The sequence below is a fragment of the Ochotona curzoniae genome, unplaced genomic scaffold (assembly GCF_017591425.1).
Source record: "Ochotona curzoniae isolate NIBS_2020 unplaced genomic scaffold, NIBS_Ocur_1.0 contig_4064, whole genome shotgun sequence".
Lineage (NCBI taxonomy): Eukaryota > Metazoa > Chordata > Mammalia > Lagomorpha > Ochotonidae > Ochotona > Ochotona curzoniae.
Genome location: NW_024466107.1, coordinates 9,262,579 through 9,406,757, shown reverse-complemented (window position 1 = coordinate 9,406,757; position 144,179 = coordinate 9,262,579). Strand labels below are relative to the sequence as shown.

Here is a 144,179-nt window from a genome sequence, read left to right as displayed (position 1 = left end):
CGTTCAGATTTGGAATCTCTTGAAAAGCGCTCACAAAGGAAAAGAACACAAACAAACGCAAGCATTTGGGCAAACGCAGAGGATTAACTATGACCCGTCAGTGTTCTAAACGTCCCCAAACTGTGACTTCAAACTACAATCGTTCATTAGCTATCGCTTCTAGCACAGCACTTTGCACTGTGCTTGGCCGAGCAGTTCTCCTCATCTTGCCTGGCTGCACACCACGCGGCAGCTCACGAGGGGGCTGCTTGCTGTGGGGCTGCCTGACTCGCACGCTGGGCTGTCGGTGCTGATTGTCTGGGTTAGAAGCCTCACAAGATCGAGTGTCTCCAACAACCTAGCCCAAGCTTGTAGACGTCTCGGGATTCCCAGGGCAGTAACAAGGACACCCCTGACACACGAGTCCTGATGAAGATTTCCTTGAGTCACGTTTGCTGGTTTTTCACTGTTTGAAGAAGCCATGTAGATAAGCCCAGATTCAAAGCCATAAGGAGTAAACTTTCGGGAGGGCCAGTTGGGGAGGAAAAGAGATCTCACCAGGTCATATTACCAAGTCACATACATAAAAGATTGAGAGAACTTCGGGGTCATGTTTACAATCTACTATAAGTATAGTCCCTGGCATGTTTTTAAGATGGATGCTAAAAGGAACATTGAAAGCTCATTCAGGCCAATTCCTTATCAAAAGGTCCAATCAACAATGTATTAGTAAGTGAGTTTATAACCACCCCTCTTATGAACTTATTATGAATCATTTTCTTGCAATGGAATGGGATTGTATCTATGCAGCCTCCTATGCCTCTCGGCTCCCATGGGACCAGTCATAGGCACCAAGCAAGATCTCGCTTCTGTGTGACAGTTCTTCTGAGAGTAAGATGGCTGGCTCTCCGGCCATCCCTTCTGCAGGCTGTTCATCCCAGATCCGTGGGCTGTTTTTCAACCGATATGGCTGCAAACTCTTAAATAGTGCACCTGCTCTGAGACGAACTTCAGCTTGCAAGCGTACTTGAGCTGGACCCATGTTTGCAGGGTGACACATCAGCACACACCACAGGGACTCCTGTCTCTTTCATCCCCTCTTCTTTGTGTCCCTTGGGGAAGCCCTTCTTCAAGCTGTGAGTGAAGTTTTTGTGCTGGGCTTATACACAAGCGCTGTCTTAGGAGACACGGTTTATTTTTGACAGGTTTTATCTAGCAAAAGCACTGATAGGATTTCCCGCTATTACTGAGTGTCCTAGGAATCCTTCTGTTGGCTTAAGCAGCATTTTGATAACATAAATATTATTTATGAGTTTAGTTAACGTGCTTTCTAAATCTGCATTCCAATGTCAGAAAAATTATGAACTAGGCTAACGATGAGGGCAACATTCTAGGGTATGTCACAGATCTGCTTTGCATTTCCCACTAATTGGTACCTAAACCATCAGTCCAATAGTGCCATTCCACCTGCTTTATGTGCTTACCTCACTGCAGGGTAGAGCTGTGTAGACCTTGTCAAATGTATGACTAAAATCAAGTGATGTTGTATCTATCTCTTTAATTCACCAACTAGTTAACGAACACCATAAAACATGCAGGTGGCTCCTAGTAAAAACAAAACCATCTTTTTTTTTTAAATTAAATCTTCACAAAGTATCCCTTCAGTATAATTCTATCAGCACCAACCTCCTCCAACTTGCTGAAATGTTTTATTTGCTCCACAGTTCATTCCCCGTAGGGAACTGATGGTAGGTTCTGGTAATTCTGTGGTTGGCATACTCTTCGGCTCCTAAAGTGTTTGTGTCTGCAGTCAGCAGAACTGCTTGCTACCTGCTAGACAGATGTGCTTGTCAGTAAGCATGGACGTCAGGATCATTAGATCAATTCATTCCGTCACTCAGTGTACCTGGCTGCATCTTACACATCAGTGGGAACTGAGTAAAGATGAGTAAGACTGAACTTTGTGTCTGTGGATGATTTTGAGTCTTGGGGTGAGGGATCGTGTGGTGTAGGTGTGCCTATGATAATAGTTGGGGGTTAGATGTGAAATATGTATAAGAGAATGAATAAGGGGTTTAGACCAACATGCCTTCTTTGGTATGTGTTCATTTTTAAAATATGCTAATTAAAAGGTAAAATTACATATGTATCATACAAAATATGATGTTTTGAGATTATATATGATTATATATGTGTGTATATGTACATATACATACATTGTGGCGTTGTTGGATTAGACTAATTAGCTTGTTCATTCCTCCTAGGATTTTTGTAGTATCTACCATTTTAGCAAGTGTGGAAAACACAACACATTGAAATTCACTGTAGGCACTCTGTTGCGCAGTAGCTGTATTTTACTTCTTCCTCTTGTTTAACCAGAATGCTGTACTCTTTGTCCATCATCTCCAATGCCATTCTACTTTTCACTTCTTAGATTCCCTGTCTAGCTTTCTTTACAATGCATAGGCTATGCAGCATTTGTTTTTCTATGTCTGGCTTATTGAAGATTCCTTCAAAGAGTTTTTACAGAGGTCAAGAACACAAAAAAGGAAATTCCCATTTGCAGTCAACACCAAGATGGTGTAAGGGAGATGTGTTCAGGGGGCCCCAAGAGGGTCCCAGGGGCCCTGTGTGCATGTCCTGGAAGGCAGGTGGTAACTGTAGGAAGATGCGGAGGAAATTGTTCAGGGCATTCAGGAAATGCCTCCGGGAATTTCTCAGCCTTTGTTTTGGCTGGAGGGCTGCTTGTGGACTAGAATCCCCAGAAATAAGGCCAAAGAATGGCTTGTTAGAGCATGCTGTGTAGTTTGGGCCTTTTTCAATGCACAGTGCAGCTATGTAGGTTGACTAGTTCCAAGCAGGAAAATGTGGTACTCAAGTTTATGGTTACATAGATCTTTCTAGAGAGAATTTGGAAGGTGGTGTAAGGGTGTAAGTTAGGAGGCTCCTCTGGACACCAAGACGCTTGATAGAGCCAAATTCAGGCAGAAACTACGAAGAAGACAAGGAGATGTATTTAGTGATGGATGGTGTACAGGAGTGGAAAGACAATGGCAATTGAACTCATGACATGGGAATGAGAAGCAAGAGTGTAAGATGCTTCCTTAGTTTTCAGCTCGTTCAGCTAGAGTGCTGTATGTTTAGGAATAAATAATTGGTTTCGTCTTCCTAGTTTGAGAACTGTACATGTTCTGAGATTTTTTTTTTAGACATTCACAAATACCTACCCCTTCTCTCCTTCTCTTATTGCTATTTGATCTCTATTGTGATGGCCTAGTTAGCTGCAAATATTGTAGATCACTACAAGACTTTATCCCTTTAACCTTTTGTTTAATAGAGACATCCTCGTATTTATGACTTGAAAAGTCTGTCTGCCTATTGACCACATGCCATATCCCTCTCCCAGGCTACAAAAAATTTGTTTTCCCTAAAGTTCCCATCAACTTCATTCCACCGGTAAATCTGTCCAACTCTGAAAAGGATTTAAATTACCTTCTCTTGTGCCATCTGGGACATGAAATGATGGACAGGCAGTCATGTCTCAGGTGCTCTGCCTATTGCCAAATGAGAATCACAACCAGAATCTGAAACTGGTTTGCCACCATCACTCATTTACATTCCTTGCTTTTGTTCCAATTTTATAGTTTATTTTTAAAAGCACATTATCCATTCGCTACATCTGGCCAAGAAGTCTGTAGGAGATAATCTTACCACTTATGTATCTGAGGGAGGTGCAGTATTTTGCTTGTGAAATCTCAGGTCCAGTTGGGACTGGAGAGGACTGTACAGGTAAGAAAAACTCCAAGTCCAAGTCCCAGGAGGATATGTGAGTTGTGTTAAGATCACACACCTGCTTAGCTAGGAACACAGTGAGGGTTAGAACATGTATCTTCTGACTTTTAACCACCATTCGTATCATGTTTTTCCCTTGGTAGGAAGTGAGGCACAAGGACTGAAGTCAAGAATTCTGAGCATTTCACTTCCAGCACTGCAGGAGCCCAGTGAAGCGCCAAGACTCCAACCGGGAGACATACCATTACACGATGTTATGAAGATGTCCTTACACAGTAACAGCCAGACCCTTGGGTACTGATGCAACCTCAGCCACATCCTTCCGTCTGAAAAGCCCACAAGTCACCTGGGCACCTTTGATTCACGAGCTTACTCACTCTGCAGGGGTCATACTGATTCTGAACAAATCTCCCTGGAAAGTTACAGCAGAATCAGAAAGCTGATCATCCATGCTTCCTTGGGACTGCCTTATCCAGTTCAGTGGTAAACCTAACAGAGTGTGTCAGCTCACTGCCTTAAAGTTCTTGTCCTGCTCATCTCGGAACTCAAACCTTTGTGATCTAGTCTAATTCCAGAAAGTCCCACCTCACCATGGCTACCTGGAAGGGCCACCAAATAGATCAAAAATTGGAAAGTTGAAAGAAAAGGCTCTAATACAGGGAGAGGCATGATGCTTCTGATCACACAGACCCTGTGCCTGGCAAAGTTTGGTGTGCGAGCCAGCGAGTCCCAAGCAGAAGGGGTGCCTGATAGGAGGATTCACTTGCCACACTCCGGCCTGTCATTGGTTGCATGACACATTGATGGATGAAGGTTGCCATGTGAGTTATCATTGTTAAGTAGATTGCCAAGAACTGTGGCTGAAGACTAAGAACCCCATCTGGAGGAACACCCAAGCTCACCTCCGTGGAGAGGACGTTTGAACTGATGCTGAGAGGAGATTTGTGAGTTGGCCGTGTTGTTGGAGAAGATCTGCCTCTAAGGTCCCCAGAGGGCCAGGAATGAGTGTGTAGATCGTGAACTGGGATCGTTTACTGGGATGTTCTTCCCATTTGCCTTTGGTTTTGGTGGGTGCTATTCCTCTCCTCTGTCAAGAGAACATCCTGAAGTATCATTTGTAGGGCAAGTTTTAAAGAGGCAAATTCTTTTAACTTTTATTTACTGTGGAAGAATTTTATTTCATTCTCAAAGACAAAAGAAAGCTTTGCTGCATATGTTATCCTAGGCTGACAACTTTTTTAGAATCAGAATATGTCACTCCATTCTCTTCTTTGCCTGTAGAGTTTCCTGTGAGAGGTCTCCTGTGAGTTTAATTGGCATTCCTTTATATGTCAATTGGTTTTTTTCATGTGCACATTTAAGGATCTTTTCCTTATGTTCGATTGAAGAGAGCTCGATGATCATGTGTCTTGGTGAAGATCGCTTTTGATCAAGCCTGTTGGGAGTTCTGTGCCCCTCCTGGATCTTGTTTCCCAATTCTTTCTCCAGATTAGGGAAATTTTCCTTTATTATTTTAGTAAATACATTTGCAAACTCATCTTCTCTTTCTGCACCCTCTGGAACTCCCAGAACTCTTATATTAGGCCTCTAAATAGTGTCTTTCAATTCTTGAATCCTTTTTCTTGGCCTGATCCAGCTCTGCTTCCAGCTTTTTCTTGGTTTCCCCCTGGTGACAGGAAATGTCTTCAAATTCTGAGATTCTTTCTTCTGCTTGCTTCATTCTATTTTGGTGACTCTCCACTGTACTTTTCATTTGCTCTACTGTGTTCTTAATTTCTGATATATCAGCCTTGATTTGCTTTATTGCTTCCCTAAATTCTTTGAACTCTTGTATGTGTTTCTCATTTTTGATCAGAAGCTTTAAAATGAGTTTTATGAATTCTGTATGCCCCATTTTCTCTATGTCTTCCTCAGTTAACTCTGAGATCGGCACAGGGTTTTGCTCCTTTGCAGGGGAGTTTTCAGGAATATTCATTGTGCCTTTGTCTCTTTTTTCGCGCTTGATCATTGTACTTCTGGTTAGCAGAGTCTTCTTCTTGGGGCAGGTTTCTAAGCTGTGTCACCCACAGGTTTACGATGCGATTTTACTTATTGCAGTTGGTACACAACTTTTTGCTTGCAGCCACTTGTGCCACAACCTCTAGTGATTTCCAGGTTTGGGTTCTTATGTTAGATATCCACCGTGGTCTCCACAGGCCCAGCTCCTGGCTCACCACTCTCCACCTCCTGTGATACCGTGCTGAGGTTGCACTGTTGTCTCTGCAACCTTTCTCCCACTTCCGTTTGGAGCAGGTCCCAGGATTAGAGAGACACCAGGTGTCTTAAATAGTTAGATTGTTGGTGGCGCTAATCTTGTCGGAACCTGTTTGACGTTAGGTCTAAGTGCCGCACGGACCTATTTTGACCTGTACGATGCCAAAGTTTGTATTATTTTCCTGTGGGACCAGTGCAATTCGCTGAACTCAGTGAGTTCTCCCTAAGCTCAGCACATGCGCAGTTCACTGTTATCCCTGCAGTCCCAAAGCTATTGCCACAGTGCTCAAAACGGCGCCTGATGTACCACTACTAGAATTCTTGATCTGCTGGCCATCAGGTCTGAGGGCTACCCAGACCTGCCCCAGATGGAACTTGTAGAATGCCACGTCGTTGCAATTCACCGAGTCAGAAATGAGCTCACTCCCAGTTCAGGGTATGCTCAGTCCTTTCCCTTGCCCTTGCCTCCTCATGCAAAATGGCGCCCAATTCGGCTCTAGGGGGCTGTGAAATCCACTCTGTTCTTGCACTTCCTGTCTGAGATTTGCTGCTCTGTCTCTGCTCCTGGTCCAATCAAATGGACCAGCAGGACGGACAGTTCTTTGTCTGGTGTTACCTCTCAAGCTCCCAGTGAAAGTCCCTTCCCACCTGGTTGCTGATGGAGTTCAGATCGCTGTTCGTTGAATGCCGCTGGAGTATCAGTCACTGCAACACCACACCGTTGTGTCCGCTGTTTTCCCGTGTCCTTCAGTCTCCAGGTACCCCGCTGCTGTTGTTCTGTCCTTTCCTCTTTCCTTGAATATGTCTTCTCTGCTTCATCCTGATGAAATGTTTTTCGGTCCATTTAAATGTGTCCTTACCCTATTCCGCCATCTTGATTCTCCATCATTTATTTCTGAAAGCTTGCTTTCTTGCTGAAAGCTCGCACATGGCCCTGTATCAGGGCCCACAACCTGAACTTGGCCGGATTGTAGGTCTTGTTGCTTTCTCGGTAGCGTGGGTCTTGAGAGCCAAGTTCAACTGGGCTGTGAGAAATCCACACCAACAGATCACTGAAGTCTCCAATGAAAACTGGTCTTACTTGACCGTGGAAGTATGTCATAGAAAGATAATTTTGCATTTCACGGTTGACTTGGGTTTTAGAACTTTGGCATAGTTTAGATTCTATCAAAAAACGTCTCCGAGTCCCTCAAGAAGCAACCCTAAGCTTAAGGGATCGGGCCTTTTTCTTGTTGTTCACCTAGTGCTTAAACTTTCCAAAAGAGATAACTGGGTTAAGTTATCCCAGTGTCAGATATTTCTCACTGAACACCCACCACCTGCCTAACAAGAAAATGAGCATTCTCAAGCCCGTAGCTGGGACACTAGCTCTCACCCAGATCAGCTACATCCTGAATAAACACGTTTGCTAATTTAATATTCCAGCATAAGCATTGGTGGAAATCACAGCTATGGAGGCAGACAAGGGATTTAGGGCCATTGTTTTTTAGAAGGCCATTGGGCCATTGCAGACACATGTGATTTGATAAAGTGTTCCACACAGGCAGTGCAGACCTCCAATACCACACAAAACCCTTTGTCCTTTCAGGGCCAGCCAGCACCTCAGCCTGCGTTTGAGAGGGGGTTATTTCCACTCTTGCCAAGTCTACTATTGCTGCACATTCTGGAAAGCAGGCTGTCAAAGAACCTACCCATTAGGGAACTTCTCTGAAGTGTATCAGAAAAGGCCTCAGATGAAAGAAATGTCAGAAGTGCAAATCACTCGTATTGAATAGGGAAGAACAGTGTGGACTCCAGTCATGGTTGGTGGCAGGCGGACTAGGGGCAGTTTTGAGATAAAATCAAAGAACAAAAGAGTGGGAATTAAAATCAGCATTATCCTTTAAAAGGTGACTTGGATCTGGTAAAAAAAAAAAAAAAAAGAGAGAGATCTTCAAGGAAAAGCTATTTTTTAAAAAGATTTATTTATTTTCATCGCAAAGTCTGATATACAGAGAGGAAGAGAGATGGAAAGGAAGATCTTCTATCTGTTGATTCACTCCCCAAGTGGCTGTCACAGCCAGAGCTGAGCCAATCTGAAGCCAGGAGCCAAGAGCTTCTTCTGGGTCTCCCACATTGGTGCAGGATCCCAAGACTTTGGGTCGTGCTCTACTGTTTTCCCATGCCACAAGCAGGGAGCTGGATGGGAAGTAGGGATACCAGGACATGAACCAGCACCCATATGGGATCTCAGTGTGTGCAAGGCAAGGACTTTAGTCACTAGGCTACCATGCTTGGTCTGGAAAAGTTGGTTTTATTTGAAATTTTTTTTTCTTTATTTTTTTAAAATCATGGTAGGCTTATCACAAAAGCTCCAATCAAGAGGGTGGTTTATACTGTTGACATATGTCTTGTTAGAGTTATAGAGTTAGACTACCCGAAAAACAGCCAGGTTCAGCAAAATCATGCGTCAATGCTATAAACTGCTAAATACTAAAATTAAAATAGACGCGAGACAGCTGAATAGTAATCTATAGTCATTTTAAGGTGTATAGAAACCAGTTGTATATAAACTAATAATTGAAATGTCAATGTAGAAGTCACAGGATGTGGTTCAGAACTTGCATTCTTTTTTTTTTTCTCTCTCTCTTTTAACATTTTGGTTACTCAATACCATGTCAACTAATTCCATAATGTTATAAATAGTTACTGATGTAACGTCAGGGCTTTTAATTCATCAGGATGATACTCTGCCGGCTCTACCTTCAGACCAGAGATGGTCTCCTCAAGAAACCGTTGAACTTACCTGGACAATAAGACGCTGGACTTTATACTTGGTAGATGCTTGAAATGAAAGAATCTCAACTGAATTTGAACTGTGGTAATGCAACAAGGTGGAGGAATCCACCATGGGGTGGGGCGCAGCTTGGGAAGGGATGGTATCCCAATGCCTATAAAACTGTGTCACATAATGCAATGTAATCAATAAAAAAAATAAAATTTTTTAAAAAGAGGGTGGTTTTTAGTAAAAGTCACAACTCATTATGAATACCATATCTTTGCCTTTCTCTGTTCATAAATATAGCATCATATAAGCTCACATTTCTTTCAGGGTGGTGAGGTTTGCTGGTGGGGGCAGGGGATGGCTTGGGTCTTCAGTTGCCTGTGTGATAGAATTCTAAAGAGACACACCAAACGGGGCAGCTCACTGCCCAAAACCCAGGAAAGGGCTGCATGCTCGCTCCTGAACGTGTGTGCTGGAGACATGAAGGGGATGTGTGATAAAACACAACTTTTTAGAAAGTCATTAAATTATAAAGCTTGTAAATGAATCATTGGAAATTGCATTTTATTTTTTTTAATTTATTATTTTTTAAAGATTTATTTTTATTATGTTTTTTATTGGAAAGGCGGATATACAGAGAGGAGAGACAGAGAGGAAGATCTTCCGTTCGATGATTCACTCCCCAAGTGAGCACAACGGCCGATGCTATGCCGAGCCAAAGCCAGGAGCCAGGAGCCTCTTCTGGGTCTCCCACGCGGGTGCAGGGTCCCAAAGCTTTGGGCCATCCTCGACTGCTTTCCCAGGCCACAGGCAGGGAGCTGGATGGGAAGAAGGGCTGCCAGGATTAGAACCGGCGCCCATATGGGATCCCGGGCTTGCAAGGCAAGGCCCTTAACCACTGTGCCATTGTGCTGGGCCCCTCACTATCTCTTGACTAAATCTTAGCTACGATTAAATATCTCCTGTGTGTGCCTAAAGTCCTCACCTTGAGTGCACCAGAATCACATATGGACACCAGTTAGCTGCTCTACTTCTATTCCCTTTGCCTGCTTGTAACCTGGAAAAGCAGTAGAGGATGGCCCAAAGCCTTGGAACCCTGTACCCACACGGGAGATATGGAGGAAGCTCCTGGCTCCTGGCTTCGGACCAACTCAGTTCCACCATTGCAACTTCTTAGGGAGGGAACCAGTAGTTGGAAGATTTTTCTCTCAGTCTCTCCTTCTCTCTGTAAATCTGCCTTTCCAATAAAAATAAGAAATAAATCTGAAAAGAAAAGAAAGAAAGAAAATATTTCCAAAGCCCACTCTTTTCACTTTCTTGGGCTGCATGACCTGCAGCCACCACCATCCCATTGGCACCTGCCAACCTGGTATGCTTGAGTGACCCCTGCGGTTTCCCTTAAATTTGACTTGGAGGGCTGCTCATCCTGGCAAAAGCCAAGCTCACCTGCCTCTCCTGACAGCTCCTGGATGAAGCTGGAAGGAGTCTTCCCATTGAGAACAGCTTACCATCGCATTGCCCTCCCTCCACCTCACCTACCATGTCGAGGGTGTTGCCAACTTTCAGCTTAAGCTTATCATTCTGGGGCAGCTAGCTGAGCACCACCTGAAATCATCGTGTCCAACATTCTCCTCTCTTGTTGATTTTTAAAGTGGCTTCATTTCAGAAGATAGCAAAGAGTTTTCACTGGGCACTTCATCCATGGGCTTCTCTGGACCTCTGTTGGAGAGAGGGTCTTTCTTCATGTCTTTATTTCTCTTAAAAAGTTGTTTGGAACAAGCCCCTGCTGTCATCGATCTGTCCCTCCCACCAACCTACATCCTCCTTCCTGACGTTGGTGCTTAACTCACCGAGGCTGGTCTCAGCTCATCACAGTGCAGACTCCACTGGTAGTCAAACTCCACTGTCGCTTAGCTGATCCCTGCCGCCCAGGCAACGTGAAAGTTGGCGGAGGTGGGCTTGGGCTTGGGGCGCCGGCGTAGGGGGCACAGAGGTCACAGCACTGGGGTTGGCACTCTGGCGGTGGTGGCTTAGTGCTTGCCCACTGCTGCCCAGGGGTGACTCCTGATACTGCTGCTCCTGCAGCACTCTGCTGTGCTGGGTTTCCTGAACCTCTGGAGTGGCAGAAAAGCTGTTTTTCAAGGAGGGAGTTGCCAGTGATAAAGTCATCATTGGACATAACATTTAAGAATAACAGCTTGTTTATATAAAATGACGCCTGCTGTATGTATCTGCCACAAAGATCTAGGTCAGTGCAAACAAAGAATAAAAAGTGTAACTTGGAGAAGAATAACAAGATCGCAGCTGCAAATTAAACAGTTCTTACTCTAGTGTTGCCCTCTTGGCATTTATCTCTTTGGTAAAGAAGCGTATTTCACTTCAGGTGGGGAATATCAACTGTATGGGCACGGGGAGGGATGCGTTGTCATCAAGAAATTCTTCTAGAGTTCAAGTTACAGTTCCTTGCCTTTTCTCTTCTCGTCAGCCTTCCTGGGGGAATCCCAGGAGTGGCACTGCTGATCAGATTGACTGAAAAATCATGCAGGGACAGCAGAACTTGCCCAGTGGGTTGGCAGCATGGTTCAAGTTCATGCCATCATGAATAATAAGTGGGACCATCTCCCCAAAAACATCTCCTAAGATGAAGAAAAGGGTTCTAACGTAAGGAATACAGGGTTCATGGATTTCACAGGTACAATTCTAAGAAGATAACGAATCTTCCCTTCCTCCCTCTGTCAACGTCCCCTTCCAATCCTTTTTGTCTCTTTTGTCATGTCTTGCAATAAAATTCTTTCAATTTGCTTCATAACGACAGGTTTAACGTAGAAAGATCATGGTTCCACAGGAACATATACAAGGGCTATGAAGAGTAAACAAATGGTAAGATGTCAGTTTCTTTCTTACAGTTTTTTTTTTGTATTCTTTATTAACTCCTGTATGGCAGAGAAAACATGATAATTATCTTTGAGGACTGAGTTATTCACTAAGCATAATTATCTCTGGTTGCATCCTTTTTGTTGCAGAAGACAGGATCTCAATGTTTTTATGACTGAGTAGTGCTCCGTGGAGTATATACGCCACATTTTCAGTTGATGGGCATCTCTCTTGACTCCATATCTCTGCTATTGTGAGCTGAGCTGAAAAAAGAGAGGGGCGCACAAAGGACTCTTTCCATTGCTGAGCTCAGTTCCTTTGGGTAAACTCCCAGAAGTGGGATGGCTGAGTCTTAAAGTAGCTCTACTTGCAGTTATTTGGAGAACTCCATTCTGTCTTCCATAACAGTTGCACTAGTTCACATTGTTATCAACAGTGGAGTGAGGTAGCTTCTTCCCCACACCCTTGCCCACATTTTTAAAGTGGAAGAAAAGTATACTGAGACTCATACAGGATAAAATATTTGGCCAATGACCCACATATGGTGGGACGTAAACCAAGAGCAGAATGAATTCCTAGTTTCCTGGCTCTGGGGTTCTCTCTGCTTCACTTTCAGTTCCAGACTTCAGCTTGACATTCCAGTTTGCACATGTTGCAAAACAATACCTACCTACTCTCTTGAAGTGTGACTTTTCTTCATCTCTAAAGAGGAAGGAAAGTTTCCCAACCTTCATCTTTCAACTGATCACCACGACTTCAGACCCCTCAGCACACCCTTTATGGGGGCCCCCAGCAAAGTCCTTTCCGAATCTCATTTCCTTCACTGTCTATTTTCTCCACAGCCAAACATTGTCCCTGCTTTCATCCGGATGAATCCGGGTTTGACACAATGCAACACCGCTGAAGAACCAGTGAGGGTACTTGCTTCTTCACCACGCGTTGTTTTGTGTTTTCATGAATCTCTTGAGATTTGAATGCCGTCGTTGTGAAGCAAATGCCAGAGGCAGGTCTTTGTGACAAGTTTGGAGTGTCCTCAGCAGAAGTGGAATCAGAGCCAAATGTGTTTTAATGTGTCCCTGCTCTTAAGAAGGCATGCTGACAAACAGGAGTACAGGTGGCCTGTCCAGCAGCCCCGAGCTCCCGAGCAGCTTGACTTCTTTCCAGTGATCATCAAACTACAAGATAAATCTAATGCTATTCCGCCTCCTTTTCTTTCGTACAAAGGACAAAGATTCTAATTAGAATAATTTGGGGGAGCACACTCATTGCCTAGGAGAGAGAGGCCATGTGGCCACGATTTGCTGTTTCTGAAGATGGGGCTGAGAGCACTTGGACCACTGGCACAGATACTACAGAGCAAAAATTAACAGACAAGAACAAAAAGATAAGTGATGATTCCATTGATCTAGATACAAGACGTTTATAAACCTGGATCCTCTAGAAGTTATTACATAAACATATATACATAACTGCCTTTATTTCAGGTATTTTTAAATGCATAACATTAAATACGTATGTGAAAGACCTTATACTGGTAGTTGCATTTTTCAGATATTTTTATTTTAAAATTCATGGTCTTACAAGGAGAGAAATATGGAACTTTGCAAACAAGAAAGGAAAGAAAGCAGTGATATATGCACTCTGACATGGTGGTGTCCAGGGTCAGGTCACCCACCTGTTGGTTATTTTAAGAAGGGAATGTTGGCAGCAGCTGGGACTCTGCCGCAAATAACTTCCCTCTGGTGATCCAGTGTTGGCCCCCTCTCATCACCTAGCGCTGGGTGAACTTCACCTCGTGGATACCTCAGTTAGCCATTCTGTCCAGAGTCACAGACAATGGCAAAGGCAGGCTTGTCTCCAGGAATGCTCTCCACGGGCAAGCTGCCTAAGGGTGTCCCCTCCATGGTTGGCAGCATTCAGGAAACTAACAGCGCAAGAATAGCCATTGTTGCCTTTGCATTGACTCAGTGAAAGATTAAACCTACTCGTATTCCATAAATCTTTCGGTAGTTTCCATGTGTATTCGTTTTAGCCTCTAAGTCCCTATCACGGAATTGGAAACTCCACCCATCTCCCTCCCCTGAATAGTCTACTCATTGCAGCTGCAATGGCTCTTTCCTAACTATATGTGACTTTTTCAAGCCTGATGTATTGGTTCTTACCCAGACCAATGGTTTTTCTCTTACCAACAAGGGCTAGGTATTGTGTATACATATGCATGCATTTTCCTTGGCATGGCCATTTGCCCAGAGTCAAAAAAAAAAATTCAAGTCATTCAAAGCTATGGCACAATTCAACACTATAACTGACATTTTACACACTAGCAGACATTCATAGCCAAAAATAGAGTTTGAGCTATTGACTTCATGGTTTCCTCAAAAGTCATCAATATTAGTTTTTCAGAAGTTGGTTTTAATATCCTTTGTTTCTCACTCGATTAGGATTTGGAATTTTGTGTTGCTAAAGCTCTTTTCCTCAAGATGTGTGTCAACGTGCAGCAATTCAGTGGGCCTTAACTGGCAGTTTTTTCAATATGGACATCTTCAGCTAGGGGATCCAAACCAGGGGCAGAAGTGCCTTTGCTTGTAAGCCCAAGCATGGTACGCAGGCTGAGCTTCCATTATCTGAAATCATTAAGACCAGCAATGTTTGAGGTTTGAGAATATTTACACACACAAATGGTACATCTTACATATGCAAGTCTAACTTGGTAAATTCACTTATGTTTCATACACATTCCATAATACAGCCTGAAGGTAATTTATAGAATATTTTAATGAGTTTTCAGAATATGGCAAATGTCATGTCAAGCCAGATTCAGTAAATTTCTAATTTCAGATTTTTTTGGAACAGGTATATTCAATTTGCATCTTACTTTCATGAATTCGATTTAATTCCTATGTCAAATCTTCTATAAAAATGTTATCACCTTGAAAATCTTAGAAGACACTCAATAAAGGTTTATTGAGACAATTTCTGAAAATTTAGCTGCCAAGGAATTAAAATGATTATGAACATAGCTAATCTCAATGGAAACTGAGATTACCTTTTGTTTTCTAATTTTTCAGCAGAAAGAACACATTCAATTCCACTTTTAGTTTCTAAAATGGATTTCGGGAAGGTCGTAAGGGCTTTGGGGTTGTAAGTCACCCTTGAGGTAAATGCTTATCCTACTTTTGTGTTTACAGAAGTGTTTTTATTTTGTGTGTGTGTGTGTGATTTAGAAAGGAAAAGGAAAAGTTTTCTACAAGGTGTCTGCTTCCTTAAGGGTCAGGGAAAGTCAGCAAGTATGTGGTTGGCTTCCCATGTCTCAGCAGGAATGCCTGTGAACTGGAGCCATGCCTTCTTTCTCTTCAGGAGCTAAGTACACATTTTCAAAGTTGATTTTAGGACATGTAGAACAACATTAAGTCATTGTTTCAAGGCTGAAGTTCTGACACCGTGTAAGTGAAGGGGGTGTACCCTGGAAGATGAGAATCCAGAGTTGGAGGGGGTACTTACTGTCACTTTGAGCATGTGTGAGCTGTCAGGCTAATGCAGGTCATCAAATCATGAGCCCTCTGGCCCTTAGTCTTGTTTCAAATATCTCTTCCAGGCACACATACTTAGGTTACAAAGGGGATGGTTCCCAAGAAGTGTCTGAGGTATTAAGGCAGATGGAAAGGAGAGTGTCACCAACCGGACTGCTCTTAAACCCAGCTATGCTGTGAGAGTAATATAGACACTCTGAGTTTAAAGAAGGCTTACAGGACTCTGGTACACATCCTTCTGTGACATCCTGTCACATGCAGGCTGCTGAGTAGGCAGGCACCTGTGAGAGACTTCACTCTTTGTGTCAGTCGCACCTCACAAAGTGTGTGTTCTTGACCTTGTGTCTCCCAGCACACAAAGCTCTCCAGCTGGACCAACTCCATGCAATTGAAAAATGGTTTCCCCCCAAAATGTCTGCATCACCAACTCACAGTCTTATAGCAAGAAATCTACTGAACTACCTAAGTATGTTTCTGTTTCCACAACTATACTTTCAACACCAGGCACTGTGCCTGCTGCTTAACAGGCACTCGCAGTTTTTAATAGGCCGAACTGCACGAGCTATTGAGATGGGGACAAGGAGATGGCACTATCCTGTTTCACAACTGCTGACGCTTGTTCACAGCTGCTGAGCCCTCAAGCTCCCAGGGCAGCCCGGGAAGGGCAGCTGGGGAAGGCTGTAGTATTCACTCAGGCTGCTGCTTCATCGACTGTTCCCTCCAAGCTCACTGCTCCATGGGGCTTCTTTAAGGGCTGCGGTTTGAGAAACCCAGTGCTTCCCGCAAAGACGAGAGATCTTTGCCTAATACTAGAGTGCTTCTTGGACTGCTTGTGCCTAAGGTGACATTGTGACTCACATCTGCCATCTATGGCCATGTTTCTAGCTGCCAAAACCATGTCGAGTGAAAATAAGAATAAAGTGTCTTTAACAGTACACAAAGATGTATGTGAAGAATCTACATGAGAAATACCTTACAGTATTTATGTAGTGGCTAAATCAAAGCAATGGAAGTCATTTCATCACAGCTGGCCATCTTGGCAAAGGAGCCAATCTCTCCGTAACTTGGATTTGTTGCCAAGGTGACCAGCAGTCATTCTTCTGCTTGGCAGATTGAGGATGTCCACGAGCTCTGTCTACCTGCGAACTTGGCTTTGAAGAGCTGTCCCTGTTCTAGTCCCACCCTGTGGGCTCTTTGCAGCAGAGGGCACCCTGTCCTGTTGAGTGATGGGAACGCAAGGCTTTGGACAATGCCCAGCCCATAACTTAGACTCAAAGATATTTATTAAATCCATCGAAGATGATGGAGTTGTCCATTGGGCCTGACCATATCTTCCTTGATTCTAAATGAAATTGTGGAATTCATTCTAGTCCAAAAAAACAAGCTGAATTCTATGGGGAAAGAATTTTTCTGCCTGTGAATGAGAGGAAAACAAATCCAAATATTTACAGTAATGTAAACAGGCAACTGTAGATAGGAAACACCATTAAACCCAATTCAACTGCTCTTAATTGAGTTTGATCAATTTTTCTCCCTTTGGAAATCAGATAATGCGTCTTGCTTGCATGGCAGTCATTTGTCAACGCTTCAGAAGAAATGACTGGATTCACAGGAGCTTAGAGAAATGCATATAGAAATAAATAATTGAACACCTTCATGTCGAATTGATTCCAAAAGGTTAAGTTCCTATTTTCTCTCCTGCTGGGCTAATTTGCTATTCTAATGGACTGTAATGTGGCATGCAGCAAATATCAAACAATATCCCAGATTTCATTTCCCCCCCACACTGACCCTGAATTAACCCTTCCCCTTTCACTCCACAGCTAATTAAATCCAGCACCACTGTGGTGAGACATTCTTGGTTGAAATATTTAGTGAGGGCCTTAAATTCCATCATACTTGTGCCAACAACTAGGCATGTCTCCCCACAGCACATCTGCTTCCATGTTCCTACATTGGGTTCAAAAACTGCAGTCCGGGCATGGTAACATCATAAGCCCATCTGTCTCCCAACTCTTGAAGGAGTTTATAAAAATCCAGCTGTAAAAGTTGGCCACGGGCTGTGTGAGCTGCTTGTTTTATGTGTGGTAGTTAACCTTTCTTCCCTTTCTTTCTTCACCACTCCCACTCCAAAACCGCTCATTTAAAAATATTTACAAAGTAATTTAACATTTATTTAGCCATCAAAGGGAATACTGCAGCTGAGCTCAAGTTGACTTTTCTTACTTTTGCACTGCTTTCTAATGTCAAAACTGTGAGTCCTCCCTCTCTACCTCCCCCCGACTTGCCCTTTTACCATATGGGTTAGTTCAGCTGAAATGAGGATTTTGATCCTTATCCCTCCTTGTATTTCCTGTTGCTTGGAAGTTTGCATCCCCACAAATGCCTTTTGAGTCCCACGAGAGCCCTGTATGCAGGGAAAGACCACAGGCCTTCAGGGGATGGGGACAAGGCTGGGGGGGGACAGTCATTCCTGTATACGTGACCCACTTAGCTCCATTTGAAATGGAGTGAAACTGTCCCCTCCGTGTCCCCTACAAGGAGGAATCACTTACGGAATTTGGGTTTCTATTATCCCTAAGGGTTACAGGTGTTTTATTTTTTCTTTGCAATGATTCAGTTGCCCTAGGGGCCTTCACAAAGTTCATGGGAATTCAAATTATGAAAAAAAAAAAACTATACGTGAACCCCAAATTTCTTCATGCCAAAGTAAACTCAATTTTAATTCACTTTTCTTCTAGAAGTTTTTTTTTCAATGCCTTCCTCTCTGCTAGAATCCCATTTGTCCCTGTCCTATTCTTTAGATAGGGTTGGGTAGTGCTATATCAGACAGGGTTGATGGAACTGACGCAAGGTAACTCTGCATTACATAATGAAATAAGTTATTAATTTTGAGGGCATTTTGCTGACAAAAAAAAAATTGAACTTTTTGGAGTATAAACAGGCAAAAAAAAAAAAAAAATCTAAACAGTCGACCAATCTGCCAGTGCTATGTTAGAGTCTCTGAAAGAATATGACAAAAATGTCCAGATATTTTTACTTAGTTTGACATTTCATAGGTTAGATGCTCTAAGGGAAAAATTCATCTGGTAGATTTTGGTACTATTGCCACTTAGGTTAATTTATCTCAAGACAACCACTGACTGCACATAATTAGCTAAATCCTGGGGCAAAAGACATGAAACATCAGAACTGGGTATGTCAGGGGAAAATGGAGATGGTCCATCTGGGCACGGACATGGGCAGGGTTTGCTCTGGGTTTGCATGTGTGCAAGACTCTCGTGCAGTGATGGCGACCTTGATGACAGGGCCCATCAGGCACCATCAGCACCGAGAATGAAGCTCAGGCAGACGTTAGGAGCTGTGCTCCCCTTGCACAATGCTTGACAGTATTTGGCACTCAACTTGGTACAAGTCCTTTATGACTGACTCAACTTGGCCACTTTCATTTCTAATTGGCACTGTATGATCTCAGGAACTGCACAACTATGGCTAAAATCTCAAGAGCTGTAATATCTTGAAACTGCACACGTAGCTTAGTCAACAAAACAGCTCATTCTGAAAATCCCCCCTTCTCCCCACCGGCCCATGCATGTGGCAACAGCATCCTGAAGGCAGCAATGTAGATGGTTCTCAGTCAGTTTCTAAAAATTTTTCTCATGTACTCTGCAGCTTGGAATTTCCCCCTTTGCCCCAGCACCGTGATGTCAAGAGCAGCCACACATACAGGTCAGCTCGTGAAGAGCCACACAAGTTCATCAGAGATGACTGGAAATTCCCTCCCCTGAGTGTGCTGCCGCAGTGGGAGGGGAGGTGATTTTATAGGGCGGATATATTTCAATACAGCCACCCTTCTGCGCAGAGGAAATGAAGGGAGTCGTTCTGTGCTTCTCTGTGTTTGTTGTTTTCCAGACAGCACACGCTTAGGTCAAGTCAAGAATTCTGGTCCACAGATGAAAACTGGAACCTGGGGTGGATGAGATCATTTAGAAAGAGGAGAAGATGGGAAGAAATCAAGGTCAAAAAATGGAGAAACTCCAATATGTAACTAGTAGAGAGTGAAAGATAAGCTTGGAAAAGGGAGTCCGAGAAGTAGCCAGAGGAACATAGACCAGACAAGAATTATGTTGGGATTATACAAATGCAGCAAGGAGTTGCAAAACTTAAGTGTGGACAATATTCTTGAATTATCCCATAAGGTCAAGTAAGATAAACATAGGAAATGCTATACAGCAGATTACAAACTAAACTGATTTTTTCCTAAATGTGTATGTTGAGGCTCTTCTTTTTTTTTTTTCCTAAAAAAAATTATTAATTTGAAAGAGTTTGGGGGAGCTGGGGAGGGAGATACAGAGGAAGGAAAGGATAGAGAGAAAGAGAGTTGATCCACCACCACATGGCTCACTCCCCAGATGGCCTTAAAGACCACGGCTGGTCAGATCATAGCCAGGAATTGGGAGTTTCATCCAGGTGGCTCACATGGGCTTTTCCCAGGCCATTGGCAAAAAAAGGAGCAGCTGTAACTCTTGGTGTGTCTGTATTGGAGGTAAGACCTCTAAAGAAGTAATTAAGCTTAAAGGAAGTCATGAAGTTGGGCTTTCATCCGATACAGTGCTCTGCTAAGAAGAAGGGATTAAGATATTTGAGGATGAGGAAAAACAGAGAGGTGGGTACGCTGGGAAAAATCTGAAGTTCCAATATCACGATTTGGAAACTATCACATAACAAAAGAGACAATCTTTTTAAAATCACTTGAAAAAAGCAAAAGGTCTCTCTGATTCAAGAGCAGAATTGCGTTTCAATCGTATCCTAAGAGTAGCAATGTCAAATCAATCACCTCTTTGAGCTGATGTGCAGTTAATATATGATTTGTGCTTCCTGAGGGTACTTTAAGAAATTCATGAAAAAATGGAATTATAGAGAAGTTTATTTGACTGTGAAACATTAATATCCATGCAGGTTTTTCACAATACATTTTTCTATGAATGTTCTGAAGATTTGCTCATGAATTTCAAAAACTATTTTATACCAGAATCAACTTACCTTTCATTTCATTTCCACAAAATTTTCAAAGTTCTCCAGTGTTTTTCCTAACCGAATCATCATAGCATCAACACCTGTTATAACATGAAGACGCAGGCATTCAATGCGTAGTTACTGAATGAATAAGAAACGACTTCCCAAAATACATGTTATTATTCCCAATGTACATATGAGAAAACCAGTAGTCACCTAATTTACATAATGTATCCAAGTTTCTATGTCTAGAAAAGCCAAAAGTCACGTAGACACAGCCAAAGAAAGCTGGATTGATCAAAGGAAAATGTCCTAGGTCAGGGTAACAACTAATAGGTAAGGATAAAAACATAAAGGCACTTTCATACTTCAATCCTACTTTTAAAGTAATAATAATAATAATAATAATAATAATAATAATAATAATAATAGAACCAGTTGAATAGCACCATTGGCTTTGGAGGGTAGAAAAACCTTTTGGGGGAAAATTACAAGAGACTTCAGACATTAAGGTCATTCCAAACACACACTTCAGCCTGGGAGGGAAGGGTCAAGTGAAAGAATTGTTAGTGAGACGTGAGTGACCCTGTGTTAATAGGGACACTTTCAGAAGGGGATGCCAAGATGGAGATTGTTACGGGCCAACAGAGCGGGCTGCAGTGGAGGTTGGAAGTGGGGGGTGATTGCTGCTGTGTAGCACCTTACCTGGCAGTGAGCTTGACGGTGAGCTTGACAAAAGAATTGGCGGTGTTAAAGAGGGACTCCATGGGCCACCGAAGCCTGTCCATAGAGATGTTGTCTTCCAGGAAATGGCCTGCTGCATATTTTTACCACACAGTCTCACCCAGAAGAAAATATGGCATTAGACTTTGGGATTGGAGCCTCACTCGGCCCCAAAGTGGCGGGTAATGCAGAAAACCATAAAGGAACTGTTAGTCCATGGTGCTACCTGCAGTCAAAGTCAGGCATATTTACAAGCATGCTTCAAAAAGTCCTGCAGACATGAAGTTAAAAGATAAGTTTATTTTGGTGGAAAAAAAAATCCTCATGCATAAAAGTATCTGTAAAAAAATCCAAGAAAATGCAAATTATGAAAAGGCTGTGCATAGATTGTTAAAAAAAAATCTTTGACCCACAATAAACTTACTTTTTTAAAAAAAATTATTTTTTTATCGGTGAGGCAGAAGTACAGACAACGGAGAGAGAAAGAGAGAGAGAGAACCTCCATGTGCTGGTTCACTACCCAAATGACCACAATCACCAGGGCTGGGTCAGTCTGAGGCCAGAAATCAAGCGTTCCCTCCTGGTGCCCCACACGGATCTCAGCACTCACCCACATGGCTCATTAGCAGGAAACTGGATTGGAAGCAGAAGAGTGAAGACTCAAATCCATGCTCCACCACGGGATCCTGGCACCAGCAGTGGCTGCCCACCCCGCTGCACCACAGCGTCAGCCGCCGCCAGCTGTCCTTTAGCGGACAGGCTCAACGGAAAAGGCCCCACTGATTTCATGAGTTAGTGGCCATGAATTAGTTTCCAACCTGAGTTTCCTTCTTCCATAATCCAGCCCTCACCTACAAGTTCCATCGGAGTTCTTTCTTGCCTTGCCCTGCTGAGCCTTTGTCTTCAAAAATCAAGAACACAAAGCCATTCGCTTTCAATGTATTTTTAAAAGCAAATTTTCCATCCTTGAATGTGCACTTTATGTTTTGCTGAAAAATTTTGACTCAATAACCACGTACTGAGAATGTCATTTTGGCAGGATGGGTATTGGGCGAGTCGATAGTTAACGATTTCCTAACGAAGGAAAGGAGCCAAGGACTACGCCCGGCCTGCTTTTTCAAATGCAGTAAACTGAGTCACAAAATAAAGAATGCGTTTATTGTCCTAATTCCTTGGGTGGCAACACCAGTGTCAGAAGCGTCATGTAAGTTTGGCGGTCTCCCACCAACTTGAGCAACCAGCTTGAGATAACACTGCCTTTCCAAGCTGAGCACAACAGCTTAGCATCACTTATTGTTATGTCTGCAGGAGGATAAGCAACTGTACGTTCATAATAGAATATTGATTCTTCACTGCTCTGACATATCATTTCGCTTGAACAAAGTAATCTTTTCAGGATAGATGTTACTGTTTCGCATCTTATTACTAACCAAAGAACTCCTGCTTTACATTTGCGAGTATCCAAGCTTCTCCTACTCCTGTCATTCTTCCCAGAAACATTGATGGACTTAAGATTTAAAGTGCGGGGGGCGGGGACCTGGTGCAATAGCATAGCGGTTGAAGTCCTCACCTTGAGCGCACCAGGATCCCATATGGGTACTGGTTTGTATCCCGGCGGCCCCGCTTCCCATCCAGCTCCCTGCCTGTGGCCTGAGAATGCAGTTGAGGATGCACCAAAGCTTTGGGACCCTGCACCCACATGGGAGACCCAGAAGAGGATCTGGGCTTCTGGCTTCGGATTGGCTCAACTCCAGCTGTTGCTGCCGCTTGGGGAGTGAACCATTGGATGGAAGATCTTCCTCTCTATCTCTCCTCCTCTCTGTATATCCGACTTTCCAATAAAAATAAATAAACCTTAAAAAAAAAAAAAGATTTGGGCCTGGCGACGTGGCCTAGTGGCTAAAGTCCTCGCCTTTAACACGCAGGGATCCCATATGGGTGTTAGTTCTAATCCCGGCAACTCTACTTCCCATCCAGCTCCCTGCTTATGGCCTGGGAAAGCAGTCAAGGACGGCTCAAAGCTTTGGGACCCTGCACCTGTGTGGGAGACCTGGAAGAAGTTCCTGGATCCTGACTTCGGATCGGCATAGCATCGGCCGTTGCACTCACTTGGGGAGTGAATCATCGGACGGAAGATCTTCCTCTCTGTCTCTCCTCCTCTCTGTATATCTGACTTTGTAATAAATAAATAAATCTTTAAAAAAAAAAAAGATTTAAACTGGGGAAGGGAAAGCAGGTCACAGGTCAAGGGAGAGCAGAGCTGTTTACCAAAGTGAAAGAAGCCAGCAATGAACAACTACTTGGTAGATTTTGCAATCATTCTTTTAATGACAGACATCTCAGTGCCCCCGCCCAACAGATCAACATCTCATACTGTTTCTGAGACATATCAGAACACTCCAGAACCTCATTCACTTTTCTGCCTCGTTTGGAAGGTGTGTTAAACATTCCAGGTTGAATCTTTCAGAGGAGCTAAACAACTTTCCCAGGCCTCCAAACACAGACCAAACAACAACAACAAAACCACTTCCAATTTGGGAGCCTTATCATCCTGAACTCAGAATCCTAAAGCGGTTCCAAGGAGTATCACCCACTGTTTTGCTGAGTACAGCAATGGTCACTGCGCAGCCTGGCGAGGGCGACGGGATCCGTCCACACAGCCCTCTGAAGTGAGCGGAAAGTTGTGGCTCTCCTCTGGGGTGATGAAAGGCAAGGCTATGTTCTTTAAAAGACCCGATGTCAAACCACAACACATGGATATGCGGATGCCAGAAACATCTGTCAAGTTTATTTCGTATAATAAATCAGTGTGTTTTCACATGTGGTCCTTGGTTCCTAACCCCGGTTCCCGTCGTTGTTTCATTTGGCCAAACTCCCTGCATTGCTGCAGCCCAAGCAAAGCTAGGCTTCCTGTACAGATGCGAATCTATATCATTTTCACCGTAGTTTACAAGGGTTTCAGGAAACAGGATTATGCAAGTCTTGTTTCCAGAAACTTCTTTCTTTGCTGTCTTTTTCGTTTCATAAAAATAGACACGACGGTCATGATGAAGCAGTTTCTCCACCAGCTTTCCAGGTTGTAGTCATCACTGCCTTGCGCTGTCATCAAAGCGCCTCCATCCCAAGCACGGAGAACCGGAGAGAGGCTGCCCCTTGTCCGTCCTGCGCAGGCTCTGCACTAGGTACCAAGCAGAACGCCCACAGCTGACAGCCCCAAAGCCACCAAGAGAGTAGAGAAAGAATTGTATCCTTTCTTTGGTCCTTTTGGCTTTGAAGAAGAGAAAAAAGGGGGGAGAATTTTTTTCCTGGAAATCTTTCACAGCTTTCCCTTATTTTTCATCAGCCAAGATCTGGTACTCGAATCATCCCTAAAACTGTTACCACGAAAAAGTTCAGATGGCGCTGTCCGACACGGACGAACCGTTTCCGATGGATTACATGTTGTGACATCGACCTTAGTAGCTGTAATAGACACAGAAACAACTCATAAAGCAAGATAGGAAGTGATGGATAACCGAGCAACTGCTATAGAGTGCTGAGGGTGTTTGTTAGTCCTGAAGAAATCATTTCCAGTTAGTGATTCAGAAAGAATGACTGCTGAATTAAAGACTAGATTTAGGGGGCCTGGTGCAGTAGCATAGTGGCTGAAGTCCCCTCTTTTCATGTGCCGGGATCCCATATGGGCACTGGTTTGTGCTGCGGCTGCTCTGCTTCCCATCCAGCTCTCTGCTTGTGGCCTGGGAAAGCAGTAGAGGACACACAAAGTCTTGGGACCCAGTATCCACATGGGAGACCTGGAGGAGGTTCCTGGCTGCTGGCTTCAGATTGGCACCGTTGCAGCCATTACTGGCGCTTGCGGAGTGAATCAGTGGACGGAAGATTTTTCTGTCTCTCCTCTTCTCTGTATATCTGCCTTTCCAATAAAAATGAACGCATGTTAAAAAGAAAAAAAGACCAAAGGCTACAAAATTTGTTTTGTGGCTTTTTATTTAAGGGGATGCATAATAACTGTGTAATTGAAAGTATTATATGTAGCAAGATGCTTTTTAACTTCATGGCATTGTAAATTTTATGTTTCTTCCTGTTGTTGAATTTGTTTTGTGGCTTTTCATTTAAGGGGATGTATAGTAACTGTGTAATGGAGACTAACATATCCAGATGTGAAGATACAATGCAGTAAACATCTGTATTTCCAGACCAAAGATGGAGTCCCAATGAAGCTGTTAAGTATGTCCTGAAAATACGATGCTGGGCTCTCTGCCATTGTCCATGCCCGCAATGATGGACATGCTTGTGTATGAAGAACTATATTACAGTAATAATATAGGGGAACTCAATGGGGAGGGGGGCAAGGAGGGCTTGGGGAAGGGGTGAGGGAAATCCCAGGGTCTATGGAACCGTATCATAAAATGATAACAATAATAATAATAATAATGAAGAAGAAGTTAAAAAAGAAAAAAGACTGAATATAGGCAGCAAGGGATTAAAGAGGTCCTTTAATTTGTTAATCAAGAAATAGCAATGGGGCACTGGCATGGGCTAAGCAGCAGCTTCTGACGTTGGCATCCCATATTGGAATGTTCAAGTTCCAGCGGCTCTGCTTCCCTTACAACTTCCTACTGATGAACTCAGGAAGGTAGTAGATGATGGGGCAAGTGCATGGGACCACTGCCGCCCATGTAAGAAAGCAGGATGGAGTTTGGGATGGCTCTGGGCTTTGGCTTGGTCCAGTCTTGGCTGTTACAAGCTGTTTGGGGAGTGAACCAACAGACAGACCTCTTTCTCTCTCACATTGCTTATTTGCCTTTCAAATAAATAGATTCATAAATAATCTTTAAAAGAAACTATGTGGCAATAGCACATGAGCTCAATGCAGCAGGTTTAACTTCTGTGTGGGACACACCATCCCATATGAGAGAGCCTGCTTACTGTATCAGCTGCTCCACTTCCCATCCTGTTTCCTACCAACGCATGACCTGGGACGCAGCAGGGGATGGCTCAAGACCTTGAGCTCTCGGCACCCAATTGGGAGACTCATATGGAGTTTAGGCTTGTGACGTCAGTCTGTCTGAAACCGGGCTCTGGCAGTCAGTTGGAAGCAACCCAGTGGATGACAGAACTCTCTCTTTATCTTCCTGCATCTTTTAAATAAAAGTGAATTTTTTTTTTTTTTTTTTTTTTTTTTAGGGAATAGTTAGCAACGGGAAAGGATGGGGCACATGTACATTAGTTATATTCAGCTGAGGTGTAAGCATCTGTAGGTACGTTGGTAAACTCCCTCTGTCAGAACAACTCAGGCTCAGAAGCATGCCCATCTAGATCTTTCTCACAGTTTAACCAAAGATGATCTGCCTCTGAGCCTGGCCTGCTTCTGGTGTCGCCTCAGCCTTGTACCAAGCAGAAGGAAGAGGCCCTGTCTGGAATATATCGTTTTGGTGGCAGAGAGAGAAATTGAAATTGCCATGAAGGGTCTAGGAGCCCAATGATATGGGGCATACTAAGCTATCCCTCTGAGAGGAAGCCAGGTTTGTGCCATGATGTCCTTGTGCCAGTGACAAAGAGGAATAACAGTTGGTGCAGGCTTGGAGCTCCAGCGGCAGCAATGCTGCAGTAGGTACTGTTATTGTTGCTGTATCAAGTTCTCTTTGAACCAAACTGTCTTGCAAGAGGTTTAGAAGAGGAGAAGCTCAACAGATCAGGCCTACTCTCTATGACGTGGTGCTTGATCTATCCAATAGGATGCTAGATAAACTGCCTGAACAGCGCAAGTGTCCAGACACCTTCAGAGGCAGCTCAAGTTCTGTATGGGGATGGTTTAAAGCACCACCTGCCATGCTGGCATCCCATGTGGATGCCGGTTCAAGTCCCTGCTGCTCCATTTCCAGTCCAGCTGCCTGCCGATGCTCCTGAAAAACCAACAGATGGCCGAAATCGTTAGGCCTCTGCATCAGGTGGGAGACCTGGATGAAGAACCAGGTTTCTGGTTTCGGCTTGGCCCAACCCTGGCTGTTGTGGCCACCTGGGAAGTAAATCAGCAGATGGAACATCTCCCTTTCCATGCACCTGCTCTGTCTGTCTTAAAAATACATGCATAGCTACAGCTTCTCCTACCATTGCCTCTTCTGTCTGTGACACCCAGCTGCTGGCTTCTCTGGCAGAAAAGAATTCTAGTGACTGTGGGAACCAGACTCTGTGGTCAAAGGACAGCTGCCCACACCTTTCTGCTCTCTTACAAAGCCTGCCTAATGGCTCCCACTGGCAAATTCCTGCCTGGGGAGATGTTGCTGTAACTACCTCTGTAGTGGGTGGTGTGCTGCTGGTGCCAAGTGGTCAACAGCAGTCACAGAAGAAAGGGGAGGGGAATGAGAGTCAGACTGGGAGTCCATCCCAGAGGGCCTGAAGTATTGTGCTAAGAAAAAAAAAAATGTGTAGAAAAGTGTTTCTAAGCAGGGTTGGCTTGGGAGCCTTTTCATTCTCTGTCAAGTGACAGGTGGACACCGCAAGACGCAACCCTTCGCTCTGTTGCTTGGTGCCTGGCACAAGAATTCAGCATTTTATTTAGCCCTTAATCCTTCAAGTTTTACCTTTGTAAGCTAGATTGCTGACGTAAGGAAGCCAACCACAGAGAGGTTAACCAATGAACTCAGATGTGTGAGGTGAGACAGAGGTGAACCCTGCCGCTGGGGAAGCCCCAGGAGGAAGGAAGCTTGCAGGGGCTGGCATTTCCTCTTCCGTTCATGTCTTCACCTATTTCCTCATTCAGAAAATAACTTATTTAATACCAAGAAACGTTGTAAGCGCCGGAAGGTGCAGTGGTTGGGAAAACAGGCAAGGGACTAGAAATTATACAACTTAGAAGATACTTGAAGAATATTCTTCTCGTATGTCTTAACATAGATTTGTATATCTAACTTAGGGACAGGGAAATTAAACTCAGCTACGATTACTTATTTAATTATCAAATGTACCCCTGGGGTTTAACCTTGAAGAAAGCAGAACTAGGGGTATTTTGAATTTTTTTTTTCATGTGTTTGAAAGGACAAGAGTGAAAGTAAAAGCTAGAAAGAGGGGAAGAAATAAAGGAAGAAAGAAAAAAGAAAGGAAGAGAGGTATCTTCTCACCGCTGATTTGCTTCTTAAATGTCTGCAAAGCCAGTCCTGGGCCAGACCATATCCATGAACATGGAATTCCAGCCAAGTCTCTCACATGATGTATTTTTGTCATCATTTGCTGCCGCCCAGGGTGGAACAGTGGGAAGTTGGATGAGACAGGCAGCAGTCTAACATGCGATGCAGGTGTCTCAAGGAGTGGTTTAACACCGTGTCACAAAACCCACACCTCACATCTTCTCTATCTCTGATGTGTAACAATAGGAACTGCTGCGTAAGGATTGGACGAGCGAATGCTGGGATGGCTCACCAACTGGCTGAGTGAGTGATTCTACTCATGGTAGTAGTAAATACCACCTCGCAGGCTCTCTCTCCATTGCCGCTGCTGGAACTGGTCCTTTAAACTGGGGCACTGTCCCTCCCTGTGCACTCTCCTGTCCCCCTGCTGCTTGCCTAATACCTTGCTTTGTGTTGCAAATCGCATTTCCCATTAATCCCTTGCCATAGGTCAAAGTTGCTAAAACAGAGACCTCATTCATCAGGTAATCTTCCCACTGTCAAACGTCCAAGTATCTTCCTTTTGATTCCAGAGTTCAGTGTAGGATCCAAGGCCTCTGAGAATCCACCTGTAGCCTAGTTTAACTGTTCACGTTCCAGTTTAATTGTTCCCTTGCAGGCCATGCTCATGGGACTATTTGCAATTGCTCAGCCATTCCAAGCATGCCTCTATTTTTCACCTAAATTCCTTCAAGACATAGCAGCTCAAAAGTTACCCATCACAACTGGAGCTCATTGCACCCTGAGCTGTGAGCAATAGCAGCGCTTGGTTAACAACTCTGCTGTGGTCCTTCCAAGACTTCATTCTGTTGAGGTCTTTCCATGCCTATCTTTTCACAACGAGCTGAGGGGTGAGTCTTACTCATCGTCGTGTGGGAGGTTTCTAGAGAGGTGCCCAGCAGGTAATAGACATTCAACAAATCATGCTTGCATGAAGGAGCCAGCGAAGGGAATGACACGCTTTGGCTGGGACACCTGCCTTTGACAGCTCTTCTTGTGTATGGAGGTTCACACTGGCTAGGCAGCCCTGGGACCCACTACCAGTTACCACTCGGGAAAGACAGGATGGCCATGAATGTACTGTTCACAGGCCATGTTGCTTTATTCACAAAACCTCTCCCATGGGGAGCGCTCAACAATCAACAATCGAGTCACAGCACCCCGGTGTTGTAGAGGGCGTCACTGTTCAACACAGCAGTCACATTCAGCATGGCAGTGCTCCTGTCCTTGTGCTGAGTAAGGAACCAGGGTGACAGTGCATTGCGTCTTCCCTGGCCAGATACCCCTGCCATTTTTCACAGGAAAGCAGGTGACCATCCAGGGCTGCCTCAGGGTAACTCGAAGCTAATGGAAGCGCACATGGGGTACCACTGTTTACGGTGTCTGCTTTGAAGACCTGGAAGAACACACAGGATGTCCTCCAGGAGACAGGAGCCCACCTGGGATGCTGATTTCTAAAGGCTCTTGAGTACCGGAGCCTTTAACATGAGCCCGTTTCTGCTCTACAATGTTAGAACGCAAGAGTTGCTCAGCTCTCACACATGTCCACAGCCCAACTATGGCTGGTGATTTTTCTCTCTCTCTCTCTTCCCCTCTCTCTCCCTCTCTCTCTCAATGCTTAAAAGCTCTTTCTGCTTTCTTCAATTACTACTGCAAAGAAAAATTGTTATCCATACTAGCTTGCATCCTTGCTGTTCTCTTATGCTTCATATTGTTTCTGATAGATTCACAACTTCTCAAAGACCAGACAGCTGCCATATGCTTTTCTGGTAACCCGGATGATCCCCAATGTAAAACTGAGTAAACAGTTGATACTCTGTACATAACACGAGCGTTAGAGTTCCAAGCACAGAGATAAAAGGCCATGTGAGAGACGAATCCTATCACATTCACTTCTTTTGAGGCAGCTACATAAGAAACCGCGATTATTTCTGTTCTGAAAGCTACAGAACAAACAAGGTGCCCAGAGCAATGATCTACACAGTTCCCTGGCAACCCTAAGCTGCTCCTCTGGCTCGTGCTGACATAGAGATGGTTTGTAGTAGTGGGACTGAAATATTATCACATTTGAAACATAACCCAGGTGCCTCTATATGTGGAATTCCATTGTTCTTCTGTTGTCATGCCTTAAAGATGACAGCTGAGACCCAAACAGACACAGGAAGGCATTTCAAAGAGTGAAACGGTTGGATGAATTACTTTGGGAAAAACAATGGACGCATTCATATTCTTCAAGATCACAGAAAGGTTGATAAGGAAGAAAGAGTTTGATGAAAATATAAATAAGAGTGACCACAGAATGACCCTCCAAGTCCAATACCACTTAAACGCACAACGTGAAGAACGCCTCACTTGATGAGCCTGTGACTACTGATATGAAAAGGTCTTAGGACTGCGATCAGTTAATGGTGCATGAAGCCCCAGTTTCTTATTAAGGAGATCAAAACCACTTGGGGCCCGTGTGCTGAAGAGCAGGTAACTGTGCTGTCTTACCAAAATCTGCCTTGCTGGTCTTCACGGACACACCGTGCTTGGGACTATCATACCTGGGTACTTCGCATGGCTCGTGGGAAAATGGCAGGAAAAGATATGCTTCTGTCGGCACAAACCAGTTTGAAAATCCTGCATTGTATCTTCATAATACGCATTCTCACAAGCATTTGGAAGACCCCTCCTATGCATGGATTTTGAGTTTTTTCTTTTTCCGCACCAAAATAAAATTTTAATTCTATTTTCCAAGAGCCTCTTGAAGTATTCTCATCTGTCTTTTTTTTTTTTTTCTCTGAATTCCTACAGAATTTTATTTGTCCAAACAGGATCTGGGAATTTCATGACTTCTAATATGAAAGGTGTCATTTTTCCTTCGAAGTGTGTTGACAAAAACAAGGATGAAGACCATGACAAGAGGAGGTCCGTTCACTGCGCATCTCCCGTACGCCATATTCTTTGAGGGTTTCAGTGAATCCGAGTCATTTAATCAGTGCAATCTGCTTTGTATGTTTTTTTAATCTGCCAATGTGCAGAATAAATTTGCTTATGCAATCGGTGTGATGGCAAGGAAGTTCAACAGTTTGTTTTCCCCTTTGGAAACCTGGAAACATGGGTTGATCTATTTGAAGCTCTATAGCATGAGTGGTTGCTCTGTATAATTTTCCAGAAGCCTCTTTGAACCAGGCATAGAGAGCCTCAACTTCTGGCATTTTATTTCCTCTCCAATCCAGTTTAATGGCATCAACCCACCAGGTTCACAACAAAGGCTTCATGACTTGTCCAGTCCAAAGCAAAATTATAGAAAGTGACTGTTAGGGTACACAGTGATAATAGTTTGGGGATATCCCTGTGGGTCAGACACTCTAAACATACTACCATGTCAATCTGACGGGAAAATCAACAAACCAGGTCCTGGGAAGACAACGAGGTGCAGGATACATAGAAAGTTTCTTTAAGAAGTCTGTTGAATGTGGAAGCGAAATAGAACTTTATTTTGATTCAGGTTGATTTTCAAATCCATGCATATAACTGAGATGTTTCAAAAAGACTCCGTAATGAGTTTACAAATGTTCCATGTGCTTCAAACTACTACCATAGAAATAATTAAAAAAAGAAAGAAAGAAAGAGAGAAAGAAAGAGAGAAAGAAAGAGAGAAAGAAAAGAAACTGAGTTTTATTTAAAGCTCTACACAGTTCAAAAGGAAACCTTCAACATCCTCCAGAAACTCCCACCCCTAAAGAAATGATGAACTTGTGAGCAATGGGAAGGCATTTTCAGTAATTCCGTTACATTTTCCATCATTTTCCGTGCTTGCTCTTCAGAGTGGTTCTCCTTTGGATTTGTTGTGGGCTCCCAAGGACACAGAATGCCCAAGCCAAGCAAGCATCTTCCTGCTGCTTTTGCACAACTGCCCTTCATCTCTCCTGGCACAGGCTGCCATTCAATTGCAGCATCCGTACGAAACTTTTCTCTGGGCCAACGGAAGTTGAGAAAAGAGGGGAAAGGGGGTGTTTGAGGAGAGAGAACCATGGCAACTTGTCTTTGAGCTCTCTCATTGCCCTGAAAAATTGAAACAGTCCAGTTTGTGAACAATCTATGGCATTTTCGCCAAAGAGAAAGTGGGAGTCTGTAGAGTTTTCTTTTCTTTGGTTTAGGAGGGTAATCTTAGAGCTCAAGTTGCTTCGGAGTGATGGGCAGTGAGTCAAGATGGCCACATTCCCAAGCTTTCTGGATCTATGTGAAAGTTCTTAGCCTCAATCCAAAAATTTCTCTCTCTCTCTCTGCCAAGTGGTGCGAAAAAAAAAAAAAAAACAGTGAGAACAGGTTTTCCTTGTGAGGTGGCTGATGCCTCCGCATTCATCTCTGGCAGAAAACCAAAGTCAGCAGCGTTGTGAGGAACATCACAAGGGGACAGGATTGGAATGTGGTTTCAAAGCGTGATGATTATCCAAGGGCATGTCTCACACTCAACATTAACCAGCACAACCAGCCAAGGAGCCAGGTCAGGCTCTCTCATGGAGATGAATTAGAAAGCTTTTTATCAATTCAGCATGATCCGCCTGTGGCCCAGCAGGTCTTCAACAAGGAAGCTCCACAGTCTGTAGGATCTTCCATCTCCAAGGATCTTTTATCTGAGTTGTTACTTTTTAATCTTGGGGGTGGGGGGATTTCTCCACCTGGCTCAAAAAGTCATTGATTTTGATCACTCAGAAAGCAGCTTTTCTATTTGCCACCCTTTGTCTTTCATGAGAAAGGAAAATCGAAAGAGAAAACTGTATCTGTGGCTTTCTTTCACAAATGAGAAGGGAACATGGTGGTGGCTCCTCGCTCTGCAGGACTAGGGGTTCAGCTGCTCTCTGGGCACAGTAGAGTCAGATGAAACCAGTGCACACCCACTTGGGTGGCACCGGGGCTCCCAGTGAGCCAGAGCCCCCAACCATCCTCTTCTCAATTCTTCTGGAAAAGCCCTTGGGGGAACTGTTGCACAGCAGCTTAGACTTGTTGGAGAATCTCAACACTTTGGGCCTTCGTTGCCTGCGAAGCCTCAAGGTGAGCAGCCTAGGCAAAGTGATGATGTAGTGCCTTCATTGGCAGGCTTACTGAGCTTTCAAAACAATATTTTGGGGGGTAGACATTGCACTGCATTTCATGGATGGAAAAAAAAAATACATGATTTTAGTGAAACTGCCTTCTGCAAGGACCTGCAGCATCTAGGCTCCGTGTGTGCCCTTGAGCTCGTTTACAGTGGAGTGAGTTCACCACGTCCAGCTTGGCCTGTGGAATCAACAACGGAGAGTCTGTTAGAAATGCTCATTCCCAGGTCCTTCCCAGACCTCCAGAATCTAAGTTTTCACAGATCCCAAGTGACTTGTGTGCACATGGAAGGGGGGGATGTGTTTCGTTGCACCATGTGTTCAGCCAGAGTAGAAGTTCAGCTGAGGACTCAACCACACAGTGACCTAATGAGATGAAATGTGTGCCCTGTGGGAATATCCGGGCAAGCTCACATTAATTTTGCACGATTCATCTGCAGTTAGTCCCCAAGTTTAAAACAGCCCCAACTTCACACCGTCTCAGCGTCTCCGGTAAATGAGCATCTACGCGCCCCAGGTGTCTCGGGCTGGGCGGGCAGGAAGGGGCGTTGTTTTCTTGTCTTCCGGATGAAACCTAACAAAAACCAACTCACGGCCTGAGCCAACGTTGGGGACCTCGCTGACGCGGCTCTTGATGAACGAAGCCCACTCAGCTTGAATACTATTGGAGCTGCTCATGGAGTAGTCATATTGATTCTTGCTTGAACAAAAGCTGCTTTTCATTTCTAAGATGGCAAGTAGCTACAGGGTAGGGGTTGGAGGAGATGGGGAGGAGAAATCCTCCAAGAAGTACAGGAAGGAAGGCTGCCTCTGACGTCATCCCCTGCCCTCTGAGCAGCCTCAAGCGAGGATGTGTCAACCACGCAGCGCCCATCTTGAAGATGTCGTTGTCATTAAATAATTAAATAACACTGAGCATAGATTCTTCTTCAATAGTTTCAATTGAGGAAGGAATGGTCAGATTCGGGAAATCCAGTTATGGAAAACGCACACATGTACCATTGCCTCCATCCATCCTGGAGGGGGGCGGCGGGCAGCAATTCTGTTAAGTCATTGTTGCTGACCCAGAAGCACTCACTGATATTCTAGGACATGTCAGGCTGCGTGGGTAAGAGCCACAGGTCGTACTGCACACAGGTGATATGTCTGGGAAAAATATTCCAGTCTCAAGCTGACTTTGCTTACTTCTGACTCCGGGACTCAGAAATCCAGGTTCTCTCTGACAAAATGAGATCAGGCAAGCCCACTCTTTCTGTGAGTTCCCTGGATCTAAAGTAAATTGCAGAGGCCAGTGTGGTGGCCTAGTGTGGAAAGCCTCTATCTACAGTGCTGCCATCCCATACGGGCATGTGTTCAGGTCCCATCTGTTCCACTTCCAACCCAGTTCCCTGTGGATGCACGTGGGAAAACAGCAGATGACCCAAATTCTCGAGTCCCCTGGGAGATCTGGAAGAAGCCCAGGCTCCTGGCTTTGGCCTGGCACAGTCCTGGTTGTTGCAGCCATTTATGGGGTGAACCAGTGGATGCCTTCCTCTGTCTCTCCTTATCTCTCTGTAACTGCGGAGGGAATTGCCGTCCAGTGCACTGATGTGGTTTTTCCTTCTATGCAGTCTGCCACACTTGCGACTCACAGGACTGAGTAGGCTAGTGTTATAAAACAAGTGTGTAACAGTCGTATATCGGATGTTCAAACTAATCAACAGATTAAAAATTTGAGCCCCACATGCCCTTTTTCTTTACCTCTCTTTGTTCTTCAGCATTTATAGGGCTCCGTTTTTTTTTTTTTAAAGATTTATCTATTTATTGGAAAGTCAGATATACAGAGAGGAAGAGAGACAGAGGAAGAGAGACAGAGAGGAAGATTTTCCGTCCGATGATTCACTCCCCAAGTGAGCGCAACGGGCCAATGCTATGCTGATCCCAAGCCAGGATCCAGGAACTTCTTCCGGGTCTCTCCCACACGGGTGCAGGGTGCCCAAAGCTTTGGGCCGTCCTCCACTGCTTTCCCAGGCCACAAGCATGGAGCTGGATGGGTAGCGGAGCTGCTGGGATTAGAACCGGCGCCCATATGGGATCCTGGCACGCTCAAGGCGAGGAATTTAGCCGCTAGGACATGCTCTTAGGCCCAGTTATAGGGCTTCTAAGCAGAGTCTTGTCTAAACTCTGGTCCAATTTGGTCACCCCTGGTGCTCCGATCCACTGCTCATAAGAATCTCTGTTAAGAATCTCTAAGAATTCCACAGAAGACTCTGGTGCAAATCCTCTATGTTAATAGAAAGTTTGCCTCTCTTTACATTCCCACCATGTCCTGGCTGCTCCTGGGCAAGTTGGGGCCACAATGAATGACACTGACTCCAAACCAACATCTAGCGTCAGAGCCTCCATTCAAGGCGCCCATCTCCAGACAATCACATGTAAGCAAACGTGTGAGTCTAGAAACATCGGACATTTTCTTTTGGGGGAAGACTGCACACCATAAGGCATTTACATATATTAATACATGCTTTTTAAAGTTAAAAATGAATAAACTGCGACAACATTAAGTGGAAACATTCTAGAGATGAAAAATTCACAAGTTTCACATCACAGCGTGAACAAACCTTGCAATCTCCGGCTGTGTTTCACATTGGCCTTGAGTCATCTCTCTATCCTACTGTCAGCGTCGGATGCAGCATCTATTCTGGTTGACTGGCACGTATCGCGGTGCGTGTTTGAGTAACTCAAGTCATTCATCTGATTCAGTATTGACTCCGAAGTGCAAAAGTAATGGTGTGTACAATTCAGAAAGCCGAAGAGAAACCATCAAGTGCTTCCTTTAAGTGAAAAGTTCGTCACAGGTGTGCGTGTTCAAGAAAGAAGCAGTTTTGTTAAAATGCAGGGATCGGTATAATCCTCAGTGTCGGATACGCTTGGGGTCCTGGAACCCAATCTCGGCCGGCAGGTGGAGGCTTGCTACCTCCACATCAGCACACAAGACACATTACTGTCTTTTATTCCAGTGAAATCTTCAGCGAGTGTTAACACAGTGCTCCACTTTTCTCTCTCAGGAGTGCATTGTACGAAGTATACTTCTTAGATGGATAGTCACCCCGAAGATTCCAATTTGTTCGGGACTACTAAGCACGTGGCAGAACTCTGGCAATGGTTTGTTGAGTAGATAAGCACATGATTGGAAGGGCTGTGGTTTCCCTGGTCCCTCGAGTTGCCCTGTTTCCCACCTTCCATGCACATTGCTGCCCCCCATCGGGCGCCATCTGAGGAGGAGCGCCTCCAGGGGTCTGAGAGGCTGTGGAGCAAATGCACAGCAAATATTTCCTTCACCCAAACCACGTGGGCTGCATCCACTCAGCCTGGGCCTTGAGAACATGGCTGTCCGCAGGGAGAGTCAGCAGCTGTCAAGAAACAGGGCTCGAGTGGAAAAGAGTCATAAAGGGAACGAAAACAAATGGGGTCCTGTTCACCCGTGACAGCCTGGGGAAGCAGTGGGTACTACAAGAGAGGAAGCAAAGAAAGGCCTGAGACTATAATGTGCTGTTCTCTCAAGCGCACACGCCAAAAGAAGGCCAGTCCCCTTGCAAGGGAACGGGCTGGCAGAAATAATTACTCTGTACTTACTGCCGCTGGAGTTGTGGCCCAACAGGAGAACAGGGGGTAGTTATGCTGCTGGGAGGGAACATCGGGCACTGAGCAATTGACAAAGAGCTCAGTTGGCTCTACCTGAAGCGAGGAGTGTATGTGTAAAATATTACATTTAATTAACACTTGAAGAGGGGAATGAAGTGGCTCACACCGGTGATCCCAGGCTGCCTTTGTACAAACCAGATGAAGGGGAAAGAAACCTGATTAAGCACCGGCCTTAAGTACAGTTTCCTTGGATTTCCTTTTTCCTCCTTACCATATAATAACACGGCTTAAAATTAGTTCTGACAGCTAATCAGAATAAGTGGCTCTTTCTTTTTCTGGAGTGGTTAACAGAACTGCGTGCATTGTGCCAACATATGACACTGCTGAGCGGATGTAGAAAGCGAAGAAATGCTTAGTTCTTCCATTGCAGGCGTTTCTGCACCTTGCTTCAGTTAAAACTGGAGATGCTGTTATACCAGTTGAAACTGGAGATGCTGTTACACCAGGGCCCAGTTCTGTGTCTGGGAGAAGTCCGGGAAAGTCAACAACTCAGCTGTGCGGAGCTGATGGTTCCCCCTGCTCATCCTCACCGGTTCTCACATGCCCCTTCCCTCACCAGGGCCTTCTGTTGATAGTTACTGTGGCTGCTGATGGCCCTGTGGAAATCTGTGCAGCGAAAATGGAGTGTTGAACTAAATGTAGGCTGCTGCATGAGAAATCAGGGAACAGCTCAAGACAGAAATACAAAATCCAATCAAAGTCTGTCTTTAAGAGAACACGGAACTCAGCACAGGACAAGCCTGAGTATGTAATAGACAGAATTTAGGACAGGCCATCCCCGGTGGCTTTCCCCGCAAGGACTCTCATTGGCTCAGCTGAAGGAAATCTGTCCACCTCACCAAGAGTTGTGCTTTTCTAGCCTGGAATGCAAAAGGGATGGGATGAAAGGGCATGGAGCCCAAAGGGTTCAAGATTTCTCCAAAAAAAAAAAAAACAACAAAGACATACAAAGTGATAGAACAACTGCTTTAGTGATTAAAAAATAATACCCATAGCTAAGGCAGCTGAAGAGACAGTGTTGGGACCAAACACAGCACACACGATTTCAAAACCTGTTGTAAGCTTAACAGTGTTCAAAATCCCAAGCACCCTTGAATCTACAGCTCCCGACACGTCCCATTCCGAGGAAGGAGGCCAGGATAAGAGCTTTTGGCCTTAATAGCAAAAGCTGGCAAGTTGAGGCTTAAACTGTGGGCATGTTCCCATAAGGGAGGTGGAGCCAGGTCCAAGTCCATGAGCAAGGGAGCTGGGTCATGCCCAGTCGGCTCCAGGCTGGGCTCTGAGAGGACTCCCTCCCAGGTTCTGTTGTGGATGAAGGATGGGTACTCACACTTTCCAGCCCGATTTCTTCAGCTTCCCTGATAAAAATGAGCCCGTAACACAAGAGAGAGTTCTTAATTTTTGAAGTGTTGTCTACTCATTCTAAAGACAGCGATAAGAAGGAATCCTCTCCATTTGCTGGTCAGCTTTTCCAATACCGTCCCCCCCACCTCCCAGGGATGGGCCCAGCTGATGCCAGTAGCCAGGAACTGCATCTGAGTCTCCCATGTGGCTGGCAGGGGCCCAATACATGAGCCAGAATCTTCTGCCTCCCTTGTACACTGGCAGGAAGCTGGATTGGAAGCTGAGTAGCTGAAACAAATTGTCACTCTAAAATGGAGCACCAGTATTTCAAGTGGTGCCACAACCTGCAGAGTGGGACTTCCCGGGCACAGGTGTTCTGGCACCCGGGGCCACGTTTTGCTGTGCTTGTGCCATGAGGCCAAAGGAAAAGAGGAAAGCCACACCTTCGGAGTCACCTTTGAAGCATGTATGGGCTGCTCTTGGCTACATGTTCTGGCTTCTCTTTAAGTTGTAAGAAAATATGCATGGTGGAAGACACATTTTAACAATTTGCAAGTGTGTGATTCTTGATATCGATCGCAGTCAGAATATTGTGCAAGCACAACCACCACATTCTTCAATGATGGTTTCATTGTCTTGAAAGGAAACTTGCACACACCGGCTGGCACCCACCCTTTCTATCCTCCTGTGTCCCAGGCAACCATTGCTCTGTCTTCTGTCCCTGTGGATTCCTGGGCATGAAATCATGTGTCCTTCGTGTCTTGCTTCCTTTACTTAGCATCCTGTTTTCAACCTTCATTGGTGTTGTGGCGCACCTTATTCCTTTTAATGGATGGATGCTATTCTGCCACATTGGGATCCCCTACTTATCCACTCAGCAGTCAACACACTTCTGGGTTGTTTCTGGCTCGTGGATAGGGCAAATGGTGGCGTTACGAATGCTTCTGTACAATTTCTTTTCTGAACACCTGTTTTCCATTGTTTGGGGGTATTATATGTCTAGGAGTGGGATTTCTAGTCACGTGTTAATTTTGTGTTTGACTTCTAAATGAACTCTCAGTTTCCCATAGAGATTCTACCGTTCTACATTCTCACCGGAAATTACAGTTGAGGCTTCAATTTTTCCATTCGCTCGCCTACACTTGTTATTTTACTGTTATTGCCATTCTGGTTGATATGAAATGGTGTCTCATTGTAGGTACAATTTACATCTTGCTGATGACTGAAAATGCTGGCAATGCTTTTATATGCTTTTTGATCATTTGTATGTCTTCCTTAGGGAAACAGATTTTTCAAATCCCTTTCCTGCTTTTATGTCACATTGTTACAGTCTATCTGTTGTTGAATAGTAAGAGTATTTTTATATATTGTAGATATCCACAATAGGCTTATCACCTATCAGTGACAAATAATCTCTCTCATTCTGTGGGTTATCTATTTAGTATGCTGTCTTGTTTATTAAAGAAAGGATACTAAACAAAGAGCCAGATATTATTAGAAAAGGAATGTCACGTTAGGCGGTACCAGCCACTAACATTTGAGGGACAGAGCTGGTGTTGTAGCACAGCTGGCTAAGCCATCACATCCTATACAAATGCCAGTTCAAATCCTGGCAGCTCCATCCCAATCCTGCTGCTTGCTAATGTACCCAGGGAAACAGTCAAAGGAGGTCCCTGCCAGCCATGTGTAAGACCCAGGTGGAATTCTGGCCCCCTGCTCTTACCCTGACCAAGCCCTGGCCTCTGGGGTCACTGGGGAGTGAATCTGTGCAAAGGAGACACTCTGTCTTCCCAACCCCGCTCTCCCCTCACCCTTGTAACTCTGTCTTTCAAATAAATTAAATAAATAAAAGTTTGACAAAAACTTTAACTTTTAAAACAGATTTAAAACCTTAATTTAAAAAAAGCGATATGTTTGGGATACATCTGGGGTCTTCCTGGCCATGGACAAAAGGATCAGTTGAGGGTTTCTGATGCTTTCAAAGAAGATTTGAAAACTACCGTAAGGCCCTGTAGCTTCATGGAAGAAAGTCCCAAAGCTCTTGTAACCTCCTGTGAAACAGGTTTAGGTAGTGACAAACCCATTCTGGGCTTCGTGGAGTGAAAACAGATGTTACATTTCCACACACCCACTCAGGCACTTGTGCATACACACATACACACCCGCCCTGCATCCCATAATTTCTGCATAGTCCGACTGTAGGTGCACAGTGCCAATTCCAAAGGGAGTTGCTTCTGAACTCCCGCTCACAGAAAAAAATAATAGTAATAAGTCTTTTGCCAGGAACCACACCCTTGTCCGGAAGCAGCAGTTACCAGTCCTCCGTCAAGGATGCCTGTCAGCCATCCACCAGCCTGAAAGACGCCAAATCAGAGGCATCCCTCTCCTTGTTACTACCAAGCCACGAGGAAGGCTCCCGACCTTCATCACCAGCAGTGGTCGTGATGCTGTTCAGCAAGAGGTTGGTCTGAGGAAGCTACACGAGGTGAGATTAAGCCTGAGGAGACACCACAGGCAGGTGCATGTGCTTCCTGGCGGTTGGATGGAGAGGTGGCTGCATGTGAGGTGAGAGAGTCATGGGGCTGCCCAGTTTGCTCATAGCATTTCTGATCTTCTAGGCAGGGCAGGTTTCCGCAGCTACAGATTTGAACCTGGCTTTCCCCCGAGTACATGATCCAGGACAACCTGCTGTCCCTCGAACCAGAGAATCACTGGATGGATTGACTTCCAGGCAGGCTGTCCTAGGGGTGTGAGCTTCAGCGTGGAAAGGATGAGCACTCTCCTCAAAGGTGAGAGACTTTGAGATGGGTGTACAGGCTGGTGGATTTGTGTAGCTTCTTAGAACCAAAACTTTCTTTTCTGAACATTTGTTCTATGTGCCGCTAAATTTTCCAGTGCTGCCCCAGTTCCTAGTATGAAATCGCATGAAGAGGCTTAATGCTATTAGCAGGCCACATACAAGGAAGGGTACTGGAGAGACTTCCTGTCTCCTAGGTCAATTGGGATCCCAAAGCACAATGATTTTTTTTTTCTTCCATTCCTAGATTTCTTCAATTTAAATGCTATCCAGAACCTTCAGTGTCCTTATAATCTCCCATAATTTTTTAACCATGGGTAGTTATTACCAAACTCCCAAGGAACAGAGTGTTTTCTGACCCTTTTAGGCACTGACTGTGACAAATGAGGCCACCTAACTTAAACGCAGACACTGTACAGCCAACAGGTGTCAGCTTGCTGTGTTCTCCAAGCCCTTCCCAATGACTTGCCCAGGCCCTGTCATCCTGTAAGCAAGCCTCATTCACCATGGAAGCGAGCAGTAGGTTAAGCAGCCAGAAGGACCCTGGTAATATACACACAGCGTTGTAGGCTCTGCTGCTGAGTGTTCTCACTCTGGAGGAACCAGCCAACATGAATCCACAGGCACAGGTTGGAGCAAGCCCAGCTACGTCCTGCCTCCTGCCGCTTTGTTCAACACCCACACTGGGCCATGCCCAAGTCACATGGCCAACAGTTGCCATGTACCTGCAAACACTGAGTCACCCCTGGGAGGTCAGATTCCTTAAGGTTGAGAAAGCGCTCCTTTGCCCCATCTTTCTGTCTTTTGAGGCTGAGGAATCTGGCTGAAATGTGTTCTGTCCTTTGCAATCAGAAGTCTTTCCTGCCATCTGGGGAAGAATAAATGTAAGGGGAGATTGGCACAACACTGACTTCCTGACTTCCCGGCTTCTTGGATGTTTTGATATATCATGATGTCTAGTCTCTTGGTGCTGTGATGCAGCCAGGGAGGAAAGAAGAAAGGGTAAGAGGAAGGGCATCCGTGGGCAGGCATTGTGCTATGACACATCAAGACCCTGCTTGCAAAGCCAGGATTTTACATAGAGTGCCCATGTCAGTCCTGCTAATGGATCTGGGACGTCAGTGGAAAATCGCTCAGGTATTTGGGCCTTTGTCAATGAATGTGGAAGATCCCAGTGAAGTTTGGGTTTCTGGCTTCGAGCAGATGTTGGGGCCACCTGGGGACTGGGCTCCTAGATGAGTATTTCTCTGTGTCATTCTGATTCTCAAAGAAATCAATAAATAGATCTGGAAAAAGTAAAGCAGAACAAAGGGCATCCTCAACACACCACAGGGTGATGAGGAGCTCGCTGGCTCCTCTGCCATGCCATTTAATCAAGCTGACCTCATTACACTGTCCCACCAGGGAAAAAAAAATCAGCCAACAGGTACCTGGCTGGTGCTAAAAGCCATCCCAAGGGTGCAAGAGACCAGGGAGCAGCTGGGTTTGGGTGGGCTCATGGCAGCCCTAGAAGGAAGGGGGGCAAAAGAAAGGGTAAGTAGCACCCAATATCAGGGACAACGTAATGACTGCAAATGTCTAGATCGTGGTTCTTTGAGGTATACCTTTGCTGCTATTGCTTCCTATTGTACTGAACTAACCAATCTCAGGGATTCTAGGTGCGAAGGTTCTGATATCCTAGTGGCTAAATCCTCACCTTGCAATCACCAAGATCCCATATGGGCACCAGTTCATTTCCTTGCTGTTCCACTTCCCATCCAGCTCCCTGCCTGTAACCTGGGAAAGCAATTGAGAACGGGCCCAAGGTCTTGGGACCCTGTGCCTAAGTGGGACACCTGGAAGAAGCCCCTGGCTCTAGGCTTTGGATCAGCTTAGCTCTGGTGGCTGTGGCCACTTGGGGAGTGAATCAGAGGATGGAAGATCTTTCTGTTTCTCATTCTCTGTAAATCTGACTTTCAATAAAAATAAATATTTCTGGGCCCGGCGCGGTGGCGCAAGTGGTTAAAGGTCCTCGCCTTGCACGCCCGGGGTCCCATATGGGCGCCGGTTCTAATCCCGGCAGCCCCACTTCCCTTCCAGCTCCCTGCCTGTGGCCTGGGAAAGCAGTCGAGGACGGCCCAAAGCTTTGGGAACCTGCACCCGCGTGGGAGACCCGGAAGAGGCTTCTGGCTTCGGATTGGCATAGTATCGGCCCGTTGCGCTCACTTGGGGAGTGAACCATCGGACGGAAGATCTTCCTCTCTGTCTCTCCTCTCTGTATATCCGCCTTTCCAATGAAAAAATAATAAAAATAAATCTTTAAAATAAATAAATAAATAAATAAATATTTCTTAAAAAGATTGTACTAAGTAGCAACTCAAGATTTTCTCTCTAGTGTATGTTTTATATGAAATCAGGAAATGCTTTTTCTCACATCATTGGGGTCTCCCCCAAAAACCCTGCTTATAATCCTCCACTCTCACAACAGTAGAATGTAGCCAGCACTTAATGAGTTCACAAAGCAAAACTGTGTGTATTGCATTAGATGCATTGTAAGCATGCTTGCTAAATTAACTGTGGCTTGCTAAATTAAGTCGTATGAGCAAATAAAAGAAAAAATCAATTTTTCTGATCAATTATCCTTATTGATCTTTCAAGGTCAGACCTCAGCACAAAGAAATGAAAATGACGAAAGAAAATTTCAAAAAACACCAATTGTTCTCTTTATCCATGAATATGTCCAGAATCCTACTTCTAGAATAAGGCCTAGTGTTCACACTGGGGTTACAGACAGTGTGGGTTTTGAGATCCACAGATTTGGCTCTACTCTTAGAAGCATATTTGTTGGAACTTGAAAGCTTTGTTGAAAACAGATTGTCCAAGACAATCTCCCCCAGCTAAATCAAATAATTCACCTACAGCAAGAAGCAAAATATGCTCTTGGATATCATATTATACTTATTTTGCTAAATTATACATACTATACTTGTAATCTTTAAAATATTAATTTATTATATTTTGAATGTCAGAATTAGAGAGAGCGAGAGCAAGAAGAGAGGGAGGAAAAAAGAGACAGAATTATCTTCCATTTTTCCATCACTACTGGGTCACTCCTTGAACGGCTGGAAGAGCCAGGGTTGGGCCAGGCTGATCCCAACAGCTTCATTCAGGTCACCCACTTGGCTGACTTTAGCTACTTTGTCCGAGCCACTAGCAGGGAACTTGGTTAGCAGCAGAATAGCTGGGACTTGAACTGGTACCCATCTAGGATGCTGAGGTCACAGGCTTTGTATTTACCTGTTATGTTGCAAAGCTGGCTCCTATACTTGTACTCTCGGTGCCCCAGTTACAAGTTTATCTTGGAATCAGGACTCACAGTTGACCTAAGTTTCATCACTAAACATGAATTAAGATATCCAACTTCAACACATTTTTATTTGAGAGGGCAAATGTGTGCATCTGTTTATAAAACAGGGACTTAGAAAAATAGTTCTTAGGAGGCATGATATTTTAAAAGTATAATTTCTACAGAATATTTAGATACATTTAAAGTAAGCTTCCCTTTTGAAAGAGAAAAGGGAAACCAAATTTAAGTGTTTAGGTTCATAAGTAGAAACCTAGGGTTACCTTTGCCCACGCCCACCCAAGTCCCATCTCTATTAACCCTTTCTCCCGATTCTAAGACTAGGACCTAGCCTGGCCTTGGGCTGCCCCCACTCCAACCCCTTTGTCACAGAATTGAGAGGAATCGGGCAAGCACACCAAGTTTCTATTTATGAATGGGAGGTCTTGCTACAAATTCTCATTCTTAGCCTTTCACCAGACCTATTGATGCTGAATTTCTTGAAGCAGGACCAGGAATTTTGTTTTTAACAAGATTCCCAAGTAGCTCTTTTCTTCTTAGAGATTTATTTATTTTATTTGAAAGTTAGAGTTACATACACACACACACACACACACACACACACACACACACACATATACAGAGAGAGAGAAAGAGAGAGAGCTGATTCACCCCCAAAATGGCCACAATGGCCGGAGCTGTTTCACTCTGAAGCCAGGAGCCTGGAGTTTCTTTGGGGGCTCCCATGTGGGCGCAGGATTCTAATCACTTAGGACCATCATCTGCTGCTCTCCCAGGTGCATCAACATGGACCTGGATCAGAAGCACAGCAGCCAGGACTTGAACTGTCATCCATATGGGATGCCAGCCTTGCAGGCAGTGGCTTTATCTGCCGCGCTGGTTTTTGTAATCATAATTTTATTAAGGTTTTACATAATGTATCTCTAAGGATCCACTTTGTGCCTTCATCAATTTCTTCAGTTGTAAGAAACAGTTATTTATATTTTGCTTGGGAAAGAAAACGCTGCTCTTCAATTGCCCATGCATTTCTCTCCCATTTATTCTACACTGCAGCTGGCACTTACCTACTTCATACTTTCAGAAATGCCAAACAGATTTTGGAAATGGATCCTCCGAGGGTGAACAATCGTGCTTCTTTGGAACTGACCTGCTTTTAGAACTGAAATTCCAACATTGCAAGAAAGTCTTCGGTCCCAGACAGGACAGGAAGATTGGCCACTCTTAACACCACACTACCCAGTACAGTAGTCACTGGCCACATGGGACTATTTACACACAATCAACTGAAATGGAATAGATGAGAAAATTTAGTCCCTTGGTTCCACTGGGCACATTTGAAGGACTCAAAGACTACATTTGTCTAGACTGCTCGACTGAACAACAGAAATTTCCACCATTGCAGAAAATTCTATTGGCTAGTGCTGACCCAGAAGGTATTTCCTGTGGTTGGTTCAGATCAGCATCCTATAAAAATAGGGCCCCCATCAAGTTGGAGGAAGCTCACATGATTGGCTGTCACGTTGGTCAGCAAACTCACAACAAAACTTTTTTTTTTTTTTGAGTTAACATTTTGGATGCTTCAGGATTGTGGAAGTACGACTTGATCTTCTTAGATCATAGGAATTGATGTCCCAGTTTTGGTATTTAATGGAAAACGAGGCTATCAGCAAGGAAACACTTAACAAAACTTCTGGAAAGAGGACTTGGGTCTTCTTCAATGGTACCCAAAGGCGTGGGGCTCCTGCTGGTTTGGTTTCCATTCCTAGCTGGTCCTTGGATGCACAGTCCCACAGAGAGCTGGATCTAATTGGCGGAGAGCTGGGGAAGGCATGCACGAGGCGAACCGCCTTCAGAATGGGCAACTTTCCATCTGTGGCATCTCTGCCCCCCAAGTGGCAGCAGGATGAGGCTTTCCAACACTCCAGATAAGTTCACTGGCAAAGAGGCTGCATTTGGTTACAGCCTTGAAGACTGGTGGCTGCCCTGGTTGCAGTGTCTCCTTGCTGAATTGGAGGATGGGTGCGGAGCAACAGGGCAACTGCTCCCAAGCAACTTCCACAGCTGCCCCTTTGCTTCCCAGTCTGAGATCTCCAAAGCAATGAGAGGGCCACTGTCCTCCCCCTGCCCAAATCCCTTAAGGCCTCTGTGGCAGCCATTTAGTTCATGAGCATTTCCTCCCATCGTTGCCTAAATCACTCCTACCAGCTGAATTTTTGAGAACCGAATATTTCTAACTAGTCAATGTTTGATCTATGAACTTAAAAAATGAGTTTCTGGGGCTGGAACATTTGATAAAGATTTGAGCGTGGTTGAGTTGTTCTATAGTTCTGTGTCCCAAGAAGACATTAACCATTCTCATTTGACCTCTGTTTTGATTAAAAGAGAAAATACAGGAAAGACATCTAGCACAGCAGTTAAAATAGCACCTGGACCACTTTTCTGCCATATCGTATTGCCTAGATGCAAATTCCAACTTCACTCCCAGTTTCAACTTCTTGTTAGTGCACCAGGGAGGCAACAAACGATGGTTTAACTAGGGCCCTTCCGCTTACATGGGAGACGTAGATGGAGTTCTGTGCTCCTGGCTTTGGCCTGGTTCACCCTGGTTGCTATGGTGATTTAGGGACTGAAACAACTGAGGAAAGGAACATTCCTGTTTGTATCTCTACCTTCTAAATAACAGCAAAGCAAAGCAAAACAAGACAAAGACATCAACTCCACAGAGTGTCTGTCTTCATGCCCCCTTTCCGGGAATGTACCCTCCTGGTTCGTAGACTTATTCTCCCTCATTCTCCAAGAAAAGTGTTGATAATCCACCAGCTTTGAGCTTCAGGTCAATTTCAGTTGGCCTTTTTCAATTCCTAAGAAACTTAGCAGAGGTTATGGGGAAATTCTGGGTCATGACTGTTTCAATGGAAAGCCCCAAGTTATGAGTAAAGATTATTACTTTTTTTCAAGTCTAGAAGCTACTGTTGCCCTTAAGATAACTGCAAAAGATGTTTTGGAAATTATTCCCCTCCAATGCCTTCTGGAAAAATATCAGGTTCCCAGCAGTGGAGATGCAAGTGGCAGTTTTAGAATCTCCCACATGCTGCTCACTGAGGCTGCACTGTGAATTTTATTCGACAAACTCATGGCCTAGGGATGGGGATGAGGGGCTCACGTGGGCATTCTGAATTCAAACATTCTGCAGGTACTTCCCATCACAAAACCTCGTCCTCTTTTGAACAGTTAGAACCTTCACAGGCGCCGGTTGCTTGCATTCCACATGTTGTCTCATTCTGCCTGAACAGCAATGTTACGAGGTTGAGTTGGGTTTAGTGTTCTCCTTCCACATTTGAGGAACAAGAGCCAGAGAACGTTTCATGAACTCACCAGCATCACGCAGGTGGAACGAAGGACAGCCAGGATCTAAAGTAGGGAGTTCTGAAACTGGAGCTCACTCTGTTGGCCATCGTGAAAACCACCTTCCTCCTTTCACTTCAGAGTTCACACATCTTTGCAAGCTACTGTTGAGCTGAGAGCCTGAAGTCTCCCTGAAGCAACAGAAAATGACATGACTGCCTTTCAAGTCCTCCAGCAGCTTGCAAATACCTCCGGCCATCCTCTCAGTCTGACTGTTACTGTTCAGCATTGAAGGTAGACGACCTAACTCAAACGACAGTGGCCCCATGGCTGACGGACATGCCAGGATGCTTTTGCTGTATTCTCTCTTACCTTCCAAGACTGTTCATCTCGAAAGTGATGTGTCTGTGAACTCTACTGAAAAGTCAATGGCTCTAAAAATGGCTTTTTTGATGTTAACACCTTGGTGGAGAGGGTATCCCTGGAAACAGAGCCCTGATAGGGCATTGCTGGGTGTAGGGCAGTAGCTGTTGCTTCCTAAAATGAATAAATAAATAAGTCAGCTTTCCAACACTCCAGATAAGTTCACGGGCAAAGAGGCTGCATTTGGTCACAGCCTTGAAGACTGGTGGCTGCCCTGCATCTGCTCCCTGTGTCGGCCTTCCTTAGTCATGTTCTCACAACTGCTTCTGAATCGTAAGAAATCGAGAAGGCAGAAGGACAAAATGTCATGCTAAAAAAAAGTTCAGACAGCTTTCAAAACAGTCTACAGGGTCTGAGTACCAGCATGGAAACTCAGGAGCTCGCCCCTCTAATTGGCTGTTACCCAGTCATTTATTTCAGTCCCAGAAGCCCAAAAGCTAGAAAGCATTTTCATTTTTTGAAGGTAAGAAGGACTGATTTTTAATGAACATGTGATTGATCTGGGGCACCAATAGAGCAAACACGAGTTCCTGTAAGTAGCTTGAATGATCATGAATATTCTAGAGGAGATGAGTGACCATGCACTGCTTATTCATCCAGATAACATGGAGTAATCTCAGCTGGACATTTGCTACACAAACATCAGACTGGCTTGCTGGCAGACAATGCCAAGGAGGTTAACAGGTGTGACCTTCACCTTGAGCAATTTTGTAAACAAGCACTGTGTGAGATTTCATTTCAATTTCACGCAATGCGAGAATACAGTGAATGATTAACCAAAACAACTCCTGGTGACCAAAAGAGAGTGAACCACTCTGCAATGAACAATCTGGCAGATTGGATTTTTGTTTTTCAGAATAAAGAAAACAACTTTAAGTATACTAACCCTCTCCTAACTTGGATGAAGCATTGCCCTCTATTTCTAGGCACGAAAGCAAAATTTTTTGAAAGGTCATGTAATATCATTTTGGCAATGCAGAAATAAGAAAACCAAGCAGAAACCAACAGCAACAACCTCCCCCACCCAGCAAAAAAAAAAAAAAAAAAATCTGTCTGATAATAATCTTTGGCAGTCTGTTTAAAAACACAGCACAAGCATTCATTGTGTGTGTGTGTGTGTGTGTGTGTAATTCTCCAAAAAAAATTACTTTGAAATTTAATAGCTGTAATTCCTTAACAAAGGCCACTTGCTTGTCCAGGGTTGAGGGGGTTACACAGGAAATCAAATTTTGTTCCGTTCTAGGAGCCATTATTGGTGCCTCTCTGAGCACAAACATGGACACATGAAGAGACAAATGAAGTCTTTTCTCCTCCCAGGTAGACAACCTGGTGCCTTAAAGGATGAGGTGGGATCCCAAAAAGCACCCACGTGACACTGAGGGAGAGCCCTTCCCTGTCCCCGCACAGGGTCATGCGCTGTTCCAAGCTGGGACATTGGATTCTTCAGGATCCTGGAGACCAATGATCCCCAGCTGAAGGGAATTTTCCTCCAGGGAAGCTTTGATAATGCTGGGTGATATTATTGGTTGATAGTCCAAGAGCTTTGATAGCACCAGATAAGCCATGCAAATTGAAAAAGTATCATGAAGGCTTAGGAAACGAGTTATCATTGGAACCGCTGCCTACAAAAAAATGATTACTAAAATAAAAGATTTGAATAAAGACTTCGAATTGACTAAGGAAATAGTCTAAATGTGTAGGATACAGCGGAAAATCACAACTTGAATGGAAAAAAAAAAAAACTGACACCAACAGGAAATGAATTGGAGACTCAGGTTGTTCACCAAAGGTTTAAAGATACATTTAAAAATGTGTCAAAGAGCAATTACAGATTCTCTCAAAACAGGTCGAAAAAAGAAAAGGCAAGTAAAGAAATACAAGTTACAAGAAATATATTGTCTAATAGACAATAATAAAGAACTGAAAAATATAATCAAAATATAAAAAGTCATCAGATGAGCTCTAGGTCAGAGTGGAGATGACAGAGCGTAGACTCAAAGAATTCGAAGACAAAGTATTAAATGTCCAGGAAGAACATGAAAAGAAGGATGGGGTTAGTCATGTCGTTGAAAAGCGAATGATTTAGAACTCAAACTCGGTGTAAGACGTTAATCTGTAGATTTTAGAAACTGAAGAATCTTCAAACTTGGTAGTGCAAAGAAGGCCTTCCCTTATAAATCATGATTAAACTCCTGTACGTGGCTGACAAAGTCTTGAAGGCAGCAAAGGAAAAACAAAACTCCACTACAGTGAAAAATCAATCCAATGAAGAGCACAGTTGTCATCTGAAACCACAGAGGCGGAAGGAAGTAACACATCATGTAACAGGTGCCGGAGAAAGGCTGTTGAGAGACGAGTCTATATCTTACAAAACTGTTATTCAAGAATGAGAGGTAAATAAAGCCATTCTCAGATGGGGACAACCTGAAAGCACTTGTTGCTACAAGACCTGTCCTGGAAAACTAGCCAAGCAAATCATTCAAACCAAAAGAAATGGGAAGAAAAGAAGCCGAAAACATAAGGGGAGACTCAAGAATATCCTAATGGCTGGAAATAGGAGTCCTGTGATAGACCACATCTTCTCATGGATTTTACAAATCGTGTTTAATAATTAGAAAAAGTAGAAACGGTCAAGACTATCACTATGTTGCTTAAAATGGAAAAGGTGAAAGGTTAAGATGGAAGGAGTCAAATTTTCCTATGAAACGTTCAGATGTAAGTACACATAGACGGAAAGGTGGCATGTGTCATCTCAGACAACCCTCCGAGGAGACTACAGAGGGGTGGGCAATGTGACTCATCAGGCTGACCCTGCACCTGCAGGCACTGGCATCCCATATGGGTGCTGCTTCATGTCCCAGCTGCTTCACTTCCAATTCAGTTCCGTGTGTATGGCCTGGGAAAGCAGCAGAGAATGCGCCGAGCTCTTGGGACCCTTCACCCACATAGGAGACCCAGAAGAATCTCCCGGGTTCAAAGGATCTCATTTCCAGTTGCTGTTCACCATCTGGGGAGTGAACCAGTGGATGGAAGATTTATCTTGCCTCTTCTTTTCTTTGTAAATCTGCCTTTCCAATAAAAATAAACTCTTTCTACAGATATAGAAAACATTCTAGGTACCCAAAATCTTAGAAGTGTTCAAACAGCACACAGGAAAGCAATAAAGGAGGACCAGAGGTACAAGTAAAGAAAAAAAAAAAAAAAAGAAGAAGAAAATAAGTAATTATATGTAACATTTAATTCTGAATATATCAAGAACTGTCTTGAAGAAAAATGGCCCACATATGCTAATGGAAAGGTAAATGTTGGCATTGCAATTAAAAGATTAAACAGGACAAACCAATAATCCATGGTTGTTGCAATAAATTTAATAAATAAATTAATTTAATTTAATAAATTAAATAAATAAATCCAAAGTTGTCTGCAATAAATTTATTCGTAATTTCTTTTTTTTTTTAAAGATTTATTTTTATTATTTTTTTTATTGGAAAGGCGGATATACAGAGAGGAGAGACAGAGAGGAAGATCTTCCGTCCAATGATTCACTCCCCAAGTGAGCGCAACGGCCGATGCTGTGCCAGTCCGAAGCCAGGAGCCTCTTCCGGGTCTCCCATGCGGGTGCAGGGTCCCAAAGCTTTGGGCCATCCTCGACTGCTTTCCCAGGCCACAGGCAGGGAGCTGGAAGGGAAGCGGGACTGCCGGGATAGAACCGGCGCCCATATGGGCTCCCGGGCGTGCAAGGTGAGGACCTTAACCACTTGCGCCACCGGGCCGGGCCCAGTTTATTCGTAATTTCAGTGAAAAAGCTGGACTGACAGTGCAAGTAACGGAAATTATATACCATGTGTTAACTTATTAAACAGAAGGAATTGTTACATTAATATCAGACGAAGTAGACTTTATCTGAAAAAAGTAAAGAGGAATGTTACAGAATCATTAATGAAATAATCCATCAGGGATACATAGTAACGCTAAAGATGTTTGCACCAAACAACACAACTTCAAAATACACGGCAAAATTGACAGACCGGATAATAGAGACAAAATATTTGGGTTGTTGCTGGCAACTTCACTCAATGACCACATGATAGAACTATTAGAAAATCAATAAAGCGAATATAGTTCCTAAGCGCATAAGTGCAGATGAATGCATTAGTATGCAATATGAATACAGATGATCTTCGTGTCTGTATAAAGACTATTAAATAAAATAACCAATGATTGACTTCTGTTCCTCTTGTGACTCATTTCCCAGGAAAGCAGGAATGCATAGAACACAAAAATATCCGAAGCTTGAAAGTGTAATGAGTTGATTGGCCTGTGCTGAATCTACTTTTTAAAGCTTGATGATTAATTCAGGATATAAAAATCTACTGGAATATCTGAGTGCTTTTAGAAGGAACCTCATGTTTTTCTGATGAGCATGCTATGTGCAAGATAGGTGAAATTGACCAGGTCTAATAAAGACGTTTCAAGGCATATGGCTTCGCCTCAATAAATTTATCAGACCTTAAGTAATCAAATTAATTTGTGCAAGATCAATTCACTTGAAAATTCTAGAACTTGAATGCAAAAAGGTATAATTCAAGAGATAATGAAATCTTGTTGCACTTCCTGTTAAGAGAAGAAAAAAAAAACTGTCTGGCTTTGGCTATTGCATGAATAGCTGTTTGAGTAAATTGCTCAAACCCTTTGACTTTTGCTGTTCTCATCTAAAACACTAAGTGATTGAACTAGCTGGTGTCCAACTGTGCTTTTCTAAACACTTCAAGTAGTGGGCGTCAACATCATGCTTCTACCTAGGAAAGGATACTCTGACCTTTCTCTGAAAATGTACCTTCAAAACTTCTAACAGCGAACTCTGCCCCTCTGAGTGGGCAGAGAAGACCACCACGTGGCATTGTGGTCCACCGTGAGAACAAGGCAGGAGACACAGACAAAGCTGGGTCTGAGTCAGGTTTCCCAGCGCAGCACACAAAGCAGTGGGTGACAAAAACAAAACCAAACAAAAAGCAAAAACAGACAAGTTCAAACTCCAGCGCCTGGGATCCACACACGTTCTTATCAAACACAAACAGGGCCTTTGCGGAAAGTTCTAGTGAAAAAAAAAAAAGACCATTATGTGGCTTATGAGAAAAACAAGTGTTCATGGCGGTAATAACCCAAGTGGGGAAATATGTAACTGTCAGTTCTCTGCAAATGAACAAGCTTCCTACAGGTGCAACATTCTAGACTTCCTGGTCTTGGCTTCGACTGTTTCCCACCCACATTCAGTTGTCTCCGAATTTATCCACGTGTTATTGGAGAGTTAACTTTTCGAGTCAGTGGAGGAGATATTGGTCCAGAAGTATCAGGCATTTTAGGCACAGATGAATGGCATTGGGTGATGAGAACAGTAATGATGAAGGGATTTAGAGTCCCTAGGCAAAAATGAAGAGTAACAATATGGCAGCTGATTCGTTCAAGCACTAAACCCTTGTTAGCATCTGGACTTATCCTGCTACCTTGACCAGTGCTGAGGGTGCAGAGGCAGATCACACGGTGAGGAAAATCTAGAACTGGGTGGCAGCATCAGTTGGGCTTGCAACAGGACAGGGTAGCCCTGTCATCTCGAGGGTTGTTGATAGGATGGCTTTTCCAAAGATACGCAAAACTGATCAAGTCCATAGCGTTACGGGATATGGAATAGCTTTAAAGAGCCATTCCAGAGAACTCCGAGCACATTAAGAGTGAGTGGAATAAGGACAAGTCTCGCCAGCTTGCCTTGTCTTGCAGATCAGAATTACTGAGTTTTATTGGCTCTTTGCTTAGCACTGGCAGCTGGAGACCGTTCCCCCTTGTGTCACCATGAAAACCCACTCCCTCAGACACTTCACCTTGACCTCAGGGACTCTGCTTGGCTCGCCTTATTTCCTTCTCACCTGTGTGCTGCCTGCAGCTACCAGCACAGAACAACTTGCTACACTTCCCACCATGCTTGGGTCTGGGTTATATGGGAATAGACCTGCAGCTTCCTTACAGTTTCATCAATGGGCCCCGTGGTTCCACGGATGTCCTGTCTTTGAGAAATGAGACAGTCACCACCCGTGGAGACAGAGGGTCGAGCAGCCCCAGGTCACACAGGTGGACAAGATCCTGCTCCAGTCCAGAGCTCCTGCTGACTCCAGGCACTTTGCACCTGTCGCATCCCTCGGGAACGAGCCCAGGAACAGGTTATGTCTCTCCCAGGCAGAACCGCGACTTGTGCCAGGCACGCGAGCAAATCGCTTAATTCAGTGAGATTATTCTAAGCCTTATCTTCTGCTACATGATGTCTGGATTTTTCCGTGATTCACTCAATGCATTCACTTCAGCTCAGTCTCCTAGATTCAGAGTGACAGAATAATGTGCAGGATCATTTAGGCTCCATTAGTACCTTACGCATACCTCTATTATAGTACTTATCACATCATGCTGTAATTTTCTGTTTATCTATCTGTCTCCGCCACTCGCCTGTTAGTTTCTCCAGGGGTTAGGCTGTGTCTCTCTCACATCTAACATGCCGCCTCCTTCCCTGCAGCCGACAAGCTCAACACTTTGAACTCAGCAGGTTTGGAATGAATACGGCAGCTTGAGAGTAAGACTCAGCAGACTCATATGTCTGATATTCACATACTTATTATGGCTATCATTTGTTCTTAGTTAACATTAAAATCATATGCATTTGTGGTGTACAACAAAGTGTTTTGCAACATAAGAGTGACCTCAAAAAGTATATGGGAAATGGGATCAAAAGATAATGCAGCTTTTTCATATACTTTTTAAAGCTGCCTTATACGTAGATACTTCAGTAGTAGCTAAACCAACATAATTAATGTATTTCTCTGTGGTGACAATACTTAAAATTTAGTCTTAGCAATTTTCAAGCATGTAATAGATTCTTTTTTAAAAAAAAAAATTGTGTTTTTTTTTTTTTTGGCAGGGGGGAAAGTCAGACTTATAGAGAGAGGAAAAGACAGACAGAAAGATCTTCTATCCGCTGGTTCACTCCCCTAGTGGCCACAACGGCTGGAGCTAAGTTGATTTGAAGCCAGGAGCCAGGAGCCTCCTTCAGGTATCCCATGCAGGTGCAGAGCCTGAAGTCCATAAGCCATCCTCTACTGCTTCTCTAGGCCATAAGCAGGGAAGCTGGAAGGGAAGTGGGGCAGCTGGGACACGAACTGGTGCCCCTATAGGATGCAGCACAACGATTTTAGCCACTGGGCTATTGCGCCAGGCCTGTAATAGATTCTTATTAGCAATAATCATTGTGTTGTACAATAAATTTCTTGGAAGTACTTAAGTTTCACAGCTAAGTGGCAAAGACAAAAACCTGTAAACAAAAAATTACAATGTGATATTTTTAAGCGTCAGTAGGATATGCATGAACTTAATTTTTTTTTTTTATTGTGTTTTCTTCATCCACCAGCAGACACTTAGGCTGATTCCATTCTTAGTTATTGTGCAAAACGTGGTGTGAACGTGGGCAGGCAGCCGTTCTTTCAAAGCACGGATTACATTTTCTTGGGATCAAATTACCATTCGTGGGATTGCTGGGTCACTCATAACTACATTATTTTATTTAAAAAAAATATATATTTAGTAGGCAGATATAGAGAGAGAGATCTTCCATCCGCTGGTTCATTCCCCAGAGAATTGCAGCTGGACTGGTCCAAAACCAGGAGCCTTTCATTTCTTCCAGGTCTCCCATGTGGGTGCAGGGGCCCAGGGCCTTGTTGCAGCTTTCCCAGGCACATTACCAGGGAACTGATTCAGAAGTGGAGCAGCCAGGACTTGTACACTGAGCAACTGAGACTTTAGTTGGCGCCCAAATGAGATGTTGGAACTGCAGGCAATATCTTAACAGTACTATGCCACAATGCCAGGCCCTTGTTTTAATCTTTTAAGGAAATTCCACACTGCTTTCTGTAACATCTGTCCCAATCTAAATTCCCATCAACAGAATGTAAGTTTCCATTGTCTTTCCATCATCAACATTAATTTTCCTTTATCATTTTGAAAAAAACAACTATTGTGACAGATATAGGGAGTATCTCATGATTTGAACTTTGTGCTTCTCTGAGGTTACTGATGGTCAAATTTGTTTTCAAACTTTGTGGACATTTATGTGTATTTTTAAAGGAATGTCCATTTATGTTTTTGCCCATTTTTATTTATTTTTAAAAGACCTACTTACTTATTTTGAAAGTCAGAGTCACAGCGAGAGATCTTCCCTCCACTGTCCACTCCCCAGATGGCTGCAATGACCAGTGCCAGGCCAGATCAAAGCTAGAATCCTTTTCCAGGTCTTCCTCATGGGTTCAGGGGCCCAACGACTTGGGCCGTCTTCTGCTTTTCACCTAGGTGCGTCAGCAGAGAGCTGGCTCGGAAACGGGGCTTCTGGGACTTGAGCCAATATTGCCTGTATGGGATGCTGGCATCACAGGCAACGGCCCAACTCACTATAGCACAGCACAGCATCAAACCTTGCCACTTTTTAAATTGCGTTTTTGGTCTTCTTATTGAACAGACATTTATTGCATATTTTGTGTCTAGCGTTAAGCTTTAGGAATTCAAACTTACCATCTCCAAGAGAGAATATCTTCTAGAAAAGATTGATTTACAATCGCAATGCAACTTGTAGGGATGAGTAAGGCACTAAAAAAGAACTAAGGGGTTCTTCAACGTGTCCTAACTGAGGGGAGAGGTTCGGGGAAAGGTTCTTGGGCTACAATTTGTAGCCACAGGAAAACTATTCCACTTCATGTTGAGCCGTGGCCCCAGAGAGAAGAGCCAGCATGGGTGAAGGCACCGGGTGTGGAGCTCTGCCACATTGGTGTTGTCACAGGCAAATCAGGTACAAAATAAGAGACAAGGCTGGAGAGAGACCCTAAGCTGGGTGGGAGTGAGCAGTTGGTGACGTCATGGGCCTTGGATGTGATGCTGCAAGTGATACTGGTGTAGGGAAGGTAACAGCCAAGCAGGGATGTGGCATTTCAGAAAGCATCACTCCCTGGCCTTGTGACAACAAAGTCGGGAGATGAAACTAGAGTCGGGAAAGCAGGAGACAGTTGCTATGGTGCCACAAGAGATGAAGACTTGAACTAGGAAAGCTGTAGAGCAGGTGGAAGGAAGGGGTCTGATTGGCTTTGGGAAGGAAAAGGAAAAGAAGGGAGTAGGACAGCTCCCGGTGAATGATGACAATGTCCCCACAGGGAAACAGGTGACAAAGACCAGGCTTGGGGGAAGGCACTGAGTTACTTTAGGGAAAGGTTTTGCAGTGGGCCTGGCTTGTCCAGAAGTTGCTCCGTCACAGAGGAAGATGCATTTGAAGGTTGGTGGGGACTGGAAAAGGGCCTGAATTAGGAGTATAAGATTCATGGTCATAGACCAGGGGGCAGTGGTTGGAACCTTGATAGCACAGGACAGGTCAGCAGTGTGAGACCAGTGGCCAGCCAGACCAGCTCCCTGCAGGTCACTGCTGGCCACTGACAGAGAAAGGGCTTGCTGGCCACCACGAGGAAAAAGCAGGGAATGCTGGCAGGAGTGGTCTAGCTCATAGAGCTGCCTCCATCGCTTCCCATCACTTCCCCTATATTCTCTGATGTATCTTACCAAGTTACTGGAATTGTCATTAGCATCTACTTTGTGATTAATATCTTTTTTTCCTTCTGCAGTGGAAGCTCTGGGCAGGCAAGGCCATATCTGTTTTATTCCTCAAGAAACCTCAATTTGTTCAAGACATCTGTGGACACTGAAAGACCCATGTTCATTAAAGCTCAACGTCCCAGAGTGAAGAGTCTTGAACACTACTTTGAGTGCGTTGTTCAAGTCAAGTGAAATGGGCTTATCTCATTTTCCCATGGAAAACAAATTTCTATCAATGACCAATTCTCTCTTCTCTTGGATCGACTTGAGGTCTCCATACACTTGGAGTAAAAAGACTCAGGCAAACAGATTGAATATATAACACTGTGTCATATTAGGTAGCTGTTGGCCACACTCAACTGTTTCCCAAAGTTTGCCTCGTGGGGAATAGATGGTTAAATGGCTTCATGAAATTTTGCAAATCAGTGTGGTTGGTGTGCTGTGGGAAGCTTCATCTTCAATATCATTTCATCCCCTTTGGAGATACGTTATTTGGGGTGAGTGTTAGCCTAGCAGTGGATACCCGGATTGAGTTAGATCACAGTCAAGTGCCCGGGCTCTAGTCCCAGTTCCAGCTCCTGTCTGCAGCTTCCTGCTAACACAGACCCCTGAGAGGCAGTGATGACGGCTCAAATAACTGAGTCCCTACTACCAAAGTGGGAGGCTGGATGGAGTTCAAGGACCCAGCCAAGGCCTGCTGTGCACGTTTGTTGAATGAATCAATAAGCTTGCTTTCTCTGTCTTTAACTCTCTCTTCCTCATAGGAGCATTTTTTAAAATTAGTTATTCATTTGTAAGTTGCTTTGGAGCATTGTCCTCAAGAACTTTCTAGAAAGCATGCGTGATCCCACCCTTCTTCTATTCAAGCCTTGTCATCGATGTGTTGTTTATTCTTACAGAATTCATCTTACCCTGCTAAGAATTCCTTTCAATCTGCTGTTTTATCCTAGTGCTGCAGCCTACAGCCTATTCAGACATGTTGGATCAGAACATATGACATGACTTGATGGCCTATGGTTTTGCAATCTATGCTTCATTTTTTTCATAGTATACATTTTCCATGGACTTTTGGATGTCCATTCATGTTACAGATTTATTAAAGAGCTAACAGTTAATTGAGTTGCAGCGCCAAATCTCCCAGCAAGAATTTTTAATGACTGTGTCAGTGCTTACTAGAGCTTTCCTCTGTACGCATTGAGAATAATGCAGAGGAAGCCATTTCTGGACCGTGAGAGACCCGTGTCCAGGCTTGGCTGCTCACAAACCCTTGGGTCCCTTTGCACCTCCCTCTCCCTCGTTGCCCAGTGGTAGACTTAAGCTCAATAGTTTTGCATAAAGGGAGGCAGCCTCTATCTCTAAATTGACTTCTAATCGGTATAACTTGATAACTTCTATGTGCACCAAATTTTAAACCATAGCTGATCCTTTTAGTGACAACTCTCCTGGGAAGATGGCCGGAGAAGACACCCTCAGCAGGGAGTGGGTATTGAAAAAGAGAGTCTGTGAGTGGCTGAGCCAACATTGATTCTTTGTAGTTAAGTATAGCCGGGATCCCATATGGGCATTGGTTCGAATCCCAGCGGCCTCACTTCCCATCCAGCCCCCTGCTTGTGGCCTGTGAAAACAGTCAAGGACAGCCCAAAGTCCTGGGATTCTGCACCCATGCAGGAGACCCAGAAGAAGCTCCTGGCTTCTGTCTTCGGATCAGCTGTTGTGGCCACATGGAAAGTAAATCAGTGGATAGAAGATATTCCTCTCTGTCTCTCCTCCTCTCTGATTTTCCAATAAAAAATGAATCTTTAAAAAGACTACAGAATTAAACTCCGATTTCTATATTTTGTTGAATGCATATTTTAGCAACCTGGACTTCCGATCCCATTTGAAAATGAAAATAAAGTACTAAACAGGGCTGATGCTGTGGAGGAGCAGGTTAAGCTACTGCTTGTGAGGCTGGCATCTCATACCAGAGCCCCAGTTTGAGTCCCAGCTGTCCCACTTGCAGTTCAGCTCCCTGTGGATGTATCTAAAAACTCAATAGAATATGATACAGATCCTGGACCCCTGCCACCCACATGGGAAACTGTGACCCACTGCCACCCACATAGGATGGAGTTCCAGGTTCCTGGCTTCAGGCTGGCCCAGACCTGGAAGTTGCAAACACTGAAGAGTGAGTCCATAGATTGGGGCTCTCTCATTCTCTCTCATTCTCTCTCTCTTTGTGTCACTCTGCCTTTCAAGTAAATAAAGAAAAGTATATATTTAAAAGCAATGATCACAAAGAGGGATTACGGATATTAAATGAATTAATATGTCCAACTTGGAACACTGGCTGGCAAAACAGTAAGAAGTATAAAGTTATTAGCTGCTTTTATTACTTACAATTTAGCCATTCCTACTGGAGTTTTGCACGAAGTTTTACATGACTCATTTCCTGGGTTACCTACTCCTTTGGAATGGTTTGTTATGTGGCCTTTTATTATGAGCAAAAACTCTCTCTGTCTGTCTTTCTCATGGTCTAATTTTTTACTCCCACAGGGAAAAGAATGTAAAGCCAAGACATAAACATATTGCTCTAGGGAGAACAGGACTGATTCAAAAGACAGTGAGTACACAAGCAAGCATGTGGACATGGAGATATGGGTCACAGATGGGCCAGAGTTACCCATGGGGAAAGAGTGTGGGAAGAGACCACAGGCAAATGATGCATAAGGATGGTCCAGAAACCAAAATGGGGGAAAAAAATAAACAGAGGTGTGGGGCGGTGTAGAAGGACATTCAGAATCTTTGCTACAGTGGGAGACAACAGCCAGTTGAATCCCCCCCCCCGAAGGCAGCAGGAGCTATTGATAAGGTTTAGGTAAGAATCTGCCAGAGGAACTAGCTGTGTTTGGGGGAACTTTGCCTTGCTGTTGAGATGTAAATGGCTCAAGCCCCTCCTCCCTGGATGAAGTCCTGACAAACTTCCTTTAAAAGTCTGGTGCTGTTAACAAACTTTGGCTATTGACCATCAGTCAGTAGTCCATGCATTTTATTGTAGGCTCTGGGCACCAAGTCCATCGCTACGGGACAGCGACAGTGCGGGGACAGCTGCTCTCACCACCTTTTCTGTCCCTTTTCTGGTTAGGACATAGTCCCCTAGTTGAACTTGCAAGCAGCAAGGAGCTTTGGTAGGGGTTATTGCTCATGAAGCTTCCTGGGAGTTGCCTGGTTCTTCCACCTGTGATTAACTTTCAGGTGGACAACACGGTGTCTCCTTCCCGGTTCTGGATGAGCTGAGTGCATCATGGAAAAGTTGGCATCCTGGCATGACAGGGAGGGGGCACAGTGAAAAGGCAGGACCACGCAGAAGCTATGAGAATTCTCTTCCTGCCGGTTCTTTCTGCCTACTTTGCTTTTATCTTGAAATACTTGAAATATCCTTACTCCCCCAAATTTGTAAGTTCAAACCTCACCCCCCACGGTGATATCGGAAGCAGAGCTGGGTGAGGTGATGAGGACATCAGATCACAGGCAGAATTCATCTCCTTATAAGAAAAGCCTGAGCCCGGCACGGTAGCCTTAGTGCTAGCATAACCAAGTCCTCACTTTGCACGTGCTAAAATCACATATGGGTTTCAGTCGTGTCCCAGCTACTCCACTTCCCTTCCAGCTCCCTGCTTGTGGCCTGGGAAAGCAGGCCCAAAGCCTTGGGACCCTGCACCTGGCTCCTAGCTTCAGATCGGCTCAACTCCGGCCCGTTGCGGCCAGTTGGGGAGTGAACCAGTGGATGGAAGATCTTTCTGTCTCTCCTTCTCTCTGTAAATCTGACTTTGCAATAAAAATAAATCATAACAACAACAACAAAAACAGAAAAAGGGCGTGAGGGATTTAGCGCTCTCACCACTTGAAGACACAGCTGGACAGAGCTATCTATGAGCCAGGAAGGGAGGAGCCCTTACCAAACATTGGGTCTGCTAATGCCTTCATCTTTCTGGCCCCACAAACACATTTCTTTTTCTTTGCTTTTTTTTTTTTTTTCCTTTGAATAATTCCCACAGCTCACAGTGTTTTGTCACAGCAGCTCGATCAGATCGGGACGGGACTGCATGGCAGCCCCTCAGTGGCTGGCTCGGGCATTCTCCTAGCATCAGCTCCTGACCCCGAGGGCTATGGCTTCCTGAGAGGTGAGTTTACTTCTCTTTCTGTTTGGGCCTCCATGTCCAGTCTCCAGCTCTTTCTCCAAAGACTTGTAAGTCCCTGCTAAATCGGCCCTAGCACCACCCTCAGACTTGCATAACTGCCTTGGGAGCTTTACACGGAGGGCTTGGCTCCACTCCCCCAGTCGGTTGCCCTGGGAAACCAGCAGCAGTTGATGTCACAAGGAGTCACATTTCTAGCTCTCTCTCTCTCTCTCTCTCTCTCTAATTCCCTCTCTTGTGGCTGAGGCGGGGCCCGGTGCTGCAATCATGGCTCCTCCCCCAGCAGCTGTGCAGGGGACCTCCCCCACATCCCGCAGTGTCTAAACTCAGGTATGTTGGAGCCGTGCCCGCACAGCTCTACCTTCCCTTTACCCTCTGGTGCCCAGGAATGCCCATTTCCACTAGGACAGAGACACAGAATCAAAAGGAAGCAGAATAACTCTCAGAGAGTAACCCTGTTGCCGCTCCCTGGAGGATCAAAGGTGGTTAGAGGTTACACAGAGCCTGCGTGGTAAGCTCAGGAGCACCGATTACAACACCCTGCTTCCCTCTGCTTCGCTTTCTTCACGCCCTCAACACGCCCACACCTCTCCACCTCCTGTTTATCAACCTGTTTCTGATCGTCCCAAAAGATATTATTGAAGCTCCCATATCCTGTCTAAATGAAAATAAAACAGGACCATGTGGATATTTCAAAACGAGGCCATTTCACCAGGCCTCTGTCACAGGCTTCAGGAAAATAATGCAGCGTGTAGCTCTTGGACTCCATTCAAAACAGTGCAAAGTGCGGCCCCTGCTCCCTGGCCTCCAGAAAGCGTGGACGGTAAAACATATGCAAATCTGCAGATTATCATTATCTAAATGCAGGCAGCTGAAAACCCGGCCATAATCCTGACTCACGAGTATATCAGGAACGGAACCTAGGAGAGACGCAGAAGCCAGCCTGTGTTGGAACTGAAAGTTCCAGCAGGACGGGTTTTATAGCTCCTGCAGCCTGCCATCTGGCTTCAGCAGTGACTCAGCCCCAGGAACGACGCTCCAGGAGCCGACCCCGACCGAGCTGGCCATGACGAAGACTTGGGTGTGCATATACCACTTTCTCCTTTTCAACTGGTATATTTTCATCAATCATTACATCTCACTGAAAAGCAAAACTCAGTTGGGATCCAAAGTCTTTCAAGATGGTGGACGGTGGAAGTACTTGACGATCTTGAATCTGGTAAGTCCCTAGGGCCCAAGCAGGAACTGGTCTGTTTTTGTGTAACGTCGGGGCTTCTACAGATAGCATCTTTCGAGTCTATCAAAATGCAAAATCCCATGGTTGGCCTTCCTTCTCCAGCTACTCAGGAATTCTGGCTCTCTCTTTTAGTGGAGTCCCAGGAGCTGCCATTTTGTGCTGACTCATTGTTCAATGGTCCTTGGAAAAGAATCTTTGTCTTGGGCCTTCTCAAATGAGCCCAAATCAGAGCCCAAACTAATGATGTCATCGTGGCATTGGCTACAAACGCAGCAAGACTTTGAACTTTGGGGAAGTCTGGAAAGAGAAGGCGGAGTGGCGTATGTTGTGTAGGAAGTGTAATTTCCAATGGAGGAATAATGCCATTTCACAGCACACACAGACTAACAGATTTATCTAAGAAAAGCAAACACATTTTGCCACGTTCAGCTCCCACTTCAATTTTTTTTTTAAATGTTCAGCCTCCATTTGAAAGGACAGATCAACCAACTGAATGGCAAACAGATTTTTTTTTTAACTACTTTAAAATGAATCATATACCTCGATTCTTTTTTGTCTTCCTAACCTTGCTGACCCCATTGTGGTGAATGAAGTATGAATGAGTGAAAGGAGAACAGATTTAAGAAGAACTGTCTTGGGACTATTTAAAGCATTTTTACAGTTAGAACCTTAAGAGGAGACATTTGGGGGAGTGACAATTACTGTTTGAGGTTTTTGATGAAAGTGCTGAATGCCAGGGAAGCATCTAACTTCAGAAACTGGCTCCTCCCCTCCTTGGTGGCGACAGTCTGTTGGGCAAGCAGGAGACGCACTCAGAAAACGTGATTCTGGGAGAGGCTTGGGAGCAGAGGGGAGCGAGTTCAAGGTGAGACAGCCCAGAAGAGCTGATTCCTCATGTGCCTTTGCTGGCTTCCCAGTTTGGGCCTGAGCTCCGGGCACAGCTCCAGTGTGCTGCTAAGGCCAGCGTCACTGCTTGCCAGGATGGTAGAGTTCAAATAAAATTCAGCAGAAAATGGTTTTGTAGAGTAGTAACACCATGTTGAAAACCAAACCAGCCAACCAGCCAATCAGTGTCTCCGTTAGCTTTATAAATGATCAACCAGAGAGTGTAGTGTCTATAGCCAGGATTGGTGATCTGATCAAATCCAGATTCCTGTGTGGATGTATCATTCCAGGAGTGCATTCCAGTTTGGCCTCCAAGCTGGAAATTGGTGCCTCCTTGGTGGTCCTTTACCCTGCCTTCTGCCCCTCCCATCCCGTATGTCATTCATTTGCACTTGGGTGATTCGTCATGTCTCTCACTGGTCATTCCCTCCCTTCGCCACTCAGTGTTCCCAAAATGCTGTTTTCCCTGTTTGCTCATTTTTGTCTTCTACTATTCTGAACCTGCTGCTTCCTGCTTTGCAGCATTAAGCCAGTGCCCAGGTGCCCGGCCCCCTCTTCCGGCAAAGCCGGGATCTTGGGCACTAAGGTTTGTGTCACACTGCTCCTAATGCCACCTACTCTCACTTCTGTAGTTATTCTTTGCAAGGCCTTCTGGCCTTTTCCACCACTTTTCTTCCTTCATAGAGCACCCACAGTCCACATTCTCCCTGAAGATCTCTGCCAGGCACCTGTGCCCTCTGCCCAGCCTAAAAGTGCCCTCCTTTTTCTGATTGTGAGAGCGGCTCCTGGGCTCTTTTATTTTTGTACCGTGTGTCTCTTAATTGCACCCCTCCCCAACAGGGGACTCTTAGCAACCCTACATGGCTCAACAACCCTAACCGATTCTGCTTCTGTGCTGTGTTTGTCGTAACAGTGGAGCCCGGGGAACTCACAGACCAGGGGCTTGGTGAATGACGTGTCTGCTGGACTGACAATGCTTTACGCATTCCTGGCTCATGCGCCCCTTCTCCAGGCCTGTGAATGCGCACAAAGGGTCTCACCTGTCCCAATCTTCTCTCAGTGCTGTCAGCTGTCATCTTGAAAGGGGCACAAGGAAATGACCCCCACTTCCAGTCAGGTGGACTGTATGTCAGAGAATGAAAGACAGGTTTTAAATGTGCTATTTCAAGTGAAAAAATTGGGCCTTAAGATTTCTCGCTCTTGAGGTCTCATGGGCTAATGGTGAAGTTTCCTACTGATTAATTAGTGCTAATTAATGATGAATTAGTGAACAGCTGTTCTGATCCAATCACAGAGGCCTCGTAGCTAGGTACACCATTTACATGTTTTCTGTATGTCCACTTGGTGGAATTAATATCAAAAACCGCTGACCCGGAAAGTCATTAGCTTCTCCTCAAATAAATTTAGGGCTTCCACCCACAACCCTGCTGGGTTTTTTTTTTCCCCCAATATTTATTTATTCGTTTGAAAGTAACAGAGAGAAGAAGGGACATACAGAAATCTTTCCATCTGCTGGTCCAATCCCTCAATTGACTGTGATGGCCAGGGCTGAGCCAGGCCAAACCCAGAGCCAGAAAAACTATCATCTAGGTTTCTCAGAGGAATTCAGGATCCGAGCATATGAGCAGGGAGCTGGATCAGAAGTGCGGCCGCTGGAACTTGATGTTCCTTCCTGTGGGAAGCTAGCATTGGATTAGCTCACTGCACCGCAGCACCTGCCTTTAGAGGTTCCGCCTTCTGAAAATACAGCCCATCTCTGTGCTTTGGGGACCTTTTATCCCCTCCTTCCTGAAGCTACTCCTAGGGGCCCAGAGAGAGGACAGGGAGGAGCTACGATGGCCAGGTCTTTGGACCAGATGCTGAATAAGAAAGGCAGGAGGACCCAGCACGATAGCCCAGTGGGTAAAGTCCTCGTTTTAAACATGCCAGGATCCCATATGGGCATCCATTTTAATCCCTGCAGCCCCGCTTCTCATCCAGCTCCCTGCTTGTGGCCTGGGAAAGCAATCGAGGACAGCCCAAAGTCTTGGGACCCTGCACCTGCGTGGGAGACCCTGGCTCCTGGCTTTAAACTAACTCAGCTCCAGCCATTGCAGCCACCTGGGGAGTGAAATCAGTGGGTGTCTCTCCTCTTTGTCTCTCCTTCTCTATATATATCTGACTTTCCAATAAAAATAAATAAATCTTAAAAAAAAAAAAAGGAGGAGAGACATCCGCTGATTCACTCCCCAGGTGGCTGCAATGGCTGGAGCTGAGTTGGTGAGAGTCTTTGTATTGTAAGCAGTAAGCTGACCACAGGGAAGAGGTCACCAGTGCCCTACTGGGAGGGAGCAGCCTGTGGCTGTCCCTTAGGATAAAGAGCTCTGGGGCCAGCCCAATCTGTAGGTTGAGACCTCAGTTCCAGAACTTACTAGCTCTGTGACCCTGGGCTGGGTGCCACTTCGTGTCTTTCATTTTCTTATCCAATAGAAGTAAGAGCAGTAGGTAACCACACCGTAGCCCAGAGTAAACAGTGTGATGGATGGGAAAGGTGACAGAACAGGCTCATGTGAGCAATCTCACCTGTGAGAGATGGTGCAACAGGGACCGTGTCGGACAGGAGGAACATCAGTGTCTGCATGCAGCACCAGGGTTGGTGGGTGAGAGATCTGGCCAGGTCACCTGCCACCCTCAGGACCCTGTCTGTCCCTCCATCATCATCACCCCAGTTACTAGAGGCTGGCTACCGGGCCTTGGCCTCCTCAGTGAAGGCTGCCAGGGTGGCTGGCCGCAGACAGTCTGCTGGTAAAATCGGTAGGTTCAATCACAGTCTAACGAACTGGCAACCGCCAGAGCTGGGCGTGGCCAACCCCTGGAGCTGGGCATGGCCGAGCCCGGGAGCTGGGCATGGCCGGCTCTGAAGCTAGGCGTGGCTAGCCCCTGGACTGGATGTGGCCAGCCTCCTATGGAGCTGGGCGTGGCCGGCTTCTTATGGAGCTGGGTGTGACCAGCCCCTGGACTGGGCGTGGCTGGCCCTTGGAGCTGGGTGTGGCCGACCCCGGAGCTGTGCCAGGCCGGCCCTTGATTCTGGGCATGGTCAGCCCTGGACTGGGCATGGCTGACCACCTGTGAAAGGCTTCAGGCTTCTTGTTGTGAACTCAACCTATCTAACATCCGTCCTCCACTCTATTCACTCCTTTTCTACTTCTCCGCCCCTCTTCACCAAGCGTCCCATGTCTCAGGGTATTTATGACATCATTCTATCAAGCTCTGTGATGACATTGTGACATCATCACAGTTTCTCAGAGACGGTGGGGCAGGGCCAGGGGAAGCCAGAGCTTGGGAGACGCTCCAGTGATGCAAACTGCGAGACAGCTTGAGGAGCTAGGTGGAATCACAGCACCCCTGTCCGTACTTGAAGGACACCCATTAATGCCCAGGTTGGTATATTTGTGTTCATCTGTCGAATTCCTTGATGCTCCACAAAGTCAGAAATACACGTGATTTGCTTTGCTCTCAAGATGGCTGAAGGGAAAGGGTAGTTGAACTGACCCAATGGGCACCGCCAGTGCTCCAAACAAAACATCTGCGAGTGACGACAAGGACAGGGTTTGGGCGGCTCAGTACATGGAGCTGAACCCTACTTCCATTCGCTCTGTGATAGTGAACTGTTCAACTTCTCTGTGCTTCAATTTCTTCCTGTGTGGTGGTTGTGGGGGAGGCACTTGAATTCTCCCAACCTCCCAACATATTCATGTCCCAGCTACTGGGAAAAAGAGCTTGGCCACTGAAGGCCCCTGGCTGAGCTCCCCACCTCAAAAGGATCTCCAGATGAGGGAGGGAGGCCAAGGTGTCAGCTCTCTGCGGATGTTGTAGCATCCAGGGACTGGTTACTCACGGGTACCATGGGCCTGCTCCAAGATGAAAATGCAGAACCAGTTCGGCTCCAGCTCTCCCAGGGATAAGAGGACGCTGTGCAACTGAGTTGACCTAAGCTGTGCAACTGAGTTGCCCTAAGTGGCCCATCCCCCAATCCCGCTCCTGCCCTCTCATGGAAGTTTGGAGAACATTCCTTCATGTGCACCTTGCAGGCACATTCTGGGAAGTCAGAGTCTGTTTCCCAAACCTGACGGTCATCATGCGAAACAGTAGGCGTACGCGGTAAACATTCTACCTCTCTCTTCGTCTATGCTCTTCACTCCCCTCTTACTCTTTTCCCTATATCTAATATTATGTGGGTGTTGACATGGGGTTTGTCCTGGCCTGTGTGATGTCTAATACGGTTGCTTGTGCCTAACCCGTACTCCATGAACGTTGGTTGAATGAATCAGTGACCTGAAGCTAACTCCAGCTGGTGTGAGCTGCTGTCCTGGGCTCCCCACTGCACCTGGCAGATATTCTATCACAGGCTTTCCTATTGCTACACTGAAGCCAGTGGCCAGCAGCTACACAACACTGGCCAAGCATTCATTCCTTGAAAGAAGTACCTGGGTGAGGCAGAGAGCAAGAGCGAGCGACCGAGAGAGTAAACCTGCTGTTTCACTTCCCAAATGTCCACCATGGTGGGGTGGGAGCTGGGAACTGAGTCCCACATGGGTGGCAGGAATCTAACTATGTGAGCTGTTGCAACTGCCTCTCAGAGTTTGCTATTGCAAGAAGCTGGAGTAGAGAGGCACTGTGATGCAATACATGGGCATTTTACTTTTAAATATGTTTATTTACTAATTCACTTTTTTTTTAATTGGAAAGGCAGATATACAGAGAGGAGAGACAGAGAGGAAGGTCTTCCATCCGATGATTCACTCCCCAAGTGAGCGCAACGGTTGATGCTATACCGATCCAAAGCCAGGAGCCTCTTCCGGGTCTCCCACGCGGGTGCAGGGTCCCAAAGCTTTGGGCCATCCTCGACTGCTTTCCCGGGCCACAGGCAGGGAGCTGGAAGGGAAGTGGGGCTGCCGGGATTAGAACCGGCGCCCATATGGGATCCCAGGCGTGCAAGGCGGGGACCTTAACCACTTGTGCCACCGGGCCGGGCCCAATTCACTTTTTTTTTTTTTTTTATTGGAAAGGCAGATATACAGAGAGGAGAGACAGAGAGGAAGATCTTCCGTCCGATGATTCACTCCCTAAGTGAGCACAACGGCCGATGCTATGCCAGTCCGAAGCCAGGAGCCTCTTCCGGGTCTCCCACGCATGGGTGCAGGGTCCCAAAGCTTTGGGCCGTCCTCGACTGCTTTCCCAGGCCACAGGCAGGGAGCTGGAAGGGAAGCAGGGCTGCCAGGATAGAACCGGCGCCCATATGGGATCCTGGGCGTGCAAGGCGAGGACCTTTAACCACTTGCGCCACCGCGCCGGGGCCCCCAATTCACTTTTAATGATGGAACATCAGAGAGGGTTATATGAGAAACACACAGAGTTTCTGGCAGCTGTTTAATCCCCCCCCCCCCCCCCACTCCAAGCCTGCAAAAGCAAAGGTCTGATCCAGGCAGAGGCCAGAAGTTAGACACTCCATTCTGTGACAGGGGTGTGTGTATTCAGGCCACCATCTGCTGCCTTCCCAGGCACCTCAGCAGCGATTTGGACTGAAAACAGAGAGGCTAGAGCTCAAACTGGCATTCCAATACGAGATGCCAGCGTTCCAAGCCATGGCTTAGCCTACTGCATCACGATGTGACTGGAACATGGATATATAAATAGAGTAATTGCAAGAGGCAGGGAAATATCTTCCATATGCTGGCTCATGCCCCAAACAGCTGCAATAGCTGGGGGTAGGTCAGGCTGCAACCAGGAGGCAGGAGCTTCGTCCGTCTCCTCCATGGACGCAGTGGCCCAAGCATTCGGGCCTTCCTTTGCCGCTCTCCCAGGCACGTTAACGGAGCAGCTGGGACTCACGCTGGTGCTCCTATGCAATGGCTGGCATCGCGGGCGACAGCTTAAGCCACTGTGTCACACTGCCAGCCCTGACACGAATGTCGTAGCTTCCCATCGAAACACACACTCCTGGCCTCACACTGTTCTATTTCTTCCTCCTGAATCTCTCTCTCAATATTCTTGATTTCATTTTTTCCCTCGTTATTGCAAATCTTGTTCTTCAAATTATTTTCCCTCATGTGCTCCTTAACTCCCTCTCTTAGTCTCTCTCACTAAGCTAAATGCAAATGATGCTAAATGCGATGACTACGTCTAACTCAGAAAGTTCATGGCAAAGTGGACCTGGGATAGTTACATGCATGCAGATATTTTTTGGAATCCAAGCATAGTTGTTGCTGTTGTTGTTGTTGTCTGGTAATACACGTTTTCCAGGTACATTTGATGAACCCTCCCCTACCCTGTGGGATAGGCTTGGCATGGGATAGGCTTGGCAAAGGCTCGCTTCCACCTGCTCCAGATACGGCCGTGCGATATACCACATTCACCATGCCTGGCCTCACCGGGTCTTTAACTCAGGAATCATCTTCTCCATGCAGGCACTGTTTCCGTTGGGAAGAGAGGAATAAGAAAGCCCCCTCCTGGCTGAATCAGGCCCAGGCTCCTGGGCTGGGCACTAGGGGAGCTGATTCATTCAGTGAGCTGTTCCGTCTTGCTCCGGAAGTGTGTAGAATCTCCCTCTTTCGAATTATTTTTCTTAAATGGAAAAAATTCTCATTTCCTGGGGCTAGTTGAAGAGGATTCTGGCTTAAAGACAAGGAAATAAAGTTAATGACTTAGAAAGGCTAAAAATCTTCATGTCAGGTTTTCTCTGTCTCTCTCTCTCTCTCTCTCGTGAATATCTTTATTTTGAGGCCACAGGGATGTAAAAACTGCACAATTCCTTAAATTGCATTAGTTACAAACATGAAAAATTAGCTCTGGCGCAGGTGGTAATTGGTTAGCTAGCAACGGAAAGACAGCGAACGGATTTAGAACTGTGTCCAGGGAAAGACGCAGACGATCAAGTGACACAGAACCGGGCAAGAACCAGCAGAAGAGACCAGAGGAAGGCAGCAGCTGTGAAACAGGCCAGGCAGTAAGGAGCCGCGGAGTCGGCTTTCCAGGGTGCTCGGAGTAGTGGAGACTTGCGCGTGACAGTGTTTGTGTTGTGACATTATCAGGGAAAGGCCATTTTGCTACTGTGTGGTTTACCAGGACGCCATGATCGGGCCTGGTAGACCAGGTGACTTCCGCCACAGGACTTAATTCTCTTCCAGCTGTGCTACCTGGAGGGCTGTGGCCAAGATACCAATAGGGGTGATTTCCTCTGGGGCCTCTCTCTTTCACTTACAGAAACTTGTCTTTTCCCTGGTGCTTGCATTGTGTGTCCTCACCTGTTCCTGTAAGGACTTCAGTCCTATTGGATTTGAGCCCATCTCAATGATCCCATTGCCATAATTTCCTCTTTAAACACCCTGTCTTCAGGGGGTGTGGTATTTAGGATAAAGGTGCTACTGGGCAGCTCTGTCTGGGTGCCTGTGGGTGTTCTGGCTGCTGCACATCCTAGCCAGCTCCCTGCACTGCACCAGAGAAAGCAGCAGAGCACGGCCCAAGTGCCTTGGCTCTTAGCACCCACATGGGAGACCCACATGTGGCTCCTGGCTCTTGGCTTCAGCCTAGCTCTGTCTTGCCCATTGATTCACACTGGGGAGTGAAGCAATGGATAGAAATCTCTCTCTCTCTCTCTCTTTCTCTCTGTAGCTCTGCCTTTCAGAATAAATAAGTCAACCTAAAAAGGCAAATACAATCACGCTCTGAAGGCACTAGGAAGCAGGGCGTGCAGGTGTGAATTTGTCACGAGTGGAGGGATGCGACGTTACACAGCTCCTAACAGTTGGTGGTTCTGCCTTGTTCTTCCATCAACTTCACACGCATCGAGCTTGAGAATAGGTAGATTGTGTGCGAGTTGCCTGTGCTGCTCAGGCACCTTAGCCTCATTGCAGCCCAGCCCTAGGGGCTCCCTTCTGCCCAAATCCTCCTGGCTCTAGCACCTGCCCCTGGAGCATCCCGTGGATTTCCCCACAGGATCCGCACTGATACAGCCGACGACATGTCAGTGTTGACTACCTGCAGCAGCGACAAAGCTGCCTGGCACCCACAGGTGGCATCTTGGATGGCACAGGGAAGCAGCGTGGGAGCTGACAGAGGGGGAGGGGGTGGGGGAGGTGATTGACGCGTTTGCGGTGGGGAGCGTGTTTCGTCTGATGGAGGAGCCCCAGAGGATCGGAGTAATGCTTCTTTCCCTTCATCTGATTTCCATATTCTGGGACTGTGAACGGCTGCGCTTGACTCACCGTGACTCGGGCGAGCTCTGCCCTAAGTTAGAAAACCAGGCACTCGGACTTCGCACATGGGTGGAACTGCCTTGCTCCCAGGAGGGAAGCCCTGGCGCATGCTCAGAACATGAAGCATCGCTGCCTGGACAGCATGGAGCCCAGAGTCCAGGCCCAGTGCCTGCTCAACTTGACTAAAACAGGGACCTGCCGTGGCCTGAGCTGCTAGTGAAACGTGGGTGGAAGAGAAAGGGGAGCAGGGAACAGTGTTGAGGTACACAACTTTTTCTGACATCCTATGCAGCTGCGTGTCCATGCTATGCAGGCCTGGTTGGGGGAAGCAGAGGATGCATTCGTAGTGATCAGAGTGCTGGATGGTAGGGAGGTGGGGACCACTTGCTCTTGGCCCAGCCTCTCCCTGAAGCCCCTCTCCACCCATGTGACACCACTTCCTTCCGGGACTGGATTTCTTGCCCAGCTCTGGTTTCCTGTCACTTGGTCAGCCATTACTGCCTCTTTCTCTACCCCTTGGCCTCCCGTGACTTGCCTACTAGCCTTTTCCCAGTGCTTGCTTTGCACCACACCCTCCTGCCTGTGCTGCTCTCAGTCCAGCATCCTTCCCCTCACCAGGGCTCAGCCACCTCCACATGCCCTGTCTTGAAACTGCCAGGTCTGAAGTTCATACAAGACCAATTAAACAGGGGATGCCCAACCTCACGTGCTGCGTGCGAGGTAGAATCCTCAGGCAGGAATTGATTGAAAATTGAAAAGCCTGGGGCGTGCTTCCAGATCCATTTACAATCTCTGAGAGTGGAATCAGACATTGATGATTTTGTTTTTGTCTTGAATTTGTTCTCGATGTTCCACTTGGAGGTAATGGCTGTCTTTATTCTCTTTAAAAACTTGTAGCTAGCTATCTAAAAACTAGAAAACCATTGTGGGGTGAAAGGTGAGAATGCAGAGCGCTCTTTCATTCATTGATTCTCCCCCGTCAAAGGGCCCACCACAGCAGAGGGATGAACTGGGCCTGAAATAAGGAACTAGGGAAAACAATCTCGATGTCCCCCATGGATTGTAAGGACCCAGCCATGTGAGCCATCACGAGCTGCCTTCCTGGGTCTGTGTTAGCAGCAAGCAGATTCAGTCGCCAGAGCTGGGCATCCGTGCCAGACACTGGGCCAACACAGATGTTCTACTGTGCGGCCAAGTGCCTGCCCTTAATTTTCTTTCTTCACATCTCCTACAGAGTTTTATCAGAACTGTTTCTCCAAAACAGATAGATGGACAGAGGTGTGTGTGTGTGTGTGTGTGTGTGTGTGTGTGTGTGTGTGTGTTTTAAATGCGGTTCAAGGACCAAACCCTGGGTTTCAAATTGGCATTGATCGGTTAATGAAATGTTAGGCAAGCAGCTGTATGCCTCAGTTTCTTCATAGGGGTTCTCTGTCCTATGTAACAATTATTTACAGATTTGGTTTTTGTAGAAAAACAACCTAATGGATTCCCTTTCCAGAGATCCTGGTTCCAGAGTCTGGAGTTGGACCAGGGTCTGACTCCCATGATGCAATGCTTGTGGTTCAAGTAACCAGGAGGATGGGGCACTGCCTGGATCAACAGCTGTGCCTTCTCTGGTCTACCCCACAGCCCAGGCAGTGGCATGAGCCCAGCTCTGCAATCCCTGTTCCAGCACATTCTAGACTCCTCCCCGACTGCCCTTGTAGTACCTGTTTAGAGTAGCCGCAGATTAAGATGGCTCCTGATATAAGTATAACTCAGTACCAATCTGAGCCCTGTTTGCTTGTCACCCACCCAGGCCTTCAATGAGAAGCCTTCAAATTGTGCAAGATCAAAAGAACGGGCCAAGTTTGCCTTTGATGTCTTATTGCAACTTGAGCATCCCTAACCCAGAAATGCAAACTCTGATTCATTCCAGCACTGGAACCCTTTTTACTACAGCCCCGTTAAGGATGTCACAGCAAGTGATTCTGCACCTGACCCAGTGTGAGAGAGGGGTCATTGTTGAAACACAGCTGCCTTCAGGCTGTATGCGTAAAGTGTATAAGAGACCTAAGTGGATTTCATGCTTATATTTGAATTCCATCACATATTTCAACCCCCACCCTCCCAAAAAAAGAAGAACCAGGATCTGTTATACCTACGGCCCATAACACTTCTAGGATACGCCACCTGTACATCCTTGAATAAAACTGTTTCTCTTTGGCCTGGTCTCCAGGGCTGCCTATACCTGGAAGCTCCCCAGCATCCCTGCTGACTCTATCCTCAAGTGTTTCTGTCAGATTTGCTCCAGAAGGCCTTGAGGCATCCCCTTTAAGAAGCGGCTCCTCCCCCAACAGAAGTAGGACACCTTTATTGCACATTTCCTCGGGGGAGCACAGAGCTGCACCTCGGTGCCCTTGACCTTGATCTACCTTCCGTAGTGAGATTTCAGTGCTGAGTGGTTTTGTCTTTTCATTTTTCTTCCTAGGGGGATGCCTGGTTTCCACTGCTATGCCTGGCCGTTTCCCTTGTGTTGGTTAGGTTCATGTTTTGGTTTCTGGTTGTGTGTGTGTGTGTGTTTCGTTTCTCCCACCTCTGTTCAGCCAGGTATCTACCTCATTACAGGTTCCATTTAAGCTGACTTTATTTTGTTTCCATTTTAGCTCAAGCCCATTACACTAAATACTGTACACATTATTATCCCTGAAACAAATTCCCTCAATCAGTTTTAGCCAGCAAGGTCAGGGCCCAATGAGCTGGAAGCCCAGCCCTTGAATTGGCTTTTAACCAAAACAACCCCACAGCCCCCTCCTTTTCCAATCAACATTGCTCCCAGAGGAATGAAGGTTTACATCAGTGAAGAATGTATTAATTAAGGCAAATGAAAGTGCCCTCATTTGTTGTAATGAATTTAGCTCTTGCAGACCATTTTCTTCGGGGTCGCCTGCCTGGATGATGTGCTGAAAAGAATCACGGGGAGAAAGACCATTAAGCTTGTAACTGCCTTCAGAGACCTGCTCTTCACCACTCTGGCTTTTCCTGCATCCGCGGTGAGTTATCAAGATGTGTATCCAATATAATAGATGTGGGCATCCAGATGAGCACTTCTCCCCGGGGAAGCAAGGCCGTTTGGCAGCCCATCATTGTGACTCAGAGCAACTGCATTTGCATGAATGTTGCTTGACGATTGCATCACATTGTCCACTGTCTTCAGGAAATAGAGCATAAGGTACATTACCGGTCAGCTTTGCCATGAACTTTGGTACCTCAGTAGAAGGTTTTCGTTGCTGTCTAATTGGAAGTGTGAAGAATCTTTCTGAATGAAAATAGGGACCATATGTGTAGGTTTAACCAACCATAGGTCAAATGTATTCAAGAGAAAAATTAAATAGTAAAAATATAGTTTAACAACCAGTGACATTTTATTATGTATCATACACAATCCAGAGATGAGTTGAAGTGTAGAAGACAGGAGCATGTTAAACGCCATGCTGTATAAAGACTTGAGCATCTCTGTGTGTTTTGGTGTCCATAAAGGATCCTGGAACCAATCCTTGTGGATACCAAAGGACAACTTGACAACTGGGACATCGCTGGTTCCATTACTGTGACAGAAATGGAGAACCCAGGGGAGGCAAATGGCCCATTTCCCTTTGATCATCTTGTTTCATTTGCTGCAGTAGCCACATACTATTTCTACAAGTGGAAACCCAGCAAATTAAAAAAATATATATTTTAAAAAGATGTGAGATCTTCAAGGTTGACACATGGGAATGACAACCAAGGGGACCAAAATACAGTGTTGGGTATACAGAAGGTGCCTCATCCTTGTGTGGAGTGAAGGGACACTAGGAAGAAGCAAGACGGGTCCTAGCTTCTTTGCTGATGCTTTTCACCTTGCCCGGCATTATTCGGATGGGATGGAGAGAAACTGAGAGCAAGCTGGCTGATCAGTCAGGCTTACAATTAAAGCAACTATCTTTTCCTACCAGTCCTTGACCTGCTTCCTGCAGTACCAAAACTTGCAAAACAAATGCCCAATAGATCTTTGCAGACATTAACGATTCTCAAACAGCAGAACAAACTTCTGCACACTCTAGGATTCTTTTGCACAATACTTTCACTTCCACCCCATAACATCTTCCGAAGGGCATGTAGGGGCTTTTTGTTTGTTTGTTTGTTTGTTTGTTTGTATGGTGGAGTCTTCATTTTTCTAAGGCTCTGAAATTGAACATAGGAGAATTTCAAAGGAGAGAAGGGCAGGAGATTAATAACCACCTCCCAGTCTTTGTGCTGAAGTTGTAACACAGCTGCATCCTCTAGACAGCCCAGGAGAGCAGGGATTGGAGCTCAATTCAACGTTCTAAGCGTTGGAGAGCTCCAACTCCCAGTTTAGCTTGTGAATGACCCTGGAGCTAGCAGCAGCTTCTCTGCTCTCCTAGCCACCTGCTGTCCTTGCCACACCTACTTGCAGCATGAGTGAGGAATTCATCAGACTCAAGGCACTTCATGTGCTTCTATTCTAGTAATTTTAATGAAAGTTGGCAGGAGAGAGGAAGCATTGGGTAAATTCAATGACTGCCGATCGTCATGTCTGCCCATCCTTACCTTCTTGGCTTGCTATGATAGCAAACAGTTAACCTTTATTGAGGAATCCCCAGAGAGGGTAGAGACAGCAGTTCTATAAGGTTCATTGTCCCCCTCTCATGTTCTGTCCCTCTAATGTAAAGTGAGCTCTTCAAAATGGGTTTACATCTGGGCAAGTGGAAACACTAAAGGTGGACCATGGTAGCCAGTGGATTCTGAAGAGATTCCATCATCATGCTTGGAATGGCGAGCTTGGCAGCAATTCGGTACAGGTGAATTATCAAAAGCACTTGAGCAGTGCCCTCGGAGCGTGCCCCACATCGGGGACCCTGGGAAGGTTGGGAGGGTAAGGTGTGGCTTCTCCCTTTGTCTCTCCCCTTCCCAAAGATACAGGGAGGAAAACAGAGAATGTGGAAACTATATTACTCACTTTCCTATAGATCTTGGCTCTTTGAACCCTGATCAGTAAAGATCATCAAAAAAAAACAGTAATTGATAAATAAAAATTAAAAATAAATAAATAAATAAAATGGGTTTGCAATTTTATTTCACACTATCCTTGGGTACCTTAGAAGACTCTAATTAAGCAGACACCTAATGAGGCTATGTTTGTATTCTCTTTTCCAGTTTATATTTTTGGCATTTTGGAGCATCTTTCTCTATAATCGAGAACTCATTTACCCCAAGGCCATTGAAGGCATCTTCCCTGCGTGGCTGAATCATGCAATGGTGAGTGAGCAGAAAGTTAAACGAATGTAGAAAGTCAATGGCCCCTGAAAAATCAAGAGGGATGTGTTTATGTTTCACAACTCATCCTCCATGCCCAGCATCCAACCAACCCACTCTTCCTTCTTCACCCCATCACTGCTATTCAAAGAGCATAAGGTCACAGAACAGACAAGACCCAGTACTGCAGCTGTAGTGTCTCCCGGGACCAAAGGAGAGGTCCCAGCAGAACCCTGCTACATCACTCAGATAGTCCTTAAGAAGCCATACAGCAAGGACCGTGGTCACTTTTTGGAAGTTACATTCCTGAAAATGCAATGGCTTCTGCCAGTTGCATGTGGTAAAATTCCGATCTGGAAACGGAATAAAGCAATTCTAAAAAAAGATTTTATCCCAATATCCAAAGAATGTCTCACACTTCACTAGGACCAGGCATCTCAAATGAAACAATTACTCCATTTTTAAATATTTACATGTTTCTAGGCATATGAGAGTTGCTCCAAGAAGTTCAATTTTGGGGGGGATGCCAAAATTTTTAAAGACCCATGCATTAGAGTTTTGCATAATCTGTGTTTTCCACAAGATATTGAGAATCCCTTGTGCATTCCCATTTGGTTTTCCATTCACGCATGTGTTGTTGAGGCATTGCATGGTAAACAGAGCCAGTTCTGGGTATAGATTCTGCCTTACAGCAACCACTGAAGACTGAAAATAAGTCACAGTGGCCCAGCCGAGCCCAGCTGGAGCCAGGGGACCCAGGACTCCGTGCACAAAGTAGTAGTCCAAAGTCCCAGTTCAGCTTCGAAATACTTACGAATCAATTTCTACAGTATGAGTTGAAAAGCACATCCTAGATTCTATGAAGCAAGTGATGCTAACAACCAGGGGAGGGACAGGTGCTTTACCTACTAGTGAAGATGCCAGTTAAGACATTTGCTTTCCAGATTCCTGACTCTTGACCCCAGCTTCCTGCTAATGCTCACTCACAGGTAGCAGGATTGGCTCACATAGTTGGGTTTCTGATACATAGGAGACCTGAATTGAATTCCTAGCTCTCTGCTTCGGTCCCACTCCAGTCCCAGACATTGTGGGCATATGGGGAGTAAACCAATATGTGCAAGCTCTCTCTCTCTGTCTCTCTGTGTGTGTGTGTCTCTCTCTCCATTTCAAATAAAAAGAATAAATTAAGTAAATAATTTAAGCATATTAAGGCTTCTCAAATTTTTCCACAAAGTGGTTCCTATGTCCTATTCCATTTGTTGTCTCAAAATCCACAGGCTGAATTTCACATTGCAGGCAACGGTGTCAGAATTACATAGGGGTGGTTTTCATGTCCCAGAGGTTCTACCTCTGATCTAACTTTTTGGAGAAAAGCAGCAGCAAATGGCCCAAGTGTTGAAGTCGCTGCACCCCATGTGAGAGACCGGCTGTGCCCTGGATACTGTATCCAAGGAGTGAACTGGCTCATGAGAAGATTTCTCTTCTCCTACCTTTCTGTAACTCTGATTTCCAAATACATAAAAACAAGCTTTTATTGCTTAAAAAACTCACATGCTGGCCAACTTGGAAAAGCAGCTCAGTGCACGAACACTGCCCTCACATTGTGTCCTGCCTCTCAGAAGATAAATTTCATTTCAGTTTTAATACTATGTTCACTGAGCTAGACTACTGACCTACTTAATTTGGAGTTCTGGACTTAAGCTGTACACTAAATAAGTCCCATTCCTTCCCACCACCTTCTTGTCAAAAAGGTCTTTCCTGATTTTGTATTATTGTTGATCTGAATACACCAGCCTACGGAATATTCTGGCTTCTTTTCATGATGCTTTATTTTGTATAAAGCAATTCCTTCAGATATGTGACCATTTAGTTCATATCTTATTTAGTTTAATAACCTTTATCTCCTCCCCTTAAAACAAAACCTTTGGATTGCATTGGTTTACACCGAGAAATGCCAGGCTACAGCCAGGAGCTAGTTCAGTCCCAGTCTCCCATGTGGGCGGCAGGAATCCAGCCACTTGTACCATCACTGCTAGCTCCCACGGTCAGAATTGGAAAGCTATAGTCAGGAGCAGAGCCATGTATCGAACTCAGGCACTGGGATGTAGGAGAGGACATCTTTTATTATTTATTTTTGTTGGAAAGTCAGATACACAGAGAGGAGGAGAGGCAGAGGAAGATCTTCCATCCATTGATGATGCACTCCCCAACCGGCTGCAATAGCTGGAGTTGTGCTGATCTGAAGCCAGGAGCCAGGAGCTGCTTCTGGGTCTCACACGCAGGTGCAGGGTCCCAGGGCCATAGGCTGTCCTCTACTGTTTTCCCAGGCCACAAGCAGGAAGCAGGATAGGAAGTGGGGCTGCCAGGATTAGAACCAGTGCCCATATGGGATTCTGGCACTTGCAAGGCAAAGAATTTACCCACTAAAGCTACCACCCCAGACCCAGAAATAGCGTCTGAAGTGCTGAGCCAACACCTGTTCCACAACCTTCTTTAGATAACTACAATCATCCTAAAATTAAAATTTAAAAAATTAAGGGCTCAGAGGGGTTCAGTTTCACGTTGGGACTCTCCCACCTCATATGTGGCCCAGCCAGCATTGAAACCTGGGGCTGTTTCTTTTGCTACAATAAATCTAGAACTTGCAGTTCAATAAGGGTTCATAACTCACCCAGCGATCAGAAGAATGTCCCTTAGCTTGATTAACATAGCCAACCAAGAATGCTCACTTTGAAAAAATCTGTAATATCCATCTGCATGGTAATAAGCCAAAACTCGAAGAACTTGAAATGATTTGAAACCTTGCACTAGATGTTACTAAAATCAGAAAAAGACAGCGTCCTTTATTTGGTGCCAGACATGGAGGCCAAATACTTTCTCAACATTCTGTGTACTCATCTAATAGTTTTCTTGTAAAGACTTGGTGCTTCCTCCCTTTTGGGGGTTCCATTCTCCACACTGATGTGCACTTGGACCTCTTCCAAATTGTTGATGAGGAAAGTGCCCAGTATTGGTGACCCTGCTAAATAAACAGCCATATGGATTTTGGATCATTTTGGAAACAGAACTGGGTAAGGCACATCAACAGCCATTAACTCATTAGCCAGGCAGGTACTGAGTAATGGAAAGCTTGAAATATTTTTGTGCCTTGCCCTGTCCCTTGCCGTTTAAGCGGTCCAGGAACCCTAATTTCTTAAAGAAAAAGAGGCCCGTGTTAGAGGAGGTGGGACAACTGGAAGCAGAGGGAAGAGGAAGGGGCAGCCTGTCTTGGATCAGAGATAGACAGACTGTACTTTTTTAATTGGAGAGACTCCCTACAGAGTCATCTCTAGAGAGCATGCTAGTATCAGTAAAATGGGCTTTGGATGACCCCAATGCCATGGTCCTTAAGCGTCCGGCTTAAGGAAAATTCCATGTTCTCATGACTCTTCCTCCTTGCTTTCAAAGATTATGCCTTCGCTGGGATATGGAAAACATATTCTGTCCTTGCTATCAAATACCATGGGTCTATAGCTTCCATTGCCAAGTTCCTTTCCTTAAAATTTCCATTTATTAATTTTCTTACTTTATTGGAGAAGCAGAAAAAGAAAGAGAAAGACAGACTAATTACTCTCCAAGTGTTTGCAGTAGCCGGGAAGGGGCCAGACCAGGACTCAATCTGGATCTCCTACATGGGTGCCATGAACCCAACTACCTGGACCATCAGCTGCTGCCTTGCAGACTATGCATTAATAGGAGGTAGGATTAAGCCAAGGCAAGCATTAACCCCCAAGCACTCCAATACAGGACATGGATGACACAGGCACTATTCAACTACTGTGCCAAATGCCCAACCCTCTTGGCCAAATTCTTGGATACTGTTGGAAATTCACATAGAAATGATTGTTCCTGAGTCAATTCATTAACATTTCTCCCTCTCCACCAATGTTGTTCTGTGGCCACCCCAAGGCGTGAATGCAATGGTGGGAAACCATTACTGTGGCAGCCAAAGGAGGGGATGGACAGCCAGGCTGGCCACTTGGGACTGAGCACCCTTGGGTGGGCCAGCCAGCTTTTGAAGAGACTTGGTCTGGTTCCTGGTTTGGGTCTTGTTGTTTTCCGTGATGTGAGAATTACTGCCTGACATAACCAATTTGACACTGTCCTAAATGTTCATTCATTTCACAGCATGTGTTAGATTTGCTCTTCTTGCTTTAATTTATGGAGTGTTTCCCCCTCTACCCTTTGGAAGGTCTCTCTAGCTTTTATGAGTAGCATTTTTTCAGGTGCAGAAGCACCACTTTTCTCATTGATGGAGTGTGGTTCTAGCTACCTTATGACACATCAAGTCTATGGAATCCTTCCAGCCCAACCCTTCTACCTGACCGAACACTTGTCATGGCAACAGGGCCATTCTACTGGTTCAGACACAGGTGCTCTGTGAGTCTCTTAATTCTGTTCGGATAGTAAACTCTGTGGGATGTTCGCATCTGTCCTGGTCAGCATGGTGACAGAGGCTCTCTCACTGAGATCCAACTGCTTTGTATAAAGGAGACCAACCTGACTGCTTAATGCTAAGCGGTTCCCTAGTCTTCATGGAAGAAGAGAAGAGCTAAGTGTGCCTCCAGTTCTGTTAGGAAAACGGGGACTGCTCAGGTCTGATCTACATGATTACTAAAGATAGAACCAAGAGAAGACATTTAAATAGCCGAAAGGAGGTTTCTCAGTCACTGAGAAAACCATGACATGCTAACTGGTGGGGAGTTGGGAGTGGGTTTCTCTGGAAACCAACCCAAGTTGTAATGGTTATACCAAAGGAGATGTGAAATCAGACTTCCCCTCAAAGTCTTGGTACATTTGGAAGCAGCAAAGGATGATAACAAGTGTGTGTACAACACCTTATTGCCTGTCAAGGGCTGCAGAGGGCAAGTTATGACCATCCATACGTAGCAAGTCCTGGCCACAAGCTGCCACCCCAGCCTGCATCCATGATTGTGGAGCGTCAGAACTGAAAAGTCTCCTTGATGCCAATGCAGGCTTCAAAACAGCCTCCAATTGAGACCAGGCCTTTCTCTGGCTTTTTTGAAGTGGATGCTGCAGCAAACACAGCTACCTAATTACTTAATGTGTGGCCACGTATTTGATTGGAAATAATGATTAAGCACCACTGTGTGTGGTATGACCCTGTGACTGATACTTGATAAAGAGTTTGGAATCTAGTGATCTTAAGTCTGGTTGAAGAAATGGTAGGATGACAGTTGCAACATGGTGTTAACATGGATGGTGGCATGCCATTGTGTGTGATCCCTGTCAGATGAAGGTTACACAGGAGATGGCTCTTGTCACTGGATGTCCTGGGCTGGCTGTGACTTCAAACAGTATGGTTGGACAACCTGAGGCCTCTGGGCTCTCTTCTCGGGGCTTGCTGAGAGCTCAAAATCCCCAGGGAGTGAAACTAACTCTTCCAGTTGTTTTCTCCGTTATAGCATGAGGAATAATGTTGGTTAGCACTAGAATTTAGATTCTTTGCCACTCAGAAGACTGATGTGAAATTATTGGTCTTCTAAGGAGAGGTTGATGAGGTGCAGAGGAGCAGCACAGGTGGACCATGGGAATGTCAGCTCCAGATGGCCACTCTTCACCCCTAAACTTTGCAAAGTCCTCCATCCTTGTCCCTTCTCTGGGTGTCAGTCACTCCATCTAAGGATACTGGAGTGGGGTGCTGAAGCCACTCCGGGATTGGGAGAGGCTATTGCAAGACAGCGGCTGGCCCAGGGCCAGGAGGCAGGGTTGGTCTCACCAGCATGTAAACAGGAAGTCACAGGGATAGGCTAATGCCCTCACTGCGGTTATGTTATTGCTATTGGCCTATCACATAACACCAAGTGGACCCACAGGGAGAAGTGATTGGTGGAGAACGAAATAAAAGTAGCCGGTAAAAGCTAGGAACAGACAGACAACGACAATAACAGAGGATGACGACAAGAAAGACGAAGGGACGATGGAGAACGACGGGGGTGGGGGGGGAGAACAAGGGCCGGAATGAGAAGAATAGGGCAGGGGAAGACGGACCGAGAAAGGAATGAGGAGGAAGCAAGAGGAGAGAAAATTATGGACAGGCGGGAAGAAGGGTGGTGGGAAGAGGGTTGGTAAAGCAGCAGAGAAGCATACAAAAGCAGTACGGAAGCAATGCAGACCCACGAGAAGAGGAACGGGAAGAAGGGTGGTGGAGAGAGGGCTGGAGAAGCGGGGAGGAAAGCTAAGGCCGATGGGTGAAGGGGCAGCAGAGAGAAGGGTTTAAACGCAGCCGCTTTTGGCAATAAGGGGTCCGGTTGCGGTTCCGGCTTTTCCCAGACCCTCAAGAGTGTTCCTTCATTATTTAGTGTCAACCTTTAGGGAACAGACTTCTCTGTATGTATGCCCAAGGAAAACACGAATGTCTTAAACTCTTGAGTGCAATTTGAAGAAGCTGCTGTGTTCTCACAGTTGCAGGTATGAGTCTCAGGGTGCGCATGCGTGATCTAGCTGAATAGTCGATCAGCAAGGAGGTCCCAGATGACTTCCCATGTGGAGTTCAAGTCAAAAAGAGAAGATCCAGCACTACTCATTATTTAAAAGTCTCTATTATATGTGCAAAGCTGTTTTTGTCTCTATGAAGCAGCAACAGAAATAAGAGGCAAGCTTCCTCATATTAAGGAATTGAACATTCAGATACTTCACACTTAATGTGGTATTCGTGCATAATATAGCTAGTGTGTGATGATAAGCGATACACTTGACTTGAGTATGTGGAAGTAGTAAAAAGTAGCTTGATTGCCTACTATGTACCAGATCTTAAGAGCTGAAGACACAACAATAACAAGACTGTCAAACACCCTGTCCTGTAGAGTATGAGGTTGACTGGCTTATGCACACCCTGGAGGAGAGATCATTGCCAAGTAGTGATAAAACTAAGTGTAAAGTTGAGTGAGGGACAGAGTGGTGTGTGTGTGTGTGTGTGTGTGTGTGTGTGTGTGTGTGTGTGTGTGTGTATACACTGCCACATGTATATAAGTGCAATGACAGCGGGTTCACTGGGCTATAAGACAATTGGGGTGACATAGGAATGGCTCTGTGATGAGCTGATGTGATAAAAGAATAGAGCCATAAAAACAGACCCAGTAAGTCAGCGCTGAAGGCCTCAGACAGAACAGGAAGCAAGCAGCCAGAGAAGAAATCTGAATTCTTAAATAATAATAATAAGCCCAGCAGTGTGGCCAGTTCCGAGTGAGAAAGAACATGATATCCTAGAGCAGGGATCTGTGTTCTGCTTGGTTTGTAAGAAGACAGGATTCTCTTCTGAGTACAATGGCACCAGGCGCCTTTTCAGAGTGGCCTTCTTTGCCCCTCCTCAACTTGTATACAATATAAGATTCCTGTAATATATACAGCCCAAATAATGCAAGTTGTGGGCAGGGATGCTAAGGACATGCCTGGGTTCTGGATAAGGAAATCAATGGTTGTGTTTGGGGTTATGGGGGTGGGGACCCCGACAATGAAGTCAGCATGGGAACCATGCAGCTGGACATGTGATCTGGGTTGGACAGGGGGAACTGTGGGTTGGTAACATAAATTTAGGTTTCCTCATGTAGTTGATTGCAATAAGATTGCCCAGGAAGGAGGTGTGGCTGAACCCCCAAACATTGCAACCTCCAATGGTTGGGAGGAATGGGAGGGCACTCAAGAGACCAAGAAGGAAAAAATCCTGTGCTCTTTGGCCTCCTGGAAGTCAAGTGCAAAAAAAAAAAAAATCCCAAGAATGAGGAAGTGTTTTCTGCTAGGAGCATCTGGAGTCTGCGCTTTCTGCAGGAGAGGACAACGTTGAGCTACAGCAGACATGGCTAAGAGCAGCTCTGAGGATGTGCTTAGGGGAGATACTGCCTCCTGTTGCATTGATATCTTTTTTTTTAAGATTTATTTTTATTATTTTTTTATTGGAAAGGCAGATATACAGAGAGGAAGATCTTCCGTCCAATGTTCACTCCCCAAGTGAGCGCAACAGTCGATACTATGTCAGTCCGAAGCCAGGAGCCTCCTCCGGGTCTCCCATGCGGGTGCAGGGTCCCAAAGCTTTGGGCCATCCTCGACTGCTTTCTCGGGCCACAGGCAGGGAGCTGGAAGGGAAGCGAGGCTGCCAGGATAGAACCGGCGCCCATATGGGATCCCGGGCGTGCAAGGCGAGGACCTTAACCACTTGCGCCACTGGGCCGGGCCCTATTGTATTGATATCTTATTGATGCTGCAATACATTAATGCAAACTCAGTGGCTGGAACAAGACAAATCAACATATTACAGTTCTGGAGGTCCAAAGTTCAAAAACAGGTCTTTTGGGATCAATCCAGGAATCAGCTTGGTTGCTCTGCTTCTGAAATCTTATAAGGGGAAATTTATTTCAGTCTCCACACTTTATTCCTTCTATTCTGGAAAGTGTGCGTCACGTGATAGACAACAAGGGTTCTATTTGTTCTATTGCATAAAGACGGCAAGAAAGGGCAGGCACGTGGCACTGATTGGTACAGCCACATTCCACTGGGGTGACAGGTTCAAGGCCTTGCTCTGTTTCGGGCTCCAGCTTCCTGTTCCTGTGCATCCTGGAAGGCAGCAGGTGCAGCACAAGCAGTTATATTCCAGCTTTCCACCTGAATTGAGTTCTGGGCTTCTGGTTTTGCTCTGGTTCATGTGAGAATGTTTGAGGTATTTGGGAATGTGAACTAGTAGACAGAAGTGCTTTTTCTTTTTCTCTTTCAAAAAATAAAACAACTAAATGAACAATTTAAAGCAGCAACAATGAGCTATGTCCCAAACCTTTTCATTTAAGTTATACAGTTGCCCCTCTAATTTGAATTGAAGAACACTGGGACCTTGCTCAGCTGTTACCCTCCACAGCAGCCAAACCTAATTCCCATCTCCTTAGCAGGTCCACACACCACCTTAATGGGCATTGGATAAATCATGAAGATCAGCTTTTCTAGAGTCTGAAGAAAACCTGGGGGATTTGTGCCTTCTGTAGCTACACATGCTTACATCTTCTTTTAAAAAATGAGTTATGTGTCTATGACCAACAAATTAACCCAGCAACAACATTCATGAAACTCCCATAATCTGTGGCTGATGTGGTGGCATAGCAAGCTAATACTCTGGCTGTGACATCAGCATCCTCTATGGGTGTCAGTTCTATCCCCAGCTGCTCTACAACAGAGCCAGTTTCCTGCTTATGACCTGGAGAAGCAGTGGAGAATGTCCAAAGTGTTGAACTCCTGCACCCATGTGGGAGACCCAGAGGAAGCTGCAGGGTTCAGCTTTGGATCAGCTCAGTTCAGCTCTCATTTGAGGAGTGAAATAGCAGATGGAAGACCTCTGTATGTCTCTTTCTTTCTCTCTCTGTAATTTTGGCTTGGAAGTTAAATTTTCAAATTCTTGAAAAGAGGAAAGAAAAGATGGAAAGGAAAGGAAAGAAGGGAAAAAGAAAAGAAAAGGAAAGAAAAGAAAAGAAAAGAAAAGAAAAGAAAAGAAAAGAAAAGAAAAGAAAAGAAAAGAAAAGAAAAGAAAAGAAGAAAAAAGAAAAGAGAAGAAAAGAAAATGGGAAATCCTGCAATGTGCTGGTAAAGACCAGGCACCTTGTGTGCTAATAGAATGAAAGACAAGATTCTCACCATGGAAATGAGCAGAAGGCAAGGAACAATCCCCAAGATGCCATCAAGGAGCACAGGACAAGGCTCAACCACTATTAGACAGGCTCACTTCTAGCTATAGAGCTCCACAAAGGCTGATGATGTGGCAGGGATGTATACTGGATTTCCAACATGCCATGGCTCAAAAGAAGCTCGGAGTCCCATGAGTTATCTAGATTGGTGTATTGGCCTGTGTGACTGCCATACAAAGCACCACAGACTGGGCATCTTCAGTCAATAACACGACATTGCTTGCAGCGCCAGAGGCTAACAGACTGAAACCACAGCTTTGGCACGGGCATTTACCCTTGGAAAGCTCTAAGGGAAACTCCACTTAGCCACGGGTAATTCCTTACCATCCTTGGCTTCCAAATCCATCGCATAAGCTTTGCTCGGCCATCACACAGTTTGTGTGTCTGTCTGCTCATCCCCTTGCAGATATGTGTGGGGGTATCTGTCTCTCCTCTCCCATCCAGTAGGACATCTTGTTCATTAATTTCATTTGTGTTGAAGTCAAAATGAGGCAGCGTGCGTTGGTCCTAGGAAGTACTTGAATGTTGAAGAGGGCAGCATTCCTGTGGCAAGAGCAGAGGAGTCATGGAGAGAAAGCAGGCGATCAGAGAGCAGACATGTTGGGTCAATCGTAGAGCGCCTGAATGCCAAGCGTTGGTTTTCTGTTCTGTAGACAAAGGAGATCAATGGAAAGTTTTGCACTTGGAAGCTCCCTCCCCTCAGAGTGCTAATAAGTAGACAAGACCTGGTGAGACGGGAACATTTGGGAGATGCCATTGTTTTGCATGACTGCCTAGAAAAACCGAGAAGTTCTCCTTGATTCCAGATTTTACCTTTATTATTTTAGGTTTCTTAGGGTGAGTCTGGAAAGCTACAATATGTTATTTTTCCTCTATTAAGTCTTATTTTTCCAGGCCAAAGAAGAGAGCAGGATTCTATTTCCAGCACATACTTAAAATACCCATTTGGGTTCTATTTTGTTATGAATGCGGTGTATCCAAGTTATTTATATTCTGTGTTGGTAGGGATGTCAGTGTTTGTATCAAACAGTTATCCCTAATTTGCTTTCCTGTGTGTTGCTTCCTGGAGACATAAACAGGAACTGGAAATCATGGGACTAAATTGATTCAGTCTCAGTAAATCTCTCACCTTGCATAAAGGGAGCTTGAGGTTTTAGTAGTTTCCTCAGCTTACCTAAGATCCCAAAACTTGTGGCAGAGCCGTATCTAGACTGTGGTCCTAAGCCATGAACTTGTGTCTTCTCTCATACCTTAGGCTAAATAGATTTTTCAAAAATTTGTTTACTTTTACTTGAAATGCTGATTTTTATAGAAAAAGAAGGGAAGAGAGAGAGAGAGAGAGGTCTTCTGTTTGCTGGTTTGCTCCCCAAATGACCACAATACGTAGAACTGAGCTGAACTGAAGTCAGGAGCTTCTTTAGGGTCTCCCATACGTGTGTAGGGGACCAGGGACTTGGATCATCCTCCACTGTTTTGCCAGCCTCTAAGCAGGGAGCTGGATTGAAAGTGAAGTTGCCAGGTTACAAATTGCACCCATATGAGATGCCAATATTGCAGGTGGAAGATAAGCATGTATGCCATAGAACCCATCCACACATGATTTATTCAGGGTATGTCCAGTCTCATAGCAAAAAAAGGAAAAGTTTCTTTGTGCCATCATTTTTTATTAAAGGACATTTACCTGCCAGCTGCATAGATTTCTTTGATAGAGTAATGGAGGGGAGAGGGAGGAACGGAGAGAGGGATTTATGCATCTGTTGGTTCACTCTCCAATGGCAACAATGGCTATGGCTGGATCAAGTTGAAGGCAAGAGCTTGAAATTCCATCTGGACCTCCCACAGGGTTGTAGGGACCCTCACACTGGAACCTTCACCCGCTGCCTCTCAGGTTGTCCATATGCAGGAATCTGGATTGGAACTAGAGTGGCAACTCGAACCCAGGAATTCTGAAATGGATACAGGTGTCCCAAGCAGCATCAGTTCATATCCCATGTTCAGTTTCCCATCCAGCTCCCTGATTGTGGCCTAGGAGAACAGTAGAAGATGGTCCAATGGTTTGGGACTCTGTACCCATGTGTGAGACTCCTGGCTCCTGCCTTCAGATCAGCTCAGCTCCAGCTGTTGTGGCCATTGGGGAGTGAACCGACAGATGGAAGATGTTTCTCTCAGCTCTGTAAATCTTCCTTTCCAATGAAAAGAAGGGGAAGGAGGAGAAGGAGAGTTCCCCCAGCGGTGATGTCTCAGTGCATTTTAATATGACATCCCTCACAGGATATGTGAAACATCTCAAATCAAAATCTTAAAATCAACTATTTCAAACCAGGTCACTCAACTGTGGTACCATTAAGATCTGAAGTAAGCTGTGGTCATTTTCTAATGTAGACAGGTCTACACTGGAAAGAGAGAATGGAGCATCACTTCTAATGTGATGCTAGGGATGGTGGAGATACAGTAACTAAACTAATGAGTGGATGTTAGCAGGGGAGGCGCCTTGTTCAGAGCCTTGCTGCATATGAACTATGCTGCTGTACGGGAGTGGAAATGGATTTACTTGGATATTATTTCTTTAAAAGATTGTGTGTGTGTGTGTAATTTGAAAAAGCAGAGTAGTAGAGACAGAGAGAACCTCATTCACCTGTTGACTCAGCAGACACAATATGGGTCTCCTGCGTGACTGTCACCAACCCAAACGCTTAGGCCATCATCTCCTCCCTTTTAAGGGCGTGAGCAGGGAGTTGGATTGGAAGCGGAGCTGGCAGAACTCCAAACAGGGCCCCAGCATGGGATGCTAGTGTCATAAATAGTGGCTTAACCCATTGTGCCACCATGCCAGCACCTACTTAGGTATAGCTGAAGCTATTATTGATGTCTTTCTGTTTTGAAACATTTCTGGTCACTGTGTGTGTGTGTGTGTGTGTGTGTGTGTGTGTGTGTGTGTGTGTAACCAACGTCGGTTGTAATATTCTCCGGCATCTACCTGAGGAACACTGAGAGGTTAAATGAAACTGCAGTGAAATCTGAAGTTTATGTAAGATTAGGAAGGAGTCAGTACATGAAAAATAAAGCCATCTTGCCCCTCACAGTATCTTGAGACATAAGAGCCTAAAAATGAGCTGCCAGTGGAGTGCCTGTCCTCGCAGGTTTTACACAACTAAACTCAGATACTGCACATGCTTTCTTCATCGCTGGAGATACAGCCAGAATGGAGAAGGTGCCATTTATTTGCTTTAAATCCTAATTCAGAGAATATCTGATGTGGACTGGAACGCAGCCTGACTCTAGAATGCCATCATGCCTTGGTGTGATTATCAACAGGCTGAGTTTTAAGCAGCATAATATCTCTCTCTCTCAAATATTCTTTTTAACATATTTATTAATTTTTATTAGAAAGGCAGATTTATAGAGAGTAGGAGACACAGGGAGAAAGATCTTCCATCCACTGGTTCACTCCCCAAATGGCCACAACAGCCGGAGCTGATCTGATCTGAAACCAGGAGCCAGGAGATTCTTCCAGGTCTTCCACATGGGTGCAGAGTCCCAAGGCTTTGAACCGTTCTCTACTTTTCTTCCCCAAACCACAAGCAGGGAGCTGGATGGGAAATCGAGCAGCCAGGACATGAACCAGGGCTCATGTGGGATCCTGGTACTTGCAAGGCGAGGATTTAGAAACTGAGCCATTGCCTCAGGCTCTCAAATAAAGTAAATTTCTATGAACAGGTAGCTGAGGTTGCTACTGTGGTATAGAAAGATAAGGCACTCCTTTAACAGCTGGCATCTTATCTCAGGGCACTAGTTTGAGTCTTGGCTATTCCACTTCTGACCCAGCATTCAGCTAACACTCCTGGGAAGCGGCATATGATGGCCCAAGTACTTGGGTCCCTGTTCTTCATATGGGAGATCAGGATGGAGTCCCTGGCTCTCTGCTTCAGCTGGACCCCGCCCCGGTGGCTGCAGCATTTTGGGGACTGGACTAGCAGATGACTTAGGTTATTCAGATAGTATTACATTAGCCCACGAATCTCTGTTGCTTAAGAACAGACTGATTTTTAAGCAGAAGAACACCACTAGAATTTATATCATAATTTCTTTTTTTTTAAGATTTATTTTTATTATTTTGTTTATTGGAAAGGCGGATATACAGAGAGGAGAGACAGAGAGGAAGATCTTCCGTCTGATGATTCACTCCCCAAGTGAGTGCAACGGTCGATACTATGCCAGTCCGAAGCCAGGAGCCTCTTCCGGGTCTCCCACGCATGGGTGCAGGGTCCCAAAGCTTTGGGCCATCCTCGACTGCTTTCCCGGGCCACAGGCAGGGAGCTGGAAGGGAAGCAGGGCTGCCGGGATAGAACCGGCGCCCATATGGGATCCCAGGTGTGCAAGGCGAGGACCTTAACCACTTGCGCCACCGCGCTGGGCCCATATATCATAATTTCTAAATCAAAGATTCTTAGTGTGATCAAAAAGTGTAGGCACCTTCTGAAATGTTTCTAGGAATGGCAATGATTAAAACTGTGTCCTTGAGGGCTTGTGAGTGGTGCCCCCCTCCTGGGTGAATCACCGATCCTCACTTCCATGGCAACCCATGTGTAACCTTCCAAGGAGAAGAATGACTGCATTTTGGAGAATAAGGATGATGCAAGTGACAGCAGAAGATCCTAAGCCCCTCTGAAATACCAAGAGAAAAAAATATAAATCTAAGTGGGTGGGGAAAATCTCAAGACAGAAGTGAAAATGCCCAAGAGCTGCCTGGTGGGTGGATAGGAAAACTTGATCTGCCAGACTCAAGCTGATTAGTGAGCCAGCGTGTGAATGCCATTGCACTTCTGGTGGCTTCACGGCGCCACGTGCAGGCATGCTGACAGCTGTGGGTTCCCGGTCTTGTCTTGGAAAGGGAGTAGCTGACAGACTTCCCATCAGCCCCCACTGCTCTCGTCCCAGGCTCTGCAACCACCCTGCTCCGGAGCAACTGCTTGTGTCCCTTGGCAAATAGAGTTTGTCTTACTCTTCTATCTCCCGACACCCACTACCAGATCCTTGGATGACCAACTAATGGCACAACTCTGAAGGTCATTGCATCACCACACTCACCAAGGTGTTATATGTCCCTTTTGTGGCATCTTAATTCTCAGATGCTTCCCGTCTTAAGTTTCTCAGCGAAAGATGTGCTCAAATTTGTGGGTTTTGTTTTTGTGCCCAGGGATGCTATACCCAGTGCCAAGTGTACAATGTGCCATCTGTGTCAACCGTGGCTGGCAACTAAATATGCCCCAGATGCCATTAGAGCAGTTTCCTGAACACAAAACTCTATGGAATTGTAAGTGCACAAGCCCTCTCTCTACCCCAGAAATCAGCTCTTTGAGTACAATGGTGCTAAAACAAAAGGAGGCCCTGATGGGGACGGGTCTGTGAATCGGGGCCACGGCCAGCCAAGGCTGACTTTGCTGTTACCTTAGGACTGATGAGGCTATTGGGTGAAAATAGGATGAGATTTCCTTTCTTACCTACCTCCTGTTAACAATGAATCCTCTTTTGTAGCAATGACTGGCAGACATATTCAAATACTTAACCTATCAAATCATATTTAATAAAGGTCTTTTATCTCCGATTGGCACAGCGAGCTTAGTTTAGGCTTATATATGGGAACATTTGAATTAATATGCATACTTCTCCTGACATATTTTAAAATAATACTTCACTAACTGAATGTCAGAGTCAGTAACATTAGAATATCATTACAATCACAGAAACTGTAAAGCTGGCAAACTAGAAAGTGCTGAAGAAATACCTGTTGAGTGATATTTGACAATGGCAATACTGAGATGCACATCCAATGGGAATGATACGTTGTTTTAGAGATTTTTTGGGGGGAGGTGGTGACTTTCGAAGCATGACACAGATGGTCCTGAGTCACCTCAGGAAATGGACCAGACAGTGAATCAAATTCTGCCTCCACAAATGTCCTTTTACGTGTGTTCAGTGCCTACTTGGACCCAAATGCTGACAGGAAGGAGTTGCTAAGAATACAGGTTGGAGCTTAGTCTCGGAAAGCCATGTTAGGATGCATGCAAGAAAATTTTCTTAGAGTCTGTGTCCACACTGCAAAAATCATTAACCTTAGCTATTATTGTCTTCTCAAAAAAAATTCTGATTATATGTAGTATGCGGTAGTATGTGATCATTTAATGATCAGCATTTCTATGCTCTAAATTATTATTTTTTTCTATTTTGGGGGGTTAACAACAAGGACACATAGCCATGGGGTACAGGATGACGTCTTAACAAGTCCTCACAGTGTGTGCAGATTAAGTCAGAGCGATCCTCGTCTGCCTTGCCCCGCCAACAGTGTTGGCTAGGGGCCTCTATCACAGAGCTCCCTTTTCTCTATATAATAGGTCGTTGTGAACAGCAATCACCCCTGAGTGCTGCAGGCCACGCTAACCTACTCATATCCAGCAGGGCTGCAGGGCTCAGCATCTGTCATCAAACGCGCCTCTCTCTGCCCTTGACTCCACTACTGAATTCATCAATTTTCTACAAGTTTAGTTTTTATTTCACAAGAAGAATTCATTCAAGTACCAGACATCCTTGATACTAATTCCATGGATGTCACTGATTTGCTGTGTATGTTTAGAAAAGTTAATACATCTCTCTGAGTATTGAGTTTCTTCAAATAGGCAAGGCATGTTTACCATCTGTCTCAGTCTAGTTTCTGTTGTTGTAACAAAACACTGGAAAGTGGATCATTTCTAAGGAAAAGAGCTTTTCTTTGGCTCACAGTTAAGGAAACCCAAGCACATGGTGCAGGCATATGCTCTGCTTTTGGTTAAGGCCTTGCGCTGGAAAATGCATGTGGCAAAGGGGGAAAGGAGGCTAAACTCCTCCAATAGCCAACTCATCCTTGTGAGAAAGAGACCAACCCCTCATTATCATTGCCTTCCAAGGCCCCATCTCCCAGCACTGCCTCATGGGAAATCATGTCAGCACACATCTTGGCAGGCACAAACCACATCTAAACCCTATGACATCCTTCATCCTCAGCATTGTTATTAGCAGCGAGAGAAATATGTTTGTGATAGAAACTGCCATCAATGACTCAGAGCTACCCGTGATCACCTTGGACTTGTGGTCATCCAGTCTTCACGTTCCTGTGCGTGGTAGGGCGTAAGCTTGGGACCACACATAGTTTCTGGAACCCTCTTCTCCAGATAGTTCCGGCAATGAACCATCCAGTGAAGAGGCCTCCTCATGAGGTGTGGAAGAGCGGAATAACCCTAGCAGGTGAACTCGGTGTGGGGAAGGTAGCAGGCACGAGATTGGCAGTGTCCTCTGGACAAGCCTTGAGGAGTCACACATGTCACTCTTCAGGCAGCTGAAGTGATAGGTCATGCTCCATGCAGACTTTTGACATTTGCAATGGCTTTCTGGTAGCATGTTATAGAATTCTTATAGTAGAATTTTCCCAGGTTTTCATGACCCCTCTCTTCCATAGCTACCTAAGGCTCAAGCCCTTCCTCCTGGAAGTCTTTTGCCTGACGGAGCCTTGATGATCCATGACCATCAAACTCACACTTCCTCCTGAATCACAACCTTTAGCCTGTGGAAAAAGTCATGCATTAAAAGGAGAGAAAGTCACCCATGGCGTCCATGTCTGGCCATACTGTGAGATGACAATAGCCTGGGGAAAAAAATCTTTCATTTGAAGATGCCTGCAATGCTAAATGAAATATTGAAAAAGTGCATTAAGTATGTGGCTTTCTGACAAAAAGTAATGGAAATCCCCAAAAGTCAAAAATAGAAGCACAAAGATCTTTCAAAACTGAGGTAATGGCAATATTGCAAGGCAATTGTTGATTGTTTATCAGAATTTATGACAACTTAATCCTCAGGTTCAAGAAAGGCTAAAACATTTCACAGAGGCCTGGGGGTGGACAAATGTCAGTGCCATTAGCCCCTTTAGGACAAAAAGCAGCCAGTCAAAAGGTGTAACTCCTGAAGAGAAACTACATACAGCCAGTCTTTTGTATTCCGTGGCTCTGCATCCACAAATTCAACTAATTTGGGGCCAAAAATAGAAAAAAAGTGTCTCTACTTAACACATACAGGACTTACTTTCCTTGTGATTAGCTCCCAAATAATACAGTTTAGTAACTGTTTCCATAGCTCTCTACTATATTATAATATGTCATGTAGAAATGATTGAAAAAAATGGGAGGATGTCTGTAGGTGCTAGGCAAATTCTGTGCTGTTTTGCAAGAGGGGCCTGATCCTATACTTATTTTGGTATTCACTGGGGTCTTCGAATGAACACCCTGGGAGCCCCAACAGGCAACCACTGTTGGACAGGGCTGGTTTCTCAAGATCAAGGTGAAGTAAGTCGGGGATGAGCTGATGGCTACAAGACCCTGAAGGGAAGAGCCGCGAACCTGTTTGCTCACCCGAAGTACCTCTTGCCTTAGGGGTCAAAGGCAAGTGTTGTCAGATACACCAAGGCAGGCTTCACCACCCACAGACCCTCATTTAGAGAGGTGCTCAAAAGACAGTTGCAGGAGGAGGAAGTTACTCTCAGAAGGGATACTCCCAGCATGAGAAATGATGTCAAACAGTGTGTTCAAGCCGGGGTGATCTAAAAAAGCGCTAAGGTATCAGGTAAAGACGGGGTAGAAATTGGGATGGAGTGGTTAGAGTGAGGGCAGGGAGAGCCTGAAGGTAACACATAGTGGCTGTTATCAATAAATATACAGGTTGTAACTGTTAAAATAATAGCAATCATCATAAAAAATCAAATGTACAATTTTCATACCAGTTTGTTGGGACGAGAAAGAAAGATGAGAATTCAGATTCACGGTCTTGATTGTTGTAACAGTCATAGGCAGTCCTGAGCTGTGGACCGGGTGGAAGTGACTTCTTGGGAAAAGGCCTCTGGTGCAGAAGCACCTCTGCCACTTGAGAAGGCACACATCTCGCATCACACAGCTAGACCCAGATGGTGCAACTCCAGTTAACGATGCAGACAGCCTAGGGCAGGACGGCAGAGGTGGGCAGGAGCCATGTGAGAGGAAGACGCAAACTATGTGAAAGAGTAATTTTAAGGAGATAGGCCTACGCAAAAGCAGGAGCGAGCTGATGCTGAAGTCATCCATACGGTGCCTTGCCTGTACCCTATGGCGTATTCCACAGGCAGCTATCTAATGATGCGAAGTTGTGACTGCAGACGAATCTGGTAGTGTTCTTTTTGGATCCTAGCAGCTGTCCCTGGAGGAACTGTCTTGAGGGTTTGGGCCATGAAGAAGCAGCTCTAGATGGTAATATCATCAGCCATGGCATCAAACTGTTTGGCTGCCGTGATAGGCAATGTAACAATTAGGCATGTGTTTGTATTTACTCACATCCTTGTACATGCTCTTTATTAAACTTGTGCATTATTAGACTTTTAGGGCTAGATTTTAATATGCCTGGATTCGTTGATTTGTTTAGCTGTTTATGTTAGCAGGGCAGTTATATTCACAACCCTACAGAACCAACTGGGTCTTCTCTTATGGGTAGTGGTAAAATCCAACGGGATTCCCCCACTGGCAGATATAACTAGAAAGTAAGTTGTCAGATTTCCCCAAAGTCTGCAGCAATGGCCTAAGTGCAGATTCTGCTCATCTAAGTCCTACTTCCTTGCCTCCCCAACCCAACACCTGCCTGCCAGTCTCTGCTATGCTTTTAAATGACATTGGGTTGGCTAGCTCCTTTGGCCTAGGCCACATTAAAAACAAAATGGCAACCCATGCTTGGTGGTGGTTCTCAGTCCTTGCATCTGCTGCTCTGACTTTGGATCTGACCATGTTAGAGAAGATGGAAGCAAAGAAGTAAGAAGGATTGATCTCTTCCCAAACTGGAGCAGAGGCAAACCCAGGTCCCAACTTCCTTGTCATGGGCAGTGCCCTGACCTGATGTCAACAGAGCGTCATGAGGCAGACGCAGGCTTCACTGATTCTGAGCAGATGCTGGCATTCAACGAGCACAAGGAGCACCCAAGAGCATCCCGAGCCAGGCATCGCACCCATTCTGATTCTACCCCTTCCTCTGCCTCTGCGCATTGCCAAGTTCAGAATTCCCATTTTTGTTTCACCTTCTCTGTCATTATTGGCCATAGTAGACCCCCCTCCCCTCCCTTGAACCTCTCCTGCCTTTGGCCCCTCACTCTCCTATGCTTCCCCCTTCTTCTACCCTTGCTGGCATCCTCTGCTCACACTGGCCCTCCTTTCACACACCCATTCATCTCCATGATGCCCATCCTCTCCATGTGCTGACTTTAGCTTAGATCTATGTTTGAGGTTCACATTGCCCTGGGAAGTGGCCTGCCTCTGTGAGCTGCTAGAGACACATCTTAAGGAGGTCACAGACATCTTTGAACCTGACCAGGTTCAGAACTGAGCATATCATACGCTCATTGCCAACCCTGTCCTGGGTTTTCCATCCTCCTAACAACTCAACGTAGAAACTAACATTGACCTTGCCAACCTCCATTTTATCATCCTGATATCCATTGCACTAGTTCTACCTCCAAAATTTGTTTGCGTTAAGTTCCACTGCCAGCACCCATGGCTGCATTCACTTCCTATCTGTACCATACAATACCCCCCAATGGATCTTCCAGCCTCCATCCTCAACCTTCTCCATACAGCAGCAAAGTACAAATTGGATAAGGCGGTGATTCTCCTCCTGATTATCTTTAGTGGCTTCCCTTTCCACCTGAAATAAACCTAAATTCACAACTTTGGCCAACCAGGGTCAGTGCTGCAGACTCAAGCCGGACATATCTCCTTCTGATACCTTATAGTTTAGCTGCTCTGGGATGCCCTCCATTCCTCCAATTCTTGAAGCTCTTTGCTACACCTGGGTCTTTGCACTTGCTGCCTTCTTTGCCTGAAACGTCTCCATCTGTCTTCTCTTGGTTATTTCTTATCTCTTAATGCTCGTTTCTTAGAAGACCTCAGAATAGCATCCCTTGGCTGTTCTACAGGGTATGCCCCTCCACTTGGATTCTGATGGGCAGATTCCTGTTTGTTTTTCCTGCTTCTTCATAGAAAATTTCTTTGTTAGAGTGCAAGGTCTGCAAAGACAGGGGCCTCATCCAGTGCCTCAGACCCACACACGCATGGCATGTGGTAGGCCCTTAATCAAGACTGTTGTAGGAGCGACTCATTGTATGACCTTGATTGACCCCAGACTTCTATCACCTTAGGACAGAGTGGGAGATGCGAGGGAGAGTCCTACAGCCACTCATGGAGTCTGGTTGACACTCTGTGCGTTGAAACTTTCAGATGTGCTTTTATACAGAGTTCACAGTGAAAAAGCTGCTGCAGAATTAACTGGAACCTTGAAATACTGATGAGAGATTGGTTGCTATCTTAGAGACAGGATGGTATACTGGTGACTGATTCAAGTTCAAAGAGATGCATGCAGTCTTTTTTTTTTTTTTCCCAACATCTATTTTTGAAGAAGAAGTAAATGTGTTGGTGATGTGGGTTGTGACTCAAAGATGAATGCTTTCTGGCAAAAATTTTGCACTTGACTCTCTTACCTCCATTATGAGATGTTCATTGAGGGAATTGTTTTTGTGGTCAAGGAGAGTTCAAGAAGCCTTTGAGTCAGGGATGGAGGGTGGCAGAGATTGAAGCAAAGATGAAGCGCGCCAAAGGAATCATGCAGGTAACTTGGTGGAAGGGACATGGCCGAGGAAAGCAAGAGGAAAAACGGTTAAAAACACAGCCACTTTGCATCTCTGTGAGTGGCCACTTTTTCTCTTCTCTGGTACTGCTGGGCTAGCAATGACCCTAGTCTCTACCCAAGGACTCGGCTGCTAGCTAAGGAGGCTGGTAGAGGGGTTCCCTAAAGCAGTATGCGTGAAAAGGCCATTCATCGGTGGAACCCCACTAATAGGAGAAGTCCCTTGGTGCTTGCCATGGGAACTAAAGTTTTAACAGTTTGACGGTATTCAAGAATTATTCTCTTATTTCGATGGCAACAGTTTTAAGGAAAAAAAAATAGCCAGAAAATGGTATGGAAATTTACAGCATGTCACTTCTCTGAATAGGAGACTTTTACCAGTGACAATTCAGATTTGAAAACAAAACACACACACACCAAAAAGCCACTGCGCTTTTGACTCTTCCCTCTGATTTAGAAACAAGATGCAGGATCATCCCAGAGGAGTGGCCCAAAGAGCTCTCCTGATACAATAAAAGCTGGTAGTGGGTTTAGTGTCTCTCTCTCCAAACACATGCAGGATCTCCTAAAAGCTGCTTTTATTATTCTGTGGCGAGAAGGAATTTTGTGACCTTTCGAGAAATGCTGTTCTTTTTTTTTTTTTTTTTTTTGTCAGATGACCTTGATAGAGAAGTGAGCCAGATTTTCCTAGCCGTAGGAAGTCCATCTCCGGAGCTGCAGGTTCCAATTCTCAGGGGGCAGAGAGGGGTCTGAGCAAGAAGGCAGGTCAACAGCTTGTCCCATAAGTGAGTTGCAGTATTTTACAAATTTACAAAGATGTTTACTCAGCCTTGATTGAGGGAGGACTGGGGGTGGGGATGGGGACAGGAACAGGGACTTGGCCACAGTAACCAATGAGCCATCTGCAAGCTAACTCCCCAGACCCAGGTCACAAACAGCACTAAGCGTTGATTATGGGAGTGAATCATTGAACACACGATCTTCGTCTCTGTCTCTCTTTCTCTCTGTATATCTGACTTTCCAATAAATAAATCTTTAAAAAAAAAAAAGTTAGATCGATTCTTGATAACTCCCCGAGTCTGTCTCCAACTTCAGCCAGATTTCTCTTCTGTCATATTTATCAATCCTCAGAACATCCTCACTTTGTGCTCTATGGCCAGCATTTGGGGCGGGTGGGTGGGGGGGAGTGGAGCCTCTTTCAGATCCTGAACATGGAAAAAAATGAAAAATGCCCACAAATGTTTTTGAAAAGGAGTCTGTGGTAGTCACCTCTTTTTAACAAAACACAGGTTTATACTTGCTTGTGATTAAAAAAAAAAAAAAAAAAGGTTAACTTTGTTTTGAAATTATCAAACAATTCAGTGGTACAATAGAATCAGCCAAGGCTAGGAATGTCACAGAAGCTGCTACTGAAAAGAAACTTGAGCGTTTCTAGACAGAAAGAAACCTTGGGACCCTGTGAGCCTACAAAGAGAAGTGGCTTTGTGTGTTGCCTGAGTTTGCACTGTTGAACAAAAGCATTTCCGAGCAACACTACTGCTTTTGCCTGTAGGACCCACGCTCAGCCGTCCATTTCTCCAATGGCAAGCAAGACTCCCCGAAGTGAGCTCATGAGCACACACCCTGCAATATACACACATATAAGCAGCTTAGTCCTAATGTGGTGCAAAGCATTCAGTTGCCTGCAGTCCTGTCATTGCTTATGAACTGGTTGCTCCACTTCTGATCCAGCTAACGCACCAGGGAAGACAATGCCAAGTGGTCCAGGTGCTTACAACTCTGCCACCCACAAGGGGGTCTTGGGTGGAGTTGTAGTTTTCTGGTTCAGTTCCAGTCCTGAATGACCATTGCAGCCATTGGAGGATTGAACTTAATCTTTTTCTCTCTACCTCTCCCTCCCTCCCTCTCTCCCAATAACTTTTCCTTTTAAATAAATTAACAGTTCTCTTAAAAAAAAATTCACCAGTCAACAGGTGTCATTTTTGCAAGGCAGCCAATAGTCCCTTCATAACACCCTTCTGAGCCAGGAAGGCCAGAGGCAGGAAGGGATAATTGTGGATGCTGCAAATCAGTCACCGGAGGGTTAGCAACTTTGCCTGCAGCTTGGGTGTCAGGACACTGGTTGGACTCACTGTCATCTCCCAGGAACACCAGTCGCTGTGGGCACTTTCTGAGTTCTTTGTTGACCTTGTATTGAACTATCTGATAAGAGATGGTGTCCTGAGGCACAAGGCTTCACACCCCAAATCATTCCCCGAGCATTGTAAACTTCCTTGCTGAAAAGAACAATCTCCTTCCTCCAACTTGGAGCAGCTTTCTAGGGGGCTGCCCATCTGTCTCCGTCTTGACAACAAATTTCTGTGTGTATCATGTGGAGCGAGGCCAGACACGTGGAGGAAGGCGGAGGGTGCTGGATAAAGAGTGGAAGGAAGGGAAAAGCAGAGGTTGGAGTTCCTTCTACCTGGTCTAAAGTGAGGATGGAGACAGCAGCCCCTGGTGTATCATGGTGGACACAGGCCACGTGAGGAGGGATTTGAATGTCGTCATGCAGACCGAGTCCCTGCCACCCTGGACCCAGGGCCATTTCCCACTCCTCACAGCTCACGAAATTCACTCAGATCCACCTGTCCACCAATCAGATGTAACCTGGCATTTCATCTGGGAATCCCACCCCAGATCTCTCGTGGGCCCCTTCCCCAACCCCACCCACTTACCAATCATCCTTAGGCCATCATCTGTAACAGTCTCAGGCACCAATCGCCTGGAGGCCTGCCCTAAATCCCTCCCAATCCCTGCCCCCCAGCCCTGGCAGGCTCACATGAATGGCATAGAAAGCCCCCAGGTGCAGGTGCAGCTCTGTCTCTTCTTCTCTCTCCACCCCCCCCCCCCACCATGCTTCTCTCTTTTTCTCATCACCGTCCCACCACCTCCGTCCTATTCCTGCTCCACTGGAATAAACCTCCTAAGATACCTCGTTGCTTCCGATGCTTTTGGCTCACAGTTAAAGAATCAGGCTGCAGGAATTAGCTGCACGCAATAATGTAAGAACTTGAAGTGTGTTAAATAAGTAACAGGACAGTCTCTGCTGGCTGCTGGCTTCTTCGTTGCAGTACTCTTTGTTAAGCCTACAGTTTGGTGGCGGTGTATGCACACCATAGCAGTTGTTAGGAGTCAGATCTGCTCCAAAGCTTCCTACTAACCCCATCACACATTTCCGAGATGTGGGATTCTATCCATAGCTGTGAGAAGGAGTCAAGGTGACCAACTGAGAGTGGGAGTTGATTCTACGATCCTGCTTTCCTGTTCCCAGACTAGCATGAGGCTTCCATGACCCAGTGATGCTGGCCTGGTTTGGCTTGGCAGGCGTTCTCTTCTGCCTAACTAACTCACACAGTGTCTAGCAGACTCACCTGGTGATGCCATTGGGTTTGTGTAGCCAGAATAGATGAAGCATTGCAGCAAAGACAGTGACAGCTATGGAAGGCTTGGGCACACATTAGCTGTCTCCTCATGTGATGATGCAATGGGAATGAGTATGGGGGTTCTGGCTGCACTGTGAAGGATTTCTGCTAGGATTTCTGGCTTCTGAGTCACTATGAAGCAAGAAGGCCAAAAGGGACTTGGTGGGGCGAGGAGCGGGCAGGACACATGAGATTTCTGATTCAGTGGTGAGAGAGGGAACAGTGATGTGCAGATGAGAGAGTCTTTAGGAGGTAGGAACAGTGGAGCAAGTCATGGAAGCAAATATGACAGGTGACCAGGTCTCTGGCACTTCTGCAGACTCAGTTCTGCTGTTGAACCAATCAGTCAAATACTGATTAAATAGAGGCTGTAGGTAGGGGGTGGGCATCCTTAAAAAACTAATGAATAAGAGGTGTGTTTGGGGGCAGGGGTTTGTGTGTGATGGGGAACGAGGACAGGAAATTGATAATACAGAAAATGAAATGGAATGTCAGTAAGCCCTGAAGAGTCTAGTGTTGATCAAAATTGCTGCAGGCTAGATGGGAGAGTTGACAGCTCTGGAGGCAGGAGAAGGGACTGTAGCCTCAGGGGAAGCAGAAGGGCTGGGAACCCACTCCCAAGAGGCAGGTGCAGTGACATCCCTGAGGGCCTGCTGCTTTGCAGTCAAAGGCTGTCACCATCGCCAGTGACTCTGGTCATTTCTCCAAGCATCTGGATCTCTGCCATATAATAAAACGACAGACTCTTCAGAGGAGATTCGGTGTGGACCAGTTCTCAAGGGAGAGGCTTTGTAAAGGGTCTGAACTCTGTTGTCTCTAACCTGTTCCCTCTTCTGTGTCAGATGCACTCCCATTGTGGATGACATCTGAGCTTAGGAGATGGGATTTAGATATCTTTTAGTGGTGATGAACAGAGAGAAAAGGAATAAGAACAGAAATACTCCTGGTGGTTAAAGTTCTACAATACTGGATCTTTCTTTTGTTTTATCCTTATCTAGACAGAACCCCGATGGCCACTTGTTCACCCAGCAGCGCCTTTGAGGCTTCCTAGTTGAATGCTGCTTTGAAGTGCTCGGCAAGCTGTGTAATAATTCCAAAGACTACAGCGTAGTAGGTGGAGGGATCTTCAGGAGACTCCAAAAGTTGTCATTTACCTACCTGTTCATTAGACATAAAATTGCAAAACTAACAGTGTATTTGTCTCCCTTAGCCCAATGGCCCATTCATTCATATCTAGTTCCAGGTCAGTAGACTATTCACTTTCCCCCAAACTTTCTATTATGAGCTTTCTCGATTGTAAAGCAGGGTAGAAAGAATCTGGCAGTGAACACCTCCTTCATCTACCACTTAGAGTCCCCTGCTAATAGTTTGCTGTTCTTGCTTTGTTTAAATGTATCCATCTAACCGTCCATTAACTCGTCTCTGTTTTCGTGCATTTCAGAGTAAATTGCAAACATTATTACTCTGACATAAAGAAGACTGCTGGTTTTTTAACTTCTGTTTGCAGGCTGGGCAACCAGTGTCAGCCCACCTAGGTAGGCAGTGCAGATCAAAGAGCAGCCCCTGGCTCCTTCTGTGTGTGGCTTATCTCCCCAGCTCCCTCCCCTCAGGCATTTTAACATCCACTCTTTAATTACAGGGGAGCCTTGCCTTAGCTCTGGAATTTTTTGAGAAGTGGGAGAATGAATCTACAGATCCAATTCTCTCTAAAAACATTCATATTTAGGACTGAAAAAAACTGAGACAGGTAGCACAGATAGAAGAATTTAGGATTAAAAAAAGAAACCCCCTGCAGAGATAAGCTCTAAGGCCTACGTGTGCCTTTGCAGATCTCCCTCTGACAGGTCTGCTTTAAGCAAAGCAGCACCTTTAGCCTCCTAAGAAACAGAACACACCTAGGCTCTGACATTGGACACAAAACCCTCTTGAAAATGCATTGAAGACCATCGGTACTATCCCTACCTGTAGAGGCAGACACTGTAGCGGGGAAAGTTCTGAGCAGTGAGGTGCAAGTTTTTTAGCAGGAGAACAGGTAGCTGGCAAAACCAGGGGTGGCCTTATAAGGATATACAAAATAACTATTACTGTGGTCCTGCAGGGCATGGAGTTTCCACACTTAAGGAGTGTTATCCGCAGAGTAATGACAAGGCTGTGTACAACAGCCTAAAGTTAGTTCTGTTTCCATTTCTGTGGTTGTTGTACGTACAGTTGGAGTCTTAATTGATGTTTTGATCATGTGTTTGTTTCCTGAGGAAATCTCGTAGGGTGTCATTTTTTTAAAAAAGAAAGAAAGAAAGGCATGTCTGATACACTTTTAGCCCCCCAAAAAGAGTCCTTCATGACACACCCCAAAATGAAAAGAATCTTGCTAATGCACTAAAACACTAAAGGATAAAATAAGAAGCTAGCACCATAAACACACCACAGGCACGATGTGGGAGACTTGGAGAAGATCAGAAATTCCTCTTTGGGAGCCCATATCGGAAGCCTCTCCAAGTGTTGCTTGGACCCAGGAAAGAAGGTGGACTTTGAAGCCAGCCTGAGTTAGGTGGGTGTGTAAGCGCCAGGGTAGACAGCAGCCTGAAGCAGAAAGCCCCCTGCTGACTGGTCCCAGCAGGTGGTCTGGCTTGTTAATGGGATTAACTCACCTCAGTGGGGAAGATAGCCCAGGAGGTCGGGAAAGCAGTAAATAGAGATGATGTTCTTAAGTGATTGTCAAGGGGCGTTTTAAAAGGTGTGGGATCCCTGACTTTCACTGGAGAAAACTGAGCTCTCTCAGTCTCCTACGGAATTGGTGGGTTCCGCTAGGCCTGTGGGTTGCATCTTTGGAGGTTTCACTACCCCCAGGACGGGCTGAGTTCACACACAGAGGGAATATTTGTGGCAACTATTTACCTACTGGCATTGGGCGAATCCAATGACGTGCTTAAATCATTGCCGTTTTCCATGTCGCCACTCTTGCCAAGTTGTAAGAATTTTCAATGTGCTGATCCATTCGAGTACTTCTCTCCAAGGCTATTTTTCAAACCCCAAATCAAAAGTGCAATCAGTACACCAATACTCCAATCAAGGTTTTCTGCTTGCAGCGTGCCTCTCAGGTGTCAGAGAGCAGTCAGCATCACTGTGGACCAGCAGGGGAAGGTGTGTCTGGGCAGAAAAGGACAGAAAAAGAGTCGCTCTGTCCTGACGGCTGGTGCCTTTAGAGACAAAGACTGAGTGGAAACTACTCAGCCAGGAGAGATCCTGTCCCCGCCATCCACTCTGTGGATGCACGCTATTGTTTCAGATCAAGATGTTTTGTTTACTTCGGAAGGAAAATATTTTATCCCCTCTGAGATCATTAATTTTTGTCAGCTTCACTGTTTATGAGGGAAACTGAGAAACTGTTAATTGAAATACAAAATGAGTCACTGTTTTCAGTAATTTTTTTGGCAGCATTCTAATTTGTGTCAATCCCAGCCTAATTATTAGATTTTTTTTTTGGAAGCAAAAAGCATATTCGATTTTGTCTTCCTGGATTTTTTTCCTTAATATTTTGTCTGACACAGGTTACATAATCTATGCCAATGTGGGATGAAATACCAGGAGGCTTACTGCGGCATGCATGTTGGGCCCTTCTCAGTGGCTCAATGTTTCAAAAGCTCATAGAACACATCGGTCCGTCTTCGTCTATTCCTCTTGCCTCTTGCCCGGAACCCTGACCAGAAACTGGGATTCATTTAAAGACCTTTTAGCTAGTACGAAGCCACAGTCTATGGCCCATCACTAATGACATCACTGAAGTAAATTTCCCAGAAAGCATCCAGGAGAATTCATTTGGAAATCCAATTGAATGTCACTGGCATAGGGCAGCCTGCTTGGAGAAGTGACCAGTCATGCATCCCCGAGTTGTTTGTTGGGAAAGTATTCATCACCGCAAACTCATTTACTCCAAATGTGAACTCCCTTCCGTTCATCCACAGGAATTCCATTGCAAGTGATCATGAACGCAGAGGAGCTGCCGAGGGTGGGCAGGGTTAATACGATCGAGCAGATCGATGGCTGCTGTCATGGGCCTGTTCGTGGTGCTTAATACAAGCTGGCTGCTCCTGGATGTGGCAGAGTGCAGCTGGCAAAGTGACTGGCGGGCAGATAGCTCCAACTCCTGCCTCCTGGGATGGGCTCTGGGTGCAGAGATCATTGGGGTCAGGGCTGGGTGTTCTACAGGGAGGGTGTAGCTATCACTTTGCAATGGCTTCCACAAATCCTAGGCCTTGGGCGTCAGGGCATGTGGGGATAAGGATACCACAGACCCCAACTGAGAAAGAGCAGTGCTCTGATGGAGGACAACAAGGTCACTGCTGTCTGGCAGGGCTCCTGGCCAAGAACTTGACCTGTACTGAGCGCAGTCCTCACAGCAGTGCTCTGGGGGACCTGGGTTCCTTGTAGCTCCAGATGGGTAACCAGGGAAGCAGGTTTAGGGAAATTTGAAAGTGTGGGCCCTGAAACAACTTGCTTCTTTATCAGAATATCAGTGCAGCAGTCATCTGGACAACAGGGTGACACATGCTAGGAGGATGGCGGGCAGATCTGTGCCACCCAACCACACAGCTCAGACACTAGACTGGCACAAGCTCTGCCTTGCTCCTCCTCCTCCAGGTTCCGTGGCCAAAATGTGCGGACCAAGACCCCTGAGAAGCCCAATGCTTTCAGCTACCTGACTATAGCCTTGGCAGGGCTCCCCTGGAGGCCCTCTTCACACAGTATGTCCTCTCCTCAAGACTTAGTCCTACCCACCCCACCCCTGCATCATCAAACTTTGCCATACTTTTTGTTAGGGGAAGCTCATCTTGTTTTCCTGAGAGCTCAGTGGGGGAGGCAGGGAGCTGCTGTCTCCTGCACCTGCTTCGCAAGCCAAAGACTTCGGCTTTGGCATTAACAAGTGAAGGCTGCTGAGATCTGGTGCCTTGAGTTGTGGTCATGTGGCTGGGCAGGGACTATGAGCCGAGACCCCCTACTCTCCCTCCCAGCCTTCCTAAGCTCTCGCGTGTATGTAAGCACAGTGCTGATACTGTGCAGGGCTCGACAACAGGTGTGGGATGGAGTGCCCAGGGACAGTCTCTGAGTGTGAGAAGCTGCCCAATGCACACAGCAGAGAGAAGGGAAGGAGGAAGAAGGGTAACTGAGTGTTAAACATGCACACTCACACACACAGAAGCATGGCTGGACAATGGCAAGAAGCAGACTGCAGCAGAGGGGCCTCAAAAATGGTTCCAGTCATGAAAGGCCAGCAAACTGCAGTGACCTCGCGGAAGAAGGGAGCGGGCCCTGGCTGTGCCCACTTCTGCAGGCACCACTCTACTGAACGCTTCCTTCCATGATGATATCATTTTAAAAAGAAACTCTGGCTTTCAGGCTTTGGAAGCTGTGAAGACCAGATGGCGATAAGGAGGGGGTGATGCCGGGGAGGGGGTGGACATGGAGGGGAGCAGAAAGAGCTCACACCCATCCCACAACACCTCCACCTCTGCAGGGCCCCACCCAGAGCGCGCACTGAGCACGGAAGACAGGCATGGGTCAGATGCGCCGTGCAACAACACACAGCTTGTGAATGGCGTGCTGTGTGCCAGACTGCACAGCACTGCACAGACAGGAAGTAGAACTGCGGGAGAGAAACTGACGGGACAAAATTCAGAGACAGGCTCCTAGAAGGTTGCCTCGATTGCAAAGCATAGAAAGGATCTGAATAGGAAGAAGTGACGAGGCACAGCCCCCTGGAAGACAAGATGGGGGTGGCAGACTGAGCAACAGCAAGACTGAAGAGCATGGCTCTCTTCTAGTGGAGTGTGTGTGTGTGTGTGTCACGGTGTGATGGTGGGCAGTGTGTATGAATTAGCATGGTTGCCCATGTGTGAATTTACATGTGTGTGACTATGACAGTGTACATACACATTTGCAGGTACCTGTATGTGAGCTGTTGTGCATGAGTGCAAAAGGGGTGTGTGTGTGTGTGTGTAGACTGTGTGTTGTATGTACATAGGTACAAGTGTATGTGTGTTAGGAGATCGTGGTTGTGGGTCCAAAGCAGGACCAGAGAGTGTGACCATGTTGTACAAAGAATCTTGGCAGGCAACCCAAGGAATCTGAACCATTATGACAGGTGACTGACATCACAGTAGGTCTTTTGGTTTCCAAGAAACAGGATCTCAGCCAAGTTATGAAAAACGTGTACGTTGCAGCGTGTTAGAGAGCGGGGAGGGAAGTGAGGGCTGCGGGTACTGCAGGCAAGCTGGCACCTGCCCTCACTAAGTTGTATCCTTTCTCTGGCAGCACACTACCATATTGCCCTTCTCACTGGGTGAGATCATCCTCAGACCATATCACTACCCATCGAGGAAAACGGGACTCACCCTGCTGGCTGCTGCTGGCCTTGCCTACATCGGCAGGTAAGAATCGCCTGGAGAAAGCCCCAGAAACTTGTCATTCAGGACCTTGAGCAATAGTCCAGAAAAAAAACTTCTCAGAAGAGTCCCTTTATCTGGGCTTTGTGGGGATTTAACCACCTTTACCCCTCCAAGGAAGAAGGCTTTCTTATTGTTTAGTTTGAATGCTCATGGAGAGCTTGCATCCGTAGGAACATACAGATGGGCACACTCATAGACCACATCACAACTTCTCTGGAAGTCATCACTGCAAAGCCACATGGTTGCTTCCCCAGGAACACGTTGATCTGTGAGTCCATTTGCAGCTACAATGCTTGAATGGCTGGATGATCTAAGGCATCTCAATCTATTCCACCTAAAAAAGCATTCCACAGGGGAAACACGCTAAGTGGGTCCACTCCTGTTGCCTGCTTCGTTATGGGGCTTATTTGCATCAACATCTGGCATCAGGACTCCTGGGCATTTGGACAATTGCCTAGAGGTATGCAGCACAGCCTAGCCAGAGGCATGGGAGATGATTTCAGGGGCTGGCCTAGATTTCACCTTTCAACCACTCAGTTAAGTTGATTCTCAGGAATGCCACGGCATGGTCAGCCATCAAGGGATTGTATGTATTTGACCTTCCTCCAAGGGGCTGTGAAAGCCCCTTGGCACACTCTGGCACACTCTGGCCTCCTCCTCCAGCACCAGGCTTTTGTTTCTGCTGGAAGGAGCAGGCCAAGCACAAGGCCTGCAGAATGAAGGCCGTTTGATGTTCTTTCTCTAGATCCACGTCAGCACTGAATTAAGGCTTTTTGTTTTCATTTGGAAAGTCAAATTTACACAAAGAAAAATTTACACAATTTACATAAAGAGAAGCAGAAAGATTTTTTTTTTTCTTCCACTGGTTCTTCCACTTTGCAGATGGCTGCAATGGCCAACACTGGGTCAGGCTGAAGCCAGGAGCCAGGAGCTTCATCTGGGTCTCCCATGTGAGTGGCAGGGTCTAAAAACACTTGGGCTATCTTCTACTACTTTTCCCAGGCCATTGTCTGGGAGCTGAATTGTATGTGGGACCGCTGTGATAAGAGCCAACATCCGTATGCGGTGTCAGTGCCACAGGCAGAGGCTTGACTCAACTGTCCCAGGATGCTGGCCCCAATTCTGAGGCTTTAGCAGGAAAAAAAAAAAAAAGCCTGATTGCTAAGCAGTGTTTTTCAATAGTACAAGAATGCTCATTGGCTGAATGCAAGCCATGGTGTGTCATTACTAGCTTGTCCAAAAGTATCTTCCCTAAACATGGAGTGCCTGGCCCTGGGTTGGGCTAAGAGTATATGCACACTGAAGTATCCCTCTCTGAGTTGTGTTGAAGAGTATTAAGGTGGTGGAGGGGTTATGTACAGATGAAGATGCTGTTTAGGATGCGCATGCGGAGTCCAGGCTCGGCTCCTGATTCCAACGTCCTGTTAACACACGTCATGGGATGCAGGTGATTGGCGCATGTGGGGTCCTTGTCATCCAGGTTGGAGATCTAGATTGAATTACTGGCTCCTAGCTTTGTGAGTGAACTGTGAATGGGGGATTCTCTCTCTCTCTCTCTCTGCCTTTCCAACAAATAAGAATCATTATTTTTCAAAAAAGATGAGCAGGATGAGAGCTGGCTAATTATACACATGAATTTGTGTGCTCTGTCATTGGTGGACTCTAGTTTATAGTTCTTTGTTAAGTGTGATTTAGGGAGATCATATATAAGCCAGAATCTTTGATGTAGAGCCTTGTTCTACCTGAGGACTTGATTGACAACGTGTGTGTGTGTGTGTGTGTGTGTGTGTGTGCGCACGTGTGTTCCACTGATGTGAGAAATTGGGAGTTTGAAGAAGGGAGGAATAAGGTGGTGGGGGATGGGTTCAGGGCATGCTACATCCACCCAGTTGTTCCTCATTGCTGGCCCTGTGCTAAGATGCTGAGGGCACAATGATGTGCACAGCCCTTAGGAACTGTGTGGGAAAGAAAACTGGGAAGAGATGGGGATACAGGATGCTGAGACTGCAGTGGAGAGAGCCAGGGTGCTCTGAGTACATGGAAGACTGCTCAGGCCTGGCTTCTTCAAGGGAAAACTTGTCTAAGATGAGGTCCAAAGAGTGAGGAGAAGGCATATGGCAGAGCAGAGGGGGAAAAGGACTTTATGCATAGAAGAGAGTAACAGCCAAGGGCCAGAAGAGCTGAGTGCAGGCCTGCTGAGGATGATAAAGCAGAATCAGCCCATGAATCAACAGTAGTGAGCTGGTCTCTTAAACCAAATGCTGTTCTACAGAAGAACTGTAAGCAGCGTAAATGATGCAGCTTTTAATGAAGGTCGGTTGGAGGGTAATTTTGGCAGAAGTATAAACCAAACAGGAACAAAAAGAGCTTGGTGACACGTGTGGATGCTGGTTCCAAGTAGCCATTGAGCCCAAAGTCATATGGTGGGGGACAGGAGTGGAGAGAGTAAGCTGGGGCTTAAACCAATTTAAATGCAGATCTTCTGTTCCCAGCTCGTTTTCTTTCCACTGACTCACCTGACCAGGTGTTTGTTCAACTCTTAGTACATGTAAAACCGCTCTGCCAAGTCCAGGCTGCATGCGGAGGCAAAAACAGCTTGACCGAGTCTGTGCTCTAAAATCTGCTGCAGCATCCTTGTCCTCGGCTTGGTACTTGGGTCAGACATGATGGCCGTGGCAGCGGAGCCCGCAGAGAGGAGGAGCAGAGAGCTGACATCGGGAGGACCTTGCCCAGAGAGTTGAGGCACAAGGATTTTGTCCTTGCTCTCATAAATAAGGATTGGGTCCACTAAGCCACATTTTTGCCAGAATAGTCATGCTTGGATGAGGGTTGCTCCACTGGAGGAAGCTTCCTTCTCTCTGTCTCTAACCTGGTTAGACAACCTCTGGTTCTTGGCTGCTTGGATCTCTACTGTTATACGATGTGTGGAGGTCCAAGGGCCCTCACAGCCACAGACGGCCGTGAGTAAGTTCCACAAACTGTGGATATTCATGGAAATGTTTTGGGGAAATGGCTGTGGGTCAGCTGTTAGGTGTGCCAGTTTGGATGGTCAGATGGGGAAATAGCAGAGCCTGGTCAAAGGGAACATGACAAACACACACAAGTCAGCTGAACAGTTGGAACTCTGATCAGGGGAAGCATTTTGTTGCCTGCCTCATGTTGCAATGGCCTAAAAATCGCCGCCAAGGCTGTGGGGTGAGCCTCACCTGTGGTGTTTGCTTTCTGTTCGTTTTCAGCTTGCAGAACTGGAGGGCAGGCCCCCAAGTGGGAAAATAAAGCTTTGCAAACTAGTCATGACTGAAAATCTTTCATTTCCTCTGGAAAGCATTAGTCACCTATAAATATGGGCACTCACCCACTTCTCCCTGCTGGTTCACCCCAAAACACCTCACCTAGTTCTCTCCAAGACAGTGCTAAAGAGAAGAAAAATAGAAATGTTCCTTAAGCCGGTTCTTATTCATGCTCTTATTGAACAAATATTTCCCCTGATGGAGACTTTCCTGCTGGGAAAAAGTAGTCATAGCAGGCCAAGCCTCAGTGTGTAGGAGGTTTATGCATAAGCCATGGAAATGAGCTGCACATGCAAATTATACGAACACAAGATGGAATGTAATACAGTGTCACAAACAGCCAGGAGCCATGGGATCACAGAGGAGGAAGAGGCTGAGCGGAGGGGCCAGAGTGTCACAGAAGGTGTGCCTTCTAGCACAGACTGGGAGAAAAATGAACAAGAGGGAGGCAGTCCCGAGGCCAAGAGAATGAAGACTGCGACAACAGTGGTTCAAAAACCCCTTGTAGCTGGATGCAGAGGGAGGGACCCTAGATCTTGACACCAGCACTTAAAAGGGATTGGACAGCCAAGAGTTGGGAAACAAAGTAAAGCACATAATTGTTATATAAAATAAAGCCTATACAATTTGTGTTTGTTACAAACATAAAAATTATTTAGAATAAAAGAATACAGTATCCTAGCTTTAAAAATCGCTCAGAGCATTAAGTTACCTGAGTCATTCATCGCATCTTATTCTTCCTATTCTTTATCCGTCGTTCCAGTGATATCCCAAATATGAGTATTTAAAGCCCTTTTCGATGCATATGCACATACGTGGTGCAGTGCTCCAAGGCTTCCACTTTGGGAGTTCCAGCAGTCCACTGAATCCTCACACCACAGCCACATCGCACAAGGTGCAACCCACACTGCTGACTGTCCCCAGCACTACTGGGTCGCCCAAATGCTGAAGTCACAGTTCCTAGTCTCACAGGCCGGTGCCTCCTCCTGGGACAGCACAAGCAGTGAGCTAGCACACCTTCCCAACAGTGTCACTGCTGATGGAAGTACAACAATACTCCTGGCCACAGCAACCACGCAACTGGCCTACAGCACACTAGAACCCTGCCTTTGGTAGAGCAGAAACCCTCCAATGCCAGTGTAGTCTCTGATGGTGTGTGAGGCTGTGCACGCTAAGTGTAGGTGTCCCACTGACACACAGCCATGTCCTAGTGTTAGATAAGACTCTTGGGAAATCTTTCCATTAGCAGTTCCTTGGAGCCAAAAGAAGTCTCTCATGCTCTGCTCACTCACTTGAGGTGTCTCAGCAAAACTTCCTGGGTCCCCATACATAAGAGTCTTTTTACCTCATATTTCTCTCTCTGTGTCTCTGTCTCTCAGTCACACACACACACATACCTTACCCCAAGAATACACTACACTTTGTGATGCAGTGGGTTAAGCTACTACTGAGAACATCAGCACCCATATGGGAGTGCTGGTTCAAATGCCAGCTGCTCAACTTCTGACCCAGCTCCCTTATAAAGTGCCTTGGAGGGCGATGAATGACAGCCCCCAGGGTTTGGGTTTCTGCCACCCACCCTTGTGGGAGATCCTGATGGAATTCCAGGCACATGGCTTCCCCCAGCTGTTTGCAGCTCTGTTAGGGAGGGAACTATATCTATCTATCTATCTATCTATCTATCTATCTATCTATCTATCTATCTATCTATCTATGTTTCTCCCCTTTTTTCTGATACTCTACCTTTAATTCAGTAACATAAATATCCAAACGAACTGCCAAGAGCTGGGGTCAGCTGAGTTCCAGGGCTAGCCACCTTGTAAAATTCAGTATGCACACACAGCTTCTCCCTACTGGCAATGTCATAGTGAGCTCCTCCTATCCCCAGAGCCACTGCTGCTGCTCTTGAAATATGACCTTCCTCTGGGACCACTCGGATCAAACGTAATTGTATTACCTCAGGTCTCAGTGGGATGCCCCGTCACAGGCCTGCTTCCCACGGAAGGGTTCGTTAGTTCTTCCATCGACTAGCATGTGTAGACAGATATAGTGATGTTACCCAAACATCCTATGAGCAACATCTGGGATCTAGCCAAGCTGCAGTGCAGACTGCGAGAAGCCAGGGTGATGTATACTTGCTGGTCTTCCTGCCCAGTCCTCAGGTCCTGCTCACCCACAATGCCTGCAGCAGAAATCAACCACCCGACATTGCAGTCACAAGTGGGAGATAACGCTGGACTCACTGCTGCATCAACAGAGTAGTTTTTGTGGATTAATTGGCATAGAGCAGGCAGGTGCAAAGGGGGAAAAAAATCAGCCATCGTTTAAAAGAATTCTAACAATTATTTTAAATGAGTGGACTAGAAACGTGATGATTCTGTTACTTAAAACATCATCCACAGCCTGGTCCCATTCAAAAAATTTAATTCTGTTTTAACTGATTCAGGATGTATCCTGAGCTCTGGAATCTTTAAGGGTCCCCAAGGCAATCCTAATCTTCAGCTAAGATGAGGAACTACCTGCCACAAGGAACCTTCAGTTGCAACTTTAGACCTGGCTATTCCAAGGGGGACAAGGAGCCAGGGGAGATCCAGGTAGTTTTGAAGTCTCCTGGTGAACAGAGTTTTCTGGAAAGAGAGCGGGAGAGAGACAGACATGAGGAATGCTGGGAAAATAAGGCAACAAGGCAGAGAAGGTGGTAAGCAATGATCAGGTTGCTGCAGCTGAAGAAGAATCCTCACGCAGGTGGGACATCGTCCCGAGGTGGGACGAGGCCACTGGAAGAGGGCTGTTCCGGAGGGGCTGGGCAACAGTTGAAATGCCGTGACAAGGGCCCCTCCCCGTTCTCATCATTGCTGCTGTCTCCACCATCCAAGCAAACAATTTGCCTAACACTCTCATTTCACAGTTTCTGCTCACACCCTTTATTTTACTTTTCCTGCTGGGTTAGAAATACAAGATACAAAGGTTAACACTTCACATTTATGTCAACTCTTACCTCTAACCCGTAGGTATTCACTGCTTTCCCAGGGGGAAGACAAAAACCACCTGAGTTTCCCGCTAACCCAGGGATGCTATCGAATTTAGAATGAGAAGGATCTAAGACTTGACTTTGAGACTGCTAGATGGTACCCACCTAGCTTAGCTCACATTAACAGGAAACTCAGGAAGGGCTGGGCCCAGGACGTGGCTCTCAGAAGTGAGGTGAGGCGTGGGATAACTGGCCTTTTCAAAGTGTTAATAAAGTGTCAGACAAAGCCAAGCATGAGAAGCTTCAGGACGTATTTCCCAGTCTTCCAAGGCTGCTGCAGGTCTTGGTGGGTCAGGCAGCAGAGAGCCGTCCACAGTGAGTAAGGCTTACAGAACATCACCCCAGCCGTTCATTTAGCAGTATGTTTTAAAATGGAGGGAAGCAGCTGTGCACAGTGCAGATCAGCCCTGTCTTTGCAGAGCTTCCAGACTGTTGAGAAAAACAGTGCAATGGGTGACAAGGGTAGGAAAGCAAGTGGCCTAACTTAACTGAATGGTGCCTGGGTGCAGGATCTTAAACAAATCTTGTCTAGAAAAATGATCTTAACAGCTGAGGCCCACCATTTAAAACTCATTCAGCCAAGCCTGGGCTGAAAACCCAGAGGTGTTTCCCACGGTAAATATTGCAGGGCAAAAGATCCAGAAACTGCACAACTCGAGGCATTTGAGAAACAGAAAGGAGGAGTAGGCTCTTGGCCTGCTAGACCTGACATCAGTTAGAGTACAGTCTGTGTTGGAGTGCATGAGTTTGAGTCCCAGATCTGCCCCCAATTCCAGCTTCCCACTAATACACTCACTAAGAGACAGCACATGTTGGTTCCAGTGGTTCTGTCCCTGCCTCCCACCTGGAAGACTGGGATTGAGTTTCTATCTCCTGGCTTCTGCCTGGCCTTGTCACAGCCATCTCGGGCATTTGGGGGAGTAAGATGGGAGTGTCCCACCCAGTCTTTCTCTCCCGGCCTCTCATATAAATTAAAAACGTAATAAAAAAGCAACAGAAGGGAACTCTGTGTGGGTGTACTCCAGATCTGGGTGTTAAGGCACGAGGGTGTTTTTCTGACGCTGTGGAGTTCTGCTGGCATGAGCAGACAGATCGCAGAAGGCTTGTTGACTTGCTCGCTTGCAGCAAAATGGACTGAAGAGGGCAAGGATGGAGGGAAATGGCAGGAACTCGGAGGAGATGAAGAAGCTAGAGTGGGATGAAATGGATATGTCAGGCTATATTTAAAAGGAAGGATAGACATGGTTGCATCGGGCAGAGAGTGAGTGGAGCTGATGTCAGTGTAGATAGAAGACAGATCGGAGTTTCTGCCAGCCAGCCTCTGTGTTTACTGCCTTCTCCATGTGCCTGTGTGCGCGTCTGTCTCTTCCTGAATGCAGACAGGCCCTGGGGAAGGGAAGTGGGCCGATAGTGTGCCTGTCTGCTCCCTTCTCTTGGCTCAGCACCCTTCAGTGAATTATTGTCATCTTGCCTCATGACGTTTTCCACTGTCAATGAACGCACTTGTTGGGCACGGTCTCTGGGTGAAAATCCGCAAGAGCTTATCTGGCCTCTGGAATGTTCCTCTACGAGCCTTACGCTGAAGGAAGCAAAACCAAACGAGCAGAGCTGTTGTAGGCATGGAGGGGGTGGTGCCTCATTGGTAGACCATCTTCTGTAAGTGTGTTTGGGGATTAGGAAGCCCTAATTTCAAGGATATAGCCCAACAAAGAGGACCAGTTTAAGCAACCTGTTTGACCTGTGATCAGATCGCCTTGGGTGACCCCAAGCTGTAACTCTGCCCCCGCCCCAGGGATACTTATTTCCTGCCCCTTGTAACTTCTCTCTGCAGACACACAGACCCGAGCACTTACTATCCCAAAGTGCACCCATGGGGGGCATAGTGTAAGAAATTCCCATAGTGGCAGGAATTGACCATTACGATTTTTGTTATCATCTCATTACAAATCTGAGAAAAGCATCCAGACTGGCTTGAGGGAGCAGAATGACAGGACCAGGGATCAAGTGCTGGCCCTAGACTTGGAAAACCTTTAGATTGACACCTCCTAAAACTGCTGTTTGATTACAAAAACAGAAAACTAAGCAACTCCCACATAACATAAATGCATCAACTTGATCAATGGCATTAAGCACCTTTGTACTGTCCTACCATCATTGCCACCGTCACTCTCCAGAAACTTCTCATCTTGACCGAAGCACAAGACCCAGGAAACACTCCCATTCCTTCTCCCCCAGATCATTTTTCTTTCTGAATTTAATACTCTAGCTGCTCATGTTAGTGAGATCTTAGAGTATGTGTCTTTCTGTAAGACTTATTTTACTCAGTAAAATGTCTTCTAGGTTCATCTGTGCTGTGGCATAGCTCCACCAATACTGGTTGTCTTCTTTTGAGGGGGAACTTTTTTTTTTTTGGCTTGAATGTTAACAGTAACCACCTGATGGGTAAGGGATACTATCTCATAGGAATTTTGTTTTGCATTTACTCAGTTGTTAGTAAAGTTAAGCATCCTGTTATAGGCTCATTGGCCATTTGTGCAACTTCTCTGTAGAATGTTGAAGTTCCCTGTAACTGGTTGGTTATGATTTCATCGAATTATAGACATTCTTTATACACGCTGGAGAGTCATCCCTCATAGACACATGATTTGCAAACACCGTGTCTCATTGCACGGGTTGCACTTCCACATGTTTGGCTTTTCAGAGATGAGTCATTTAATTTTATATCCTAGGGATCTTCCTCACCTCACCCTTCGCCTAGCCTTTAACCTGAACACAGATCTCTTCTACAGGACTTTGAAAAGACTGAAATCACTTCAAATGATTGAGATAACACTTGAGTTCGCTGAAAATGTATTTAAGCACAGAATTAAATTCTTCCATCCGAAATCATTTGGGGTATCCAAACGTGAAGTTTGTTTCTGAGTCACAACACGGCTTTTGTTGTCATGGGAGAGTCACAGCCTCCCGGGAAGCCTCCTGGGAACATTGCCATGGCGTTACCTCTCCGTGGGAATGGAAGTGTTTGAGCTCCTGTCAACTGGTTACCAGGTCCCACAGAGCTGATGCAGAACATTACACTGGGTGTTAAGGTGTGTTAACTCCCATAATCTCCACAACAGCTTTGGCTGATGTGTCCTGGTGCGTCTCCACCTTCCACGGTCGGAAAGGGGAATGGAAAGGTTAAAAAGATTTCTGAATAGAATAGCTAACAGGTGGCAGAGCTAGACTCGGAAGCATAGAAACCTTGTTCCAAATTCCATACTCACAACCAAATAGGAACTGTGGCTGATGTTTCATCTTGCCCATATTTCATTTTTAAGCTATTTTGGATGTTGGCATCTTTGGCGTGATCGGTTTCCAACAAGCTGCCTCCTTGGGCTCCACTTAAACCTCATAAACCCTCTCCTAGCATTTTTTTTCCCCTTCACATGGTTCTAGTGAAATGGCTTCTACTCTTTATGAACAATATCAGAAGCTCTCTGTAAATTCACCCATTCCTGCTTAACACCCTATCCCTGACTCTATGCAGAGCTGAAATTAGAAGTAACAAACTCCACACATGTTATAGTAGAGCAATAAGGATCCGTGTCTGCCCCTCCTAACCTGTTGACTTGCAGAACTATGCACAACTGCACCAAACTTTTAGACAAACTCATGAGGAAACCCGCTTGTCTGGCTGAGGGCCTGAAAACGGATGCATTTGAGCAGGTTCTATGTCTCCGGGACTGGAATTGTTCGCATTCTCTCTCTCTCTCCTTGGTTAATGATGTGCCCTATCTTCTCGTGTGGCCTTCCACAAGCACTGAATTTGAATGGATTAGCTACAGTAGCCCAGCCCAACCCACGAAACAGGATGCCTTATTAAAACAAATCCATCTGTACAGACATGATGACAGCTGTCGGTCTGTAGGCCACTTCAGATATTGACAAATGCCACTCATGCCATTTTTAGCATCTGCTGGGAAGAAAAACGTCTAATTATACTCTTGTTATCCTAATCTCTGTGGCTTGTTTTTTTTTTTTTTTCAGGGTCCTGTGGCTCTACTTTGAAACGGGCACGTGGGTGTATCCTGTGTTTGCCCAGCTCAGCCCCTTTGGCCTGGCAGTCTTCTTCTCTCTCAGCTATGTTTTGCTTGCAGCCGTCTACCTGCTTGGAGAAAAGCTCAACCAGTGGAAATGGGGTCAGTATATTTTTCTCACTCACAGATCCCTCTCTCCCCCTCTCTATTCACTCCTTGTACAAACAAAAGGAAAAACTAGTCCGGAATGGAAGCCGATGGAACCTGATGCGTTTCCCCCAAAGGACTGAAGTTCTGACCAAGGCAGGCAAAGGAAATCCCGCACCCCAGTGGCGGGACAGACTTCCACAGGACCCTCCCATCCCTCCCCTTCCTCCCTGAAACAACACCTCTTTCCTCTTAGAGCTAAAGACAGTCTTGTTTCAAAAGTTCAGAGGTCACAGAAGACGGAACTTGGAAAGGAGAGAGCATGGTTTTTCCCAGTTCACCTGAGCATTCAGCGCTTCCTCCAGGAAGGAGGTAGTACAGAGGCCTCGTGGCTCTTGTCCAACCCCAAGACGCATTGATGAAGGAGTTCCCGTTCAGTGATACAGGCTGAGTATCCCTGATCCGGAAATCTGAATCCCAGAATTGTGTTTTAACGCTGACCTGATACTTAAAATTTTTGAAACTTTAACTCTTTCGGATTTCTGTATTAGGGAGGCACAACTGGCAAAGTCTACGCAAACATTACAAGTTAAAAACAGCAACAACAATAACAACAACAAAACCCTCCAATAGCTGCAACACTTCTGATCCCAAGCAGTTCAGATAAGGGACAGTCAACTGTATAAGATAAAATCACATTGAAGATTCCAGTGTTGTGGATGCTTGGGATTGTGGGTAATCAGTAAGCTAGGCTTTCAAATCGTAGGTGAATAGCACCTTGGTGCTTCTTCTTTAAAAAAGCAAAAACCAAAAAAAAAAAAAAAGATGCTTTTAGGATAGAAGAGTTTATTCACTACTCTCACCCCCAGGTTGCAGAATACTCATGGCTTTTTTTTTCCCCCTACCCAAAGAGAAGGGCAGGAGTTGCACCCTGCTTTTGCAGGAAAGCAAGGCGAAGAACCACATCGCTCACCCACGTGCCGCTCTAGCACAGTGGTGATGGCGGGAGTAGCATCTCCTCCCACTTTAGGAACTGATGCAGAACACAAGCCCGTGCGCCTGGAGTGCACAGTGCTCAGGGCTCAACCCCACCTTACTTGTTTCTGCAAGAAGGCCGAGACCCTGGAGAAGCAGGCAGGCAGCTTGAATCTGCCATGCGTTTTCTAGTCCTGGAGAATTGGCCTGGCTAAGAAGGTCTCAAGGAAATATCTTCCTTGAAAGCAAACTCTTAAAAAACTGAATAATAGAAATCGTTCCCCTAATCAGGATTCCAGATCACCCGACATTATCTGGCAAAAAGAAGTGGTGTTGACATTTCAGATAAATTGGTTCTAGCTCATTTTTGTCCCTTAAAATTTTAGGTAAAAATTTCTGATGCTTCCCCAAATCTATATTTAAAATAAAATGAAACTAAATCATTTGAAATGTGTAAGAAGTGCAGGAAAAAAAAAAAAAACTAGTTTACTAGAGCTTAGTAAAAAAAATTTTTTTAATTAGTTTATTGACTTCCATGATGATTAATTTTTAAATTGTTACCCTGAAATGAATTCTAAAGACATTGAATCAAAAATAAGCTTCTCACTGATTATTACTGAAGTCACTGCTTCCAACACAAAACCCTTCTTAATAAGCATCACTGTTTAGGCAGTATGTCCGATATCTCCCTACAATTAAGTCCCATTGAGCAAATACACTGGCACCAACGTATGGATCTTTATTTATGCTGCACATGAATGTCACGTGAGGACCAGACCCTGCTACAACTCTGGGTCTCTTTCTCCCTCTCATCAGAACAGATCATAAACATCTTACATCCTGAACAGATCCTGATCAACCCAAAATGACCAAAGCAGAAAGTGAAAATGGAGCTCACAAAATTACAATTACCACGAACACATCGGAGGACTGAGAATGAGCCAGGGCAACCCACAGAGTGTGTTTCTCTAAGTTCTGTTTTGCTCACAGCACTCTAAGTCTTCCCCAGTTTACAGAAAAAAGTCCATATTTCGGAAGGAACGCAGGATCTCCAGGATCCGGGCCTGGGCCCAGCGTCTGCGTTCCTCCTCCGGATTGAGTGCCCCAGTAGCATCAGTTGCTTCTTTTCCTCATGTTCGTTCCTCATACCCCCAGGCTTGGCCTGATTCACACCTACTCCTTCAGTTGAACACACCTCTCCCAGGAAGCCTGTGTTTATCTGCCCAGGGTTGGCTCTGGTGCCCTCCAGGGTGCTCCATCGTGCTTCCTGCTGGCACCTCTTCACCAAGACCAACGTGTTGCCCTTCCTGCATTTTCACTACTGCTTCAGGAATTTGTGCAGCCCACCCGGGTTTCTTAAGGGTTAGGGGTATGTCTTTGGATACCCCATCTTTGCCAGCTTAACCACTGCACTAACGAGTGCAGGTGAGGGGTGCATGCTCAGGACACAGCACCCAGGGAGACTAGTGGTTGCAGGTGACAGTATTGAGCCTTCAGAGGAGGAGGCGGCTGGAGTGTCTTGAAGAAGAAATGCATGTCAAGGGCAGCAATGTAAAACAGGGGGAAGAACATTGGAATGGGAATTAAGCACACCAAGTCATGTCCCTCGCCCGGCCACAGGCAATTCCTCAGGGGCAGGATAGCCTCTCACATGGCCCAGTTTGCCCAGAGTGTCCTGGCTTGCTGTGTCAGAGTTCGTGGGGCTTAGTGGTGTTAGTGTCCCTTGCTGTGAGTTCCTCTCCAGATCAGCTATTCAGAATTTGTGGAATGTAGGCTGGAATTTTCTGGATTCCCTGTCTCTGGAATTCTGAGACAGAATGTAGCCCAACTGAGAATCACCCTCCAGGCCATCAGGCACATCTCCGGTCAAGATCCACTGGATGCGCCAGAAATCCTTCGGTTGTTGGCCTTGGCTTTGCAACAAAAGATGAAAGGGGAGCTTCGGAAGTACCGATTCCCATGCCCGCTAAATCAAGTCCACTCATGTCCCAAAGATGGGGACTTTCTGTAAAGCTTCCTGATAAAATGTGTTGTCTGGTCAGGAGCCACTGTTACAGGTCAAGGCCTCTCAAATCCACAGTCTTGTTAAAACGAAGATCTTGGGGAAGCTGGGGGTCATGTCGAGATGCATAGTCCCATTCAGTAGACCTAAGGTCCACAGCTGTGGATTCTGCCCTCCCTAGAGGTTCTGAGGCTTCTGGTCTACCGGATGAGGCTCCGTTTACCCCACGTTCCTGATTTCCTCTCAGTGGAGATCATTGTAAGCGCCTGTGTGGTGGGAGATTCTCTCATGTGGGCTGCTGTACTGCTGGTGATTATGACCACAGAGGCTCTGTCTCACCTTGCTTTTCTCTCCACTCGTGTTCCTTGTCTGTGGATATGAATGAAGAGGACAGGGAAAAGGTTGGTAAAAATAAACCTTACCAGGAACCCAGTGGAAAGTCAGCTCATGTATGATGAGGCTCTCCCAGGGAGGAAGAAGCAGAGAAGTGGCCCTGCACCCCAGGGTCAGGCACCCACTGTGGTCAGGCCTCCCAACAAGGTTCTTCTGGAAGACACTGAGGCTCCAAAAACCCCTCAAGAGTTTCCCCAGGATGCCCTTTTCTGATGGCCCTGCGCATTCCTGGTTCTGTTTATGCTTCCCGGGCAGAGGGCCAGACCAGCTCCGAGCCCTCACTGGGAGCAGCCTTTGTAGTTGTTGGATGGAGTGAGGTAGAACTCTGATTTTGAACAGTGCTGGAGGCAGACGGGGGAAGCTGTCACTGGTGGGTAGTTGTGAGCTCGGCTGCTGTGTCCCAGCATCTCTGTATGCTCCAGGCAGATGCCACTCCACCCTAATCGGGGAAAGCAGTGTCACGACATGGCCTCACAGGGCCCCTCCTCTGCCCTGTAACTATTTAATTTTCTTTTTCTCTTGATAATAGGGTACAAGGATGCTGAGCCCAGGACACAAGTCCCTCAGGAAGAGAAAACCAGCTTACAAGAGACAGCAGATTCAGAGAGGGACTAAGCATCTGCCGGCTGGATGGGCAGCTGCCCAGCCAGCTGTTACCATGGCCTGAGGGACATGTGCCAGAGGTCAAGGTCCAAGACCATAGGTCCTTTTCCTCCTGCTCTGAACGTGTGAGCTAAGATCTCCGGGCTGGCCAAGGGACCTGGTGATAGCACTTTTGTACAGACTATCAATTTTAAACTCAATTTTTAAAGCTAATTTAACATAATTTTGCACTGGCAGGATTTATTTACTGTTATTTCCTTAATATTATTTCCCACGAGCCTTGTTTACATTCATTTTCTCACATTTCTTATTTACATATAATAATTACATGGACTTATTGGGGTAGAGGTTGCTAATTCAATACCTGTGTAATACAAGCAATGAGCAGATGAGCAAAAGTAGCTTATCACTCTCCTTAAACCTGTATCATTTCTTTCTCTAGGGAGGCTCCAATGCTCCAACTCCTGGTTCTTTATATAACAGAATAAACAGTCGTAAGCTATAGCCACCCCAGAGTGCTATAGAATGCTGGACCCTTCTTTCCTATCTCCCTAGATTATTGTTGCCTGGTACCCAGGGCCCTTCTGTAATCCCTCCTGCTCCATTTTTCCTCCCTGTAGTGACCACTTCTCCACTCTGTACTTCATAACCCAGAATTGTGAAAAGGAGACGTTTATTATGGAAACTAATGAACGACCCTCTGGTCTACGTCCTTGGTTTCAATCTTGAAGAAAATCGTGACCAAGTCCATCTCTCTTATATCCTTGATCCTTTTACAACAACAGGAATTTTCTTTTCATGATCTTTTGATGACTTTAAAATTTACGCTTGTGTGAGTGAAGCTGAATAGGCCTTTCTTTGGTCATCGTGTACAGCCCTTGCCTGTTTTCTTGCTGGGAAACTGTCTTTTTATTTGGTAAGCGCTTTAGTGGAACCCACAAGCCTCTGGTTATACTACAAAGTAAAAGTGTATTAGCTCAGAGAAGCAGTAAAAATGACTTTTTAAAAGATTTTACTTTTATTTGAAAAAGCAGAGATAGAGAGAAAAGGAGAGACAGACGATGAGAAAGCTTGTCTGTCCACTGGTTCACTTCCAAATGGCTGCTGTGGTCAGAGCTGAGCTGATCTGAAGCCAGGAGCCTGGGACTTCTTCTGCCTCATCCATGCGGGTGCAGGAACTCAAGGATTTGGGTCATCCTCTACTGCTTTCTCAGGCCATTAACAGGGAGCTGGATTGGGAAGTAGAGCAGCTGGAACACGGATGGGTGCCCACATGGAATGCCAGCGCCATAGACAGACGTTCAGCTCATTACTCTATGGCTCCAGCCCCTAAAATATTTATTAAAATATATATATTTTTAAATTGTCATGGGGTTGCTATAGGGAGACAGAGGCAGATGGTGCAAGTTCTTGTGTCCCAGCACCCACTGGTAGGCTTAGAAAGATTCCCAGGCCCCTGGCTTCGATCTGACTCAGCCTTGGCTTTGGAAGCTATCTGGGGAGTAAACCAGCAAATGGTTTACTCTGTGTCTCCTCCCTCTCAATGGCTCAGCTTTCCAAATAGAAGACTCTCTTTTAAGGGGGAGGGGAATTTTATCATGAGATGACTCAGACGCTACTCTACAGCATGACCCCAGTGGGCCAACGTTTAATCAAAAGCAAACATACAGCTCCCTTTGGCCTTTCTTACCGTCTCACTTTACCTCTCTGTGCTCAAAGCTAGTCTGCTCAGGATTTTTGTACTGCTTTCTACTCAGCCTCTTCCCCTCTGCTCGCCCCCTCAGTTTCAGCTCCCTGCTGGAATTACTGCTCAGCAGGGCTCAAACCTTTTTGCTGTGACCCCTGGCATCCCCCCCAATCACCTGTCTTTTTCCCCTTCTCCAGAGCAGCCCACTGAAAGTAGCTTAATACACATCAAGATTGTACTTCAAAGCCTAGGGGGAGCTTGTAGACACATAAGTATAAATCTTTGGGAATTTTGGTTTTTTCTTGAATACTTATTTGTATTATTTTTAGTTATTATTGCTATTGTGATAGTACACAATGATATATGAAATCCATAGTAAGGCAGGTTTAAACAGAGGTTTCTTTAAAAATGCCATCAGAAAACGGTTTGATTTACCACAAGTGAAGATTAACTATTTGGCATAAAATATCTGTAAGCTTTGGTACTGTCTGACAGGTGAAAGATGGACTGAGAGAAACACGAACAGCAGTTACTCCTGAGCTGCCAAGTAGGAGACTTCCAACAGACAAAACTCCCTTGAAGCAAGGAAAGAATGCGAAAGGGCCACAGCACATCTCAATTGGGGTTTGAAACCAAGGGCGTGGATTCCATTTGAGTAAGAGACATAAACATTACACTAGTTCCCTCATGCCCAATCACGCACTATGAGGATGGATGCTGACCACTGAGAGAAGCCTAGAAATGACTCCACTGCCTGGGGACTCCAGATGCACCCCTTCCCCTCCAGAAGGAGCAAAAAGCCAGCAGCCATGACCTCTAACATACTGAGGTCCTCCAAGTCTCCACGGGAAATAACGGCTGTCAGAGCTTCACTCAGGGACCTGCAAGGGCAAGGTGGCCTCTCCAGCTGGGCATGGCTACGAGGGAGCTTCCTAAGGCTCTGCTGGCTGCTTGGTTTTACATGCAGGAGTTTCTGATCCAGCGGAAGGAGCTGCGTGCTCCACCCCCCATTGAATTTCCCACCACTGCCCCTGCATTTCTGAAGTGGAGCAGGACGTTTCTGATCCTTGGCATTCGATTGCAGGAGTGAGATTGCAGGAGTGAGGTTAAAGTTACCTTCCGACTCAAGGGGCTGAGGTGGGGCTTGCTAGGCAGCATGTATCAAGGAAGTTTTTAAAACCTTTCTCAAATCCTCAAATAGATTGCACAGGGATCCCAGTTAAAGTTGATATTGCTAAGCTCCTGCGTGTGAAGGAATTAGCTAGTTGTATTAAAGGCTCAGAGTACACACCCTGCAGAAAAGAGACACTACTTTACTCGTGCTTGCAAAACTACCATAGGGAAGGCCTGGCTGGGGTAGACAGAGTCACCTCAAAGGGAAACAAGGCAAATTGAAATGAAAGCAAGGTGAAACTAACACAAGTAGGTAAACAGTCGGAATTAGGCAGAGTGTTGGCAAGGAGGAAGGCAAGGAGCCCAAGAAGGGAGCGTGTTGACTCTCCCAAGAAGAGATCTCCCAAGATCTCCCAAGAAGAGATACTACTGCGAGAGGTGGAGGCCAGGATGGTCATGTGAGCTGGGTGCCCAAAGAAGTGTCTGTCTTACCTCTGACTTTCATGCAAATGATCTCACTATGGTTAAGGGACCACAAGGTAAGCTCCAAGTGCACCTGTCACTCTGTGACAAGGGAAGGTCCAACAGAATGGAATCGATGCAAGCTATTTAGTTTTCCTCTCAATAAATGACTGGAGCTCACAGGGTTTGAAGGGTGAAGCACAGGATTAAGGGGCTTAACACAACTATTGCAATAATGCCTAGCTACCAGACTTTGGGAATAAAGGCAAAGACATTGAGAAAAATTCTCAAAATTGGATGGATGGGAGGGTTGGTGGCGTCGAGAAGCAGGTTTAGCTGCCGCCTGCAACATTAGCACCCCATATCGGTGTAACGGTTCAAGGCCTGGCTAATCCACTTACGACCCAGCTTCCTGTCAATGTGCCCGGGATTGCAGAGGAACATGGCCCAAGGGGTCCCTACCAACCCCTGTGGGAGACCAGGGAGGTTTTCATCTGATTTAGTCCTGTGTTATAGTCATTTGGGGAATGAACCAGTGAATAGAATTAATCTCTCTCTTCCTCCTTCCACCCCCCCTCATGTCTTCCAAGTAAATAAGTTCTTTTTTTTTCTTTTAATTGGAAAATTTAATGTATTTGCATTTAATGTAATTCCTGACATACTTAGATTTTTTTTAATTGTTAATAACATTGTATTATCTGATACAGTTTTATAGGTACTGGGATTCTCCCCACCCCTCCCATAACCCTCCTCCTCATGGTGGATTCCTCCACCTTGCTGCGTGACCACAGTTCAAATTCAGTTGAGATTCCTTCATTGCAAGCATATAGCAAGCATAGAGTCCAGCATCTTATTGTCCAGATAAGTTCAACGGCTTCTTGGGGAGACCTTCTCTGGTCTGAAGGTAGAGCCAACAGAGTAAAATCCCGATCAGTTTTAATTGATCGGGATTTTAATAGATAAGTATGTTTTAAAAGAATAGGCCTGATAGTATTTGATAGGAATGTAAATATATATATATATGTATAAAACATATATATATGTATTACAGGAAGAATCATGTACCGATGAAATTTTACATCTTATATACATTATCTATGAAGGTATCAACTTACTGTAGAAATGGAAATTATCTTAGATAACACTATACTTTCAGCAGAATGAAACCTTACTGAACTTACTACAAACTATTCCATGTGCCAGTGGGCTGATGACTTACTGAGAGGAAGTGGACTGACCCTTAGTAGGTGAGCATCCATGACGCTGTGTCCTCCCTAGCTTGACGTGATCTCTGTCTCCATCTGTGACGTTTCAGGGTTTGACCACGGACTGTTCACATCTTGCAACCCCATGGCTGCGTGGGGGCAAGCAGCGCCCCTGGTCCATTGGCTGCTATGAGCTCAGTGGCCAGAGGGAAGCGGAGCTGCTCCCGTCCAGGCAGTTAAGGCAGCTCTTTTGCCAGACTCCTTAAGTGCGTCTTCCCACTGCCCTGAGTCAGGATGACTCTCCACCCACACAAAAACACCCACGAGGGGACTCTGAGGTTTCTTTGTATTTGTTCCTCCAGGTGACAGGATGCCGCCACCGAAGAAGAGGAAGTGATCACACACCATTTTCCAAGAATCAAAGATGATGAAAACACAAGACTTTTTTTTTTTTTCTTTTAACTTTCAGGTTGGGGGAAGTGGTGGAGCAACATAGGAAGATAGAAAGTGCAGGGAGTGACACTCAAATGTAATAAGAGCAATATGAAAGTAGCTTCATTGGAGCAGACTTGACTCTGGAAAGCTGACTGCACGTGCCAAAAGCAACTCCTGTGGCCTGGGAATGTTCTGCCTCAGTCTGACCTGCACGTGGGATGGATGACCTCTGGTCAAAGTCACACAAATGTAAGGTCGCAGTTTGTCGGCAGAGAGGCCAAGCTTCTCTTCTCGGAGGAAGCTAATGGCAACCTAGGTGAGAGATTACCTGCGGGAGGCCAAGTTAGATGGCCACGATCTACCAGATCTAATCCTAGCCCTGGGCCATTTCTAAATCATCCCAAGCTTCCTACATAAAATAAACGTTTTGGAATGCTAGGCACTTTGGTGAACTTCTCATCCACTGTTTTATTCCTCCCTCTAGAAATGTTGGGAGATAAAGTCGACCAATTTTTTTTTTTTTTGTCCACCTGGTACAATAGCACATGAATTGGACCAATGAGAAAATCAATTATCAAAAATAATGGGAAATCTTACCTTCTAGGGAGCAAAGATTCATACACTTTGAACATAGTAACCTCACCCAAATCTCTTTCATTGGAATGTTCATTAATTCATCAAATGAATGCTGTACCTTTAACTGGGAAAGACTCTAGATGGGGAGTGATCAAAGGCTGCTGCGACTTTATGTGGTTAAGCAAAGCTAATTATTAGGTGATTGCTGAGGAGTCACGAACCTTACTTTGATTTTCTCTATAGAGTTATTTGGAGTGAAAGAGGCCTTTTTAAAAAATCATCCATAGCAAATATCTATTGTGAGTAAATGTATTTTTAAGATTCACTTGTTTGAAAGTCAGGGTTACGGAGAGAAAGAGAGATCTTCTATCTGCTGGTTTATTCCCCAGATGGCCACACCCACCAGGGTTGGGTCAGGCTGAGGCCAGGAACCAGGAGCTTCTTCCAGATCTCCCACGTGGGCGACAGAGGTCCAAGCGCTTGGGCCATCTCCCACTGTTTTCCCAGGGTAATTAGCAGGGAGCTGAATCAGAAGTGGAACACAAGAGAGGCATGAACTGGTACCCATGTGGGATGTCGGTGAGGCAAGCGGTCGCCCTACTTCCTACACCACACTGCAGGACCAGGTATATGAGTCCACTGGTGGGTCACCAAGAGCCTGTATGATGGGCTTCCCAAAGGAGCATTATTTGGAAGAAATTTGGTTAAAGGAAAAAAAAAAAAAGAAGAACCCCGAGAAAAATCTAAAAGGCCAATGCAAGAAAGTAGGCTGTCCCAATAGAATGAACTGCCCAAGAATAGGCTGGACTAAGCATTCAAAAAACTTCTGACTCACTGCACTTGTTCTATTGTTACGTAAATGTGAGCCCAAGTCTCCCATTGGGTTGTGCTGGCACACCTCTTTCCCACACCTGCTGCAGCCTCTGGCCTGTTGGAGCACCCAGTCTCCGCAGGTTCCCAGGAGCGCTTGTCTCAGTGGAAATTCCCCAAATGTGAAGCCTGCAGAGGACCACCCAAATTTTCCACACCCCTAAAAGATGGTTCAGTTGCACACTTCTTGTGGTCATAGCAAGCTCTTGGCCAAGATGGGCCTGTTGTTTTCTATTTGTAGCTACACTATCTTCAGGACCAAATTAAGCCTTGCTTGTGGCCTGCCTGGCCACTGTGCCATAGCTAGTCCAATACCAGAAGTCCTCAGAACCTCCCATTAACATGAACATAAACACACAGTGCTCTCTGCAGCTTAAGAAAGGACAAGCAACAGAACGTCTAAAAGGGGCCCAGAAGGTAGGGCTGTGGCAGATCCTGAGGAGTTTGAAAATGGCACCAACAGAACCCAAATGATGATTCCAGCAATACTATGTATTTGTACCATGTTGTGTAATTTACAACACTCCTCTCAGTCTTCACTCATTTCAGCCTCCCAAAAAATTTTGTAAGTAGACCATGGTCTATGTCCTCCCTTTACAGACGGATTTCTGATGGTATGGTGCTGATATATGTTTACAACCAATGGTTTTCATGTGTTGCCTCCCTCCCTGGTCTTTTCCAAGCTTCTACCATGTCATTGAACGCAGAGTTGAACAGATGTACACTACCTCTTGGTTCTTGAGATTCTGTATGAACTGGTGCCAGCTCAAGTTCAGGTTCAGAGCATTGAAATGGCCAATCCAAAATAAATCACACGGATAGTTGATTCCTAAGCTACCTGCCTTCCTCTTGATTACAAAGCAAAGCAGTCATTATAGATCATCAAAACCACAAGGAAAAAAAAAATCAAAACCCAAGAATGCAGCCATTTCAGCAAAGCTTGGAAAAAGAAGGTGTTCTAGGGACCCCAGGAGGGTGGCGACTTCTTCCTCCATGCTTGGGGGGGCTCTCACCTGGCCCCATGCTTGAGCTCCCATGTCACTGTGACACATGTGAAAACAGTCGCATGTGCATAGAAGACCCTATGTTTCCTAAACAAGACATTTGCTCCATGCTCCTCCTAAAAGGGTCCTACATTTCTCAAGCTATTTTCAGCTACTCTGCACCTACTCCCTTACAACACTTGTCATAACAGGAAGCCTGTTACGTAGACTTTAATCCCCTACACGTTGTACCTGCCTGTGGGGAGCACAAAAAGGGGCTGAGCGAGCTGAGCAGGGGGAGGCCTGATCCTCCCTGAAGCCACTGGGCCAAGCTTTGAGCTCCTCTCACCGCCCCACCCACACCAAAACCCGGATCCAGAAACCAAACTCCATATCCAGACAGTCTTGTTTTTTGTCTCCCATGCAGTTAGTGGTGTTTTTTTTTTTTTTTTTTAATAAAGCATTTGAGTAGGCAGCAAAGGCAGTTAGAACTGTTTATTTATAGCTATGGATTTTCAATGCTGTATAAATTAGAAATCGCTGCTGAATGAGGCCTGCGCCCACTCACACACGCAGGGCTGCTGTCTGAGAGTCCTTTCATGCAGTCTGACTGTACACAGCTGAAAATGGGAGAAAATGACACGCCCCGAGTCAAATGACGGAGCCACAGCTAAACGGCGAAGCAGAAAACCAGCAATTATTTTTCCTGTGCACAATATGGGGAGTGAGACAGGTGCAATTATCCAATATTATTTAACAGCACCAGTTTGTGGTGTAGGGAGAAAATAAAGGTTTCTATGTCTTGGAGAGGAAGGGGGGAGGAAAAATGAGAAAGAAACTGCCTTGTGGTTTGTGTTGCTCAGGATTAAACCATGTTATGTAAATGGAAACCGACCAGGATTCCAAAAAAAGGAAGGGAAAAACCACCTGACTGGCTCACCTCTCCCTGTCCCCAGGCCTGCCAGCCACCTTAGCAACATCACCAGGGACATCTGCACGGCCCCAGCCTCCCAGAGCAGTGGCTTGAACATTGTCCTCCAGGGGTAAACCTCTAGGTAAGTGTAGGGCAGCTGGGTTGGCCAAGTCCCTGTCCCCTTGGAGAGACACCGCCTGCAGACCCTACCATTGGCTGGCTCTCCTTCATCCGCAGTCAGCAGAGCTAGGAGAGGAGAAGGAGGAACAGTCATTCCCCTGAGCATTTCCAGTACAGGATTCCCACCCTCTCCCAAGCTTTGCTAGCATCTACCTGGAAGGAGCCTTCCCCAGCCAGCTCCCGTGGAGTAGCTTCAGGACCACTCTGCAGTCTGAAGCGCCCTCTCTGACCCCTGGGGTATCAGCCCCCTGCCGCGTCTGACTCACCTACAGCATCTATCAGATCTATGCAGTGTTGGCTGTCTACACCAGCTCCTCCACACACACTATGGAGTGCGCTCTGATTATGAAGGACTATACTATTGTAAAGATATGACAGAAATTGGCGGAGGGACAGAGGGGAGGGTAGGTGGGTTGGGATTTGAGAAGAGAAAAAAGGAAATCCCAGAGCCTATGGAACAGTATCATAAAATAATAAACTGTTACATATATATATACATAATAAAAATATCAACTTCAGACCCAAGACAGGTGTGCATTTAGATTCCGACTCCACAGCTTGCTCTCTGTTGAACGTGGGACAAACAGCTCTGGGCTCCTTCCTTCTTCATAAAGGCAGACAAGCAGTGTTTCAAGCGGCAGATACAAGTGCCTGATACCCCAGCTCCCCCTTCTATCCTGATGGCTGGCAACCTCCCATCCCGATGGCTGGCAACCTCCCGCCCTGACGGCTGGCAACCTCCTGAGACCAGAGACCATGTGGATTCATCCATATGCCTCACCAAGCCATCCCTGTGCCACGGAGGGCCCAGGAGAGCGTGCATGTCCCTTGGAGGGGGCGAAACAGGAGACGGCTGTGACACCCTGAGCCTCCAGCTGGATTGGCTGGCACCAGGGCATCGAAACTCCCTTTATGGCAGGGGGAAGAAGTTAGTCTTGGGTTATTACTACTCTCAGGGAGACAGCAGGCAGCAAAAAAAAAAAAAAAAAAAAAAAAAAAATCTCGGGTCCCTTTGACCGCAAAGGAGCCTGGGACACAGCTGAGCCTCCCCAGGTCCCTGAGTGCCATCTGCTCAGACCAGTGGCTGAGATCCTGATGTGTTGAGGTTCTCAGAAGCGCACAGTGAGGTTTTTTTTTTTTTTTTTTGAAGGCCAGAAGCTCACTTTATTCACCGTTACTGAGCACAACACGTGACACAGAAAACTTTTAACACCTATCTGACACCCAAATTTAAGCAGCTTAGTTCAGTGTCTTATGGTTGAGAGGAGTGATTCGAACGTCCCATCTTGGACCCTGTGCCATTTATCCACCAATCGGATGTAACCTGAGTCTTACTCCCCAATTTCCCAGCCCCTCCCCCAGTCCCCACCCACCTACCTGCGACTCAGATAATTCCAGTCACTGTCCCTGGGGCGCGCATGCACACACACACACACATCCCACACAGCCCTTCCCTCGCCTTCCCCTCTCTCCTCCCTTCCCTTCTTCCCTGGCTCTCCTGCATCCGCTCCATCCTGCCCCTGCCCTTGACCTGGCAAGCCTCCATTCTGCCACGATGGCAGGAGACCCGTCTCTTCCTGGTCTCCACCCATCCCCGCTCCCGTTCCTACCCCGCTGGAGTAAAAGGACCGCCTAATATCTCATCACGTGCTGTTCCCACTCACGGTGAACTAACCGTGAAAAAAGGACTTGGCTGTGGGAATTCGCTGCGCCTAACAACGGTAAGAACTGTTTAAGAACTTACTGCGCTTGAAACCTAACAATCATGACGTCAGAATTCAAATTCTAAGCCGTCAGACCCACACACCTCAGCAGTTCCCACTATACCAATGACTTCCACCCCGTGTCTCCACATTCAGAAATATATTTTACAAAATGATAGTGTGGAAACACATACGCACGTGGGAATCAAAAGTTCCATAAAATCATATTTAGTTTGTATGATTGATTCCTTTATTTTGTGCGATATTATTTCCTAGTCCACGGTTTAAAATGCCATGTATCATGACCATTAAATTGACCTCTTTATCTAATAATAACATCATTAAGAAGTAATGGATTTCTTAAGCCAACAATCGTAGGGTTCCACTCCATTCAACAAGCAGAATGGCTCCGCATTTCGCCCTGCTGTAGTACTGACTCATTCCTCCAGCAGGTTCTAATAAAGCGCTCAGCAGATATGTCCTTGGCCATGAGGAAGGGAGCCCGTGTGTGCCTTCGTCCTGTGGCATCCCAGAAAGGCAGAAGGAGGCTGGATTTTCCCAACTTGCTCTGCTAGCAGCTGATGCTGGAGATGTTGACAGGAAGACATGATGGCTTTCACCGGGAGAGCTTACAAAACCTTCCGCGGAAGCTTAAGTCTGGCCAGGCAGATATATTCGATTACATGTTGGGGATTTACTTTCACTCAACACTGAATTTTATTAAGATTTGAATGATGAAGTCAGATGACGTGGAGTTAGGCAACCAAATCCTGAATGACTCTTACCTTGCTGGGAATCTGCCACTTGATTTTGAACAATTACAAACAACACATATTTCCTTCCTTAGGAGCATGCAATTACGTTAGTATGTTATGGACACACACAAACTCTGCCCACTTTTGACCTGGAGTGATTAAGTAAAATCTTATTGTAAACAGACTGTGCTGACACTGCCAGTATATTGTTCAGCTAAGGTCTTCCTGCCATCAGGACCTGTTTTTGTCCGCACATGTCACCAAGAGAAAGTTGAGAGAGCTGTGGACTGCCAATTCAGGCCTCATTTGGAGAATCCTCAAATCACAGAAGAGGGAAAAACAGTTGCAAAGTATCCCTCCAACTCAGATGGGCTTCTCTCATCTCTCTTGGAACCTAGAGCATGGGAGGAAGGAATCATTGGCTTAACTATACTGTAATTTTCCCTTTTCCCAGAGGGATGCATTCCAAGACGCCCACTAACAGGCTGAGATCAAGGATGATATTGAACCCTACATACACTATGTTTTTTCCTATACATACATACTTATAATAAGATGTAACTCATAAATCACATTCAATAAGAGCTTAACAATAACCTAAAATCTAAACAGAGCAACTTCAGCAACATACTGAAACAGGAGCTTTTTTTTTTTAATCCTACGAATTATTTGTGACAAGAGCATCCCATATCTGAGCATGGTTGGAGTTCTAGCTCCACCACTTCCTACTTATCTCCCTGCTACTGTTCCATAGACAAGAACGTGGCAGAAGATGCCTCATGTCACCCACATGGGAGACCCAGATCAATTCCCGAGTCCTGGCTTCAGTCTGGCGCAGATCTGGGGAGGGATCCAGTGGATGCAAGATCAATTATCTATGTATGTGTGTATCTATCCATGGATCTATCTATCCGTCTATCTATTTATCCATCTTTCTGATGCTCTGACTTTCAAATAAACAGATCTTAAAAACAGAAAATACACTGTGCATATTAATTGCGGTTTTGTGGGTCTTAATTGAGTGAAGGATGGAAAGCACAATTCCACAAAGGGAGTCCCAATGTAAGATTCAATGAAACCCCAAGCTCTTTGTGTGTGTGTGTGTGCTTACATGTAGCTTCATTATGTGTTACAAGTGGCTGTGCTTACAACACAGAGATCAAAGGTGAGCCAGAACTTCCTGTCTGGTATGATTTTGGAGGAACCCAGATTAGATTCCCTGATATTGATATTGCTGCCTTCTGCCCCTCAACTTGTCCCCTTCCATCCCAGCATTTATCGTTTCACTTCATCCCTTTCAAGGTCATCTTTGAAAGGCTCTTTGAGGTACTGGCACAATCATCCAATTGGCTAATCCTCTGCCTCAAGCACCGGCATTCCATATGGGTACTAGTTCATGTCCTGGCTGCTCCACTTCCCATCCAGGCCCCTTCTTTTGGCCTGGGAAAGCAGTAGAGGATGGAGAAAAGCCTTGAGACTGGAAGAGACTCCTAGCTTCAGATCAGCTCAGCTCCAGCCATTGTGGTTATTGGGAGTGAACCAGTGGATGGAAGATCTTGCTCTCTGTCTCTCTCTGTAGATCTGCTTTTTCAACAGATTAAAACAAAAGTCCCTTTCAGTGGCAGTGGTTTTGGTTCTTAGCAGGAGCTATTATATAGGGTTTCTTACATAGTATCTAACTCATTAATATCCAGATAAAATGGTTTTATTACTGTACTTTATTATATTTTAATATAAATTCATTATAATTACAATAACCTACAAATGGAGTCATGATGATTATTGGTATTTATTTCCTGGAGTTAATATAGTAAAGTACCATCTAATGTTTAAAACAGGTTAGAGAGCAGTAGAAATTTCTCCTCCACTTCTTTAGCAGTCTTAAATCAAGGCATTGGCAGAACCGGGCTCTCTTCGAAGACTTTAAGGAAGAACGCAGCTTTCTAGCTGCCAGCAATGTAGTGCTGGTACCAATCCCTCTGAAGTCTTCTTCCATCTCCACCTGTGTGTCTCCAGGCCTCTTGCCTTACTAGAAATCTGAATCTGTCCAAATCTCCCTCTGTTTTCTTAGAAGGACACAGTCATTGAGCTCAGGGCCCTCCCTAAGTCTTGAATGATTTATTTCAACATTGGTAACTAGTCATATGTGCAGAGACCCACACACAGTGGGGTTTCAGACAGACGTCACATTGGGGTGGGAGACCCTGTTCAACCCAACACGTCATTCCCCCCTCCCAAGCCAAAACACATCAACACAGCATCCCCGTCTCCCAAGTCTGACCCGGGATCAGAGGACAACGGATCGCATCTCAGACTTTCTAAGTCTCTTCATTTGTTTACCTTATTATCATTATTTTCAGACCTTAACACATGACAGACACAGGTGTCTTTGACCCAAATGATATCACTGATGCTCTGTGAGGCTGATGGACCTTTCCCAGAGGAACACCTGAGAAGAATGGAGCAGAAAACTCTGGCTGGCTCTGGAGCTGCTCCTTCTCCTGTAAGCCATATGACAGCTACCAAATCTTACTGTTCTGGACCAGCATTCCTTCCTTCTGCCTCCTTAAGGTCAAAACATCCTCATTCCAAACTCAAAGTGCCTTCTGAGGTAATGCAGGAATGGTGCAATTTCAGGCAAAATTGTATTAACACGAGCATACTCTTTTCTGAGTGCCGTCAATGGCAGCAGGCATGGGAGCGGGCTAAGTGGACATTGAAAGAGTCTCGAAGGGAAAGGGGGATACAAGGGCTGCTAAGGTGCTGCTGTGGTTTCAGTGTGTCCCCTTACAGCACGCGTGCTGGAAATGGAACCTCAAAAGGCAGACGTTGATGGTGTTAGGCAAGGAATTAGGATTAGGTAACAGTTGGGGGTGTGTCTTTGTGTTGGCATTTGTGACTTTATCAGACAAGAGAGAGTGGAAGGAAAACACTGGCTCTATCTCGCTGTATGATGCCCACGGCCGTGTTAGGATGCCACTCAAGGCCCTAAGCGTAAGCCAAGCAGACACTGGAGCCATGCTCTTAGAACACCCGGCCTTCAGAGCCGTGATCTCATTAAGTGCATTTATATTACTTATGAATCACCCAATCTAAACTATTTTGTCATGGCAGTAGTCAATAGACTAAGATAGGGATAAATGGCGCAACTATTGAATATTTGTTACCTGGGGGGGTGGGCATTAAAAATACTTAGGTCTTGATTCCTGTGTCATAGATTCAGAATAGATCTGGGAAATAAACTGAGCTTGCACTTCAAGTTCATTCCCAAATAGAACCAAGGTTGCATTCCACCTTTACTCTGCTTCGGTAGGGCAACTGGGCCCTTCGGGTTATTTATAAGAATAAACAACACTCATCTGCCTCCTCATTTATTTTATATTTTAAAGGATTTGTTGAAAAAGCAGAGTTAGGGACCCAGCGCCATGGCCTAGCAGCTAAAGTCCTCGCCTTGAACGCACCGAGGTCCCATATGGTCACTGGCTCTAATCCCGGCAGCTCCACTTCCCATCCAGCTCCCTGCTTGTGGCCTGGGAAGGCAGTAGAAGATGGCCCAATGCTTTGGGACCCTGCAGCCCGCATGGGAGACCTAGAGGAACTTCCTGGCTCCTGGCTCCGGATCGGCATAGCACCAGCCATTGCACTCACTTGGGGAGTGAATCATTGGATGGAAGATCTTCCTCTCTGTCTCTCCTCCTCTCTGTATATCTGACTTTCTAATAAAAATAAATAAATCTTAAAAAAAAAAAAGGCAGAGTTAAAGAGAAAGGGACAGAAAGAGAGAGGTCTTCCATTTGCTGGGTCACTCCCCAAATGACATCAACAGGTGGGGCTGCACCTGGCAGAAGCCAGGAGCCACGGGCTTCCTTCGGGTCTCCTGTGTAGTACAAGGGCCTGACCAATTGGGCTGTCCTCCACTGTGTCCTCAGGTATGTTAACAGAGAGCTGGATGGGAAACGAAGGATCCAGGACCTGAACTGACACCCATATGGGTTTCTGGTGTTGCGGCAAACCAAATTCTGGCCCCTCAATTTCCTTTATAACCATAAGCTTAACGTTCCTCTAAGTAAAGGGTTCAACAAACAGAAAGTATAAAGATCACTCTTGCACAAGAAAATATAAAATAAACTATAAATAAATAATATTATGATTAAATAGTAAATTGCAAGATGTCAGTTTCATTCATGTATATTGAGGTGTTCTGTATTCTACATACTAGCTGCCACGAGTCAGAGAAAGTTTATTTATTGTTTTATCTGGTTTATTTCACTAGGCATAACAGATTTCAGCCACTTCCATTTTGTCACAAAAGACAGGATTTCATCTTCTTCTTTGCTGAGTGATATTATAGGTATATTCTATGATGTATATATGCCACATTTTCTTCTTTTTTTAAAAAAAGATATTTATCCATTTGCAAGTTTGTGTTATACAGAGAGAGAGGGAGAAGAGAAAAAGCAAGAGAAATATCAGGCTAGGGCAAGTTGAAATCAGGAGCTAGGAGTCTCTTCCAGATTTCCTATGTGGGTGACAGGGCCCAAGTACTTGGGGCATCTTCTGATGCTTTCCCAGGCACGCTGACAGGACACGGGATGCAAAGTGAAGCAGCTAGGACATGAACCAGAGCCCATGTGGGATGCCAGTATTGCAGGCACCAGTCTAACGTGCTACGTCACAATGCTGGCATGGAATACAGAGAACTTTCATGTACCAATTTCGTTTTCTTTGGGATTTACCCCACAGTAGGATGCCTGGGTCATATGTTAGCTCTGGTTTCAGATAGCGGAGGGACCTCCAAGCTACCTTCCTTAATGACTGTGCTAATCTACATTCCTATCAACAACGTATGTGTCAGGGTGCCTTTTCCTCCACAATCAGCAGCAACTGCATTTCCATGATAACAAGGCCATTCTTGTAATAACTGGCCCACCACTGGGACAGCGACACTAAGCCTTTCATGAAAACAGAATCCTAGCCCCGGCGTGATGGATCAATTGGCTAGTCCTTCCCTTGCAAGTGCCAGGGTCCCATATGGGCACAGCTTCGGGTCCCGGCTGCTCCACTTCCCATCCAGCTCCCTGCTTGTAGCCTGGGAAAGCAGTAGAGGATGGCCCAAAGCCAAGGGTTCCTGCACCCGTGTGGGAGACCCAGAAGAAACTCTTAGCTCCTGATTTTGGGTTAGAACTGCTCCAGGCATTGCAGCCATTTGGGCAGTGAGCCAGCAGATGGAAGATCTTGACCTGATCTGTCTTTCCAATAAAAAGTAAATCTTAAAAAAAAAAAAAATTCTCCTGACCCAATGTCCTTTTCACTGACCCAACACTGCTGTGGTGCTTGGCCAGCTTGGTGAGTGACCACCTGATCTTTTCCCTGGATGACCTCGAGGCAGAGTGTGGGGCAGGCTCCCGCGGTGATCAGAAGTGACTGAGGGTAGGTGGGACGTGCAATGGTCCACTAAACTGAGAAATAATCCTGCGATTGCACAATGAAAAAGTAAGATTTAGATGAGACAAGATTGGAGACTGGGTTTGACAGGCAGTGTGGACACAGCTGGCGTAAGGCCCGTTTCAGCACCAAGTGACAGAATAAGCCAGCTTGCATCGATTCACTAATTAGTGGGGAACTAAGGGTTCCAACTAGTGCTCCATTGCCTTTCACTCTTTTTGAGGAGTTTGCCTCCCGAGCGTGTTGCTGGACATTATGTGGAAAGTCTGCGAAGGCACTTAAACCTTGTGTCTCATGAGTGGTGGTAGTTAGGACCACAGATGGGCAGCTCTTCGAGTAAGAGAGAAAGAGAGACAGAGAAAGATGGAGGGATCAGACTCAAAGTCCCTTTACTACTCCTTGTTTCCACACAGGAGACTGTGGCAGGCTTCCCCCACCCCCGCCCCCCAGCTTCTTGAGTCTACCTGCAGACTCCCCCTCCCCCTCTACAGGTCCCCAGTGGCAAGAGTGCAACTTGGCAGTTCTGGCCACTGGCCTTCAGACTGGGACCACAGGGCGAGCTCTCCGGCCTTCCTCCCAGTCTGCACGTTGCGCTGCCATTACATAAGCTGACGCCTTAAAAGCAAGCTCTCCTCGCTGCAGGCCCCTACATCCTCCTGGCGTTGCTTCCTTGCAGAGCCCTGATTAGCAGACTCCTCTCTGCGTCCCCCCCCCCCCCCACTTCCTTCCTCTCGGTCTGCCTCCCCCTCAGCTCGCGCCCACCCTCCCTCATCTGCCTCCCTCGGCACCGCTTGCCTGCAGTCGCTGTGACTCATAGGCCTATAATAATCCCGCAGCTTCCTCTTGCCAGCATCTCTCCTCTCTTCATTCAAGAGGCTCCTGAAATTCTACATCATCTAATCAAGGAAGCAGCAGTCTGTCCACCCTCAGATGAACTCATTCAGGGAGAAAAAAAATTCAGGAAGAAAAGCCTGGTGTGGAGTGTTGCTTTGAAAACTGATTTTTGAGACCGTTCCACACAACCCATAGGGATTGGTGTTCTGAGGTTCTGCTGCAGAGGCCGGGCCACCCGGAACCCTGGCTGTGCTGCGTGCTTTGCGCTGTGGATAAGGATGCCCACAAGTCCATGGCCTTGCCTGGGACTTCCTGAATGAGCTGCTCAAGGCTTTGATTTTGCACAACTACAGAGTTTCCTGCAAAGCCCATCCTTACACAATCTCCATGTAGATGTCTGATACTAACATTCACAGCATGAGCCAGGGCAAGGGACACAGCTCTGTGGCCCATAAATGTCTCAAGGCCGAAGGCTGCTCCAAGCAGACGCAACCAGGAGCTGGGATGAAAAGAGAAGCTGTAGCCAACCATCACAAAAGCCCTGCCAGGCTCTCTTCCCAGCACACAGCCCTGTGGGCTAGTGGGGACCACAGCGCGACTCCCCTCCTCTTCCCATCACCCAGGAGAGGGACTCTGTGATGTTGCTGTAGCTGCCACGAAGCCACCTGCCAAGCGAACGCCAGGCAGCAACACATGCGCAGTCTTGAGCTCCGCTAATGAAGGCCCTGGAGGAGGAAGGGCTGATGCCAGAGGAATACAGAGAGCTCCAAGCGGAAGTCCGCATTGCGAGGACTGCTGAAAGGCGAGAGTGAAAGAACGTGAGCCTTGCAGGCACTGGGAATTCAGTGAGCGTCGTTTCCACAGCGTTTGCAGCCTTGGGTGACTCATTCAAGCCTTCGGAGCTTGCTTTGCTCACACACACACTGGAGGTGCGGTGCAGATTTTGCTTGGCAATGACTGTGAGGATGGACAGCAGCAAGAATGGATCTTCAACACTGAACCCGGTGTGGACACTCCATATACATCCGCTTCTTCCTCTGCTCTCCTGACTCAAAGTCTCCATTAATGCAGCGAAGCATCTCCTTAGGGTATCAGTTGTGTGCCTGGTAGATTTCATGTTCATCTACAGAACGCAAAGGGGCTGACGGAGGCACCAGGAGTCAGAAGATGTTCAAGACACACAAACCCATCTATTGTCAACATGATTTCACAATTCGGGAGGTCCCCGGGCCCACATTCCAACGCCCATTCCTTGACTTAAAGTTTAAGAGGAAAAAGATAAACGAAGAAACGCAGCCAAACTTATAAATGTATAGCTGAGATAGACTCTAGAAACTCTACTGGGTCTTTTTTTTAATCCCTAAAGTCTTTGAAATACTAAAATGTCAACAGACAGCCCCCACTCAGTATACTTCACCTTCAGGGCAACAACCCACCAGATCAACTTCCTCCTTCCCACCAACACGGCCAGGCGGCCCCCCAGACGGCCCCCCAAGCGGCCCCCAAGCGGCCCCCGCATTCCAGGGCACTGCAGACAAATTCATTTTGAAATTAAGAAAATTTAATGAGCCCGTCACTGATATGTGGAGATGGAGTATTGAAAGCACATTTTGCTGAGTTTCAACCCCTTTATCTTGAAATAGCATGACTTGACAAGGTGCCCTTACAGGTGCAATATAGATGTGATGGGGAGGAAGGAAAGCACACGTGTACATGTTCACACACACATACACACATGCACACACACATATACATACACAAACATACATAGACACACACATACACATGCACATAGACACACAGACACACACAGATGTGTACATATGCAGGGCCCCAGCCCTCTCTCCGTGTGTGTACACTTCCACCCTTACGGTTTCAGCTGCATTTTTTCTTTATTATCTCACGTTTGAGTCTGTCAGTTAGTGGGAAGATGAGAGCCCTCTGGTGGCTAAATTGACTCTTCCCTTTAAGGGAAAGGACATGAATGATGTTCGGCCAGTCCTGTCTACGCCGTATCTGAATTAGCTATTTGCTACATAAACCTTATCGCTCTCTTCTGTTTTGAAGAGTCAGGAGGGATGAGTTGGTTTGTTTTCAGTCTCTTTGATGCTCAGATGCATTGAGGCGAATATTTCATTTATCTCCTCAAGAGACAACACTTTTTTTAAAGTTTAGTTTTCAGATATTAATCTAACAGATATTTGCTGGCCATCTTTGTCAAGTCAGACACCATATTAACTATGGTAAGAGATCCAAAGAGATAGAAAGTATCTCTAATTGCAAGAAGCTTATAATAAAATGCAGGGGAAAAAGTTTTGACCTTAACAAATTCCTATAAAATCTAATCATTTTAACAAATATTATTTGTTAAAAAAAAAACAAGTGCTCCTAAGTTGCCTACCGGTCCCTGGCTGCCAACCAGGAACCTGAGCACCATTTGAAACGCAACGATTGCCCAGGCCTTTCCCGGTCACCTTAGGGGCCCAACATTTCCTGTCATTCCAATATGCTCTTTAAACACACATTTTCAATATTATTTTTGAGGGCTTGATACACACACATTAGGTATAATTCCTGAAAATGGAAAGTGTACTCATTTTCACTCTACTTAAGCAACAAGTCCCAATTTCCTGGTTATATTTTGAGGAGATAATCTATCCACATGCAAAAATACAAAGGACGCTATGCTGTTTGGTGTCTTCATCTTGCATCTTTCAATAGATAGTGCAAAAAGAAAAGTTTTACAAGTAAAAAAAGAGGGTGCCTTCCTTCTTTTTTTAAAGAAAGCATAAAAATGGGCACCGTATAGAGTGGGTCAAGTGACTGCTTGCAGGGCTGGCACCTCATGTGGGTGGAGGTCCGGGTCCTGGTTGCTCCACTACTGATCCAGCTCCTTGCCAAGGTGCCTGGGAAGGCAGTGGGAGGTGGCCTAAGGCCCTGGATCCCTGTCCACCCACATCAGAGACCTTAAATGAGCTCCTGGCTTCAACCTGGCCCAGCAAGGGTCGTTGTGGCCATCCGTGGAGTGACCCAGCAGGTGGAAGATCTCCCTCCATTTCTCCTTCTCTGTACTCTGCCTTTCAAATAAATAAATAAGCCTTTAAAAATACAGAATTATTTTATATGTATATTACCATAATTTATTTAATCAGTTTCCTAATGATGGAAATTCAGATGGTTTCGAATCTTCTGTTGCCAATGAATAGCTTTTAAACAGATGTCATTTTCTTTTTAATTTTTTATTACCCTTTTTATGTGCACCAGGATATACTTAGAATAGACTCCTAGAACTGGAACATGTGTGTGAGTGTGCTTTTTTGCATATACACATACATACATACATACATAGATATATAGATAGAGCTCCATATATGACTGTATATAGATATTATATTTACTTCTGGTAGTTATTGCCAAATTACTCTTCATAGAGATTCGGCTAATGTCTATCATCACTGATAAAATATGAGGCTCTTTTCCTAAACTCAGCAATCCAGTGAGCTGCAACTTTGAACTTTATCTTTAGCAACCAAATCGGTAGAAATGGTATCTCCAGGCAGTTATTCCGATTCTGAGAGGCTCTTTCTGTGTTTAAGATGTGT

At 45.7% G+C, this 144,179-nt stretch overlaps 1 protein-coding gene across 2 annotated transcripts; it reads left to right on the top strand.

The window, feature by feature from the left end:
• The first annotated feature begins 62,751 nt into the window (after positions 1-62,751).
• LOC121159014 (androgen dependent TFPI regulating protein) lies at positions 62,752-129,163 on the top strand. 2 transcript variants are annotated; one of them, XM_040984001.1, is made up of 6 exons: positions 62,752-63,180; positions 75,215-75,349; positions 77,514-77,615; positions 108,823-108,938; positions 119,307-119,458; positions 128,246-129,163. In XM_040984001.1, the coding sequence occupies exons 1-6, from the start codon at positions 63,028-63,030 to the stop codon at positions 128,278-128,280; spliced, it is 693 nt and encodes a 230-aa protein (XP_040839935.1). In that variant the 5' UTR covers positions 62,752-63,027; the 3' UTR covers positions 128,281-129,163. The 2 variants fall into 2 exon arrangements, with proteins under 2 accessions (XP_040839935.1, XP_040839934.1); XM_040984000.1 differs by lacking the exon at positions 128,246-129,163 and adding an exon at positions 123,343-123,634.
• The last annotated feature ends 15,016 nt before the right edge of the window (positions 129,164-144,179 follow it).

Coding starts and splice junctions, on each gene's coding strand:
- LOC121159014 (XM_040984000.1), top strand. CDS start 63,028: ATGACGAAGACTTGGGTGTGCATATACCACTTTCTCCTTTTCAACTGG. Junction 63,181..75,214: donor ACTTGACGATCTTGAATCTG/GTAAGTCCCTAG, acceptor TAATGAATTTAG/CTCTTGCAGACCATTTTCTT. Junction 108,939..119,306: donor GGCCTTGCCTACATCGGCAG/GTAAGAATCGCC, acceptor TTTTTTTTTCAG/GGTCCTGTGGCTCTACTTTG.